Source organism: Schistocerca nitens, chromosome 4, assembly GCF_023898315.1.
Source record: "Schistocerca nitens isolate TAMUIC-IGC-003100 chromosome 4, iqSchNite1.1, whole genome shotgun sequence".
Taxonomy (NCBI): domain Eukaryota; kingdom Metazoa; phylum Arthropoda; class Insecta; order Orthoptera; family Acrididae; genus Schistocerca; species Schistocerca nitens.
This window is the reverse complement of record NC_064617.1, coordinates 923,899,895-924,044,073: the sequence shown is the minus strand read 5'-3', so window position 1 is coordinate 924,044,073 and position 144,179 is coordinate 923,899,895. Positions and strand designations below refer to the sequence as shown.

At 39.9% G+C, this 144,179-nt stretch overlaps 1 protein-coding gene across 1 annotated transcript; it reads left to right on the top strand.

Moving 5' to 3' along the window:
- The first annotated feature begins 35,019 nt into the window (after positions 1-35,019).
- LOC126252668 (trypsin alpha-3-like) lies at positions 35,020-81,022 on the top strand. Its single transcript, XM_049953570.1, has 2 exons — positions 35,020-35,388; positions 80,654-81,022. Exons 1-2 carry the CDS (start codon positions 35,020-35,022, stop codon positions 81,020-81,022), a joined length of 738 nt encoding a protein of 245 aa, XP_049809527.1.
- The last annotated feature ends 63,157 nt before the right edge of the window (positions 81,023-144,179 follow it).

Sequence of the window (144,179 nt, the reverse complement as noted above, 5' to 3'; positions counted from 1 at the left end):
AGGTGAATATGGACTGGGACTAAGAAATGAAAGAGGAAGCCGATTGGTAGAGTTTTGCACAGAGCATAACTTAATCATAGCTAACACTTGTTTCTAGAATCATGAAAGTTGGTTGTATACATGGAAGAATCCTGGAGATACTAGAAGGTATCAGATAGATTATATAATGGTAAGATAGAGATTTAGGAACCAGGTTTTAAATTGTAGGACATTTCCAGGGGCAGATGTGGACTCTGACCACAATCTATTGGTTATGAACTGTAAATTAAAACTGAAGAAACTGCAAAAAGGTGGGAATTTAAGGAGATGGGACCTGGATAAACTGAAAGAACCAGAGGCTATACAGAGTTTCAGGGAGAGCATAATGGAACGATTGACAGGAATAGTGGAAAGAAGTACAATAGATGAAGAATGGGTAGCTCTGAGGGATGAAGTAGTGAAGGCAGAAGAGGATCAAGTAGGTAAAAAGACGAGGGCTAGTAGAAATCCTTGGGCAACAGAAGAAATATTGAACTTAATTCACAAAAGGAGAAAATACAAAAATGCAGTAAATGAAGCATGCAAAAAGGAATACAGACGTCTCAAAAATGTGATCGACAGGAAGTACAAAATGGCTAAGCAGGGATGGCTAGAGGACAAATGTAAGGATGTAGAGGCTTATCTCACTAGGGGTAAGATAGATAATGTGTACAGGAAAATTAAAGAGACCTTTGGAGAAAAGAAAACAACTCGTATGAATATCAAGAGCTCAGATAGAAACCCAGTTCTAAGCAAAGAAGGGAAAGCAGAAAGGTGGAAGGAGTATATAGAGGGTCTATACAAGGGCGATGTACTTGAGGACAATATTATGGAAATGGAAGACGATGAAGATGAAATGCGAGATACGATACTGCGTGAAGAGTTTGACAGACCACTGAAAGACGTGAGTCGAAACAAGGCCCCTGGAGTAGACAACATTCCATTAGAACTATTGATGGCCGTGGGAGAGCCAGTCCTGACAAAACCCTACCATCTGGTGAGCAAGATGTATGAAACAGGCGAAATACCCTCAGACTTCAAGAAGAATATAGTAATTCCAATCCTAAAAAAAGCAGCTGTTGACAGATGTGAAAATTACCGAACTATCAGTTTAATAAGTCACAGCTGCCAAATACTAACGCGAATTCTTTACAGACGAATGGAAAAACTAGAAGAAGCCGTCCTCGGGGAAGATCAGTTTGGATTCCGTTGAAATATTGGAACACGTGAGGCAATACTGACCTTACGACTCATCTTAGAAGAAAGATTAAGGAAAGGCAAACCTACGTTTCTGGCATTTGTAGACTTAGAGAAAGCTTTTGACAATGTTGACTGGAATACTCTCTTTCAAATTCTAAAGGCGGCAGGGGGATAATACAGGGAGCGAAAGGCTATTTACAATTTGTACAGAAACCAGATGGCAGTTAGAAGAATCGAGGGACATGAAAGGGACGCAGTGGTTGGGAAGGGAGTGAAACAGGGTTGTAGCCTCTCCCCGATGTTATTCAGTCTGTATATTGAGCAAGCAGTAAAGGAAACAAAAGAAAAATTCGGAGTAGGTATTAAAATCCATGGAGAAGAAATAGAAACTTTGAGATTCGCCGATGACATTGTAATTCTATCAGAGACAGCAAAGGACTTGGAAGAGCAGTTGAACGGAATGGTCAGTGTCTTTAAAGGAGGATATAAGATGAACATCAACAAAAGCAAAACGAGGATAATGGAATGTAGTCGAATTAAGTCGGGTGATGCTGAGGGAATTAGATTAGGAAATGAGACACTTAAAGTAGTAAAGGAGGTTTGTTATTTGGGTAGCAAAATAACTGATGATGGTCGAAGTAGAGAGGATATAAAGTGTAGACTGGCAATGGCAAGGAAAGCGTTTCTGAAGGAGAGAAATTTGTTAACATCGAGTATATATTTAAGTGTCAGGAAGTCGTTTCTGAAAGTATTTGTATGGAGTGTAGCCATGTATGGAAGTGAAACGTGGACGATTAATAGTTTGGACAAGAAGAGAATAGAAGCTTTCGAAATGTGGTACTACAGAAGGATGCTGAAGATTAGATGGTTAGATCACTTAACTAATGATGAAGTATTGAATAGAATTGGGGAGAAGAGCAGTATGTGTCACAACCTGACAAAAAGAAGGGACCGGTTAGTAGGACATGTTCTGAGGCATCAAGGGATCACAAATTTAGCACTGGAGGGTAAAAATCGTAGAGGGAGACCAAAAGATGAATACACTAAGCAGATTCAGAAGGATGTGGGTTGCAGTAAGTACTGGAAGATGAAGAAGCTTGCACAGGATAGGGTAGCATGGAGAGCTGCATCAAACCAGTCTCAGGACTGAAGACCACAACAACAACAAAGTTATTTCAGTTTTTATTGTGTCAAATTTTCCATTTACCACTTCAAATTTTTCATTTGCTGCATGAAATTGTTTATTTAAATCGGTAAAAGCTCGCATTAGTTCTTTTTTGTCTTCCTTCTCTCGTTCAGCTGTCTCTCTTGCTTTTCGTTCCTTTTCTAACCGCAGTTGTTCCTTTTCCCTATCATAATTTGGCATCCAATTTTGGATTTGATAGAGCATTGCATTCGTATCTACAGTTGGGTTGCTACCTGCGGGAATCGTTTGAATTGTTTGGTCTGTGTCAATCATATCACCGGCGTTAGCCTCCGCCTCCACTCGCATACTAATTGCACGTGAGCGCAACGAATATTGAGTGCTGTTCATATCGTCACTGTCACCTTCTGTCGGGATTAATTTCTGTTTTCCCTCCGCCATCTCGCGGGGTCTGTTTGTCAACAGTATTACGTCAGCTACACGTGGTCTACAACGCTGTTTGTCTGTCCTTTGCTTGTGACGTCAGGTCACGTGCTGTCTGTCAAGTTGCACTCGCCTAACAAACGACTGTGAACTGAAGAGGAGAAGACAAGATGGAAGACGGGCACATTAAACAACTGAATTAGCACACAGCGCTAGCATTTTATAGGTAACTCGACGCCATATTTACACATTGAAATCAAGACTCAACAATGGGATTTAGACACTACGCCGCAAATCCTACTAAATTTTGACAAAAAATAATTTTAAGCTGATTTTTTTTTAAATGTGCAGATGTAAATAAAAGGAAGAATGGTAATGTAGCTCGAAAGACAACTGTACTACTGAAGCGTCACAACTGCATATGAAAATTTTTTCGTAACGTACTTTTGATGACTTGCAAATCGGCAACTAGATATAAAATTTCTCTATTTTCCGCCGTCGGCTCGTCTTTCCTCTTTGTAATTTTCGTCCGCAATTTTTTTAAGCGCGTAGCATCCACATGAAAAATAAATTTATTGTTAGATACATCTATACTAACAGCAAACACAAGAGGGCTGATTTTCGTGATTTCAGTAGAGTCCCTGTTCGGACGGCAAGTGTGTTTTTTTTAAATAGTTATATTTTGATTAAATTATTATTCTCTTGTGAAGATTCGGAAATCTGTTTTGAGTTTTGCACCACTTCTTGGCAGGAAGAGAAAAGACTTCTCATAAAAAACTTAAGTATTGTATGTGATAGTTTATATATCACCTGAAATCGTTTGCAGAAGGCGTAGCGTTCTCAAGATCAAGAACAGAGTTCGCATTGCCACTTAATTTATTTGTGTCGTGATCATGTTCGATCACGACCGGATGTGAGACATAGCAACTACGAAACCTAAGGGACCAGACAGAGCTGGAAATTTTCTTTGCTATACTACACCACACGTTAAAAGAAATTGGATTTAAATCACAAACAAGGTAAATGTCAATGCGCCTTCTGCCTTAACTACGACGTTTTCCGACATGCAGATAACACAAGGAACTGACAGGGTTTGTTCTACTGCAGTATTTTGCAATCAAAACTTTCTTTACTTCTCGGAGATATCCCTTCGTTCTTCATTATTTCCAAAAAGTCCTATCTATACCTGCTTTCTGTACTTTTCTCGTATAACCTCTCAGTGCATTTCTTCAAATTCATCGCAACTCTTTCTCTTATAGGCTACCCCCTCTTAAGCTAACTTAAATCTACTGAGCTCAGATGCTAAACTAAGGGACGAGGCAATGCAGCAGCAAAAAACAACTAACACAAACAGCAATGACAAAAAATTCAAACTGGCAAAGCAATTGCAATATTACAACTAATATAAGTCACTGTGCAGCAAACAAGAAAAATAAATCCGTAGTAAAACTGGCTTAACAGCGTAAAACAAAGTCAATTCAGTAACATTATGCCTGGAAAACAGCAGCAAATGCAATAACTAATATCTGAACATGACATAGCTCAAGCAGAAAAAATATTACGCTAAAGACAACAATGCAGACAAGCGAAATGTATATTCACATCTTAATGTCTATGTAATTAAAGTGGTGCACCACAACGTATTCTACAAAAGAAATTACCAAGTACTTGAAAAGCAAATTATGTATGCAGTTCCTGTGAAGGGAAATGTCTTTGTGCTCCTTCATTTTTTCGGAAGTGTATTACAAAATTAGTATTTACTGGATCTGTAGACAGAAAATATTTATATTAGTACATCTATAAAATTCTATTTTAACCAATGCTGCAGTGCAGCTAGAAACTAGATATTAAACAAAATGAGCAAATCTCTCAACTAGAAAGGCAATAGATGTAAAATGTTTCTCATCATTTCATTAGGCATTGTAGTAAATATCATAAATTAAGAGCTTCACAGTGTAATTATATGATTTCAAGTTTGAGCGTGTCGTATTTGCGATGCTTTTGATAAAGAAATGTCAATAGCGAGGATAATGGCCTCTTTTTTTTCTACCTGTGCCTCTGAAAGGCACACACTAATGGCTTTTTCTCAAGGCGGCTGGCACACCTGGCCGTTCACAACACATTACGTCACGGTCACTTACCTTTTTTACCGAAATATTTACAACAGCAGTTTCCGCTACAGTGACAGTCTCATAAAAAAATTGCGTTACAAATGTGTAGAAACAAAATCCTATAAATATAACAGTGTCCAAAAAGTTTTCACTGGCATTGTGATACATTCACACATTTACACACATTTCATAACTCTTAAAGTACGATTCTTAGCTTATGGATCATAAACATACCTCAACTGCATAATACACATCGTTGTCGTAAAAATAACATCATAACACCTCAGTCAAATCTCAAAAACGTCGTAGCTTTCAGCTATAATGTCAAAACCTAAAAAAAATTCTCTGCTCATTTCAATAGTGTCATCTACCTCAAACGAACTTTAAAATCATGCTCCCTTACCAAATACATCATTCAAAGCTCTCAGAGTATCACAATGGTTCCGAAAAAATATGAACAGTTCACAAAGTACAGACAAAACACAATTTCGTAAGTGTGAAGTTATCCAACGGTGTAATTATGTAAACATCTGTCATTGCCGTAGTAAAAAGGTTTGTCTCTCTCAGTTAAATGATCGGATAGCTGTGTAATTTGTGTGTTAGAGAAATATGGTACCGATGTGTAAAGTTGTATAAGCAAATACCAATTAGCTAGGGCTCCTTGTGCTTGCCACACACATGGTACACAAAGTAAGTGTGTACCCCCCTAAGGATTATTGTAATTATACCCTCAGGTGTTACAGATTACAGCAATGGAATGAAATGTATCACGGAAAACCTTTGTATCATTTTACTTCAAATATCTTTAAAAATAAATGTTATAAGTACAAAATTAATCACTCAAATACGTGTACTGTAGCGCTAAACTGTGCGTCTTGTTGTAAGATAATATCTGTGGAAGTGTCGTAGGTATCGTCCTCCGAAACAAAGTTCTGCTGAAGTCAATGTACTTACCTCATCATAAACGAAAGTGAAATGCTTTGCATATGGATACCGTAGTTATTACGTACCTTACCGTGATAAGGAAAGTACTATAAATGGTTCAAATGCCTCTGAGCACTATGGGACTCAACTGCTGAGGTCATTAGTCCCCTAGCACTTACAACTAGTTAAACCTAACTAACCTAAGGACATCACAAACATCCATGCCCGAGGCAGGATTCGAACCTGCGACCGTAGCGGTCTTGCGGTTCCAGACTGCAGCGCCTTTAACCGCACGGCCACTTCAGCCGGCCGAAAGTACTATAGATTACATTAGATTAGATTAATACTAGTTCCATGGATCATGAATACGATATTTCCTAATGATGTGGAACGAGTCGAATTTTCCAATACATGACATAATTAGGTTAATAATTATAATACTTAAGTTAATATAACAACTTTATTTTATTGTGTTTGTTGTTTTTCTTTATTTTTTATTTTTATTTTTTTAATTTTTTTTATTTTTTTTGTTTTTTTTTTCTTAATTTATATCTAAAAATTCCTCTATGGAGTAGAAGGAGTTGTCATTCAGAAATTCTTTTAATTTCTTCTTAAATACTTGTTGGTTATCTGTCAGACTTTTGATACTATTTGGTAAGTGACCAAAGACTTTAGTGCCAGTATAATTCACCCCTTTCTGTGCCAAAGTTAGATTTAATCTTGAATAGTGAAGATCATCCTTTCTCCTAGTATTGTGGTTATGCACACTGCTATTACTTTTGAATTGGGTTTGGTTGTTAATAACAAATTTCATAAGAGAGTATATATACTGAGAAGCTACTGTGAATATCCCTAGATCCTTAAATAAATGTCTGCAGGATGATCTTGGGTGGACTCCAGCTATTATTCTGATTACACGCTTTTGTGCAATAAATACTTTATTCCTCAGTGATGAATTACCCCAAAATATGATGCCATATGAAAGCAATGAGTGAAAATAGGCGTAGTAAGCTAATTTACTAAGATGTTCATCACCAAAATTTGCAATGACCCTTATTGCAGAAGTAGCTGAACTCAAACGTTTCAGCAGATCATCAATGTGTTTCTTCCAATTTAATCTCTCATCAATGGACACACCTAAAAATTTGCAATATTCTACCTTAGCTATATGCTTCTGATTAAGGTCTATATTTATTAATGGCGTCATACCATTCACTGTACGGAACTGTATGTACTGTGTCTTATCAAAATTCAGTGAGAGTCCATTTACAAGGAACCACTTAGTAATTTTCTGAAAGACAGTATTGACAGTTTCATCAGTTAATTCTTGTTTGTCAGGTGTGATTACTATACTTGTATTATCAGCAAATAGAACTAACTTTGCCTCTTCATGAATATAGAATGGCAAGTCATTAATATATAATAAGAACAACAAAGGACCCAAGACTGACCCTTGTGGAACCCCATTCTTGATAGTTCCCCAGTTTGAGGAATGTGCTGATCTTTGCATGTTACGAGAACTACTTATTTCTACTTTCTGCACTCTTCCAGTTAGGTACGAATTAAACCATTTGTGCACTGTCCCACTCATGCCACAATACTTGAGCTTGTCTAGCAGAATTTCATGATTTACACAATCAAAAGCCTTTGAGAGATCACAAAAAATCCCAATGGGTGGTGTTTGGTTATTCAGATCATTCAAAATTTGACTGGTGAAAGCACATATGGCATTTTCTGTTGAAAAACCTTTCTGGAAACCAAACTGACATTTTGTTAGTACTTCATTTTTACAGATATGTGAAGCTACTCTTGAATACATTACATTCTCAAATATTTTGGATAAAGCTGTTAGAAGGGAGATTGGACGGTAATTGTTGACATCAGATCTATCCCCCTTTTTATGCAAAGGTATAACAATAGCATATTTCAGTCCATCAGGGAAAATGCCCTGTTCCAGAGAGCTATTACACAGGTGGCTGAGAATCTTACTTATCTGTTGAGAACAAGCTTTTAGTATTTTGCTGGAAATGCCATCAATTCCATGTGAGTTTTTGCTTTTAAGCAAGTTTATTATTTTCCTAATTTCAGAGGGAGAAGTGGGTGAGATTTCAATTGTATCAAATTGCATAGGTATGGCCTCTTCCATTAACAGCCTAGCATCTTCTAATGAACACCTGGATCCTACTACATCCACAACATTTAGAAAATGATTATTAAAAATATTTTCAACTTCTGACTTTTTGTTCGTAAAGTTTTCATTCAATTTGATGGTAATACTGTCTTCCTCTGCTCTTGGTTGACCTGTTTCTCTTTTAATAATATTCCAAATTGTTTTAATTTTATTATCAGAGTTGCTGATTTCAGACATGATACACATACTCCTGGATTTTTTAATAACTTTTCTTAATATAACACAGTAGTTTTTATAATTTTTGATAGTTTCTGGGTCACTACTCTTTCTTGCTGTCAGATACATTTCCCTTTTCCGGTTACAAGATATTTTTATACCCTTAGTAAGCCATGGTTTGTTACAAGGTTTCTTACGAGTATATTTAACTATTTTCTTGGGGAAGCAGTTTTCAAATGCATTTACAAAAATGTCATGAAATAAATTATATTTTAAATTGGCGTCAGGTTCACGGTACACCTCATCCCAGTCTAACTGCTGTAGGCTTTCCCTGAAATTTGCAATTGTTAAATTGTTGACTGAACGTACTACTTTGGAGGACTGTTTAGTATTGCTGAAAGGAGCTATGTCATATATTGTAACTAGCTGTGCACCATGATCAGAAAGACCATTCTCAACAGGCTGAGCATTTATCTGGTTAAACTTATCTTGGTCTATAAAGAAGTTATCTATCAGTGAGCTGCTATCCTTTACCACCCGAGTAGGAAAATCAATAACGGGTGTCAAATTGAAAGAACCGAGTAATACTTCAAGGTCATTTTTCCTATTACCCTCTTTCAGAGAATCTACATTGAAGTCCCCACAAATAATAATTTGCTTCCCCCTGTCTGACAGATAGCACAACAAGGAGTCCAATTTTTTCAGAAATAGATGAAAATTTCCTGATGGGGACCTATATACAGTTACAATTATAAATGTGCCTTTATTTAATTTAAGCTCACAGGCACATGCTTCTATATGTTTCTCTACACAAAACTTTTTTGTTTCTATACTTTTTGCACAATGATAACTTTTGACATATATGGCAACTCCTCCTTTCTCCATATTTTCTCTCATTACATGTGCAGAGAGCTTATATCCACTTATATTTACCTTATCCATATCAGTAACAATGTGATGCTCAGACAGGCATAGTATATCTATTTCATTCTCAGCTTCTAAATCTTCTAAACAAACCAGAAGCTCATCTACTTTATTCTTTAAACTCCCAATATTGTGATGAAATATACTTACATTATTTTTAATTATACTTTTATGAGAACCTTTCCTTATTCTAACATTTGCAGTACTCTCCTGTCTGAGTTTCTCATTGTGCTTAGGCCTAGTTCCTATACCAGTGGTCACAACGTATTGTTGTGCTACGAAAAATGCTGTCTCATTGTAGCTATACCCCAAAAGTTACTACTAAAACATGTTTTACTTTCCAGAATAATACAGAAAAACTGTGCAGAAATAAAACAGAAACACTGCAAAAGCAACATTGTATATTGTCACTCATTAGTAGCGTCGTGATAAAATCGTGTAGCTGTCACATAAACTAACCACTGTGTCATCTGGTATCTCACAGAAAGTACTTTAAATCCAGAATGTATTTTCAATTAAACCAAAATGTTGCATTAAAATCTCATTAGCAGTACTGGTAAATGTTCTAAGTATGTAAGCCTTATAGTCGTTACGTAATCGTGCAACTAACAAGCAAGAATGTACACACACAATAACACTGTGATGTCTGTTCACTATAACAATGCATTCGTAATTTCTGTTTAAATAAGTTCTCTTGGTTCTTGATTGGATATTTAACTTCAAACATTGTTGCATGTTAACAGATTCTAAGTCTGACAAGCATACTAGTAATGTAACGTGAAAAGTCATATGGCAAAGACAAAGTTAAAAAGCAGATTATCTTTCAATAAACGGTTTTACGTGTGAAATGTGGTGCAATCCTTTACTCTTCCTAGTACGCAGAGTTTCAGTTTCAAAGCAGTTATCATGTGATTACGTCGGTAAGGAACACTGGAATTTTTCTCAAGGTTAGCTTATGTTATTTTTCTCAAGCCCAGCCGGCGCATGTGGCTGCCTGCCGGTGCGAGTCATTGTCTGTTTCTTTGTTGGCGCGCGTCGTTATTAGGATTAGCAGACCTAACTTCTACAAATTCACCTTGTCGAGAGTGCCCTGCTCTGTTTGAATCACGCCAGTTCTGATGGAATTCAGGTCTGTCGTTTTGTCGATAGTTCACATAGTTTCTTGTTTGTCGGTCATGTGGTGGAGAATTTCTCCCGGAATCGTAACTGCGCGCTGAACTGTTGCGTCTGAGCCGGCTGAAGTGGCCGTGCGGTTAAAGGCGCTGCAGTCTGGAACCGCAAGACCGCTACGGTCGCAGGTTCGAATCCTGCCTCGGGCATGGATGTTTGTGATGTCCTTAGGTTAGTTAGGTTTAACTAGTTCTAAGTTCTAGGGGACTACTGACCTCAGAAGTTGAGTCCCATAGTGCTCAGAGCCATTTGAACCATTTGTTGCGTCTGAAGTTATTCTGTCTCCCTTGATAATAATTGTTTTTGTTCCCATATTGTCTGTTTCTATGGTAATCTCTGTCATATTCATTACTACGGAAATGCGATCTTTCTCTGTAACTATTATTACTCTGCCAGTGGTTGTCATATGGGTGGTGTCTGTTTTGGTCACGATTTGCGTTGTAAGAATAGACTTGTCGTGTCCAGTTATTGTTTCTGTCGTCACGGAATTGTGACGGATGTGACCTGTAGTGATTTTTTTCCTGTTTTCGGGTTCCGCGATTGTCAGTGTCAATTTCCAGTTCTTGTAACAGTCCCTGAAAAGCTTCAATGTCGTCTTTGCAACGTCCTGCTAAAATAATATTTCTTAAATGTTCAGTTCTGAAGGGCTGTATGGGTTTGACAGGTACTGATTCTTGTGCAACATGTCTTCAAAATATTTCACAATACTGGAAAATTCAGATTGTTCGAAATGTTTCATCATTATGATGCTATGTTTTACTCGGTCTTTTGTAGCTTGAGACCAATATGCTGAGAGGAAGGCATGATAAAATTCTCCTTCACTGTGACAATCGTGAATGACCGATCGCATTCTTACAGCTGGTTCATTCTCTAAATAGCCACACATAAATTCTAATCTGTGCTCTAATGACCAGTTGGGAGGAAAAGAATGAGAGAATTGATGGAGCCATGCTTGTGGATGAATGTCGTTGCCAGAATTCTGAAATGTTTTGAATTTACGTGTAGTAATGAACAGCTTACAGTCAAAATCATCATGTCGGCGAGTCGCATGTCGGTCATTGTTACGTCGTGTCGCCGGTTCCATCTCAAAATTCGGTGCACATTGCCAATTTCTTTCATAACTTCCGAAATGCCCTGTGTTATTATTTTGTGGCTGTTCCGTATTTCTATGTCCCTCTTCCCGTATTGGGGCGCGAGTGTCCTCTGAAATACGTAATTCTTGTATTACCTGTGCCAGCTGATCTTGTACTTCCCAGATTTCTCTTTTGTACTGTGTATTGATTTGATTTTGATTTTGTTTGAATTTTCTAATTTGTTCGCACTCTTCTGTGTCATTAAAGACTACCGGTTTTGTGTCATTCAGATTATCATCTACCTTCGTAGATAAATTATTTACCTGATCCGAAAGTTCAACTACTTTCTCTGATAATGAACTAATTTCCTCCATGTGTCTTTCTGAACCAATTTTCAGAGTATCTACTGTGTCCTTTAAGTTTTCCTGAGTTTTTGCAAGTTGCGTAACCAAATCGGTAGATGCAACTGAGTCAATTTTAGCTTGCAAGATCTCATGATTTTCATGAACAATAGTTTGCAGTTATTTTATTGCTGCTTCGTGATTCTGTAATACATTTTCATGCCGCGAAAAAATAGGTTGAAAATGCTCAAAAATTTGTGTTTTTTCGTCATTACAGACTTTTTGACATTTCTATTCAATGTTATGTAACTCAGTAGTTAAATCTTCACGTGTTTGTTCAAGCGTGGTGTCTAACTTTTGAAGATTTTGTTCCATTGCGTCTATCTGTTGCTGTGTTTGTCTCTGGTGTTGATCCATTGTGTCTAACTTTTGAAGATTTTGTTCCATTGTGTCTAACTTTTGAAGATTTTGTTCCATTGTGTCTAACTGTTGCTGTGTTTGTCTCTGGTGTTGTTCCATTGTGTCTAACTTTTGAAGCTTTTGTCCCATTTGTTGCATTAATTGTAATAACAATGCACTGGTGTCTGAAACATGTTCCTCAGTGCTTTTCGGCAGTGAATTTGCACCGGCAACATTCACATTTTGACAAGCGGAAAATGTGTCTTGACTCATTTGAGAAAACGGTGAGAACCCAAAACCTGAGTCTACAGTATTTGCAATATTGTATTCTGTCATTCCCGATTCCTGAGGCGAGCTGTTGCCGACCGATCGATCGATAATGCTTCCCTGTTCACTACCTGTTTCACTGTCTTCACCATTATTTGACGCCCGCTCCATTTCCCTATGCACAGTTACCAAATTACTACTTTGAATATTAGTTAATTCATTACATGGTGGCGCTAACACACTGCTTTCGTCTTCACTGTCATTTCTCAGTTTACTTTGGAGCCTAGTATTACGTCTTTCACACGCCATTATTGTCACAATATTTCACACGACAACACAGAAAAGCACAGTTTGAAGAGCAAAAATAAGAGAACACATTAACATAGCACTGAAAATAATATCTAGTTAATTGCAGCTGCGAAATACTTGGTGCAAATCTACATGCGTGCCACACCTGTTTTACTGTACAACAATGAAAGACTGCAACTACAAAGGAAATTCTCTCTATAATTACGCGCTAGCAATAAACAATAGCTACACTAATTACACAAACTACAAGAAAAAATCAGAAGATTCCAGTGAGGTATCCTGGCAGGATACGTCCCCTTTTGAACAATTATACAAGACTGTGCTTAAACTGACACACAATATTTTTAGCGCAACGCAATCTGACTTTCAATAATCCCTGCAAAAGAATGGCCATGACTAACATTAACCTATACCTTTCACAAATCACTTACCTCACAAAAATCTTCGTTACTCGAACTACTGCAATACAGCGAGCGCCACTACTGCCAGCTAAATAAAAGATTCAAACTACGGAAGGCACTAACTACTGATAGGCATAGTTAGCAAATGAAAGATTTCAATAGAGAACAAACAATGTATTTACCTTAATAGTGTTGAAAACTCATAATATACATAGCAGTTCATGACATCCAGTCTTACAAATTTCAAAACTCCGCCATCTCTCTCCCCACATCCACCACTGCTGGCGGCTCACCTCCAACTGCGCAACGCTACGCGCTGTTCACATCCAGCTGCCGCTGCCCAACACTACAATGGCATACAACAATGCAAACTAGCCACAGACTGCACACAGCACAGCCAGTGATTTTCATAGAGAGCGCTACGTAACGTTGCCAATAAGAAAACATAAACAGCCTACTTACAATGCATATGAGTATAACAAAGAAACTAAACAACAAAATCCAGTGCGCAGTCGTCGCAGGATTGGCTTTACCTGGAAACCTACCAATGGTTTATGTCATTCATGGACACTGTAGGGTTAGCTGTTGGTATCTGGAGATTGTCGTTTTCCCACATCCATTGAAAGTAGTTTGTTGTATGCAAGGATAATAACGATCGTTAAACTTGTGTACGAAGAATGGCGAATTTTAGTATATACAGCGTTGTGACCGGTGCGACGTGAGTGGTCGGCTTGAGGTGACAGTGGAAACACTGTTGACGGTTAAGAATGACTTTTTTAGTTCAAAACATGATAATAGTAATGTCGTGTGACGAGGGCCTCCCGTCGGGTAGACGGGTCGCCTGGTGCAAGTCTTTCGGTGTGACGCCACTTCGGCGACTTGCGCGTCGATGGGGATGAAATGATGATGATTAGGACAACACAACTCCCAGTCCCTGAGCGGAGAAAATCTCCGACCCAGGCGCGAATCGAACCTGGGCCCTTAGGATTGACAGTCTGTCGCGCTGACCACTCAGCTACCGGGGGCGGACTCAATACATGAATCAGTGTGGGGACCACACCTCTCTCTGGCTAGTGCTCCAAGTCCCACTGGAAACTCACCATTGGGAGCAGCAGGTGTGGATGACAGGTTGGTGGGTCTATGGCACTGAATCCCGTAAAGGATGCAGTGCTGGTGGCAAGTGCAGTCTGGTCTCGATCCCATGGATGGTGTTGGCGGCACCCACTTGCCTTGCTGTCCTACATTGCTCTGGAATTGTGGTAGTGTTGCTGGTTTGCTCAAAGGCTGGGTACAATTTTAGAATACATCCACGGAGCAGTGTGAAGTATTTTTCGGTTTAGCAGTAGCAATACTGACTCTGATTTTTGGCTGGTGGTTGCACACATGGATGGAATGTGTGTGACATGGTCAAAGCAAAAAATACAGCCACAGCTGATCATAGGGGTGCTACCACGAGAGACACAGGTCACAGATTGGGGTTGCTCGGGCAGTGGACTGACGGTCGAAGCAGCACAAGCGCCGGCCTTTGGCTGTGGTTTCCTTGTGCATCACGCTGCCAGCTATGGCAAACACACGTGACTTTAATGTTGGCAACCAATGATGTACAATCGCAATAAAGTCATGAGATGTTCAATTGACTCTTTTATTAGAATATGTTACGCGTTTCGTGATCACACCCATATTCAGACATCTGTTACAAAAAAGTACAAAAGACAGCACACTCAACACGTCTCAACGTTACAGAAAATGAGATCGGGTCATATGAATTACATACCACAAACTTCAACTCCTTTCTAACCAACCAGGCGTACAACCTTGATAACTCAAAGGAAGTGTCCAATAACATATGACTATAACTGAAACACAACCAGTCTTGAAGCAGAGCGTATATTGACGCTAAACAAGTCAACTAGCAGCGAAGCGCCCTCAGTAGGGGGCGCTGCATGGTCATGTGCTCCATGCGTTCACATGTAATTTGATAATAATATACTCAGCATGTAACATCTGACAGGGTGTAATTACGACTAGCAACCGGAATGGTACTTCCGTACACGTTAACACTAAAGGAATTTTTAAAAAATTCTTTAAAAACTCCAAAATTTTTACATTGCCATACTATACCCACAGCCAGTAGTGGCATTAATACGAATCAAACCATATGTCAGTATAAAATAAATAATGGGGGGAGGGGGGAGAGTTCCTTCGTGAATAAACCTTTCAAGCTCCTAAATCTGTAAAAGAATGCCACCAAATTAAATACAACCAACAGTATCCATCAGGAACTAAAACCCTGTGATCAGCTCGCGTACGCAAACGTGTTAGGCGCCATCTGTTAAAGCCAACAGCAACCACGTCGGCGGCAGCCATCCACCTATCGAATTACAGCCAAGTGACATTCGTGGGCCGTGATTGCCCAAATAGAGGCCTTCAAACAACAATTTGCACCCCTCTACCTCATGGAAAAAAGTTTAATGGTGAGAAGAAGAGCATTTTCATAAAATCCCAAAACACACACGTGGGCTATACCTCATACATTCCTTATATAAAGTAGAGGCACGACAATTGCCCGAGTCCTACCTATGCTGTTCGGATACTGGAGAGCTCTAGATTAAAAAAAAAACACAAAACATGAGAAGCGTTAAAACTTTAAAGTCTAAAATCAGTAAAATAAACCATTGTGTCACCAAGGACCACCCAAGGGGTACTGTGGTGAACAAATGCGTATACGCCAACCTATCTACCCATGTAACTTTCCCCATATGACGTTAAACTAGCCAACCACTCAGCAAAAAACCTAGCCTATCATAACGGTACGTGCACAGATCACCACCAGCTCCTATAAAATACACTATCATAACTTCTTATGAGGGGCTAACAGACACCAAACTCAAAACAGTACCCGTTCGAAAAAGCCAAAAAGCCAGTTGTTCCCACCGGAAGCCTGTTCATTAAAGACTGCGTGGGCAGCATGCTGCATACGCGCATAGATCTCCAGATCTTCACGGTTATCTAAAATTTTCCCTTTTTGTTCTAAATGCAGAATCCTTGGGCTATCTCCCTCATATGGCACCCCAGCCCACTATTGTTACTATATGTGGCCGAATCCCGACCCGTCTGGCCAATGTATGTCCCAGCACATCCTCTACATTTAATTTAGTATACACCGGATTGCTTAAACTTATCTGCTTTCCCTTCTTCCTTATGTCGAAATATTCCCCCCAAGTTCTTCCTTGTATGGAAGTCTACGCGAACGCCTGCCTTCCTGAAGGCTTTAGTTATTTTTTGGCAACATGGTCTAACATATTCCATCGACACAAACTTACTATTTAATTTTTGGCGGCCCAGTTGCCGTGTCTTGCTAAAAATCTTAGCTACAAACTCTCGTACAAATTTTTTCGATTACCCGGTAGCCCGTCCTATCCTTACAATCATTTCAATCTCCCTATCAGTGGCTTCTGTGCTCAAATTAAATCTGTATAACCTGTTAAACATTGACGAAAAGAACGCTCTTTTATGTGCGGGGGACGGGGTGGCACGAATCCGCCGCAATTATTATGTCTTTTGTCGTTGGCTTCCGAAATATGCCTATTTCCAGCCCATTCCTATTCTTAGTAATTTGTAGATCGAGATAGCTGAGGGAATTTTCGACTTCTATCTCTACTGTGAGCTTAATGTTCCCATGCATACTATTAAACTAGATAGCTAGCTGGTGTATGCCATCCAACCCCCTTTAAATACAATAAATATGTCATCAACATATCTCCTGTAAATTACAATGTCATTTAGCAAATTGCTCTGAGAGCTGAACAGCTTTACCTTTAGATTATTCATAAAAATCTCTGATAAAAGGCCTGAGAGGCTTGACCCCATAGTAAGGCCATCTTGTTGCTCGTAAGTCTTACTATTAAATTTGAAATAATTAAATGGCAAGGTCAGTCGTAACAACTACATAAACTAAACTACTTCATTACAAACCATCTTACCATTCTTTAGCAAATTTTTGTGGATAATCTCCAGTGTCTCACTGACCGGGATGTTCGTATACAAATTAACTATATCAAATGAGGCTAACACAGCCCCTCGGCCACCCTAATATTTTGTAGAAGGCCAACCATCTCAAAACTATTACAAACACTAAAGGTCTCCTCAAAAGTATAATATTCTTCCAGTTTATCGTGACAAAATCTATTCATACGAGTAATTTGGGCTTGTACAAGCACTAACAATTGGACGGATGGGTTTCTTAATTTTATGGAGCTTAATTTGAGCCCTAAATCGTGGCATTTTGGGATTCATCATGAAAAGCCTCTTTCTCTTTACATCTGAGTCAAACAGGAAATGCGAGTTACTGCTTAACAAGGGGTTAGACTTTAATTTACCTTCACAGACTAATGGCAAAATCATCAAGAGGGTGATCGCCGAGGTTAAGAATGTATATGATGTAGCAAAAGAACCCAAAACTTTGCAGGCCGATATAGCTGTGGCAACTTGTAACGTACTTACGTGGGCTAGACATAGGCCACATTTTCCAGGTACAGTTTCTGATACTGTGAAGAAACTAAATTTAAAATTAGAGGACAATAAGATCAAGATCTTGGTAGTCACAGCCGATAAAGGATACTCCGTTGTGTTGATTAAGGATAGTGACTACATTGCTAAGACCCTAAGATTTTTCAATGAAAATGGTATCGTAGAAACTAGTAAAAAGCCCCTAACTCAGTTTAGCCGAGATATTAAAAAATGTATTAATGACTCTCAGTTCCTGTTTGACTCGGTTTATCGTGACAAAATCTATTCACATAGTAATTTGGGCTTGAACAAGCACTAATAATCACACAGACGGGTTTCTCAATTTTATGGAGTTTAATTTGAGCCCTAAACCATGGTATTTTGGGATTCATCATGAAAAGCCTCTTTCTCTTTACAGTGGTCAATACATCTTTCAATCTTACAAATGTAGTTTTGCAGTTCAGAGATCATTCAACTTTCATTCAATTTTGTAACAACAGTATGAGGGTTTTGCAATTTCATCGAATTTTGCTATAAATTTTCTATATAAATTTGCTACATATGACTGCAATTCCTGTTCTGTAGTGGGTGTCAGGATGTTTCTCAGGGTATCAATAATTTGCAGATTGGCATGTGGATAATAATATGGCCCAAGTAATGGACTTTTTGTATTAAGAACTGGCATTTTTCCATATTGAATTTTAGCTGTGCTGCATATGAACGATCAAGGACGTCATGTAAACATATTACGTACTCCTGGATATCCAGGGAAAACACTATGATGGCATCTAAGTAGATCACACATTGCTTTGGTTTTAAGCCCTGTAATATCCCTTCTATAGTATGTCTGTAAATTCAAGAGCGAGCAGCGCTTTTGGTGGGGGAAGTTGCCTTTCCCGGAAGAACGCTGCCACCGGCCTACAGGGGCACCCAAAATCGGTTTCCTGTCTAGTGGTGTAGATCGGCGTGCACTGATATACGTCTTTTCTGTTCGGGGGACCTTAGTTGCCAGCCTCACTCAGTTAACTTTGTATACTCACTGATATACTTCGGTATCCAGAAGTAATGCCTCATCGCCCTGCATTACAAGAAAATGTGCAGAATACGAGGAAGAGGAAGTATTTGCGGAGTAACGAGCGTTCGATAGTCTCTAATGTTATTACAGCGTGTGTTAAAGAGGCAACACAAAAAGGACTGTTGGCTAATATTTCCAGTCCCAATCAAAGGACTGCAGTTTATGTAAACGTCAGCGTCACCACAATAGGACGCATAAGGAAGAAAAAGCGAAAATAAGCCGCATGCTTTACTGGAATCGCCAGAATTTTGGGAGGAAACCCATCGTTATAGACAGTTGCAGAATCGCGTAAAACCTTTGATGCTTATGAAACAGTAGCATTTGAATGTATTCTGTCACTAAATCTCTATCTCGTTTACTATTCTCCTGATTCTAAGACATATTAATTCTAAGACATATTACTTAAAAAACGTGCGCAATAGCTATTCTAAACACTGCTGAAATTTCCTTCGAAACATGTACACCGATTCCGAACTTCTAAGTAAAAAGCTTGACATACGAGGTGCGTTCACATATGAATTTTTATTTTTTAGTAAGAACTTTATTTGTTAATCTGCAGCAATGTTATCCTGTTCAAAATATTTGCCATTACGCAATATACACTTATGGCAGAGCTTTAACCAATTCCCGAAGGCCGCGCGGAGTAGCCGTGCGGTCTAGGCGTCTTGTCACGGTTCGCGCGACTCCCCCCGTCGGAGGGTCAAGTCCTCCCTCGGGCATGGGTGTGTGTGTTGTCCTTAGCGTAAGTTATTTTGTGTTAGATTAAGTAGTGTGTAAGCCTAAGGAACGATGACCTCAGCCGTTTCGTCCCATAGTCCTTACCACAAATTTCCAAATTTTCCAATTCCAGACGCACTTTAGGAAGTGTTTCCTCGGGATAGTTTATATGTTTCTTAACTGTGCATTTTTAATCTCATCCGTGCTTGTAAAACCACTGTCCTTTAAGACCTGCTTTGAAATGTTTATACGACTTGTATGTACTCGGTTTACTGATAACAGACTCACCAAAAGCAATATTTAACATTTCTAAAAATTTCAAACACTTTATTCAATTGTTACAACAAAATTTAATACAGATTCTCTAATTTGTTTTTATACAAAATAAATAATCGTTGATGCTACGAAAACACATGTAACCTTTTTGACAGCTGACAGAGTAAATACCCAATATGCATAACATTGTTCACATACTTTTCAGACATGTTTACGAAGACAGCGAGAAAAAATAGTGCAAATCGGACCAATACAACACACAAAATTATAAATTTCTGCTTACTTTTTAAACACTCTTCGTGTTGGAAGAATTGTTAAGTTTCAATGCAGCCTTTCAAAGAAAACTTCCATCTTTTAGTAGAAACACAAAGTAAGAAGAAGCCTTAAATTCTAGAGATTGATAGCATTATATGGGGTTAGTTTTACGAATGACAAAAGAGGAACATACATTCACATGAACAGGCATTCGTTTCTATGTTTGTAGTAGAATCCAGACTTCCGTTCTTATGTTTATAAATATTACCTTATAATGTTATGTTTCGGAAGAAGCTATCATCTTTTGTAACCCTTATAGTCTTAACGCATTTGCTAAAAATAAACGCAGCAGCCGGGACGTATCTGCACACGACGTCGCCACAGATTAAAGCCCGCGCCGCGGCAGGGCCGACACTACTTTGTGAAACAGCCTGTAGAAGCGCCTCGTGACGTAGGTGGGTTGGCACAGTAGGGACTCACTCGCTCGCTCTTGAGTTTACCGACAGACTATAATTGGCTCTGTAAAGTTGCTGATCCATTTTTCAGTCCATGTGGCATGTGGCAATACTGATATCGACCAGACACAATTGTGAATGCAGCCTTAGGACGGTCTCCCAATGTTACCTCTTATTGATGCTATCCATTTTGTATGTCCATAGTTGTAAAATAACGACATTGGCGTAATATGAAACTTCCTGGCAGATTAAAACTGTGTGCCGGACCGAGACTCGAACTCGGGACCTTTGCCTTTCGCGGGCAAGTGCTCTACCGAGGTTCGCAGGAGAGCTTCTGTAAAGTCTGGAAGGTAGGAGACGAGGTACTGGCAGAACTAAGCTGTGAGGACGGGGACGGAGTCGTGCTTGGGTAGCTCAGTCGGTAGAGCACTTGCCCGCGAAAGGCAAAGGTCTCGAGTTCGAGTCTCGGTCCGGCACACAGTTTTAATCTGCCAGGAAGTTTCATATCAGCGCACACTCCGCTGCAGAGTGAAAATCTCATTCTGGAGACATTGGCCTAGATTATTTTGTTTATTAGGTACAGGGTAGGTATGTGTGACAATCCACCACTTCACATAACGGTAGATGCTGCAAAATATGTATGCTTTACTGCCATCTGATGATTTCTTAGACATGATTACAATTGGTGTGCCCTAGGGGCTATTACTCTCTTCTCTGTTCTCTTAAAATGTTGTTGATTTATAAACTGCGCTGCTAAATCTACAGAGCAAGAACCAACTCGTTTTGCCAATTTTTTTTCTGTTAAGAAAACTACTATTAACCACCAACAGTAACACACTCTTCAAAGCCAAAACACAGTAAGGATCCCTTCTGCGGATCAAGCAAATAACAACTAATTCCCATAATCAGAGTGCCCTTCGACTCTATGCCCATACAACTGTTCCACGTCGATGTCGGCTGTTAGCAGCTGGTTCAAAATGGTTCAAATGGCTCTGAGCACTATGGGACTCAACTGCTGAGGTCATAAGTCGCCTAGAACTTAGAACTACTTAAACCTAACTAACCTAAGGACAACACACACATCCATGCCCGAGGCAGGATTCGAACCTGCGACCGTAGCGGTCGCGCGGTTCCAGACTGTAGCGCCAGAACCGCTCGGCCACCAGCGGCCGGCTTAGCAGCTGGTAGCCAGCCTAACACGACGGAAGCGACGTATCACAATCGTTGCGGAGGATGGTCGAGGTGGCACACTGCTGGACCCACCTGTCATCTCCGCAATCGGCGAGTCAACTACCTGCTGAACAGCTGGGCGCCGCCGGCTTATCTATCGCCGGGTGGAAGGATATTTCTGGGACTTTTTGCACACACGTGATTGCCAGGAAATAGTTCGTTGATCGTCGCGCCCCCCTTCCTCTGCTGCTGGTTGATGCCCTCTGATGGACGTTGACCGCACCTACGTACTTTTTTGTCAACTGTGGTACTTGTTTGTGAACACTCTTGCGTCAGCCAGACTTCACAACGGAGTTGGCAACCCGTATCGCTGGTCTGTGTGCGGTGTTGCCGCTACAGTAGGCGTCAGTGTTGGCTGCAGCATGTGCCATTACAGTTTGTAAGCGCTGTGGAATTGTTAAGGTTTCTTAAACACAGGTGAGTCGTTGCAGTGATAATATGATGCTGAGTAAATGGTATATCAGGCAGTGGTCCAGGAGGATTAAATAACTCAGTGTATTCTCTCAGCAGTGTTTCCACGTCCTCCTTATCCTGTCCCTCTAAATGTGATACTTTTCTCTTCAGTAGACCAACCATGACATACCGTCTTGGCATCACATGGACTGACATGAAATCTCTATTCCGTTCATCCTTGTCCTTTACTTCTAAGCTGGTTGTCAAAGGCGAAAGTCAAGGTAGTTGATAGGGACTCAAAGGCAAGGAATTGTGAAATTCTCTGATACCTCTACAGTTCTACATGTTCTGTAGGTATGCCTATTGAAGTAGGACCACTTGGTCGTTTTGTTTTATGGAGGACAGAGGCTTGGAAGTGGACAATGTTTTTGTAACAATTGTTCCTACAGTTTAAGTAAGCTTCAAGTAAGTAATACTTTTATATTAACGAATTTTAATTGATTCCTCTTAAGCCTAATAGATTTACTGATGCTTAGACAACAATTTAATGAAATTATACTGTAAGACTTTACGCACGTTTAAATCTGTATCTACAATCTCGACTGCAGTTAAAATGGTGAATTATGCAGCGGCTAAGATGGCGAATTAATCTTGTCACCCACTTCTCTCTGCTGCCATGCTTCTGATCCCTTTGTTATTGTATATTCATGTCATTTTGATTACAGGGTGCGTAATAAATATGGGATAGTATACAGGGAGGTCCATTGATCGTGACCGGACCAAATATCTTGTAGTGTTGGCAGAAGAGCCAACACCGTTTTGCTAGAGGAGGCCGAAATACACGCGTTCAAAGCTCACGCAGACTGGCGTGAGGTCTGGAACAATTAAAGGAGATGAGTCTAACAAGAAAAGAACGTAGTTCTTGGAATACTTTACTTTAATCCACAACTGGAGAACATCGCTCTTGTTTAGACGTTATTACACTGAATATAAACTGGTAATGGCGCCTTGCTAGGTCGTAGCAAATGACGTAGCTGAAGGCTAAGCTAACTATCGTCTCGGCAAATGAGAGCGTATTGGTCAGTGTAGCTTCTCTAGCAAAGTCGGCTGTACCGCGGCCGATTTAAAGGCTACCACGTAGCAAGTGTGGTGTCTGGCGGTGACACCATATATCTCACGAAAAAATGAAAGAACGAAACTTGTATAGCTCGAAGGGGGAAACCAGATGGCGCTATGGTTGGCCCGCTAGATGGCGCTACCATAAGTCAAACGGATATCAACTGCATTTTTTTAAAATAGGAACCATCAATTTTTATTACATATTCGTGTAGTACGTAAAGAAATATGAATGTTTTAGTTGAACCACTTTTTTCGCTTTGTAATACATGGTCCTGTAATAGTCACAAACATATGGCTCACAATTTTAGACGAACAGTTGGTAACAGGTAGGTTTTTTAAATTAAAATAAAGAACATAGGTAGATTTGAACATTTTATTTCGGTTGATCGAATGTGACACATGTACCTTTGTGAACTTATCATTTCTGAGAACGCATGCTGTTACAGTGTGATTACCTGTAAATACCACATTAATGCAATAAATGCTCAAAATGATGTCCGTCAACCTCAATGCATTTGGCAATACGTGTAACGACATTCCTCTCAACAGCTAGTAGTTCGTCTTCCGTCTTCCGTCTGACGCATGTTGTCAGGCGTTGTCGGTGGATCACGATAGCAAATATCCTTCAACTTTCCCCTCAGAAAGAAATCCGGATACATCAGATTCGGTGAACGTGCGGGCCATGATATGGTGCTTCGACGACTAATCCACCTGTCATGAAATGTGCTATTCAATACCGCTTCAAACGAACGCGAGCTATGTGCCGGACATCCATCGTGCAGTGAAACATTTTATAGTAACATCGGTAGAAAATTACGTAGGAAATCAGCATACATTGCATCATTTAGATTGTCATCGATAAAATGGGGGCCAATTACCCTTCCTCCCATAATGCAGCACCATACATTAACCCCCAAGGTCGATGATGATCCAGTTGTCGCAGCCATCGTGGATTTTCCGTTGCACAATAGTGCATATTGTGCCGGTTTACGTTACTGCTGTTGGTGAATGACGCTTCGTCGCTAAATAGAACGCGTGCAAAAAATCTGTCATCGTTCTGTAATTTCTCTTGTGCTCAGTGGCAGAACTGTACTCGACGTTCAAAGTCGTCGCCCTGCACTTCCTGGTGCATAGAAATATGGTATGGGTGCAATCGATGTTGATGTAGCATTCTTAACACCGACGTTTTTGAGATTCCCGATTCTCGCGCAATTTGTCGGCTACTGATGTGCGGATTCGCCGCGACAGCAGCTAAAGCACCTACTTGGGCATAGTCATTTGTCGCAGGTCTTGGTTGACGTTTCACATGTCTCTGAACACTTCCTGTTTCCTTAAATAACGTAACTATCCGGCAAACGGTCCGGACACTTGGATGATGTCGTCCAGTATACCAAGCAACATAATAGCACACGCCCGTTGGGCATTTTCATCACAATAGCCATACATCAACACGATATTGACCTTTTCCGCAATTGGTAAACGGTCCATTTTAATACAGGTAATGAATCACGAAGCAAATACCATCCGCATTGGCGGAATGTTACGTGATACCACGTACTCATACGTTTGTGGCTATTACAGACCCATCTATCACAAAGCGAAAAAAGTGGTCCAACTAAAACATTCATATTTCTTTACGTACTACACGAATATTTAATAAAATGGGGTTCCTCTTTTAAAAAACGCAGTTCATATCCGTTTGACCTATGACAGCACCATCTAGCGGGCCAACCATAGCACCATCTGATTTCCCCTTTCAAGCTAGACGAGTTTAGTTCTTTGTAGTTTTTTCGTTTGATGCTTATTTCGTGAGATATTTGGCCCGGTCACTATCAATGGGCTATCCTGTATGTAAGGAAGACAGCAATGGAAATGGAGCAAAGAGGCATTGTGGCATGTAAGAAGTGGAATTCATGTTAATGTCCCCACTAGGAAGTTCAGCCTCTCTGAAGCTACTTTACATCACTTTGTAAAAAACATATCAATGAAGTAAACCCTGTTATATTCATCATTAAATATACCTGAAAATCTCATTTAAAATTAACAAAAAAAATGGCTCTATGGGACTTAACATCTGTGGTCATCAGTCCCCTAGAACTTAGAACTACTTAAACCTAACTAACCTAAGGACATCACACACATCCATGCCCGAGGCAGGATTCGAACCTGCGACCGTAGCAGTCAAGCGGTTCCGGACTGAGCGCCTGAACCGCGAGACCACCGCGGCCGGCTTAAAATTAACAATTTATCTATTAATTGTTCATTAAAAGTTAAGTTAAAATGAAATCTCTGTCACTTGAGCTTTCGAAAATCTCATTGTGGACATAATAATTCACACAGCATATTTTATTTCAGGATTTGACACAAAATGAGGACAGATTTAAAAATACGTTTGATAATCACCAGTTACAAGGATCAGAGCAATATCTCATCGATTTGGACAGAAGAGCTTTTCGATTGACATGGTCTGATTTCACTCGAATTATCCACGATTATGCTGAATTTAAAAATATAGAGCACAGATTCAGCAAAGCTAAAAAGATGACTGGGAAATATTTTATTCACACTTTAATAACACAGTTCAAGTTTTCTTTTTGTAAACCAGAACCTATGGTGGCAGCTAGAATGGCCCCATTTAATAAAGTGAATGTTGAGTTGTTCTTTAATGTATACGGAGAAATAAGAATAAAATACAACTTTGAGTCCCGCCAGGTTTTTAGTGTTAATGAGACAGGATGTTAAACTACTCCCACAAAGGTACCACCAGTACTGAGTCCTGTTGGCAAAGGAAGGGTAGTGAAGGTTTCCTCTGCTGGGAAGGGAGCAAATGTCAGCGTTGCTTGCTGTGTTAGGGCCACAGGTCAGTTCATAGCTCCATTTTTTATTTACCTCTGGGTTAGAATGCAGCCAGGATATCTTCATGGTGCACAACTTGTACCTCTAGGAGTTGACCATGAATCTGGCAGGATGAATGCTGATAGCTTTGCAAAATAACTGGAGTATTGCATTAAACAAGTAACATCATCCGAAATCCAGTCCTTTTGTTTATGGATAATCATATTTAACATCTCACTTCCGAAGCCATTACTCCCTGCAGAGATAATTTCATAACTGTTCTAGGTTTCTCACCTCACACCAGCCACTGATTGCAGCTATTGAATGTGTCACTTTAAGCACCTCTGAAGACTACCGGTAGCAAACCCTGTAGTGACTGTCTTGCTAATCCTCCAGGCCGGGTAATAACAATACAAGTCATTGCTTTGTTCAGCATTGCCTTTAGCAAAGCTGCATCTTTAAACCTCTACCAAGGCCTTTACCTAACCCTATACTAATTATATTTTATCTCCATTGCCCCATGTAGAGCTTGGTGCGTTATCAGTGACCTCACCTAGCTCTAAATTTAGATATACCTCTGCTTCACCTCTGTTATCTGAAGCTGTACCTAACGGAGGTGCAAGAAAACGAAGATATAAGTTGTCATCTATACACATAAACAGTCCACCCATGAAAAAAGCTCTGGAAGGAAAAATACAGAGAAAAGAGAACAATCAGAGGAAAGTAAGAGAAAGGAAAATGAAGAGAGATAAAAAATTAAAAGAGAATGCAAATGCAAAGGCAAAAAAATGAACGAAGGTCCTAAACATAAACTTGCGTTCGACGAAAGTTTTGGAATGGAACACAGAAGCGATCCTTGAAGAGACCTCTGAGACTCACCTTCAAACTCATCCATCGAAATTGAGTACGCCAACAGTGATTCCGATTACGTCGATAAAAAAAAAAGCTGCATCCATCGTGGTGAGGCTGGAAAGGCAGAAATGTGGTATCAGTGTTCGCTCTGACAAAAATAGGCTCATGCAGTGTACAGGGATGAAATTAATGAAACACGAAAGAGAAATGTTATATTGTGATTTTCGTGATGAGTAGATAAGCAGTAATGAAATGTCTTTGTTCTTTAAATAAAATGTTCACTCTGTGATTTTACCCATACCCCAGAGTCATATTACCCTCCTTGTATGGTAAGTTGACGAATGGTACTATCATTAACCAAAATAGGTCTATCTAAAAAAAATTAGTCTTAGGAAGCGTTTAAGAGCTTGAATCTAAAGGGGATACACAAAGTAATAATTTTTTCCACAAATATACTATTTGACTTCAGAGTAAACGTCAAAAGTATCATAATATCGCTTAATTTCGCCAACTTACTCGACTTTTTCCTAGCATGGGATAAATTTGGTTCTGTAAAAGTAAAGCTATCTATCCTGGCAGGCACAATTTACCTTCCATCAGAATACTGTACATTGGAAAAACAACATCGTGTAAAACACTGTGCTTTATCCATCTCTTCATTATCAGACAAAGGCTCAACCATACTTGAAAACTTAATCAGTAGGCCGGCCGCGGTGGTCTAGCGGTTCTAGGCGCTCAGTCAGGAACCGCGCGACTGCTACGGTCGCAGGTTCGAATCCTGCATCGGGCATGGATGTGTGTGATATACTTAGGTTAGGTTTAAGTAGTTCTAAGTTCTAGGGGACTTATGACCACAGATGTTGAGTCCCATAGTGCTCAGAGCCATTTGAACTTAATCAGTAGATTACTTCCCACATCTACCCAGAGTAATTTTCCTGTACCTTTAGGTATGATATCCAGTGAACTGACTTTAAGGAATCTTGTACACAGTTTACTTGACCACCCATGAGCTAGAGGTGATCGTGGTTACAGTGTTGGTTCTCTGGCCATAAAAGCAAGATGGAATTGTGTTCCATCCAGTTGTAATATACGCCTTTCTACCTCGTAAGTCAGCTTTGGTGTGATGTACAACTAGAAAATCTAAACCAAGTATACTTCTACTGCCAACAACAGGAAGAACTCCTGCAATGATTTGTAAGTTACTTCCCCACCACTTGGATTTCCAGTATTGCAAAACCAAGTGAGTGGAACATTATCCTCACCTGTATCACTTAACCTTCAGTGCGGTGGATTCAGTTTTACTTCACCAAGTACACTTTCTTGCCAAAGTTACTTACGACCCTCCATCTACTAAAAATCTGCTTAATTTTCCTCTCAAGTAGCTGGGCGGAAAGAAGTCTACCAATAATCCCACGAAAGAGTGCCCCGTGGTAACACTTACTAGGGGTGTTGTACAGTGGCCACACTACCCCCTGCCTTATTTAATGGAGGGGTACGAGGTAAACCGTGTGACCAATTTCCCTGTTTCTGTCAACTTTTGTGTATACGGTTTTGTTTGGAGTGCTCACATCATTTTCATGCGTGACATTGTTGACCTGGACGATAAAACAGCTGTCATTTGTGCTAAATACCAATTTTTCCCATGGTTTAGTGACCACATCAGCTTCGTATAATGCTCCTGCAGCATCTACTACTTCATTTAAAGCCTTTGGGAATTCTGTTTGTACCCTACATGAAATTTCCGATGGTATACCGCGCAGAAATGCATCAGGTACTCCCTTCTCGGCTTCCTGTAATATTGTCTTCTTAGCATTACCGTCCTTGGTCATTTCATAAGCGTTAATATCAATTTTCTGAAAGTAGTCTACAAAACTGTCTATCGGTTCTCTGTGCTTATGAAATATGTCGTTAAGCTGCTAACTGAAGTACATTCATGAATTTTACCTCTTATACCGTTTTACTAACCCTTCTCTCAAGTTGTGAAATCACTGCGCATCTCTTAATTTTTTATGGTACATTACACAAATTCTGGCGCCCACCGCTAGATTGGAAAGAAACCATACAGGTGCAAGTAAAGTCTAAGTCGACACTTCTAATATTGCTGCGTAGGATACCCCTCTTGCAAAACCATGGAACTGACTGCTGTCATCCATAGGTTCTCCATCATCATCTTCAGGAGTTATTTTCACACCAAATGCACTGACATGTCCAGACGGAGTGATGTGGGCGCTGACTCTCTACCAGTGGGGGATATGGATACAGCAGAAGGCAGCTTATGGATACAAGAAAACCTTTATTGTTTTTTATTGACATTCATTCTGTCTTCGATGCTGCTAGGACTAATATGTGGCGAGTGTAGCAAATACGCTGGCACAGCATCTCAGCGTTTCTTGACAGCCCAGCACCACCCCTGTCAGTGGTACCAAGCACCTACTGACACCATCTGCATTGTGTCAGTAGATGTCTCGAGTAACCAGATGTAGCAAGCTGGTCGCATTTGCAGCTGTCACGCTGAATACGGCACGCTACCTCTTGTGCCAGTGACAAAAGATCATGTTTTACACATACAACATCAGCTGGATTAATATTAGTCAAAGGTAAATCATAACATTAAATCCTCCATGATTCCACAAATATTACACATTTTTGGAATCAGTATGAAAATTGTTTTATTATGAGACAATTACACATGATATCTCAGTCTATATATTTCTCAAAAGTTTCATTTCTTTATTTCGCTATAATGGTAGACCAGTTAGTGGAAATAAAACTGCACTGAATTACGGATGATAGCACTGTAATATACATGCAAACAAATTTAATATGGAACACAAAAACTCTATTAAGTTAACACAGATACAAATTAAAGCTAGCCTTCAGGCAGCATAATTTTATTATTAAATACATGTTTATAATTTGTTTCGAGTCGTCACATTCCTTAAGTTTGGGAGAAGAATTGGGATGTCTTTAAAAACATTTCAGAGAGACGCCAAGCGTCACTTTAGGCTGTGTTGATGTTTTGGTAGCTCACTTAGATCTGGAAATACTTTTAATTTTTGTGAATTCCAGCCAAATGTTGGTTGGCAACATAGCAGCATAACTGAAGTTACGGAATAGAGTCCTGGAATGTACTGAACGTATTAAATTCATCACGTTTCACTGATATAACGCGCAAGTTGTATTTGTGACAGTTTATATTGAATAGGCTTTATTTTTGTCAACCCTAAGCATGGGTAAAGCAACTCTTAGGAGGCGTGCGCTGGCCAGAGGCAACCATCGCGCCAGTTGGGCGCGGGCTGTGTGTCTGGGAGCTGTACTGACACTACACCGAGGTGACAGAAGTCAGGGGATATCTCCTAATAGTGTGTAGCACCTCCTCTTGCCTGTCGTAGTGCAAGTGCAGCAACTCGAAGTGGCATGGACTCAACAAGTCGCTGGAAGTCTCCTCCAGAAATACTGAGCCATGCTGCGTCTACAGCCGTCCATAACTTCGTTGCCAGTGAAGGCTTCTGTGCATGAACTGACCTCTCCATTATGTCCCATAAATGTTCCGTGGGATTCATGTCGGGCGATCTGGGTGGCCAAACCATTTGCTCAAATTGTCCAGAATGTTCTTCAAGCCAGTTGCGAACAACCGTGGCGCAGTGACGTGACGCATTGTTATCCATAAAAATTTCATCTTGTGTGGGAACATCAAGTCCACGAATGGTTGCAAATGGTCTTCAAGTAGCCGAACACTAACCGTCCCCAGGCAGTGTTCGGCTCAGTTGGACCAGAGGCACAGTCCGTTCCATGTAAACACAGCCCACAGCTGCCACCAGCCTGTACAGTGCCTTGTTGGCAACTTGAGTCTACGGCTTCATAGGGTCCGCCCCCGGAGAGGCGCTGCAGGCGATCGTGCTGTTAGCAAAGGCACTCGCGTCCATCTTCTGCTGCCATAGACCATCAACGCCAAATTTCACCGCACTGTCCTAACGGATACGTTAAGCGGACATCCCACATTGATTTCTACTATTATTTGACGCAGTGCTGCAGCTCTACTCAAACGTCGTTGCTCTACGTCGTTAAGTGAAGGCCGTCGGCCACTGAGTTGTCCTTGGTGAGAGGTGATGCCTGAAATTTGGTTTCCTCGGCACCCTCTTGACACTGTGGATCTCGGAATTCCCAAATGGAATGTCCCATGCATCCAGCTCCAACTACTTTTCCGCGCTCAAAGTGCGATAATTCACGTCGTGCGGTCACAGTCACGTCGGAAACATTTTCGCCTGAATCGTCTGTGCAGTAACGTCAGCTCCGCTAATTCGCTACTCTTTTATACCTTGTGTACGCGATACTGTCACCATCTGTATACGTGCATATTCCTATCCCATCACATTTCTCATCTCAATGTATAGTTCCAACTGTGTTGCAGCTACCATAAATCGCACCGCTGAACGTTATAACAATGACTGAAGGCAGCTGTAATTTGGGCGATGTCCTCAAGCTCTAACGTATACGTTCCATTTACGGTAGTCAATCAGTTGGAAAGTCCAGAAGTCCAGGAATACGAGAGAGGATTAGACTTACCAAGTTGCATTATCAACTAAAGGGCTAAAGTTGTATTTTATTGCTGAAACAGAGGGGTACAACTAATTCGATTCCATGTGGGGGAGTTCATAAGAAAGCACTGACTGCAGTTGATGGCTTTTGGTGATATGTGTACATCGGTGGATTTCTCGCCTATTTTAGATTCGTCGGCATAAAAATTCAACACTTCCTCTAAACACTATGTCCTTTTCAGTAATAATTAACGTTGTCAATTTAAAGTACGTATATTGCACCCTTGTGGTACGCTTTTATTGACCCACGTCACTGACTCGGGGATGCTCGAACACATCATCATCTTTTCACGGATTCATTTTAATTCTTCAATATTTCGCTTATAGGAGCAGAAATTCAGTGTAAAGTAACTACAGAACAATTTGGTCTCATTCGTTAACCAACGGGACCATGTGCACGCATCGGCCTATCCTCACTGACTTTCTTTTGACCGACATATCTTTCAACACTTGCATTAGTGATGCTGTCTCGCTGACAAATCTGAAACAAACGGGTCGTTATAGATAGATTCAAGCATACACTCAACTGTTGAATTTAGAAATCACATGAAGAAAAAGAATGACCCTACTTCGTTATACCCACGCCCACTGATAATGCTCTTTAAATGAAAATACGCATAGTAAGAAATGTTCTGCTGTAGTGGAGCAAAACTCTGCAGTTATTTTATTACAAATGGAGATACACAGCAGCTGCAGAATACAACCTCTACATAAGACTTGGCGTTCGTTGGGACTTCGTTTTGTAATACATTCCAGACTGCACAATTATCAAATAAAGGAAACTGGTTTCAGTCTTTCAGAATGTCTAAATATGAAGCAGGTAGGCCAACGTTTATTTGAAAAGAGTGACGTTTGCAATATATTTTGAAATAGTCTGTCAATTACGATCGTTGAACTGCTCTAAATCCAGGTGGCTTGACTTTTTCTCTTTTCTAGTCATCTTGGTTCAGCAGAACGTTAGGCAAATTCTTAACCATCTCAAGGGGTCTGGTTCATGAAGAGAAGGGGGAAATCTTGAAAGATTTGTCACTTCTCTAAATAGTGTAGCCCGAAGAATAAGAGTGGTAAGCCCGTGTAATGCTTACCATCTTTTAACAGATCTTTTGGGAGAAATTTTATGTATGAATCCTAGCTTTTGGTCTCACACTATTTTCTGAAGTGTATTTCGTATTCCAAGTGAAATAAAGCTTATAAATTAATTTGTATAGCATAGGTACATATATATGGAAGTAAGTAAAAAATAGAAGCTTATTTTTTTCTGAAAGTTAGGTACACTATTATGTTTAAAGCTGACTTCTAACAAAGATGTTGCTGTCAAAAATTATGATTCAAATTTTTTTAATAATGATTATCAAAAATTTCAGTAATTAATTCAAAGCTTTTCTTTAAAACACTCTTTAATTTTCAAATTTAAGTCGTAAGAATAGTCTACTTTTTAGTTAAATATGTTGTAAGACAGACGAAATTTCAGCCGTCGATCTTTAATAGTTTTTAACCAATGTGCACTAGAAAATCAAAAAAGAATGAATTTCCTCGAAATTCAAAGTTAAGTTTGTGTCTCCGCCTGCAGTGCATAACACTAACGCATCCCAGGTCGATATTCATCTTGTTTCTAGTCTTGTTCCCCTTCCATTTTCTTTTTCAGGCTTTGTATTCTTGCTTCTTTGGTGGCTTCCAACACTGATTTCTCTGCTTCGAATAGTCTCTTGGAATCAAGATCAGTTAAAGTTTTTTACATGTTTATACCATCGGGCACTCGTTAAACCTTGACGTTGCACATCATGGAAATATAGCAGAACACCCAGTGCGGCAAGTGAAAGAGAGAGACGGATAGATAGCGAGAAGGATTTAGGTGAGAGTCATAAATCCTTTCCCTCGAAAATGCCGTCCCTTCATGCCTCCTCTGTGTTTCCACAGATGATATATCACTGATCTCATTTGTACTAAGATTACAGTACACGCTAGGTGCGTAGTTGCTTCTACCGCCCTGAGTGGAATGCATAAGTTATAAATATTGTTCGCCAACCTGCGGTCTTCTATAGTTGTTTTCCCCTGCCAGAATATAGCACGTAGGTCGTGGGTCCTGTAATAAACTGTTGATGAGGAACTGGTATTATAAAAATAATTAAATTGTGAATTGGTTTGTTTAAACGGGGTGCTACTCGCTTTTTACTAGCGGAATACGAGAAACTGGACGATTATAGTCCATTTTATATACCCCAAGTAATTTCCATGCTTCACACTTTCACAGAAAATGAACAGAATAACGAACTGCATGTTTGCGTAATTACTGTGAAACTAGTTCTCAATTACATATCCAAAAACCAAAGATTCCTGATTAAGTTCTTAACCACTATCGACCGCGGCCGACAGCATATCTGTCCCCCGAGTCTACCGATCAAGCTATCACATTTTCAAACCAGACATTAATTATTATTATTAAGACATTAATTATTGATTGATACTGACCGCGGCAGACAATTTGTCTGTCCTCCGAGACTGTCGAACCAGCTCTTTTACTTACAAACCAGGGATTGTTAATTAAGCCATAATTGATACCAACGATGGCACACATGTCATTCCGCCGAGACTCTGATTTTAGAGCCGAACCACTTCGCCCGCCATCCTATTTAGGCGCGATCCGAAGATCGAAATGCTTCGTCTGGCTTCTCGTCTACAATTTGTTTATTATTCTCCTGGTAATTGACGCTTTTGGTATAATGGAATGATAGCATGCTACTGAGAGATGCTTTTATATGAAATGTAAGTAAATTCATTGTTTAGTTTTTCTAATGTTAATAACATAAGTTTATCATTTTGGCGCGCTACCTCCGAACACAGCAGTCACTAATTGTGGAGGAGGAAGATAATTTAGGCGATCTTTCTCACGATACACGCACAAAATACACCATCTGTCACCGTTTCCTCAGAACACATTAAGTCATCTTCCCACTGCTGTCTTCTCAACTGTTCTAAGAAGACCTTCTTGTTGCTGAATTTGATGGCTGTAAGGCCACAAATATTACACCAGCACATCTATTTTCAAGGTAGTTAGTCCTGCCAGAAAAGATTTTGGTATCTGTTCCCGTATACAGTTATTAAAACTCTCATTTGAGTTTTCAGTCCTACCATGCTACTACGTGTCTAATAATCTTGTGTCACTAAGACATTAGAGACTAAAAAGTCACAAAAAACAGGAAAGTGAGAGCAGAATTCTGTTTTTATCACAGCTGTATGAGTAACATTGGGGCTTCATCACGTGTGTAGAAACATTTAAATTCCTCTTTCTTCGGTACAGAATTTTTTGGATAATAAATAAAAAATCCATTTTTGACACATATTCACGTACTAGTTAGTCCCCTTAAGAAAGCAGACTACGCAACTGGCTTTCGCCAGTGAGTATAATGTCAATGGTGCAACGATTATGTTCTCAAAAAGTCGTTTTGAATGTGGACCCCAAGCACCAGAAGTTATGTGCAGTTCCCCTTCTTTACTGCAGTAATAATATCAGCTATGAAGCCACGTGTTCCTTAGCCTGAAAGCATTAATCCATACAGTAGTGGCTGCAGGACGGGAAGAGATAGCGGAGGGTCTGCTTGGGCGCAATTGACATTCTACGGTGGCAGCCAAGAGGGCCGCGCAGGAGTCGACGCGATGCTGGCGCCTGTAGTGGCGGTTGTGGTGCTCATCGGCGCGGCGCCGACATCAGCTCAGGTCCCGCACATCGTCGGCGGCACCAACGTGTCGATCGAACTCTTGCCGTGGCAGGTGTCCGTCCAGATAGGAGGCAAACACTTCTGTGGTGGTTCCATCATCAGCAAGTCCTGGGTTCTCACTGCGGCCCACTGCATCCGTATGTATTTCAGTTACCGGATTCGCGCCGGCACCGCCAACTTGAGAACAGGCAGGCTATACGACGTCATACAGAAAAAGATACACGAGAGATACAACACGGTGGCGTTCGACTGCGACGTGGCGATCTTGAAAATACGGGGAGAGTTTCGGCTGGGAAAGAAGGTCAAGGTATGGGGTAACGGAATTATCTGTATATAGCTTACCGATTAGAGTGGTAAAAAGTTGGATAGATAACGTCAATTCACAGGGAAAAAAACATCCATTTATTACATTGTTGTTTGCGTTGGTATTGTATTTCGGTATTTCTTTATTCTAAGAGGTGCATTCAGTAAGTAATGCAGCATATAGTTTTTCTGAAAGCATGTTGCTTTTATTCTGGATTCCAGTACACCATATTATTCCACGCTCTTTTAGCTACAAAGCCCTATTTTTCAGTGTAATCTCCGTTCAATATGACGGCCTTAGGCCACGTTACTGCGAGGACCTGTACGCCCGCATGGTAACGCTCTAATGGTCGATAACGCAGCCATCTTCTTGCTGCATCAATAATCTCCCCATCATCCAACCCCTTGGGCCAAGCAGATGGAAGTCGGAAGGTGTGAGATCCGGGCTGTAGAGTGGACGAGGAAGAATCTTTCAATAAGATTTTGTGAGCTCCCCTCGGCAGCGAAGACTTGCCTGAGGCCTTACGTTGTCATGCAGAAGGAGAAATTCGTTTGCATTTTTGTGCTGATGAACACGGTGAAGTCATTTCTTTAATTTCCTGAGGGTAAGAGAATACGCTTCAAACTTGATCGTTGCACTGTGAGCGAAGACATCAGAAAGAATAACCACTTCCGAATCCTAGAAGACCGTCGTCATGACTTCACCAACTGAGGGTGAAGCTTTGAACTTTTTCTTCGGAGGAGAGATAGTGTGACGCTACGCCGTGGATTGCCGTTTTGTTTACGGTTCGAAGGGGTGAACTCATGTTTCATCGCCTGTAACAACATTTGGCAAAATGTTGCCACGATCAGTCTCGTAACGCGCAAGCAATTCAGCACAGACGGTCCTTCGTTGCTCTTTATGTCCTTTTGTTAGACTGCGATGAACCCAGCGAGAACACGTGCTAGAGTACTCCAGCTAATGGACGCCTGTGCCACTACTGCCCACAGAGACGTCCGCTTGTGCAGCGAAGCGTTTGACGGTGATCCGCCGATCACCTCGAATTAGACAGTCCGCACGTTCCAGCACTGCAGGAGTCACAGCTGCGTGCGGGCGGCCGGCACGCGGAACATCGGGCAGTTTTGCGCGACGATGAGAGACACTTCTCACTAGGACTCAGCGTGCCAGGCCTCTTACACATTCCGGGAGCGTCTACGAATATCTGTCATGCTGTGGTTTCCCAGAAAAAGAAACTCAGTGTCAACTCTCTGCTTGGAACGCACTGCTAAAACGAAACTAGTATCCTCCTAATCTATTTTTGATTTCCCTTCCTTTTTTTTTACACCATGTACTGTAACATTCTGATTAATATGATACTGTGCTGGCTGTACCGCACTTTTACATCCCCTCGCAGTTTAGTTCTTTGGATGCGCAAAAATTATGTCCTTTTAAAAACCTGATTTAACTTTCAAGTTTTGAAACATTTCACCATGAGCTTGGACAGTTCTTGTTCCGCTCTTTGGCTCATGTTCGCAAAAACTGAACAGTCATTTCATCAGTATCCGAGCATTTATTCCTTCATAGATCGTGCAAAACGTCTCGAAATTCAGAAATAAGTGTTGAATCTCGCCTATAATCTTCTTAAACTGTGTCCTCATTTTCAATTCGTCAAACTTTTTCTATGCAGTTATGAAGCCTCTTCAAGTACTGTTTGCATCTTCTTACCTATTTTCTGCTTCTGTTACCAGTTTACTTTTGTCATCTCTATTCGATGTGCTTCTTGTTCTGTTCCTCATACAATGGTTGATTATTATCTGTGTACGATGTCTATGGTACATTATTTTAATTTTTTCGTTAGCGCGTCACTTCCGTTGACTATCTATTGTCCCCTAATTTTCCTACATTCATGTAGACTTTCGACATTTTTCGTTTTATTTGTTTCTTTACGAATTCCATTGTATCATCTATTATCTATAGCTGCTTCTTTTTATGTTTTTTTCCAGTCCTAGTACATTTTATGCTGTATTTAACACGGCTCTTTCAAGGCCATTCCGTTTGTTCCTTGACGCTAGTGCCTCCTTGAAGTTTCCTTCTGTATTCGTCACGTGGTCAGGCTGCGTGTTTGATTCGTTCAGCTTTTTTTAGGTTCCAATAGTTCAGCTGCTTCCTCTTAAACTTCTTTACTTTCAGTTGGCACTTCGCTACCTCTGTAGTAATATGCAGGAAAACAATACACGTCTCAAGGAAAACAAGAGAAGAATGGCACCGCCCAAGAGGGCCTTCTAGAATAAGAATTCTGTTTAACAAGCACATCTGGTTCCACGCTAAGATAATGTCTGTAAAGACCACCACATGTAGTGTTCTCACATAATGCCGTGACACCTAAATGTTAGCAAAGCAGGAGAATGCTCGCCCCGAAGTTACGGAAATATGGTTGTGAAGGACAATTACACAAAATACGAATGAGATAATTCTACAAGAAATTGAAGAAAAGAAAGAATTACTGAATGTACTCGTAATAGGTCAACAGAAAGCAAAACTCACTGCATCCTTAACTAGACATCATATTCTTTTACACACTATTTTCGAGAGCAAGATCGTTGGGAAGAAAACGGGAAGACGACCGAGAACATCCCGTTTAAAGAAAAACATAATCAGTGATATAGGATGTTCTTCATAAATGGAGATGAAGAGGGCTGCTGAAGAGAGGAAGCTACGCCTTCTTTTGGAAAAGGAAACAGAAGAAGAGGAAGAAAAAGAAGGTAGTTCAGTGGTATTAGGTAAAGCTTACTATAAATGTCAGCTCCTGGGTAACTGATGAAGTCCTTAACTCGGTTCCGAAAACTTTGTTTCAGGTAAGTATATTCAAAGTTAAATATTTATTGATCACTTGCTATCTTCGACGTGTTGCTCGATCTCGAGATGTTCTTGTGAAGCATAATCGCGACGGCCAACTTGTGCCAACTAAAGGGCTCTATTGATCTGATTCCCATGACGTTTCGTTTCTCAAGGCTGAGCTGTTCAGTTATTTTTTATTCCCTACCTCCAGCGACGATTGCACTCCAGTTTCCCGCAGTCATAGAATTCTGTTTCCCTTTTACGTCGCATTACTGCAGCTATTAATGTTGTTGTGATCATGTCAACTGGTAGCATCACAAGTCCCTTACCAGCTCCTCGATTTTCGCTTTTAAGTATGACTACTGGAGGCGTCTTTAAGTTTCTCCTTGACGAAGCCTGTCTGTGTATCAACCCCACAGAAAGGAAAGTTGATTCTGCACTGTGGGCGAGACAGGGAGGTCAGATTGGCGTACCCTCCTTCCTCTGAAACTTGCGTGCGTATTTCATAAACCTTCAACTCCTACGTGCGTCTCCTACCGCCTCATGAAACACGTAACATTCATCCTTAAGTGGCAAACACGTGAGAAAGCTAGCACTCCGCATGCAGTGTTTTGTTCGTGTCTGTGAAAGACCGTGAGCTCGACTTGTTCTCGTCATTTGAAAGGAGATGCATGCCAGATAATGTTGCGACCAGTGCCGTAGGTGGAAGGAGCTGGCTACTTCCCTGCTAGCTGCTAGCTGATACGTCTATCCTGCTGCCAAGGCGCCTTTCACCGGAACAGTACGTGCCAAGTTATTCCGCTGTGTCCTGATACACTGGAGACGAAGTCAGTTTACTTTCTCAAGTCAGGTTTACAGTTACCACTGTCTGATAGCGTATTTTATATTTCAATTTTGTTTTTAGGGTTCCGTTCCTCAACCGGTAAAACTGAATCTAAATATCTTCAACATTTCGCGGCCTTTTCAGCAACTGTGTAAATATTAATTTTAATAATTAACAGCCTCAGTTGCACGGGATAAGCCAACCTTCTTCAGAATGACAGTAACTACCGTCTTTCCATAGTGGACATCGTCAAGCTAAAACTACAAATCCTTTAATTATCGTCAGACTATAAAACTTATCTGGAACTGCCTCGGCTCCGCATCGCGACCGCGATGCATCAGCCACGAGTGCTGTACTGGAACTGACGGTAGCGTCATAAAGCCCGCCTGGGCAGACACAGTACCTTGCGCCTGTTTGATGGTTATTTGTTGGGACAAGAGGTGAACTTGTGACCTTGAATCGACCCGCCTCTCTTCTTGTTTTTTTTTTAAAAAAAAAGAAAGAAATTGCTTCGTCCTTTCATTGTGGAAAGGTTCTACTGTCTTCATATACTAAAAACACCCGATTTTAAAGTGTTACCAGAGTGTGAGAAGATGCTATTCCCTCAAATGTTTCACTGAGACCTGCATTCTGTTTTTTATTGGTCAAAACTAATAATTATTAGCCACCCAAGTTTCTATCGACAACAAAGATTGTGGTACCTCCAAGGCGTGAATGGCGTTCTGTGAGTACAGTGACCAGCCAGAACGTTATGACGCCATACACTATCGATGTAAATCCGTCCAGGCGATAGCAGCTTCACCTGGCGAGGAATGACTGCTAGTTAGACACATGCATGTTGCCTACAGTCTCTGTGAGGTGCTTATGGTAGGCCCATTCTCCAGTACCATTGCTAACAAGAGTACACGGGCTTGTAACTCTCATTAAACTGTGATGACAGAATGCCTCATGCCACTAGCTCCTACAACGGAACCTGCTGATAAGTCATGGTAATTCTAAAATTAATGCAAATTCAATAACATGAGCTGATTAATCTCAATTTTGTTTTTTACCTCGATAAATAAAATGTAATCTAATAAGTTAAAGTAATTTATCTTAATCTTCTGTTAAGATTTTAGTATAATGATCTGGAAGAGTTATTTTATATTTATAATCTAAAAGTAGTAAAACTTTTTACCATATTTAATTATTAAAATTACAGCTTTTGTAATATTCAAAGATATTTTTCTTTTCAGCTCTGTTAACTTAGTATACATGTCTGTACAGCCATTAATATAACCATTAAATTCACTCACTAGATTTTCAACACTATCATTCATGTTCATTTTCTTTTGCTTCTATTTACATAGAAAAACGTTAGATTTTCAAATTTTTGAAATTGGAAATTTTGAAAAGTTGAAAATACAAAATTTTTGAAATTGAAAAATATTTTAAAGGGATTAAATATTTTAATTCTTACAATCTAAATTTATCAGTTTTTTCCCTATCTTTGTGAAAATACTTCAAAAGGAAATGTAAGTATGAAGGTAACTCTTCTATAATTTTTCTAATTTATATTCATTTATTTAATTAAAATTTTTCATTTAAATTTCTGTATTGTGAACCATTAGTTGAATTCTTCTTACAATACATAATTACATAAGCAATTGCATCATTTGGTATATTTTCATTAAAATACATGTAATTTCACTGTCCTTTTTGAGTGGTTGAAACATTCATTCTTCTAGACATATTTATTAGATAGATAGGAAAATTTTGAGTAAAACTGCATTGATTTACATTTGCACCTATATTTAACTATGTTATTCCTTCAAATGCTCTAAAAACATTGTATGCTTTTAAAAAATTATTCAGTGGATCAAGATACCATAATTCCTAAGAAAAAACTTCACATTTTTCCATTCTTTAAATAGACATTTTTTTAAATTTATGTCATTGAATAAAGAAGAAACATGTAATTGATTATTTTTTCTATTGGGAAACGAACAAAATAAAGTGAGGCATATAAAATTCATCAGAATTACAATATTATAATAATTAGTGATATCTGTATCTAAATTTCTTTTTTCATTCAATGAAAAAACTTCAGTTGTTTGTAGTTCAAAGAAGGAAATTTTTATTTTTGAATTTATCAATCTCTCTTGTTCTAGTTCAAGCGAATGTTCTGGTTCAAATTTAAGAACAACAACACTAATTTCCATTATTTTGCAACAATTTTACATTCATTTGGAAGTGTACTATCATCATTATTAGTAGTCCTCCAAAGAATGGAAACTTCATCTTTTTTCCTTGAAACCCAATTGAAAATTACTATTGAAACTCATTGCCAAATTATTTCTTTAAAATCCACCAACTAATTCAAATGGATAAAGTAGTTCATTTGGTTTGTTTTTAATTTTATTTTTATCATTGTTAAGAATGTGGTTTTCCACAGTTAATTCATTTGATAGACAAAGTTAATCAAACAGGAGTTGATGAAGAAATAATTACTTTTTCATTTCTACATAAAATATTGTTTTGTTTTTTAATTGTAATAACATCAAAAGTTTTAACACATACATATTTATTTGTGTAATCTTCGATTTACCATCATATGCTGAGAAATCTGTTCCATGTATGTGAATAACATTAAATGTAATATAAAATTGTGAATAATTATTAGAAAACTAAACATCACCGATATTAATATCGTCTTCTGCTTGTTTATAGTTAAATTGACATTGTTTTTGATTTCTCATTAACAGGAAATGAGTAAAATGGATAACCCTCGATTTTGTTTGTGATTTCTTAAGTAAAAAAATTTATTAAATCTCTTTTAAAATTACCATACTGTTACAAGAACACCATTGAAATCAGTCAAGTTATCACTTCCATTAGTGATAGTAACCTTTAAATTTTGAAAGGTATTAAAAACTGGAATATCTACGGGATGATTTGGTACATATATTATTGGTCCTACAATTTCACCATTTGGATTTAATGAAGAAATAATATAACTTTCTTTCTGAAAAATGATCAATATGTATATCAAACATTCCATCAGCTAATTTAAAATTAATACTTATTACTTGAAATGGAATTATTTTAGGAACAGTATTTACAATTGTTTTTCATTAGCTTCAGTAATCTGATTATTGAATCTCAAAAGCTTGACCAATACATTTTTCTTTGTTCATACATTGTTTAACATCACTTTTGATAACAACTGTTTTTTAAAATTGTATCTTGCTTAACAACTGTTTTTTAAAATTGTATCTTGCTTAAAGTGTATATTAGGTTTTTTCAACTGAATGAATTTTTCAAATTATATTGACCAACAGTATTTTCTTTGTTACTGTATAATTTAATATTTATTTATATAATACTTGCAGTTTAAAAGTTCTATATAAACCAATTAATGAAACATTTTTATAAGTGTCTCTTATTTGAATAGTTAATACTCATTTATATTAATAAAATTTATGTAAATGAACAATAATTTCAGAGAAAAGTTAAAAATTATAGGACCAAGTCGTTGCAGATAAACAACACTAATGTTTGATAATTATATTTTAGTACATGGAGGGTTAAATTGAGAAAAAATTAAACATTTGTATCTGTATTCTACAAGTTTAAATCAACCAAAAAATTAAGAATTTATAGATATATGTGAAAAAAGTAAAATAAAAGTTAATGAATTGTGACTTTTATTGAAAATATAGAAGAAATTGTTCCATTAGATCAATGCCAAAATAATTCACCTGTTGTTTTTGATGATTTCATTGTTGAAAGTTATGACATAATTAGAGTACATTTTCCTAGAGGAAGAAATAAAGAAATAGATTATTTTTAACCTTATTGAAAAATACCAAATAATTTTTAAAATATTTTTAAAGAACATATCGTAAATTTAATGGATACTTATCATGAATTTGCAGGGCATGATTTAAATTTAATGATTTCAAACAAATGTATAGTAAATATTGGAATAAAGATAAAGTTCGTTATATAACAATAGATACAACAAGAAAAATTGTAGAGGAGATATTAAGAATTTTTTAAATATTAAATGTAAATGTTAAACAATAATGTAGCACATAAATGTTAAACATAAACGTTGATGATTACTGATGAACATAAACACTGAATATTAATGATGAATATAAATATTCAATGACAAATAAAAATGATTACAGTTGTGTATTCTAATAAATGTTTCAAAAATATGACCTATAGGCTGTTAAAATAGCTGGACGAAATCGATAATAAAAAGAACAATTAAAGGAAGGGTTTAAAAAACTGAAAAAGCAACCAATAAACAATTACAAAAAATTTAAAGATCAAGCAGTTATAGATGGAATCAGTCATGTTAAGCAAGAAATTGAAAGATTAGATGATAATGGTTTGAAAGCTATTGAAGAAAATGGAGAAGTTGAAAAACAAATGGTATGTTATAATCAACATTATTTAGAAGAATTTAAATATCTACTACAATTAGCAATATGATAGTTATAAATGAGATTATACAAAATATGAATCAGATATAAGAATTTTGTTAGACAATTATGAAAAAGAAAGAAAATTAAAAACAAAGAAATATAAAATAAGGAATGTTACAATTTATCAGTCATAGTGTAAATACTGCTTTTGGATTGACACTCATTGGTTTATTTAAATTTGTTGCTAAATACCAACATAAGTTGATGGTGATGAGTTAACTATTGGTGACAGGACATATGAAGTTAAAGATCCTTTAACAATAAAACAAATAACTATAGATAATATGTACAGATAATCTAAAAATTCTGGTGCATCAAATTATGGAAATTTATTGACTCATTCCAGAGCATTTTATTCTAAAAATAATCCAAATGCAACAAAATCAACTAAATGCAATAAATATAAATATATGATAACAGAAATTATTGATATTTATCGTTCCAAAAAATTACCAGTGAAATTATATTTAAGTGTAGAAGAAGAAATAGGTGAAGGTTTAATTAATAATATCCAGAAAAACAGATAAATATATTTGAATGGATGATGTGCATCAATTAATTGGTAGATTAACGGTTATTCTTGGTGAAGAATTAGCTGGAAATAATAATTATTATAATGAAAAGTTGGAATAACAGAAATGTTTACTAGTTAATTCATAAATTTAGAATTAATCATCCAAAACGAATTCTCTATTTTATTAGAATTTTGAATAATTTACCACATACATTTTGGGGTAGTGAATATGAAAAAGAATTGATTAATACTTTAATTTATAATCACCATTTAAAAACATTTACCTGGTTATTACTGGTGTGGTCCTGGAACTAAAGTGGATGAAAGATTAGCATGTGGAGATAAAGGAAAATATCTATTAGTTGAAGCAAGTTAAAATTTGATAGTTTGTATAGAGATAATAAAGATTTAGAAAAGGGAACATGAAACAGATAAAGAAGTAATTAATTGCAAAAAAACATTATATGCTCCTGATGCTTCAATATGTGAAACTTAGCCACAACTAAAGTTCGAGGAGTAATGTATGGAAACGAAAATTAAGAATCGGTTTAAATATTGATGATGAAGAGTGCAGTTATATACAGAATTCTTAACTGATTTTTAATCCCTATAAATGAATAATATTTCAATTGATATCATTTTGCTACCAAGTGGCTTTTGGGGTCCCAGGTTCGGTTCCTGCCTGGGTTGGGGATTTTTTCTGCATGTATACTGAGTGTCTGTGTTGTCCTTGTAATCTGATCATCGTCATCATCATTATTCATGACAGTGGCTAAATTGGATTGAGTAGATAATAGGACTGTGTAAAAATTGGGACTTTCTACAGGCACTGATGACCTCTCAGTTGAGCACCTCACAAACCAATCATCATCATCACCAAGTGAGAAAACTAAAGCTAATATTGTACCAGATATTATTCGTCAATTTTAACTGATGCACAAAAGACAAAAAAGATGACACCAGCTAAAAGTAGGAATTTATGCATAACAGTAAGGCCACCCCCTGTGGGCAAAATGTGTTGGTTTTCTAAATAGAAAGAAAAAGGTTTAGGCTTAACGAAACATGAAGGTGGAATTTTGCGATCACTATTGTCAGCTTTACCATTTATGTTCGATGCTACTTCAACAGCTGCAGCTATTGCAAAAGTATTTATAAATGAAAAATGTGATAAAAAATTACAAGAACAAAAATGGAACTGGAATAAGGGAAAAAAGAAACAATCACAAAATTTCATAATCGTTTATCTAATTTTGACATAGAAGAATTAGTTAAAACATTAAAAATTAGATACTTCTGTGGTGTTTTTATGATTGATGAATTACCTGATAATGAAATAATTTGGAGTATGGAATAGTAAATTTAGATACATATCATACTGGTACTCATTGGATTTGTTATTACAAGAATAAATATATAAAACATGTTTTTGATTCATTTGGAAGAAATATACCAAAACAACTAGTAAATCGTTTAGGAAAAATCACTTTTGTTCCAACATCAGAAGTATTCAAAGTTCTAACGAATTTATCTGCAGACATTTCTATGTATTTCTTTTAAAGCTGTTATGTACAAATTATAAGTTTACTGCAATTTTTAATTTAATTAATGGGGATTTTTGGAAATAAGATAAATAACAAATTAATAGAGAGTTAAAAAATGAAATAGCATCAGTTGAAGGAGTTAATGTAGTAGCAATATATAATCCAAAAATTGAAAATATGATTAATTAATTTCAAAAGGAATTACTTAACATTGTTCAAACATCTAAAGGATATAGTGATTTTAAAGGTAGAAGACTAGTACATTTAATAAACTCTATAAGTGGTTTATATTGCAGTTACGAAAAATATATAGAAAAAGAATATGATACAAAACATGAATATATAAGCATTTTAGTGCAGTTGAATAGTTATGTTAATAAAACCGACTTTAATGGCAAGAATATTCAACTTAATAAAATTAATTTATCAAATTACCTTACAAAAAAGGAAATAGAAAAATGGTTTTCAGATTATTTCTGACAAACATATGTAACTCCATACTGAAAAGATTTAAGTAATCTTAAGGATAAGGTACAGAATAAACAACTAATTGAAATTACTTTTATGACTCAAAAAATAAACAAATAATGTATAGTTTCATATATGTATCTATACTTCCTGTTATTGACAAAAATATAAGTACAGATTTATCAACTAATGATTTAGATATTTCGGCAGGTGTTTTCGACAAATTTTACGATATGATTCCTGACATCTGATCATAAAAATATGGCAGAAATAAAATGTTCTTACTATAAGGTTAAAAGATACTGTTAAAACGGTTTTACTTGAGGTAAACCTAATTACATTTGGTGAAATAATTTAAAATTTAATTATGTTTTGTTCTGTATAGAGAATCATAATCATATCTGCTGTTTTAACTGTACAAAAATTTACTGAACGCATAATCGTCAATAATTGACAGCTAACGTTGGAAAACAGGGAATTGAGGGAATTTGTCCCATTTGTAAAACGAAAAAGGTAAATTTGTTAAAAAAACTTTTTATAATGGCTTACAATTATAAAGAAACGAATCGTGAATTATGTAAACCAAAGAGAGAGTATTTTTAATGGAATGAATGTAATTTCTTTTGGAACAGATGGTTCATCTCAAACTGAAATGATAATTAGATCGAAACCCTTAGCTGCCAACACGTGTTATTGATACATCTATGGGGACAGCTGAAAATCTGTACCCCGACTGGGACTCAAATCCAGGATCTCCTGCTTACATGGCAGATGCTCTATCCATCTGAGCCACCGAGAGCACAGAGGATAGTGCGACTAAACGCACCAAGTAAGAAACTTGCTGAAACGTTGCTCGAGAACAACACATTGACTTGTCTGTCAACCTGAGAAAATTTTATCACAGATACCATCTTCATATAGTTAAAGGCTACCCGGCCATTGACCTTCTTATTTGCGAATGCGCACACTTTGCCTGATTTTTACAGGATTCGTCAGCCTAGTCTGGCACGAGTAATGAGTGAATGGGCAAGTATCTACTAGGAACAATACGAATGTAGGTTATAGACTGTTGGGAATTTGGGTCTCACGGGAAGCGTGCAAGGGATAAGTCCCTGCAGTTCCACTGTCCTCTGTGCTCTCGGTGGCTCAGATGGATAGGGTGTCTGCCATGTAAGCAGGAGATCCCGGGTTCAAGTCCACGTCAGGGCACACATTTTCAGCTGTCCCCATTGATGTACTAACTACACCTGTCAGCAGCTAAGAGTTTCAGTTTCATTCTTGAGAAGCTGCATGGTCATCAATGGTATCTGTTCTTTTGGGAACAGATACCATCTTCACATAATTGTAAACTGATTTAGTCGAAATGGATTCTACGAAAATAAAGTAAATAAAATTTGTTAAAATAGATAAAAAATGAAACAAAACAGAGAAACCTTATTGGAAGGTTTTTGTGTAACAAGTTTGTTAGATACTAATCTTAAATATAAAATAGCTGATAAAATAAGAATACATAAATTAAAAGGAATTTTCGAAAAACGATGTGCAAAAAAATGGTTAACTGAAATTTTTGGAATTAACGAAATCATTCATTCTAATAGAATCACATAAAAATCAAAATATATAATTGGTGTGGAAATAAAAGGAATTTTTTTACAAACTGGAACTATCGAAAAAACATTTTCCAGATGATTATGTCGTTACCAAAGTTTTGTAAAAGGGAGTTAGTAAAGTATACCAGGGTGTATACGACCCAGGACAACCGGGAGATCCGGGAAAAACCCGGAAATTTTTTCATCCGGGAGAAAACCGGGAAAAACCCGGGAATTTTTTACTGTATCTAGCTACTGTAGAATAACTAGGGGGAGGGGGCAAACCGGGTTATTTGCCCCGGGCGATAGTTTAACAGGGGGGTGGGGAAAAATACCTCGTTTCACAAAGCCCGTAGCACCCAGCGCACATTGGTCTATTGATTTCTCATATGATTTTGAATGCATCCCTGTTGGTTTTTGAACATTTTTAAACAAATTCTAAGTCGATTTCTGAAAGAATCGTAAGTTGTGTGCATAGTGTACGTGATGTCTCTGCCATGGGAATCCCCGTCGCATCTAGGAATAAACTTCCCTGTAGACAAATGGGGACGGGTCTACACGAGCTGAGTGGAATAAAGGCGAACGGATGAATGCCAGTCGCTGTTTGTGTGGTTGACTGGGTTTGCAAATGATCAGAGTTGTTATAACTACTAGCGAATTCTGTAGGTTCAGACTACCAGAGTGGAAAAAAATGACTTACAGGCATAACAGGCAACAAAGTTTGCGTATTGTCTCCTCCCTGTGTCCTAGAAAATGAAATTTTGACAGAAAATTTTTGGCCAGACCATTACACTGCTAACAGCCAGTTATACGGTCCCTGGCTAGCAGCCGCTAAAGTTCTATTCTGGGAGTAGCGTGGAAAACGCGTTGTACGAACAGGTAATATTTCCCAACTGGATAACTAAACCGGTGACGAAATTAACCAGAGAATAAGTTTTGACAGTGGCAGGAATAGTTACAGAATTAGTGATAAGATGTTTTGTTAGAACGAGGAAGGAGAAGAAACGGGAACTCACACAAATTAGGGGAGAATATGACGATTCGAAATTTATTTAAAAATTTAGTACTACTACTTTTCGATCTCATGCTTCAGAAGCTAGAGAGTATGAATGAAATATGAAAGTTTTTCCTAACACAAAACTTTTTGCTTGTAGCAGGCCTAACAGGCATTTGATATTGGTACTTCGTGAATTATATTCTGTCGTGTTATAAAAATGACCATTTGTGCCAAAACAGTCTTGTTTCTTTGGTGTGTGTAACAACTGCTGCAATATTGTGCAGGCGTATTTCATTTTATATAGCTGTAACAAAATACATGTAATCAGATCCAGAAACCACACCAGTCTTGGGTACAATTTGTATTAACAGCTTTTCTAGTATTAGACAACGACATTTCGTTTTTTCATGTAGCAAAACGTTGACGAACTTTGATGAGATAGTAGATTCTTTCCCAGAAAGTAAAGAGCGCCATATAAAGCTGTGGCAAGATTAGAGAGAAAAGAAGCTAGGACTTAACAATTGAAGAAGCGTGTACTGTCTTGCTTGTCTCTTGTCCTTACTCGTTTTATGTATCCTATATTTAATTTTCTGTCACGCAAGTTAATAGCTAATAGGCAGTAAAAACTGTAAATTTTCTGTAGAGTTCTTGGTCTACCAGTTACAAATAATCCAAACCAGTATTAATTCCGAAATTTTTTTAACGAGGAGCAGGACGTCAATAAAGAGGAGCAGGATGTCAAAACGGCCGACTGGGAGCAGGAGGGGCACCACAGGACATTTTAATTTCCACTGGCGTGAATATAGTTTGATGGCACCCATAACATTACAATTCCACAGAATGAAATACAAGAGACGTGCAATGGAAGAATGCCGTGTGGAGAGGTGTGGCACTACACTTTGCCACACTTAAGACCAAATAACATGTCTTACGTTCCCTCGAATATATATGTTTTATGTATCAGACTCTTCAGAAAGATGTGTGCTACAAAATGAAGATATTTTTGAAAAGTCGATTTTTAAATTTTTGGCGTCCTACCTCAAATGCTCAAGGGGGGGGGGGGGGGCGCTACTGTCTTAAATCGCCCCAGTTCGGGAATATCGTAGATCCGGACCTGATTTACAGAGCAGTCTGAGTTGTAGTGGGAGGTGGTAGTCTCCACATGACCCATGTTTAAGTTAAGTAAATTTGCTGTTTCTGCTTCGTTCAAATGAAAACAAAACGGATTTCTGTGGCCGGGAGCTATCAAGTGAATTAAAATACATGGTCTTGCAGAACAATGAAGTTATTTTTGTCGGTTTGTTAAAGAAATTTGACTTTTACTAATCTTTTCTGATGAGGCAGTCAATTTATTTGAAACTAAGTGTTTAATTCCACACTATTGGCTAGTTTCAACAGTTCAGTACATTTCAAATTCACGTTTTCATCTTCTAGCACGTATGGCATTATGCCTTAACAAAGAACCAAACATTAGATAATACAGTACAGGTACTCCAAGAAAATTTACATCTGAATCTGGACATACGAATGTGCACTTTAAGCTGAATGATGCATTTTAGTATAGTTCACAAATTTCCCATGCTCTTGGAGTGCCCTTTAATGTCTTGTTTCTTTTATGACATAATGTAACATCTTTTAATGTTTTACACGTACGAACGTACGGGCTTCCTGCGTCATCGTAGCTGTGCAAACACTGCGACACCTGTTATTTGGCGCGGTCTGCAACTACAGAAACGATTCTATTTCTAACAGGTCATGGGAAAATATTGTGAATGGTTGTTTGGAAAGCGTTACTTTCAAAGTAAATTTCCTTTTACGCTAGATGGACTCTGTCCGATGAGTTTTCCCATAGTGCTCAGAGCTCCGATGAGTTTCTTAAATCACAGAGCATTTGACTCTCATTCAAAAATCAAATCTTTGAGGGCGACCATTTAGAATATTTTCGAGACCAGAAGATCAGACATTTATGTCGTTGTTACAAAATTTACTGGCATATTTTTGTGATGTATCTTTAAAGTGTAACACGCGCAAAAATGATCATTATGTGTTAAAGCTTAGCTTCTCTTGCAGCTTATTAATCTTAGTGGGCAATATTAAACGAAAAAGCTTTTCTTTTCTTGTAGGAACACTATGTACATATGTATATTAATTTAAACCATTACCTTTTTCAGTTTGTGTGTTTCCGCGACTTTACAGTGATGCTGCTATTGGCTGACTACATCACATGTCCTAGATCAGTCATCGGCTGGCGAGATCGCTTGACATGAGCTACAACTGGCTTACAAAAGCGCATCTCAATCTCGATTTCAATCCTTCAGAAAGTAACATGTGGTGTTTGGTGGAATTCCAATTCACACTTTCGTAATTCGAAAATATGCAGTGTACATGTTGTTGCACATCAGACATCTTTCTAAAACGTGTTTTTCCCCTGAGTTTCGTTTTCTAAAGTGCCAGGAAATTCTACGCCGATGTATAAAATCACATCCATTTAAAGGACTGAGAAGTTTTACAGTTTCAAGGGAAAGTATACTGTTACTTAACATGGAAAAAAATGAATTTTCATCCAGGAGAAAGTATATTTTTAACTGGGAAATCCGGAAAAAATACGGGAATTTTTTTTCGTCGTCCAGATATACATTCTGTATATGTTAAATGGTTAGGTTTTCACAATTCACAAAATTATGGAATAATAAAAATAACTTAATTCTTTTAAAAGTATAATACAAAACTATATTAAAATGAGTCAGTTATTGAATATTAAACATATTTATTATTGACTATAATATTCACTATGCTTATTATTTTATTAAAGAAGGTAGAGTATATACTGGTACTCAAATAAAAGACAGCAAAAATGATGTAATGCCTGAATTTTTAAAACTTATCAATTTGAATTAATGGAATTAGATGGTTTGGATGATTCTAGTGTATTAAATGTATGTAAAAATCGTTATGATTGATATTCTAAAATTTTATCATGAAAAACATTAGTTAGAAATTTAGTTTCATTTTCTAAAAACCATCATCATGCAAATGTTCTTGTGAATAACTATCCCAAATATTGAAATAATTTTGGCAAAATACACAAATAAATCTTTCTTCCATCTTTTACTGCATTAACTACATAATTAATTTTCAAAAATTCTTCACAATTTGGATGTCTACTTCAGATAAAATACATCTGTGTACGAATATTTTCAAATTTCATTCGAATAATGTAGTTATCCTAACGACAATTGTATGATCTTAAAATAACAAGTGTCAGTCTTAAACTTTCAGCAGTTGTTTCATTAACGACATGTGATAGTACACTATTTATTTGTTCCTTTCCTCCATTAAAATTTCTATAGCAGAATCAAATCTTTCATTTTGTTTTTTTATACCATTATCCTTAATATTATTCAGATTTTTAATGATTTATTTGAACTTCATAGAACTGTTTCACATTAATGTTTATTTTATATTCGCTATATTATGGAAATGATGGACAAACTTCACCATAAATCCAAGATTAAAAATGTTCTGAATAAGGCATTTTTATATCATTATTAAACTAAAAAACCTGTTTCATTTATAACATTTGTATGTGAATATAACTGTAGTTGTGAACTACCTCTTAATTCTTCATTTTTTTATGTTTACTCTAACACTGTCTTTCAAAGCATCTCTTAAATTAATGTACTCCAAAATATCACAGATATCTTTTGATTTAAACCATGGATTATTTTGTTCATCAATAATAAATCACGTCTATTTATCGTTATAAATAGATTTTAGATTTTAGATCTAAAAATGAATCAATTTATATGTTATAAAGTTTATTAAGTTTTAATTTTTGTAAAGTCTAATAATTTATTATGGAAAGTGAAAATTAAGTGATTTGTCCATTGTGCAAACAAGAAAAAGAAATTCATAAAACGAATATAATTTACAAATAAAAATACATGTTCAAAAATAGGTTGTATTGATTGTATAAAGAAGAAACAAATACAATATAGAGCAAAAATCAGAACACATAAAAGGACTAATTAATGACTGGAATAAAAAACGTTTACATGTGAAAACTTTAAAAAAATTGAAAAATCTTCGTAACATATTGAAACCCATGACTATATTTTATTTAATAAAATTGCAGCCAAATAGCCGTATACAGTTACTTTGCTTAACATTTTACATTTACATTTTACATTTTTGCATATTCATTTATCGATTTCACTCTTTTACTGCACAGTTCTATGTGATATCGTTCACAGGCTCCGTTACACAGTTCACATACACATGTTGCGGTTGGGTCATGATAAGTTTTGTTCTTGCAGATTAGATGATGAAAGCCGTGAATAGAAATTCTAGTTACGACATGTCGCTGTCCGTGAGCGGTTCGTCATTGCTTCGGTGCCATAAACCTCTGGCCATATTTTTTCTCGTTTGTCCTCCATGATCTTCAGTTGCTTTCTGGAAGCCCTGGTGTGTGGCATCATATATCGAAGTCTGATGTCTTCAATTAGGAATGTCTCTCTCGCTAGCAGGTACACTAGTCTAGATCTTGTTGTCTTTGAGAGACCTAGTGCTCTTTTTAGAGAGGTTGATTTTACCTTTTCTAGTGTTTCTAGATTTTTTTCTGTCAGGTGGTCCCATATAACCTCCATCCCATAGGCCAGGATTGGCAAGATTTTTGTGTTGAATAATTTCATGGCTGTTTCTAGACTGAGTAGGCGGATGTTTTTGATGTCCTGTATTGCTATTATTGCTTGGGCTGCACGTTCTGTTGTATGTTTTGTGAAGCATTTGGCTGTTGGTTGGAATGTCACTCCTAGGTATTTAAAGTCTGATGAGATTTTTATTTTTTGTCCTCTGATACTGATTTCCGCATTATTGGGTGTTTTGCCTCCTTTTCTGAAAATTACCATTTCTGTCTGTGTTATGTTTATGTGTAGTTTGTGTTCACTGCACCATCTGTCTATTTTCTCAATGATTCTCTGCAGCTTCTGTATATCTGTTGAACCTACGGCTATGTCGTCAGCGTATGCATATACATACACATCTTCTTCATTTTCTCCAATTCGGAGTACTTCTTCAGTGGCAAGAATGTACAGGAAAGGGCTCATTGGGTCACCCTGTAAGACTCCGTTCGATTGCAGAATGGGGTTCCAAAAAGAGAGGTTGTCTGATATTGTAATTAAGTTGTATTCGAGGATTGATTTGATTATTCTTGCCCATACACTATCTTCTCCCATTGTGTTTTCCAGTTTTTAGACTATCAGCTCTCTTTCCAATAGGTCAAAGGCTTTGGTAAAGTCTATGAACACTGTGTAGAACATTTGTTTCTTTTGTAGCGCATCATCGATGTTGTTTAGAAGAAGCCTGACTGCCGTAAATGTTGATCTTCCAGATCTGAAACCCATTTGTCGTTCTGGGAGATGATTGTCCACAGAGGCTTGGATTTTTTGTGTTATTATCTTTGAAAACATCTTGGATTGAGTATTTTCCAGGGCTATGTCTCTGTACTTGTTTGGGTCCATTGGGTCTCCTCTACCTTTGTAGAGAACTTTTATTGTCGAGTGTCTCCATTGTGTCGGAATTCTTCCAAGTTCCAGGCATTTGTTAAACAGTTTGGTCCATATGTGTTGGACAGCCTCTTTTGCATCTTTTATATGTTCATTATATATATTATCAGGTCCTGCTGCTTTCTTATTCTTCAGTGCTTTTATTACTTCTTTCACATCATCTTCATTTAGGTGATCCCATTTATTGTCCTTTTCCTTAGTTTGATGTCGTTTCTCTTTCTTTGGGGGTGTTTTGAGTCCTCGTTTGTTCAGTATCTTACTGAAGTGGTCTTCCCATTCCTTCAGGTCTATATTTGGTGTATGAGCCATTTTTCTTGGTCTTGCTGCTATGTATGGGTCTTTCTCTGCTTCATCCGCTTCTCTTTTTGCCTCACTTTCTATGTATTCTTTTTTCTTCTCTTCTATTAGTTTTTTGTAGATTCTCCTCTCTTCTGTGTACAGTTTGTATGTTTCCTCGTCATGCTGGTTTCTTAGTCTGTGGAGGATTCTTAGAACAGTGTTCCTTTTGCTGTAGCATTCAGCATCGAACCATCTTTTGGCCATCCTTGTTTTGGGGGTTGTTTGTATCACTAAATTTTTTAGGACTTCTTCTATTTGATCTGTTGCTTTTTCGAGGTCTCCTTCCTCTATGAAAGTTTCTATTTCTGTTAATTGTTCTTGTTCGTTTGATAATTTTTCTATATCAATTTTTCTTTGTGTGATTTGGTGGGTCTTTCTTGCTGGCGGTGACATGACGATATTTATTTTTATCTCCATTGGAATATGCTTTCGTATAGGAGTAATGCAGTCATGCCATATTGGTTGAATACTTCCTTCTATGTCTCCTCTTGTTAATGCGATATCAATGGTGCTCTTCCCATTGTGGCATATGTATGTAGGTATCTGTCTATCGTTAAGTAGGGTGAAACCATCTTCTTCTAGGGTTTCAACGACTAGTTTTGTTTTATAGTTTTCTGTGTCTATTCTGCAGTTGAGATCGCCTGCAATAATGGTGGGTTTGCTGTCGCATTGTTTGATGAGTGTGACTATTTCGTCAATTATTTCTACAGCATTTGTGTGCGGTTTAAAGTAGGCTGCAATTATATTTATGTTTGCCGCTTCTATTAGCATACTATTTTCTTGTTTTATAATTTTTTTGGTGGGCGTCATCCAGGGTTTCAGTAGGATAGATATTCCTCCCATGGGTCGTCCTCTTTCTCCCTTCTTTGCCATTAGGTGATAATTATAGAAATCTTTATGTTGCCAGCTGTCTATCAGGAAGGTTTCTGTTAGAATTGCAAGGTCCGAGTTTTGCAGACTGTCTGTTGGTGCTAGGTTAAGAGCACTTTTTACTCCCTCTGTATTCCACAAGACTGCTTTTATTTCTTGCTCTTCTGGTTTTCTTCTTAGTTTAGTTGAGCTCTTCTACCTCTTCCATTGATCGTCTTGGGGAACGAAATCGACGTACTTTTATGTTTTCTGGCCAGAATTCTGGTTCTTGTGTGATTTGTAGCTTTTCAAACGGAATGCCTACTTTGAAAGCTTTTTTGTCGCCCAGTGTGCGCAGTTCTTCACATTCTAGTTGTCCCAGTATTCCGTTCTTGTTAAGGTATTTCACTACTGTAGCAGTTGTGGTGGTTCTCTTTAAGTTACCAATGTATAGCCACGCTGTCGTTTCTGCTGCTTGCATTTCTTCGTCTTTTTTCATACCCATTATGGTTTTATAATTACTCTTGTTACTTCTGTACTAGCTTCTCCCTGCCACAGTACTCCAAGTCGGTTCCTCTAGTTCATTAACTTGATTTCGGGTTTTATTATGTTGCTCATGTGCATTGATTTGGACTTGTAACTGATTTTGTTGCTGGAGCAGAGGATTTCTGTATATTGTCGTTCCCTCTGGTTTAACTTTATTGTTGTATTTAGTTTGTATGTTGTTTCCATCAGTTTTGGTTTTCTCTGCGTCTAGGTGGCTTTCCTTTTCTAGAGTTTTCTTTATTTGCTCTTGTACTAATATCCCTAGTTGGTTTTTTAGGAAATCAGTTATCTCCTCCACTTTATGCCTCAGTTCTCCCATTTCCGTCTTATTTCCGTCTTTTTTTGCTTTTTCCAGAAAGCTACCCACACCGATGTTTCCGTTGAAGTTCTTCTCATATCCCGTAGGTGTCTGTTCCGTCTGTCTCTGTCTGCTATGTGCTGTTTCCTGCGTTTCGCCAATAGATGTCGCTAGGTGACTAGCAGTCCACTGTCCGCTATGTGCTGTTTCCTGTGTTTCGCCAATAGATGTCACTACGTGCCCAGCAGGCCACTGTACAGTATGTGCTGTTTCCTGAGTTTCTCCAATAGATGTCGCTAGTTGTCCACCAGTGCAGCTGTCTTCTCCCGCACTCGTCTCTTGTTGGATGTTCCTAACCTCTCTTGTAGGATCCCTATTCTCCACCTTATTTGCTTTTCTTTCGTTTTTCAAAGGTTCTAAACATTTTCTTACTTCACTCACCGCCTCTAGTAAGTTGTTCATCATTTCCTTCTTCATATATCCTCCTTCTTCTGCCACTTTTCCGATCATCACAAGAGCGTTCTCAATACGATACACTGCACTGTCCGCCATCTTTCCAATAACCAAAGAGAGGAAGGGCTTTTCGAGTATAAGAAAATATAGAAAAGTGTTATCATAAAGTTGAATGTTTTTGTGGAAAATTGTTATTAAAATATATATGAAAATGCATCAAAAATCGGACAACAAATAAATTTTAATTTTGTAACATTTTGTTTTGTAAACATCATGGATATACATTGTTCAGGTTTCGAAACTGTAATTTTTTAATATTTATATTTTTTATTTCATTTTTTATATTTAATACTTTTTAAGACCTGAGATTAAATTCTTTTATTTTTAAATGTCCATATGGTAGTTATTAATTCCACCTTGTAATATAATTCATTTATTGTCTTCAGAACATAAAACATTTTATTACATTCAGTCACGACAATTCATGTTTAAATGAACGAAGTAAATCCATTTTCCTATGTTGTTATATTTTGTCATCTAAACAGTTTTTATAATTATCAAAACTAATTGTATATTTTACAAAAGCATTTTAATCTGCTTTAGATATTTTGTGTTCCTTACCTTCTAATTTTAAGCATACATTTTCGATCTTCAAATGATGTGTTTCAACATATTTTTTCCTGAACTTGCATGTTTCATTTTTCCTAAACTTTTTTTTTACTTGTGGAATTTCGTGTAAATTATTTTTTGAATATTGCTTGTGTCAAATTCGTTTATAAATGATTTCATATCTATATAAGGATTTTCATTTTTTATATGATGAATAAAATAATCTGTATCCATGTAACATAAATAAAAAATTTTCTCCATAGTTTTGTTTTATTACATTGTAATAAAAATTGGTTTATTGAACCTTACTATAGTTTTTCAATAAGAACTGCAACTATATTTCCTGAAAATAAAAAAGTTTGATCATAATTGGGTTCTGAAATTTATTTTGTCTTTTGGGATTGTTATTGTTTTAATATTTTGTCTACTCATAATATTTTCCATCGTTACAGCAAAAACAGAAAAAGTGAATGATTTATAAATTTTTTTACCTATTTGTTAGCTGTGTTTTTGCTCATATCTCAGTTAATATCATCATATGTTTTCAACCAATCTGTACATTCTTGTGACGATATTCAATGATTTCTTGTTCACTTTTAACCAATACTTAAACTCTTTCAGCAGATTCTTTAGATACTTGTTTTAACATTTCTACTAATTTTTTGACAGTTGTTAACATCCTTTAAAAAACAATCAAATCCTGCATAAATTAAGTAAGGTATTCATAATGAATCACTATAATTTTTAAATTTAATTTTTCGCCTTCTAATGGATATCAATTTTTACATCTTTAAGTTCTTTATAATCGTTTCTGTATCTGTCTAACTTTTCATGTGAATAAAAATATCTTAAACAATTATCACAAGAATAAATTTGATGTCCATTTTTGGTTGATTGTGAACTAGTTAATCAAGATCGATTTTTGTCAAACATTATTGAGAATTATATTCTTCTAAAATTAAAAGAAGATTAACATGTTTTTCTTGTTAATTTTTTATATTGTAAAGAGGATATACACTACATTTTTCATCATAAGCATAAACATTTATTGAAATATTCGACTCTATTTCAAATTTTAGAATATCTGCTAACTGAATTCGAAAAGTAATTTTCCCTTATCAAAAATATCATCAAATTCTAATCCAATATCTGTATAATTATGAACCTTTTCTATGTGATCAATTGCTTTCTACAAAGCTTTTTTCATTGAATAAAGAAAACGTTTTTTGTCTCAGTTTTTACATCGATTACTGGTATTTTATTTTTAAGTACCTTTGGTAAATCGGTATAAGAAGTACAGGAAATTGATTTGTGTCTATTAACACTTAATTTTGAACTATTGACGTGCAACAAAGACCAATCTGGGTATTTCTTTGCATTTCTTCCATTTCAGCATAAGTTTATGTGTTGATTTAACATAATAATCCTCTTAATTAGTTCTCCTGTATAAAACTTAATTTTTAAAATTTTATTTCATGTATTTCCCAATGTCATTTACAACAATAAAATGTAATGTAAGCTTTAATCGCACTTATTTGTTTAAAATCATTCTTAAATTTAGTGATTACCCCTTTTTTAATTTGGATGAAATATTCTTGTGGTTCAACAATATTATCAACACATTAATTTTCCATTATTTAATCGTTATTCTAGATTGTAATTCATAATCTTTAATATTAATTTCTTTTGGAAATTTAAAAAAATCGTCGTAATCTAGAAAATTGTAACCTGAGAAATGTTTATCATACTCTTTCTTGATATTCATGTACTAGAAGGTAATTCCTATTATCAATATAAATAATATTACCTCCGATGTATTGATAAGATCTATTAATTGTTGTCTATTAAGTTTAGAATAATTGTCGAAATTTTCTGTTTCACAGGTTTTGAAGATCTTATAAAGATGTTTTTTTTTCATTTAGTTATCATTATTATTAATACTGTCCACAGATCTTTCAATAAGAGCGATTCATTGTTGTTTATTATGTTTAGTACAATTTTTTAGATTTTTCTTTTACAGATTGGATAAAGTTAATTTATATTTTTTTTATTCAATTCTTTATCATTATTATTAATATTCTCACCTGGGTTTTGAATAAGATCGAGTAATTTTCCTTTATTAAGATTTGTTGTTTTACTGATTAATCAAAGTTCTTTTATATATTTGTAACTTATTTAGCTCATTTTCATTTCTTTCATATTAAAATAAACAATAACTTCTAAGAGATCTTTTCCACTTCCATTTGAATAACCATTTTTTGAAGAATTTTCTAATTCTTTATAGCTCAATCCATGATTTTCTCTGCAATAGCTTTCTGAGTTTTGAAATGGGTAATCTTTTGGAGTACATTTTGTTTTGCTTTTATTTTAATAAAAAAGGTATAGTTTGATTAAATTAAAAGATTTTAAGTTCAAATGTGTCTTGAGTTTTTAAATGAAAATTTAAATCACTGGTATACAAGAACGATATTTGACAGAACTTATTTATTAAAAAATTATTACATTATTATTTTTTAAATAAAATCAGAATTCAAGTTATTCGTTGAGATATACAAGATTTGGTGATTTTTTTTATTTTTTGAATAAATGAAAAGTTGGTTGTGGATATAGATAAATTTTTGAATGAGGGTAACAAAAAAACTAAAATCTTGATTTATATTAGGAAATTTTTAAAATACTGTTCTCTTTCCTCCAGAAATAGCATATGTATACTACCATGATATTCTTTAGTTGTAATGTCGACTGATGTTATGGTCCAGACACATTTGACTGCTTAATGTCAGTAGCTACATTGTCTGTTGTGCTGTATTCTACAATAAGTGTTTCCATGTAGCATCAGTGAACAAATACCAGTAGTATAACCAGTGTTTCTTATTGTTTCCTGTTAGGTCATTTACGAGAATGGCAGCTATATGTGTGTTTTTGCTTTCATTCAGGGTTCTATCTAGTTGAGCTCAAGGAAATTTAGATTTTGTTTTAAACTCGGTGGTGAATTTTCGAAATAAAAAGGCCATGTTACTTGTCAGTGTCAACACAGTTTCTGCTATTGACAGATTTATGTCAAAGCACTATTAGTTTTCTATGTAAAGTTAGGCCATCAGTGTGATTTGTTACTGTAGTTGTCATATACATAATAAAGCAATTTCCAAAGTATAGGCTGGTTTGAGCCCAACTTCATTTTTATAAATGTCAATGTGTGACATAGAACAGTACAGGTGGACACTCTCTTGGAACAAAAGGATATTTGGTGAATGGATTTTCCTGCCAATTCTGCTAACTTAAATCCCATCCAATACATGATGGATGCATTGGAAAAAGTACTGCATCATGTCTACATGAATCAACGACCATCCAGCTGCGTTGGTGGAGCCATGGAACGTCTACCACAACAACTCCTTAGAAAGATTGTGGCTAGCATGGGAGCACATTACAGAGCGTGCATGGCCATCCACACTGATCACACCCAAGCTGTCAAACCCTATGTTCCGTCAGTTTTAATGTACAGAATACCATCATGAATCACGATGACTTCAGTGTAATTGTATTTTTGCATGGAAGTCTCATTTCTGGTCATCTCAACATGTATTTCTTACAGTTACCTTCTGTAATATGCTGTAGCAGTTCTTTCAATAAGTGGTCAAAGTTTCATTGAGCTATGTTACTTTGCAATGACCCAGCACACAAAAGTCGTTTTTGTCCATAAGTGTTGCACATTAGTTGTATGTCACATTGAAAATAATTTCAGTGTTCAAAGCTAAAATGTACTAACTTGCATGACCTCTGCAGCATTAGTGTTCTGTCATTCTTTTTTTGCTGCCTGAATAATGAATATGTGCACCTCCTTAGCTGAGTGGTCAGCTGTAAATGGCTGTCAAGTGGGGGACCCAGTGTCTATTCCTGTTATTGCCAAAACATTTTCGTTGGTAGGAGGACAGGTGCGTGATGCACTCAGCCTCATAGTGCCAACTGAGGAGCTTCGTGACTGAGAAGTAGCTGGCTAAAGACTTGAAAAGGCGACCAAATGGCACAGAGAGCAGTGTGCTGGCCATATGCTTCTCCATACCACATCTGCATGATACCACATGGCAGAGTATGATATGGCGACCAGTCGACAGCCCTCGACCTCCAGGACTTGGACGAGCTCACATTTAAAAAAAAAATATGTTTATACTACAATTTCAAAGAAATTTTAAGTGTCGCTATCATGAGACGCCATATCAAAAGTCTGCATGTATGAGTTACCAAATGAAATTTCAGTTCATGGAGGTATGCCCCACCTTCGCAGTTAAATAAAAAGCAGTTTTTTTTGCCATATGCGTTTCACATGTTTTATTCACGATCACGAAGCGTCTTCCGTATCCTATAAAACATATTTGTTTTTACATACACATATCGCAAATTGTATTGCATCACCCCAGTTCCCAGAACTCCTGAAGACAGACGTTGACTGTGGATATTGCATCACAGACACTGTATGACAGTTCAGTGCGTCACTAAACCCGCCCAAAGATGTAAATAACAATGCATGACCAGTGCCTATTAGATGGATGGGATCCGACAGCTGATCAATTCCAGTCATTCCACCTGGAAGGAGGTACACGGCTCTTGTTGTCTGTAGTTCAAGCACGCCTATACGGTCAATACCGCCGTTCGATCGCATCCGCATTGTTACTTTGTGCCAGGAAATGCCCTCAACAACGGAGGTGTCCAGGCATCTCGGAGTGAACAAAAGCAACGTTATTCGGACATAGATACAGAGAGACCGGAGCTGTCGACGACATCCCTCATGCAGGCCGCCCAAGGCCTACTACTGCAGTGCATGACCGCTATCTACTTAGCATGGCTGGGACCAACATTGACAGCAACGCCACCATGTTGAATAATGTTTTATGTGCACCAACAGGACGTCTTATTACGACTCAAACTGTGTGTAGTAGGTTTCATGATGTGCCACTTCACTCCCGACGTCCATCTTTGCTACCACAACATCATGCAGCGCGGTACAGATTGCCCAACAACATGCCAAATAGATTCCTCAGAATTGGCATCACGTTCTCTTCACTGATGAGTGTCGCATATGCCTGCAACAAGACAATCGTCAGAGACGTGTTTGGACTCAACTCTGTCAGACTGAAATCCTTAGTCACACTGTCCAGCCAGTGCAGCAAGGTTGAGGTTCCCTGCTGTTCTGGGGTGGCATAATGTGGGGCCGACGTACGCCGCTGGTCGTCATGGAAGGCGGTGTAACGATATTGAATACCATCCTCCAACCAATAGTGCAACCATATCAGCAGCATATTGTCGAGGCATTCATCTTCATGGACGACAATTCGCGTTCCCATCGTGAACATCTTGTGAATGACTTCCTTCAGGATACCAACATCGCTCCACTAGAGTGGCCAGCATGTTCTCCAGACATAAACCCTATCGAACATGACGGGGATAGATTGAAAAGGGCTGTTTATGAACGACGTGACCCACCAACCACTCTGAGGGATCTACGCCGAATCGCCATTGAGGAGTGGGACAGTGTGGACCTTGATGAACTTGTAGATTGTATACCACGACGATTATAGGCATTTATCAGTGCAAGAGGACGTGCTACTGGGTATTAGAGGTACCAGTGTGTACAGCGATCTGGACCAGCACTTCTGAAGATCTCGCTGTATGCTGGAACAATATGCAATTGGTGGTTTTCATGAGCAGTAAAAAGAGCGGAAATGATGTTCATGTTGTTCTCTGTTCCAATTTTCTGTACAGGTTGGGAAATTCTCGGAACCGAGGTGATATAAAACTTTTTTTGATGTGTATATGTAATAAATGCATTATGTAGTAGTAGTTACAAGTACACTCCTGGAAATGGAAAAAAGAACACATTGACACCGGTGTGTCAGACCCACCATACTTGCTCCGGACACTGCCAGAGGGCTGTACAAGCAATGATCACACGCACGGCACAGCGGACACACCAGGAACCGCGGCGTTGGCCGTCGAATGGCGCTAGCTGCGCAGCATTTGTGCACCGCCGCCGTCAGTGTCAGCCAGTTTGCCGTGGCATACGGAGCTCCATCGCAGTCTTTAACACTGGTAGCATGCCGCGACAGCGTGGACGTGAACCGTATGTGCAGTTGACGAACTTTGAGCGAGGGCGTATAGTGGGCATGCGGGAGGCCGGGTGGACGTACCGCCGAATTGCTCAACACGTGGGGCGTGAGGTCGCCATAGTACATCGATGTTGTCGCCAGTGGTCGGCGGAAGGTGCACGTGCACGTCGACCTGGGACCGGACCGCAGCGACGCACGGGTGCACGCCAAGACCGTAGGATCCTACGCAGTGCCGTAGGGGACCGCACCGCCACTTCCCAGCAAATTAGGGACACTGTTGCTCCTGGGGTATCGGCGAGGACCATTCGCAACCGTCTCCATGAAGCTGGGCTACGGTCCCGCACACCGTTAGGCCGTCTTCCGCTCACGCCCCAACTTCGTGCAGCCCGCCTCCAGTGGTGTCGCGACAGGCGTGAATGGAGGGACGAATGGAGACGTGTCGTCTTCAGCGATGAGAGTCGCTTCTGCCTTGGTGCCAATGATGGTCGTATGCGTGTTTGGCGCCATGCAGGTGAGCGCCACAATCAGGACTGCATACGACCGAGGCACACAGGGCCAACACCCGGCGTCATGGTGTGGGGAGCGATCTCCTACACTGGCCGTACACCACTGGTGATCGTGGAGGGGACACTGAATAGTGCACGGTACATCCAAACCGTCATCGAACCCATCGTTCTACCATTCCTAGACCGGCAAGGGAACTTGCTGTTCCAACAGGACAATGCACGTCCGCATGTATCCCGTGCCACCCAACGTGCTCTAGAAGGTGTAAGTCAACTACCCTGGCCAGCAAGATCTCCGGATCTGTCCCCCATTGAGCATGTTTGGGACTGGATGAAGTGTCGTCACACGCGGTCTGCACGTCCAGCACGAACGCTGGTCCAACTGAGGTGCCAGGTGGAAATGGCATGGCAAGCCGTTCCACAGGACTACATCCAGCATCTCTACGATCGTCTCCATGGGAGAATAGCAGCCTGAATTGCTGCGAAAGGTGGATATACACTGTACTAGTGCCGACATTGTGCATGCTCTGTTGCCTGTGTCTATGTGCCTGTGGTTCTGTCAGTGTGATCATGTGATGTATCTGACCCCAGGAATGTGTCAATAAAGTTTCCCCTTCCTGGGACAATGAATTCACGGTGTTCTTATTTCAATTTCCAGGAGTGTATGTTAATATGTTATGTTTTCTCATGTCACTCTCTCGTTTTACAGATTGGAAACTACTTTTGCAGCACGAATTTCGTGAGGTTAAATTATCGTTTGGTGTTACTTAAGATTTCCAATGATGTTGGTTCATGTGTGTTATTCTGGAGATGAGTTTGCTTGATATCCATACTCCGTATGACCGGTTTTCGGCGTTTACTCGACCACATTTATCACAATACTTCATTTGTTGCACCTTTGACTGTGTATTTACAGTGTATAATGTTGCAAACTATCGCTGTGTGTTTATCTTTCGTCTTTTGTTTTTGTTTGTTATATGTATGTGTGGGTTGATATTACTTCCTTCGTTGCGTACGTTGTGTGTGTGTGTGTGTGTGTGTGTGTGTGTGTGTGTGTGTGTGTGTGTGTGTGTGTGTGTGAGGGGGAGAGAGAGAGAGAGAGAGAGAGAGAGAGAGAGAGAGAGAGAGAGAGGGGGGGGGGATGCAGGGGAAGGGAAGATTAATTAGTTATTTAGTCTGGTGATGTTTTACAGTTATTTTGTGGTTAACATGGTCTGCAAGTTATTGATATATATTGATTTGATCATTAATTACTTTACTTTTTCATTGCTCATTGTATACAAAGGATTTCCTGTAACATCAGGAGTGTTTTGTTGTAATGTTTCGCTCTAATGATTTCTATGCCTAGTTCTATGCTGTGGTCAGTAAATGCAGAATGGCTATATATTATTTGTTCCTTATACCTAGAGATGAAATTTCTGCCTATCATTCCCAGATACATTGATTCACATTCTTGTCAGACTAATTGGCATCTAACTGCTCCTTCAAATTTTCCTGTTTTGTCTGTTGTTGTTTGAAAATGTGACTGGAGCGTGTTTTTGTTCTGAAAGCAAAATGTAATCCTCATTTCTTTAGTATATTTGCTATTCTTTATATTGACCTGTATGTTAAAGTGTCCCATTTCTTTGTTAGTCGAGCCAGTAGTATTGCTCTTTGTGATTCTGTATGTGGTATAGTTTCCATATTGTTTTTTTACATCCGCATTATTTGTGTTGTCTGCTGCTTCCATTTTTCTTTAGATGTGTTTTGATTTTGTGGTTGAGTCTTTGCAGTATATAGGATGAAACACCTAAAACTTACACCACCAATATTATGAAAATGATAAGTGCTATTGAGGTGTGGTGTTCACAGAATGGATTGGTAATCATAGGTTCGTATTGTTAGCCAATAAACAGACTGTATTAATAATTAAAGAGTGTATTTTTTTGCAAACATGTACTATTTTCAATAGAAAAATGCCTGTTGACATTAATAAACTAAAATTAGTACGAATTAGAATGTCATTTGTGTTTGTTGTAGGATTTGTTTATGAGATATCATATTTTGAAAAGTTTCCACACTGACAATTGTTTGTGCTATTGAGTCTGTGTAGTTTCTAGGGACAATGTTCTTACTCATATATTTGTTTACATTGTGCTTGCATCTTCCTTGCGTGCATTGAAATTTGCTAGTAAGTTAGTGCATGACAATCCAAGCAGTAGGTAGTGAGTGGAGAATGGGATTTACCGATGCAGAAAAAACCAATATGCTCACAGTGTATGGAGAATGTAGGAAGAATGCATTTTGTTCTTGTATGATGTATGTGGCAAGGTATCCCAACAGACATCAACTATCTCGGGAGTTATTTATCAACCTCTTCAATGAGTTGTGTGAAAGTGGTGGTGTAACACCTAGACAACGTAACAGAAGGAAGCAAGTGTTGACAGAAGAGGAGAAAATACTAATTTCTGTTGCTGTTGCAGCTGATCCACAAGTTAGCTCCCAAGCAATTGTAGGTGGAAGAGGCATGAGTAAGGGAAGTATCCTGCGCATTCTCCATCGACATAGGTTCCATCCATATTACATCTCACTCCATCAGGAGCTGCATGAAAACGATTGTGAGACTCATGTTAACATCTGTACATTAAGGCAAAATACTCCCAATGTATCATGTATCTTGTTTAGTGATGAAGCCACAAAAATGGTTCAAATGGCTCTGAGCACTATGGGACTTAACATCTGTGGTCATCAGTCCCCTAGAACTTAGAACTACTTAAACCTAACTAACCTAAGGACATCACACACATCCATGCCCGAAGCAGGATTCGAACCTGCGACCGTAGCGGTCGCGCGGTTCCGGACTGAGCGCCTAGAACCGCTAGACCACCGCGGCCGGCGATGAAGCCACATTTACCAATTACGGCCAGGTAAACCGCTGAAGTGGTCTGCTGACAATCCCTGTTGGCTTCATCAGGTGGAACGTCAGAGTCCGTGGAGTGTTAACATGTGGTGTGAGAACCATCAGCTCAGAGGTCCATTTTTCATAGGCAGAACACTGAATGCACACAAGTATCACAGCCTTCCAACAGGCCATCTTCCACAGGTGCTAGAAAACGTTTCTCTGCAGACTAGGAGGAACCTGTGGCAACAAAATGATGGCTGTCCACCCCATAGTGCAGCATATCTGCACGAATTGTTTCCAAATCGTTTGACTGGGCGCAGAGGACTTTTATCTTGCCCAACCCACTCCCCAGATCATACTTTTTTTCTGTGGGGAAGGCTGCAAGACACTGTCTACAAGGACATACCAACTACACCCTATGACATGCAGCGACGTATTACACCAGCCTGACTGGACACCTCCTCTGAAATATTAGCATGTGGGTAGCAGTTGTCCCATACCTGACTGGTAGTGTGTGTTGCCACTACTGGTGGTTATTTTGAACAGAACCTGCGATGGTCAATTATCTCGTTACTGGTCAGAATTCACGTAAATAGTGTATACAGATACGTTGTTCTCTAATGTGTGCTACCACAGGTATTGTACAAGTGTCAGTGTGGGAAGTTTTCAGAATATGCGGTCTCATAAACGACTCACACTAGAATATTGCAACAAACACCAGTGACATTGTGATTTAACCAACTTCTAGTTTGTTAATGTGAATAGGCACTGTTCCATTTAAAAATTGTTTGTTTGCACAAAACATATCCATCCTAAGCATCATTACAATCTGTTTATTGGCTAACAATACAAGACCTTGACTACATATCCACTGTGTGAAAACGGCACATGAATAGCACTATCCATTTCCGTAATATCTGTGATGCAAGTGTCTGCCTGCTTAGCTGGGTGGTAACGTGCTTGCCTCCCATGCAGCAGGCCCAGGTTCGATTCCAGGCCAGGTTGGAGATTTTCCCCACCTGTAGACTGGGTGTTGTGCTGTCCTCATCATCATCTCAACTTCATCGACATGTAAGTTTCCCAGTCTGAAATAAGACTTGCAGCATAGCGGCTGAATTTCTCCGGACGAGGCCTCCCAGCCAACAATGCCATATGATAGTTTCATTTATTTTGCACTGCAAGTCTTAGGTGATTCACCTTGTATGGATATTATAACCGTGGCATGTACAATTGTATCAGTGGCTGTTGGCTTTTATGAAGATGTGAAAAGTGTGCATATTGCGGTCTCGCTTTATTTTTGTATCCAAAAAATGCAATTGCTTTTGTGTTTCTTCTTCCATGGTGAACAGATTGTTTTTTTTGTGTTCTGTTTATCTTTTTGCTCTGTTGGCTCATCTACCATATACATAATAGCATACACATATCTGTACCAGTAAACAATTTTGTATCCTTTCTGTGTGATGATTGTATCAAAGATTGTGTATTCCCTATGGTTGATGAATATGTTTATCAGTGTTCCTGATATGGAGTATCCCACTGGAAGGCCATCTTTTTGTAAGTAAAATTTCTTTCCAAATTGAAAGTTATTTTGGGATGTCATTACTTTAAGCAGTTTGGTTATTTCTTTGATATTATCTGCAGGTGTGTGCTGTATGTCAGTAAGTTTTCTTTGGTTAGTTTTATTGTGTCTGTTGTAGGTATCCAGGTATACATATTTTCTTTGTTGAAGGAAGTGAGTGATGCTGTCTGTGGAATATGTAAGTCTTATATGTGTTATGAGTTCATTTTTATTTTTCAGTGTTCTGTTGCTCTTCATTTCATAGTATTGCATTATGATCTTACTCATGTGTTTTGCCACATAATACGATAGTGCATTCACGAAATTAATTAAGATGGCCCACTGGAGTAAGTGATTTGTGGACTTTGGGTTGGCTTCTGAGTGTTGGTTCTTTTGGGTTCTTCTGTGTGATGTGTTCTTTCTGTTTATCTGTGAATACATGTTTCATGTCTTCAAGGTTTTATTTTGTGGCCATCGCCATCTGATTTCAGTTTTGTGATATTGTTAGATGAGATGAAATCTTTGGTTTTTCTACACATTGTTCTTTAAGATTAGTACTGTGCTGTTCCTTTTATCAGCTTTTGTCACTATGATGTTATTAGATGAAGTTTTTCTTTTAATTTATTACTGTAATTTTTTTCTGTTCGAAATTTCCTATTTTTCTCCCTCTTTTACATTGTAGTTATGTTGTTTATTTATCTCTTCGTTAGTTCTTTGTTAGGCCAACATAACAGTATTAGTATTATATAACTGTATCATACTTGCTCATCATGTATTATATTTCCAGTTTTACCTACTCATGGAAAGGTGAAGTTACTGCCAACTGAATAATGTTGTGAGTGGTTAATTGTGTAGTTTTTTTATTCTTCATCAAGTCTGGTAGATGCCTTAAGTAAACCAAAAAGGTCAGTGAACCTATGTATCTAAATATCCATATGGAGTGGTTATCCATTTTTTTGATAACCTGCATCAATACTTCTTCCACATCATTGTAGCTTGTAGAGGCTTAGTGATGGGTACTAACGCCATGACAGACATGCGGGGTTGTAAGATAAGCTTGATATAAAGTGTCTGCTTAGTTTCCAGTGCTCACTGAAATCCTCGACAGGAGCCAGCTCTGTATTGGCGTATGTTCTCTAACTTAATTAGCATTTTGGGCTTTAACAACGCTCTCTCGACATCTTTATGTTGTCGAGATGAAATAACCTCTTTTTCCAAACTGGACAACTCAAATAATCGTTCCATTTATTAAAACCTGGAAGTAAAACATCATAGATGCACATCACCTTTAAGGAAGGCCCATCTACAAATTTGGATGGAGTTCAAGAATTTTCCCTCAGAAACTAAGAGCAATTTTGGGAAATCTAAAGGACCTCTTTACAGTCTCTGCTCTGCACTCTGAACTTTCAGCAATCAGCATCTTCTTTTAGCAGCATTTACTGACATTAATAGTTTTTTTTTCAATTTTGCATTAAGTGCTATAGTCATGTCAAAGAATTTCTATTTGGTTTTCATACATTCCTGACGCAAAAAAAGGTAGTTGCCTGTTTCCAGAATAACTTAATCGGCCTTCGAGCCACACTGAGGGGACTGCTACAGGACTCCATTCATAGCCAGATCTATTTTCAGTCTACATGTGGGAAATGGACTTTATCTTTTCACTGCGCCTTAAAACTCCCCATCTCACAAATGTTCCATGTGTATTCTCTACACAGCATAATGTTAAATCTCTGTCTGGCATTAGACAGCACCATTTGTATGCGAGAGATCCAGTTTGATGATGAAGGCCTAACTATTTCAGACAAGAAATCTCCAGTAGTTCACTTCAGCCACAGAAAACTATCATCGATCAGTTCGGTCCCTTTAGTAGAAGGGATCTCTTTCTGCTGATAATCAAAGGCAATTTGTTTAGATGACATTTGGCCTACGTTTAATGCGACCTGATCATATCTGTCACGTTCTTAAGAAAAAACAGCCTTCTCACAATGAGATCTATCGCAGAAACTTGGTGAGATGCAGTCCTTTACATTCCACTGATCACGTTTAAGAGCCTTTCCCGATGAGTCACCGGCCATGGAAGCTTCTTATATCATAAAGGTTCCAAACTCACAACTCAGAAATTTGATGCGATTGAAGTGTGTTGTGTGTGAATGTTCGTTGGAGCAATATGATCAATTCTGATGGACGCCAGTTAAAAGCAGCTGAACTCCTGGAGGAAAATCAACATCAGTACATGAAGACAAATTTATTAGTCATAGGATTCAGCAGACTGATGGTAGATTAATGGCCCTCTTACGACCTGTTCACTAGATCCACATCATAAATGGAATAGCTTTACTCCTTCTAAGTGACAGTAGTGAACTTTATGAATGCCATAATACGTTGGAATGGATCAGATTCGTTACATAGCTCCACTTGAAATTCCATCCAGGTACCAGATGAAAAGCCTCGATGTCCACTATTACAGCCTTAAGGAAAATACACTCCTGGAAATGGAAAAAAGAACACATTGACACCGGTGTGTCAGACCCACCATACTTGCTCCGGACACTGCGAGAGGGCTGTACAAGCAATGATCACACGCACGGCACAGCGGACACACCAGGAACCGCGGTGTTGGCCGTCGAATGGCGCTAGCTGCGCAGCATTTGTGCACCGACGCCGTCAGTGTCAGCCAGTTTGCCGTGGCATACGGAGCTCCATCGCAGTCTTTAACACTGGTAGCATGCCGCGACAGCGTGGACGTGAACCGTATGTGCAGTTGACGGACTTTGAGCGAGGGCGTATAGTGGGCATGCGGGAGGCCGGGTGGACGTACCGCCGAATTGCTCAACACGTGGGGCGTGAGGTCTCCATAGTACATCGATGTTGTCGCCAGTGGTCGGCGGAAGGTGCACGTGCACGTCGACCTGGGACCGGACCGCAGCGACGCACGGGTGCACGCCAAGACCGTAGGATCCTACGCAGTGCCGTAGGGGACCGCACCGCCACTTCCCAGCAAATTAGGGACACTGTTGCTCCTGCGGTATCGGCGAGGACCATTCGCAACCGTCTCCATGAAGCTGGGCTACGGTCCCGCACACCGTTAGGCCGTCTTCCGCTCACGCCCCAACTTCGTGCAGCCCGCCTCCAGTGGTGTCGCGACAGGCGTGAATGGAGGGACGAATGGAGACGTGTCGTCTTCAGCGATGAGAGTCGCTTCTGCCTTGGTGCCAATGATGGTCGTATGCGTGTTTGGCGCCGTGCAGGTGAGCGCCACAATCAGGACTGCATACGACCGAGGCACACAGGGCCAACACCCGGCGTCATGGTGTGGGGAGCGATCTCCTACACTGGCCGTACACCACTGGTGATCGTCGAGGGGACACTGAATAGTGCACGGTACATCCAAACCGTCATCGAACCCATCGTTCTACCATTCCTAGACCGGCAAGGGAACTTGCTGTTCCAACAGGACAATGCACATCCGCATGTATAACGTGCCACCCAACGTGCTCTAGAAGGTGTAAGTCAACTACCCTGGCCAGCAAGATCTCCGGATCTGTCCCCCATTGAGCATGTTTGGGACTGGATGAAGCGTCGTCTCACGCGGTCTGCACGTCCAGCACGAACGCTGGTCCAACTGAGGCGCCAGGTGGAAATGGCATGGCAAGCCGTTCCACAGGACTACATCCAGCATCTCTACGATCGTCTCCATGGGAGAACAGCAGCCTGCATTGCTGCGAAAGGTGGATATACACTGTACTAGTGCCGACATTGTGCATGCTCTGTTGCCTGTACTAAATGGTTCAAATGGCTCTGAGCACTATGGGACTCAACTACTGAGGTCATTAGTCCCCTAGAACTTAGAACTAGTTAAACCTAACTAACCTAAGGACATCACAAACATCCATGCCCGAGGCAGGATTCGAACCTGCGACCGTAGCGGTCTCGCGGTTCCAGACTGCAGCGCCTTTAACCGCACGGCCACTTCGGCCGGCTCTGTTGCCTGTGTCTATGTGCCTGTGGTTCTGTCAGTGTGATCATGTGATGTATCTGACCCCAGGAATGTGTCAATAAAGTTTCCCCTTCCTGGGACAATGAATTCACGATGTTCTTATTTCAATTTCCAGGAGTGTATTTCAGTTTTTTCAGATATAAGTTTCCATGTTTTATGTACAAAACTATAGATCTATATAAGTCGCTTTATTGTGACAGCATGTTGCAGAAGGGACCAGACAGCTAATTAACAAAACAAATAAAATCGATAGCTCGCTTGTCCCATGAAATGTAGCAACTCCATAATATCTGATACACTTATTAAATTCGTCTTTGGGAGGTTTATAAGGCTTGTTAAAGTGTTTCACGCCAATCTCAAAATGTCTACATTTAAGTCTTGTATAATAAAATAAAACAAAACGTATCTTTCCAATATTTTTACTGTACTGACTCATACACAATAAAGTTACCAATTAAAACTTGTACTACTAGAGTTGGAAACCTTCTAGGGCTACACTACCTTTGGCTAGTCTTGCTATAACAAGTTGTATAGATTGGATGCAAGGAAGGGCTCACGCGATGTAACTACAGCATATAGTCAGAGGGAGGACAGAATTTGTAGCCCGATGGGGGAAGAAAGAAAGGAAAAGCGAGAACGAGGGAAGTAAGAACCTAAGAAAGAAGATTGGCACTCTTCCAAACCTCATCACGGACACCCTTACTGGAAAGGGGGAGGTGGTCTTCATACTCTGCGGGCCACATATTGGGGGTGTTCAGAGAGTACTTCTGGTACCTCTAAACGAGCACCTCTACCCTGTTCCATTTCCTTATGGGTCGTAGGAAGAATGATTGTCGTAAGCCTCTGCATCGCTCTAATTTCTCGAATTTTCTCATCGTGCTTATTGAGCGAGATGTATGTGGGAGGAAGTAATAGCAAACATCTCCATGATGCACAACGTTTATCTTGCACCGTCTAAGAGTGAAGTCTGTTGAGTATCCCAGTATTGCTCTCGCGCCGACTAAACGATCCCGTTACAAAACGCGCCGATATTCTTTGTATCTTCTCTATCTCTCTTGTCAGTCCTACCTGACAACTATCCCAGACTGATGAACAATACCCAAGAATCGGGCGAACAAGCGGGTTACAAGCTACTTTAAGATTCTTCCTGTGAAACCCAGTCTGGCATCTGCTTTTCCTACTATTTGTTTTATGTTTTCATACTACTAGATATTTTACGGTGGACATTGTTTCCATCAATTTATCATCAATAGCATAGTTGTACAGTAGTCGATTTCTTCTCCCATGTATACACAGTATGTTACATTTATTTACGCCCACGATCAACTGCCGGAGCCTGCACCATTCATCAATCCTCTGCTGGTCATTCTTCAATTCGAAACTGTTGTTGTGGGGGCGTCGATGGTCAAACCCGGGACTCAAGATGGCCGAACTGAAATCGGGACCCACCGCGCCACTTTACGTCAGTAGGCAGAGAAAGTTAAATAGCGTCAAGGGGCAGTGCAGAGTGATACTGCGGTATTCTGAAGCATTTCTTTATTCACATAAGTCACAGTACTACGATGGGTGCAGCACAGTGTCGGCGTGCCGCCCGCAGAGTTGTCCCGCGAGTCCAGCCGGCTCACAAGGGGAGGCCGCCAATTGTGAAATTCAGATTTGACTCACACTGCGCATAATAAAAGCTCATGGCCAGAGGTGTAATGTGGCAAAGCACCAAGATGCACTTCTCAGCCGTTGTCGAGAAAATCAATAGTTAAAAGAAACCGTTGCGGTGAAATACTCTCTACGATTAACATTTCTCTAAAACGTCGTGGCGCAGCGGTAAGCGCTCGGATTCGTAATCCGAAGGTCGCCGGATCAAATCTCGCGCCATGCAATTTTTTTATTAGTTTTTTGTAATTCAAATATATATATATATATATATATATATATATATATATATATATATATATATATAAACTATTAATGAATTGCTTATGCATTGTGTTGAAGGCGGATCGCTCTCCAATTGTACCGCCTCCATTTTTCCGTTTGTTTAACAGGGTGTACCAAAGCTCTCCCGTCCGCACTGATTTTCGACGATGTTATAAGTTGCGCTAGGGACCGCATCTACCTTCTTTCGAAGTTAGCAGGCAACTACGCTGTTATGCGGCTGCTCGTTTCGGCCCATTCAACGTCTGTCTTTCAAGTGTAACGAGCGAGTAACGGAGTTTATATTTCATACCTGCCACAGCGAATTTGTGTTCGTGGGGTCTCTATTCTAATTCGAACGTTTGACTTACGCTATACGTATTCGTTTCGGAATATCGTTTCTACGTCTTCCGTTAACTATACGTGGTTAACATTATGAAGACAATTAATAACATTTGTGAAATACAACTTTGTTTCCGGAAAACATAATGATGTTCGAAGTCGCCAGTTTTTCCACGAGAAACGACTTTCAACAACTTATTATATGCATAATTGTTGCAACTGATTGCCGGGAATTATATATATATATATATATATATATATATATATATATGTATGTGTGTGTGTGTGTGTGTGTGTGTGTGTGTGTGTGTGTATATATATACACATTTGAATTACAAAAAACAAATACCAAAAAAAAAGGTTGCAGAGCGCGAGATTCGATCCGGCGACCTTCGGATTACGAACCCGAGCGCTTACCGCTGCGCCACGACGCTGCAGAACATTATCAATCGTAGAGAGCATTTAACCGCAACGGTTTCTTTTAACTGTCGATTTTCTCGACAACGGCTGAGAAGTGCATCTTGGTGCTTTGCCACATTACACCTCTGGCCATGAGCTATTATTATGCGCAGTGTGAATCGAATCTGAATTTCACAATTGGCGGCCTCCCCTTGTCAGCAACTCCTGGTATGCCGACACCGCTGCACCATCATCAAGGCTGCTCAGCTGGAACTCAGCCGCACTTGGCCAGTCGCCACCCACCGAGCGTCACGTCCTGCGCCGCGTAGCTGCCGGCGATTCCAGTCCCTGGTCCCCGCCGCCCTGTGCCCCGTTTGGCCTCTCTGTCTGACCGTGGGACGAAGGTGATTGTACGGGTCACCCGTGGCCCTCGGCCGCTGCTGCTCCCAGGATAAGACCAGACTCGAACCCGCGCCATCCTGGACACTGTGCCGCATCTTGCCGCTAGTGGTGCTTGCCAGATGGCAACATCCGCTGCTGACTCTGGCGCTGACGCAGCGCACGCCTTGCCCGGACCCTGGTACGCCATGTTGGAAGCGAACGTGGCCCATCCTGGATCTGCTGCAGACCGCTGTCACTGCCTTCCTTCAGGCAGTCTGTGCCATCGCCAAGTTCCCGACTGCCGTTCCATCCCGCCCCAGTGTTGTGTCCCCGGAGGTGGAATACAGCCCAAACAGTACATAGAAATAAAGAACAGGTTACACAGAATATTTACAACATCGCTGCCAGACTGGCCCCTATAAGCATAGACCAGCACAGGTCCGTCCCGACTCTCGACTGACCTGGCACACGCTTGTCTCTAGTTAAAATTGCCCGTCTATTTGTACTGCCTTTCCCCTCGCTTCTGACGTAGTGTCAGAGAGAGACAGAAACTATGACAGGGGTAAATACCCATACGTCAGCCATTTAAACATCGCCCTCCTGGCTCTGGGCTAGTGTCCCGCCTCATACATCGCAATAGTTTCAAGCAACGTAGCAGTTTCCTGCCTCGTTGTTGCACCACTCAAAACACATCGTGTGTGCAATAACGCCACCGCAGCTCTGCGCCATGTTTACTCTGTCTGGCCTACTAGCTGCCAACTATCACTACATTCTGCCAGGAGCCCCAGACTTCATCGCCCAGCCGCGCCTTTACTGAATTTTAACAACATTCCCCTTTTCTACGACTAAGAATAATACTAGCGCAGCACTGTTTTCTGGCGTTGCTGCTTTCTTATAGACAACCACATCATCTGTGAACAGTCTTAAAAAGCTTCTGACGCTTTCTATTTAATCGTTCATATACATTGTAAACAGTAACGGGTATTTTCTCGGGGTACCATGGATATTACCTTCATAAGTGTCGATTTTGTTCCATTAAGAGTGATTTGTGCTCTGTCTCCAAGAAAGTCTTGAATCCAGTTGCAGAGCTGGTCCGAATTCGATGAGCTCGTATTTTTTTCACTAGTGGAACGGAGAATAGAGCTGTTTCCCAACCCTATAGAATGATTACAATCAATTTCACCCCCAACAGGCCTCATAAAGTGATACCCACGCCCTACTATGGAATGCCGACATGAAATGTAGTGCAGTTGCCAAGCTTGATTTCCGAAGAGAAACGGAAGAACAGAAAACTTCAGACTATGGTAACAAGATCCTACAACAGATTATTGGAAGACTTCAAAGGTACTACTCCTTTCTGTAGACTTGGAATGACTTCTCCTTAAAAGCTAAGTATAACTACCCTCCTGTAAGATATATTCGTACAGCCGATGCCATTCCTTTCCAACGAACCAATAAACGAAATAAGCACAATGGCTTTCCCTACAAAACTTATTCAAACTGTATTCGCCTTCCCATAGAAAGAATACGAACGCTCCCCATATGTGGCCAGGAAACGGAAAAAAATCCCCAATAATATATACTTAATATCATGATGTTCAAAGCCCCATAAACTTACTCTATAATCCGACGAAACACTTATTACATTTTAATCCCGTCCGACTCAGATATGGAAAATGGGAAAAGTATTTGCCTGTTCACTCTGTTATGTGACTAATTTAATGGTACAGTGGTTGGGTAACAGACAACGAATCCAAACGTCTGAGGTTCGAATCGTGGTAGTCGTAGGATTTTTATCTGTCTAATCGGTTCTTTCAAATGATAAATGTCATTTCCACCATGTTTGGTATCCCCATTAAGCAGCATGTCCTCTTCTAAGTGGTTAGGTAAGTCACTTCAAAGGTCGGAGAAACGAAATTGGCAACCATTTACAACAGCGCTGTGCCCAGTAAAGAACTGTAGGGCTGGCGCCAGCCTTCAGTTTGATGACAGCATTACCTTTCATCTGCATGCTACCTACATGACTGACACGTAGGGTGTTGCAGAACATTTTTAGTTTCCGCCTTGCAAGTCGGCCTTCGACTGTAAGTAGTTCTCTCGTGTTTGGCTGCGGCTTTCATTATGTGCTTACCAGTTATAGTGGCTTGCAAGAAAGGAGGCGCGTGCGTGACGCTTCGCGGTCAGCGTCTTTTCTATACCCACACCACTTGCTCTAGCCGTTTTCTACATTGTTAACTAGAGACGTCCGGATACATGCCACATTGGGACCCTCCGATCAAACTCTCACAGGAAAAATTATATGCTGAGGAGACTATTGCTGTCCCTTGTTAACGCAATACTTGTTGCGTTTCCATTACGGCAGGAACAATGAACATTACAGTATGGTTGTGTTCCACATTTAGACCGGCATATGTATATTTTTTTAATTATAATTCATTTTATTGTTTCTGTAATACTCCGTTACATGTCTGTGTTACATGCAATATATGAATGCGAATATGTACAGCCGTCGGCTGTATAACGGAATGACGACAGTGAAAATTTGTGCCGGACCAGGACTATAACACGGATTTCCTGTTTTACACGAACGTTCACCTTAGGCGCTTTGTTTTCTCTGTACGACTCACAGTCAGTCACAAACTTTCACATATCGTCGTTGATGCGTTCTACTTTAGTATCCCTCAAAAAATGGTTCAAATGGCTCTGAGCACTATGGGACTCAACTGCTGTGGTCATTAGTCCCCTAGAACTTAGAACTACTTAAACCTAACTAACCTAAGGACATCACACACATCCATGCCCGAGGCAGGATTCGAACCTGCGACCGTAGCAGTCGCACGGTTCCGGACTGCGCGCCTAGAACCGCGAGACCACCGCGGCCGGCAGTATCCTTCACTTCTATGTCTTACACATCGCCATAACTGTTTTTTTTTCTGCAACTTACGATAATGCGTCGCGCTGTTCCAGACAGTGAATGGTTGCTTTATACTGGTAACACAACTTTTGTTGATCGCCCCTTGCAACAAACGACGTATCCCGCTAACTGATAAAGTCTGTCAACTAAAATACGTTTAAATTATGCTTACGGAAAAATTTTGTTTACTTAGTGTATCGTTTGACATCTTGTTTTACTTTCTTTCCTCTAAATTTAAGCGTTGTATCTTTACGTTTGTTTTTCTACCATGTTCCACCACATTCTTCAAAGTTACCATGCAGACTTCAACATTTAATCCATTTAAATATCCACTTTTAGGTTTCCAGCTTCCACCCTAAGCAAAATGCTGATCAGCTATTCCCTACATGTTATAACGCACTATGTAATTCCCGTGCGATGGGAGGACATTTCATTTTATCTGAAAGTCGCTACCTGGTAACGGCAGATAAATACGATATTGAAGTATGCAGTGCATGCTTGTCCGGACCAACACTTCTAAACAATACAGGCACTGTAATATCGTATATGTTACATCAAGTTACCTCCTTTATGGCGAACTACAGGTGGAATACGTTGTCAACGAATAACATAGTCTCTATCCCCCCACTGTTTAATACACTATCTGATCAAAAGTATACGGACACCCCCAAAATCATACGTATTTCATAGTAGTTGCATTGTGCTGCCACCTCCTGCCAGGTACTCCATATCAACGAACTCAGTAGTTATTAGACATCGTGAGAGAGCAGAATGGGGCGCTCCGTGGAACTTCGAGGCTTTGGATGTGGTCAAGTCATAGGGTGCCACTTGTGTCATACATCTGTACGCGAGATATCCATACTCCTAAGCATCCATAGGTCCACTGTTTCCGGTGTGATAGTGAAGTGGAAACGTGAAAGGACACCTACAGCACAACAGCGTACAGATTGACCTCGACTGTTGACTGACAGAGACCGCCGACAGTTAAAGAGTGTCGTAATGTGTAAAAGGTAGACATCTATCCAGATCATCACACAGGAATTCTAAGCTGCATCAGGATCCACTGCAAGTACCACGACAGTTAGGCGTGAGGTGAGAAAACGTGGCTTTATGGTCGAGTTTCCGCTCATAAGTCACACCTCACCCTGGTAAATGCCAAAAGGTGCCTCCCTTGGTGTAAATAGCGTAAACGTTGTAATATTGAACAGTGGAAAAACGTTGTGGGGAGTGACGCATCCCGGTACACAATGTGGCGATCCGATGGCAGGGTGTGGGTATGGCGAATGCCCGGTGAACGTCATCTGCCAGCGTGTGCCACCAGTAAAATTCGGAGGCGATGGTGTTATGGTGTGGTCGTGTTTTTCATGGAGGGAGCTTGCACTCCTTGTTGTTTTGCGTGGCACTATCACAGCAGCAGGCCTACATTGATGTTTTATGCACCGTCTCGCTTTCCACTGTTGAAGAGCAATTCAGGGATGGCGATTGCATCTTTCAACACGATCGAGCACCTGTTCATATGCACTTCCTGTGGCGGAGTGGTTATATGACAATAACATCCCTGTAATGGACTGGCCTGCACAGAATCCTGACATGAATCATATAGAACACCTTTGGGATGTTTTGGAACGCCGACTTCGTCACAGGCCTCACCTCTCCTCAATCCAGCACTTCGTGAAGACTAGGCTGCCATTCTCCAAGAAACCCTCCAGCACCTGATAGTACGTATGCCTGTGAGAGTGGAAGCTGTGATCAAGGCTAAGGGTGGCCAACACCATATTGAATTTCAGCACAACCTATGGAGGACGCCACGAAATTGTAAGTCATTTTCTGCCAGGTGCCCGGATACTTTTGAAAAAATGGTTCAAATGGCTCTGAGCACTATGCGACTCAACTGCTGAGGTCATCAGTCGCCTAGAACTTAGAACTAATTAAACCTAACTAACCTAAGGACATCACACACATCCATGCCCGAGGCAGGATTCGAACCTGCGACCGTAGCGTTCGCTCGGTTCCAGACTGTAGCGCCTTTAACCGCACGGCCACTCCGGCCGGCATACTTTTGATCACATAGTGTATTTATACTTATAATTTCCATACTGTCTCTTAGCTCGTCCAGGCAGGGTGAGATTAGAACCAATCAGTAAACACATGGAAAAACGCGCTAAACCTCATGTCAACGCCGTAGCATTGCAAGCAAAGGTAGCAGTTCCTTAGATGGAAATGAACCGTTAACTATGGACAGGAGCTATTCAGAATGAGGTTTTAATTGAGAAACGTGTTAGAACAACAAAGTAAAGAAGGTAATTGCAGCTGTGGAACATTTACTTGGTGAAACACACTAAATGCCTCAAAGTTCATTTTCTACTGTTGTTGACTCGCTGTTTTTCTTACAGATAGTGCCTCTGGCGACCTCCCGTCCGCAGGCGGGTGCTTCAGTGATGGTGTCTGGGTGGGGGGCGATGGTGGAGGGGGGCAACACGACCAACTTCCTGCGCGCCACCGTTGTGCAGGTGGTCTCCCTGAGCGAGTGCCGGAGCTGCTACTTCAGCGAGGCGCTGACGGGAAACATGGTGTGCGCCGCCGTGCCCGCTGGCGGCAAGGACGCGTGCCAGGGCGACAGCGGCGGCCCCCTCGTCCACGGCAAGAAACTCGTCGGAGTCGTCTCCTTCGGCAAGGGCTGCGCGAGACCCTACTATCCGGGCGTCTATGCGGACGTGGTTTCGCTACGCAGCTGGATCACCAAAAACACCGGCATCAAATAACTGTGCATTGCGGTCCAGATGACAATCGCTTTCGAGCACCAGGTGTATTTCCATATTACGAATACGGTCTTCAGTGTGTCCACTATAAACCTGTTGGTAGTTACGTGACTTGGAGCGGCATCGATGCATTCGACGTCCCGATGTCACGTTGAACTAAAATTACTGTAGGCAAGCCAGAAAAATGTGGTTTATACTCACACAGCAAGTGAGGCGTACGCTACGGTTTCTGTGCTGTCGGGGCCCCGCATTCGCAATGCTCACCTTGTCGGGGATGATTGGCTGTAACCTGTATCGAACCGAAAATTGCTGTTGAGGACTGCGTCTGCAAGATTCTGTACCACTGGAAATAAATGAATATGGACCCAAAATTCTTTTGGAACATTTGAAGAATATATTCGTCGTAGTTCTACTTTAGTAACCCTCATTTTTATGTCTTGCATATCGCCATAACTGTTTATTATGTTTTTTTTTCTATATGTTACGATCATGCGTCACACTATTCTAGACAGTGAATGGTTGCTTTATGCTTTACACTGGAACACATCTTTTGTTGATCACCCCTTGCAGGAAACGACGTATCCCGCTAATTGATAAAGTCTGTCAACTAAAATTCGTTTAAATTACGCTTACTGAAAATTTACTTTACTTAGTGTATCGATTGACATCTTGTTTTACTTTCTTTCCTCCAAAATTTAAGCTCAATAGCTTTACAGTAGGTTTCTCTACCATGTTCCAGCATATTCTTCAAAGTCACCACGCAGACTTGAACATTTAATCCATTTAAATATGCACTTTCGGGTTTCCAGCTTCCACCCTAAGCAAAACGCTCATCAGTTATTCCATACATGTTGTATCACGACGTTTCACTGTATACCATACTCCTATAGAGTGATTTTCGAAACATGTTTCTGTTCAGAAGACTGACTTCAGAAGTTCATAATATGATCCATTTTGCTTTTAATGGGTTCTTTAGTAACCGACTGTTAGTTTTACAACCTGTACAAGTCGTGCCTCCGGAGGTGAGTAAATGTCTGCTCTGTTTGCCAAGAACCCGAACGTTAATAAAACTCTGGAACAGCTGCTGTGTTATTCTTCCTGTGTAGGGAAAAGAATACTGAGAGAAACCTGTTCATGCAGTCAGTTTGAGCATACACGCAGCCTAAGTAGGTAGTGGTCCAGTCACTTTATTTCAGTTTTAACATTCAGACACTAATTATTTGTAAAAGGAAATCTAGTGCTTATATTACTAAAATAAAATTTTATTGCACGTTATCTTCAAACTGTATATATAAACAAGTACATATTGCTGAATTGTGGCCTCAAAGCTCATCAACATTACGGTTTCTACGCGACCTTACAATGTTCCTTTGACCCTGCGTTCTGGATCCTATACATAAGCCAGATAAAAGAAACACATCGTAAACTTTCTTTTTCAAATTTATAATTCGTGGCTCGGCGCTACAGCTTTGTTACAGGTGGACAGAAGTAAATTTGCTGCAATCGGTGGTGCGGCAAATAAATCTTGCATATTCGCTGAGTACTTGCACGATTTGCAGCCTTGTACATACTAGTACGTTTTATCGATTAGTTTTCGGAAGTGCTGTTGGATAATTATCTTTTCTTGTACCAACTGTAACCACAAAACTATAATCGAAAATTCGATTAACAATGAAACCTACATGAATTGCAACGATCTCCATCCTGATTGGTATGCACCCCGAGCAAAATCCAACTCCAGTGAAGTTAATTCTAAGTTTCCTTCATTCAGTTATTTTGCGATTCCTAGCCATGAGGTCAGAGAAAATTTGTTAATAACTGCGCTATGAGGATTATTTCTTTTACTCTACGTGGAGCATTTGCTGCAATGATATTGTACATTACAAGATACAAATATGTGCTTGACTGTTCTCGAAAGCCATAGTGCTGTCTTTGAAAGGCAGTTCTTATATGCGTAGTGCTTACCTCAAGCAGGAATGTTCCAAAGTTCGGTCAGTGTGTGTGTTTCGAATAAACTACACATCTGCATTGTAGGAATCGTCGAACTCCCGATTAGGTGGAACCTTCTTATATCTTAATTCAACGCCAGTGTCAACTAAATCAGTATTCCAGTAACTTGGCGTTACAATCGGAATTTATTAAATGTTGACCATACATCAAACAAGTCATTAGCCGTTACCTGAGGCTGATACCCAGTCCAGACTATGATATTCAACCAACTGAACAACAAACTATTTGGAAAAGAATTAGCCTGTGTTGACATTAATGCAGTATATTATGTTCGAGTCGTTGATATTCCTAGGAGGCGCATGCATGCAGAACTCTCTTTGCTATACTTGCCATGACATCAAGCGCAGTTCTACGGCCGTCATCACCACATGAAACCCTTCAGGAGTGCCTCAAACAAATAAATAGAAGAGCCACAACAGAACGTCCTCCGTAATAAATCTTCACATAATAAGGATAGTCTAGCCCTCGAAATGACCTTCCTACTTACGTTTACCTAAACGCAAAAACATGTTCGCTTGTTCATTTATAAAGCAAGCTCTTCCGATTATCACATGGTTTTTACTCAAATTCTTATCATATAAATTTAAGAAATAATAAATTAATGTGAAAACTACTTCATTTATTTGCATTACAACGGTTGGACTATGTCCAGTATATCTTTTCTTTTTTTCCTTATGACCATTTTGCACCAGCGTATATTACAGTTTCTTTCAGGACAATAGAAGCCTGTATGTTTTGAACACACATTATAAAGATACATGAGTTTTTTTCTACCACTGCATGTTCCAAAAGGGACATGCTACATAAATAGGGAAACAAACGAAAACATATAGTTCGTATGTCCCATAAATTGTAGCATTTCCGTCTAACATTAGGTAATATGCCTGTAGAATTCGTTTTTGAGAGATTTATAAGCATTCCAGTATCAGTGGGCCAGATATTGCGGCCACAGAATGAGGCATCTATAGAAGAGAGACCCAGGGAGGTTTAGGCTTCCTTCAGTCTTCTTGCTAACCACAGTAAAAATTGCTTTATATTTCCTGCTGCAAACATTTTGTACAGTAAGCTATATCTTAGAAATTCCCTACGCTATGATAAGAGGTACAAAACCTTCAACACTAAGAATTATCCATTTTCCCAGACCTGTTACTTCAATCCACACTTAAAAAACAATCTACTAGTCACCACTCGAATAAAAAAACTTTCAGAAAAAATTAAAATAAAATCTATGATTCACTACCCAGCCTAATATTGCATGTCGAGTTTCCTTATGAATAGCAACATTCATGCACACTGTACAGTAAGTGTATATTACCACCCCTTTGTCAGGGCACCCACGAATAAAATACTTCCTTACCACTGTGCTATAGTTGTAGCAACTTTATACACTATCCCTCCACTATGACAAATTTTTCCTTGTTACCTTATACAGAATAATATTTAAATAAGTATAACCCTCTTATTTATTATTTTAACCATAACCCTTTCCCCAAGAGCCCAGTTAGTTGTGAGAAGTTTTGGAACACACTTCTTACACCAATAATTTTGAAGAACGTGATTTCTATTGCTTATTATTCCCTCATTTACTTAAGATTGCTCTCAAATCATAAGTGTTGTACATACTTTTATCTTTCTCCATCTCTGATTTAGTTAATACTACTGTTTTGAGTATGGCATTTCAGTTACCAGTAATGGTCCTTCATTGAATGGGTAGAATCTGCTTATGGCAGTCTCTCTTTTAACACTTTTCTCGTGCTTTTTAACTAAAACTGAATCGTTCATCTTGTACTGTTCTGGGGTACCTCTCACTCACCTCTTCTTCCTTTTCTCTGCCTCCCTTGTTAGCAAATCACTAATATAATTGTATGATACTGGTTAAATATTATCATTCACTTGCAGCCAGCCATTCAGCCTACCTCAGAATTTGTTCTGCTTGTACTTACCCTCCCAAAATTTCAATGGAGAGACTTTCATGATGGAGTTTGGTAACCTATTCAGTACCATTTCAAATTCTACTCCTAGTTCTGTCCTCCTTGAATGTCTGCCCACACAATAAATTTAGCATAACCTGGCTGCCTCACATATGACTCTTGCAGTGAGGTTGTTTTGAGGATAGTACCTACAACTTAAAACTATGACTTACATTTTTCCATGCTAGAAACTCTTTGAACTATTTGGTCATAAACTGTGTTGCATTGTTGGACAATAGATTATTAGGTTTACAAACATTTTTAAACTATGATTTTTTATTTTAGCTATTACACTATTGGTAATTCTCTTTTTAGTTTTCTCTTTTTGTTTAATCAATTAGATGCACATTCCATCACAACAATGATGTATCCAATTCCTCCACATCCTGTAAGTAGCTGACCACAGAAGACCACTGCTGTTAATTCCTGCAGTTTACTCAGAATAACGACATACTGTAACAACAATAACGGCTTCTGATACGAAATGTAACAGTTGTGTTACTAAATGTGACACTTCTGTCACCGAATGTAACTGGGTTTTCTCTTTTGATGCTATCAATTGTCAGGATGAGCATTCTAAAGCATTCTGTCAGGGTGAAAATATTAAATAAATTAACTTTTCTCTCTTAACAACATGTGGGCAGGGTGGGTTCTTCCTTGGCTCGGGTATGAGGTCGAATGAAACATCATTTTTACATAAGAATAACTTTTATTGAAGATTTGTACAACTGTATCTTACGGAATATTCTGGTTCGGAGAGCGGCAGCTGTGTCGTTTGTGAAGTCTTCTGCTGCGGCAGCGGCAGCGGCGGCGGCGGCGGCGGCGTCTGATTACGCGTAGCGGTGTGTATCTCGTGTCGGAGTCTCGCCCAGCTGACGGGAGACGCGCAGCGCGAGGTGGACGGTTTAATTATTGCGAGCGAAGTCGTGCATCGGATGATACCTTGGGTGTGGCGTCCCAGTGTTTCTCTTCTCTATGCGGCCGCGTGTGTTGTGCGTCGACCAGCGGAGCGGCGCGGCGGGGGAAGGCCAGTGTCCGGGACTCGAACCACGGACTCCCGCTTGCCAGTCTTCGGCTGTCAGGTCTTCATCCCAGCTCACAGGTGACTGCTGATGTGAGGCCGTCTCCCTCCCGTCCTCACGAGTCACCCGGGTACGTAAAAATCAGACTTCAAATGCCTTTTAACTTCTGTCTTCTGGCGCCGCGGCTACTGCTTGCTATTCCATTACAGCGGCGGACTTGGTGCGTCTGTGCATGATGCCGTCTCTTCTTGCATGACGGTCTTCAGCACCGAAACTGACTGAAAACTTCTTCGTCTTCGTCTGTCTTCATCTGACTTCATCTGACTTCATCTGTCTGGCCCACTGCGTCTCGCGTATTTATTCACTTCAGTTTACTGGAGGTGAACGACTTCACGGTCATTGCCTCGTCTGCCACGTTGAAAAGCTTCTCGAAGAATCTTCTTAACGTCGGTCGTTGGCTCTTGGAATGTAGGTGAGGGCCTTTGATCACATGTGACGACTGAGAAACACGTGAGCCGGTCATTGCCTCTTCTGTCACGTTGAAAAGCTTCTCGAAGAATCTTCTTAACGTCGGTCATTGGCTCTTGGGATGTAGGCGAGGGCCTTTGCTCACATACGACAACTGAGAAACACGTGAGCCGGTCGGGCGATCCCCTGACGGCTGAATCGACAGCGCCCGCTTATGTGGAAGTCGCTGACTTCACGGTCATTGTTTCTTCTGTTCTGCTGTTCGGCCTGCTGCTTGCGAGTATGTAACTCTCTAAACTAAACCAAGTTTTTCATCTATATTCTAATTTCTAGTTCACTTTGATTTCACTAATTTATTTACTTAAGTACCACTCAACATTCCTCCACCCTTCGGAGAAATTCGCCCTCGAATTTATCACTCAACATTCCTCCACTCTTCACACGGCAAAAGCACAATCAATGAATACTCTCGACTTAGAAGATTACACACGCTTCACATTAAGTATGTTGAAAATACTTTATCACTTTACTAAAGCACTGTACGCTCATAAATCACATAGTTCACACATAAATGGTTGTAATAAGTGTAACAAATCTTTATGACAATGAATAAACAAAAATAGATTATTCACTTAGAAAGTAACATAGCAACACCTGTTTAATGTACCCTATACTAATGCAAGAATATCTATTCTACAGTATTGTTTATTTTAACATGAGACTGTTTAATAAAGAATGAAGTACAATAAACAAAATTAATACACTAGTGCTGAAAAGTAACTACTGAAGTACACCAGTTAAGAGTGTGGTATCCAGGTAACAGGGATTTGATGAAGTGGTATATTATTATTTGGCTTCTTTTTTCGTCTTAGATAAAAGAAACCTGTACAAAGTAGAAACACCAACACAAGGGTTCCAGATATACCCGTTCCTAGCATTATAATTTTAGTTTTGTGTTCACCTTTTAATTTTAAAACATGTTGCATCATAACATTGGCATCAATTTTGCCTTGCTGTGAGTTTATGAACATATCTAATGACTTCAGAAGGGAACTGTCAAGGGAGTCATTGAGGTAGGACAGGTTTTGTGTAGGAAATGCTTGCATGGCGTTTTCTGGCCAATAAATCAGAGGCAAGGATGAATTAACATTAGTTGTACCAGTGATTGTTGCGGGTAAATGAAAATTCGCTCCTGAGATGGAACATAACGTGCCGTTAATTATTAGCCCGCTTCCATGCAGTTCAAAATGTTGTAATGTTGTAGCTACACCGTTCTCGTAACATTGTGCAAAAATATCAGTTGGATTGCTGACTGCATATAACCAGTGATTTTCTACTTGCTCGAAAAAACGTGATGTGGAAGTTAATATATCGCGTGGGCAATTGATGGCGTCAGATTGTTCGAAAAATAATTGAGATTCACAACTATTGGCATGTAATTGGATTGCGCGAGATGGACATATAATAACTTGTTCGAATGTGCAACTATTTAATTCAGAAGTTGTCATTACCGTGCTCGTATTGGTGGTTTGGGAGATTAAAAATACTTGGTGTGTCCGGAACTGTACAAATTTATTTATTTTGCCCCACTTTACCGGAAATGAGTGTACTCTGTAACAGTCATATATACCCATTTTATCTGTAACCGGGAAAGATATACGAACTCGTATTCTTGCATTATCTGTGTCAACTAGTACTGTAGCTAAGTGGTAATACTGTGGTAAATGTTTCTTATCTGCAGGAAATATTAACTTTAGTGAATCTGGCAATTGTTTTTCAATTTTAACTAATAATGAGATGAATGTAACCGGCGATAGTAATGTGGGTGACAAATGTCCCTGTACTGCATAGTGGATGGCTTCCTTTAATTCCTCCGCTGCTAGCCGTGCATCTATCACTTGATCAGTGAGTAGCCTAAGCGATCTTGCTACTGCAAGTTTCTTATCCACAATATCGAGCCTTGTTTGTATGACCTTTAGGTCTTTATTCAGCGTAGCAGTAGTACCTAGAAGATAATCGTTTAATTCTTGGGTGAGGTTCCTGATGACCTTGGTATTAGTAAAAACTGTTTGCTCCAATCCGTTTAATCTTGTCGTGTGCCATTCTATAGTGCCTTTATTTAGTTCCGCGGTACTCTCTATGTTCTGTAATGAATTATTTAACTGATTAATATCTTCGTTATCCGCTGTACCGAAAATGGTCTTTAGTAGTTTACCTCCTGCGTCCACCCATCCACGTTTAGCTCGTTTAACGGTCTGCGGAAGTATATCTTGTAACTGACGCAACTGTCCTCTCAACTGTTCGTATGAGTACTGTAGTGTTTTAAATTCACTGGATATTTCTTCAAAAATCTCTGGTGAACTTGTCCTTTCATGTAGCGTATCAAATTCTAATTCAAGGTTCTTAAGTTCATTACGTAAGGCCCATAAATTATACTCTAATGAAATAGTCCACTTGTGATTGGTCAGAATTACAGTACCCTGTTTTACAAAAATTACACCACTCATCAACTGATTGATCTGTAGTCCGTTATTCGTATTGGTCAATAATGCAATTATGATGAGCAGTACAGTCACAATGTAGTTGTCCATTATGCTAGAGGCGTTACCTGAAAAAGCAAACAACATGGTTATGGACCTACCAACCTAGTGAAAACAAAAACAAAGAAAAGAAGGAATACATTGTTAACTACAAGATCTTCATGTTTCTACGTTCAAATTTTCTTTCTTAGAAATTAAACCATTATCATGTATTAATTATTTACATTTGTATATTATCCACAGTCTACTAAGATTCCACTAGGACATTCGTACTCTTGGTCGAAGATTGTATGGTGCCATGTCTGTATGTTGTGCTGGCGTGGCCACTCTTTTTCCTTTACGGGAACTTCCTCCACCCTTCGGAAAAGCAGACACTATTTTTGAAGGAATTACTTCTGGAGCGCCCTTAAAAGGTTTTAAACGACTTGCATGGACAATGGTAGTTCGGGTGGGCAGTTGCAATTTAACGTTGACTGGTGACGTGATCTCAATAATTTGATAAGGACCTCTGTAGTTTGTTACAAATTTCTTCGTTTTTCCTCTCGCAATATAAGGAGTTGAAACCATAACCCACTGACCTATTTTGTAATTTGGATATTTAGCTTGGGTATTACCTAATCTTTCCTGTCGTTCCAAAGCCTTTGTATTAGATTTTTGAACCTTTTTCCATACATCCTTCATCATTCGACTGAAATCTCTTACTGTTTCTCCGACTTTTCCGTTTTTCTGCCTGATTATATCAAAAGGGGACGGCATTTTTCTGCCATAGACCACTTCATAAGGTGACATGCCAGTTGCTTCATGCGTTTTGGCGTTGTATACCGACACGATTATTGGTAAATACGTATCCCAATTAGAATGTTGTTCGTTAATATAATAACTAAGCATCTTGCCAATTGTCCGATGAACTCTTTCTGTGCGCCCGTTGCACTGAGGGTGTAGCGGAGTTGTGCGTGATTTACGTATTTTTAGTAAGTGGCATAGCTGTTTCATTAGTTCAGACATAAAATTAGATCCCTGATCTGTGATAATAGCTTCAGGTATGCCAAATTTAAGTATCCAGTTGTTAACTAAAGCTTGGGCAACTGTATTTGCTTGCTGATCTGGGAGACTCACCATAGCTAGATAGCGTGAAAAGTGATCTATAATTGTAAGGACATACTTATTACCAGCAGGTGTTTTATGAAATGGCCCGTAGAGATCGATTCCGCAGATTTGAAATGGACATGAAGCTTCGGGGAGCCTCTGTAAGGGTATTTTTGAACGAGAAAGTTCAGCTCGTTGTGCGCACGCAATGCAATTACGAACGTACTGCGCAACATCCTGCTTTCTGGTTTGCCACCAAAATCGCTCTGCTACACGTCTTTCGGTTGTCCGCTGTCCACCGTGTCCTGCAAGGATATGATCGTGGGCCTCTGCCATTATTTCTTGTCTAAGGTGTTGGGGAACAACAGTTCGCGGTCCAAGTTTTGTTTTACGGCATAATACACCATCTTCAAAGCAAAATTGTTTTTGAGTTGCGTATTTTTTGCATTCTGTATCCTCATCTTGTGCCTTTCTCCAGTCCTCAGTATCTCGGCCTGTTGCTTCCAAAAGTGCTATTTTCCGACTTAGACAATCTGCATTCGTGTGTTTTTTGCCTGGTTTATGGATAACTTCGAAATCCATTTCGGAAAGACATAGGGCCCAACGGGTAAGACGACTAGATGGATCCTTTAACCCAAGCAACCATTTTAAAGCTGCGTGGTCTGTAATGACCTTGAATTTCCTACCATACAAGTAGCATTTAAAGTATTTGATGCCATAAATAACACTTAACAATTCTTTCTCCGTTGTGGAATAATTTCTTTCTGCTGTTGTTAGTTGTCTCGAAGCGTAGGCTATGGGGTGTTCCGCGCCATTAATATTGTGACTCAAAACAACTCCTACTGAATGACCACTTGCATCACAGGATAAAATAAATTCTTTATTATAATCTGGGTAGGCTAATACTGGACTGTGTGTTAACTTATCTTTAAGGGTTTGAAATGCTGATTCACAATCTTCAGACCAATGAAATTTTGCACCCTTTTTCAATAATTGGGTTAAGGGTCGGGCAATTTCAGCGAAATTTTGAACATATTTTCGGTAGTACGATGCGAGACCAATGAAACTTTGTACCTCCTTAACGCGTTGTGGTGTTGGGAAGTCCTTAACTGCCGAAATTAATCGAGGATCTGTTTTAATTCCTTTTTCACTAATGACATGCCCTAGGTATGTAACCTCTGTCAATGCAAAAGTACATTTTTCCATATTTAATGTTAATTTAGCTTTTCTAAGTCTCTGAAAAACATTACGCAGACGCACAGCATGTTCATTAATGTCTTTGGAGAATACAATAATATCGTCGAGGTATACACAACATTGCTGAGTTTTGAGTCCTCGCAATACTCCATCGAGTAGTCTTTGAAAAGTTGCTGGTGCATTTTTCAAACCGAAAGGCATTCTTTTAAATTGCCAGTGGCCTCCAGGGGTAGAAAATGCTGTTTTATGCCTATCTTCAGGGGCAACTTCCAATTGATGATATCCGCTACGTAGATCGATTGTTGAAAAGTATTTACTGTTACCCAAACTGTCAATGATATCTGTAATGTTTGGAAGAGGATAAACATCTGAGATAGTTTGTTTGTTAAGGTGTCTGTAGTCACAACAAAATCTATATCGTTTCGTACCGTCGGGAGACTTCTTTGGAATAATTACGATATTTGAATTATAAGGCGAATCAGAATATTCTATAATTCCATCTTTTAGATGCTGTTCTATAAATTCATCCAGTACTGGCTGTAAGTGATGCGCAACTCTATAAGGCTTCCTATAAACTGGGGGGCTATTTCCTGTTGGGATCCTATGCTGTGTGATATCTGTTGCTGGCAGTGGACCTTCTGCATTAAATAAATCTTGAAACTCAACTAAAACTGCTTCTATCGTGTCTCTATCCTTTCCTTGCAAATGCTCAATCTTCTGGCGTAATGCGGTTTTATAGGCGTCTGGTTTCTGACCATCATTAATATCTGACCAAATGAAATCTTCTTCTTCAAAAGTACTGACTGTAGCTATTAATATTCCCTTATGCAACTCTTTGTCCTCCACTCCGAAATTGTCAATATGTACCGGTACTTTTCTTTCTCCCTCAACGTCTTGAACCCGTACAACACTTCTACGTACAAAACAATGTGATACATCTAATTCCTCATTTTCCTCTAAAGGCTCTATTAGACACACTGTATCTGTAGGTACTTCGGGGTCAACGGCCATCCAGAAAAGTTTTCCTGAGCCAGATGGTATCTGATCCCGCGAATCAACCTTCAAGGACGTTGCACGCAGTGTAGTTGATTTCGCCTTCCGGTTAGGGAAATCTTGCGGCAGAGGGCCCTTTGCAGCGGTGTCACCTAGCTGAAACACTATTCCGCTAAGTTCTACAGTTTGCTGTCTGAGGTCAATTTTAGCGTGATGTTTATTCAGGAAATCCAGTCCTAGGATCGCGTCGTACCCGTCAGTTACCTTTGTTACCACTTCTACATCTTCCTTAAATTGTACACCGTGAATATAGAAAATCAGTGATGTACATCCTAATGACTTCACTGTACCTCCTCCTACTCCACTCAATCTATACCTTGGAGGGTCATATTTCTTTTCTCCAATACATTCATTACTTACTATTGATACGTTTGCGCCTGTATCCACTAGTATCCTTGCCTCTTTATCCTGTATGGTAGCAGATAACCAGCATTCCGCCTTCACATTAGCCTTAATGGCATGAAATTTTATTGGGAACGCCTGGCGGCGGTTCCGACATTCCCGTTGGAGTTTAACTGATTTCTATTTCCAAAAACTTTCTTAGACCTGCATTCCTTGAATGTGTGACCTATTCTTTGACAATTAGTGCATTGAGGTTGTCTGCAATTGTTTGCTATATGGCCCTGTCGATCGCACCTAAAACATCGTACTCCTGCTGAAAATACATTTCGCTTCTCCTTGTATCTCGTGGCAACGTCAATTTCTTCAAAAGCCGTCGCCACAGATACAGCTTCCGCTAAATTTTTAGGAAACTCTGCCCTGACACGACGGGACGTTTCAGGAGGTAACCCACGTAAAAATGTATCCAGAGCTCTATTTTCTGCCTCTTGTAAAATAACTGTATTTGCTTCATCACTAGTTGTCAACTGATAGGTGTTAATATTAACTTTTCTAATCCTATCGACAAAACTTTCTAACGACTCGTTTTGCCTCTGAGTGATAGTGTTTAACTGTTCCCTATAAAATCTACAGCTGTTCTGTTTTTGAAAACGTTTAAGCAATCCTTTCTTCAATTCCTCAAATGTTGGAGCATTCCGTAATTCTTCATGGTATAAGACGTGTGCTTTAGCCTCTCCTGTCAATCTTAACTTTGTCATTTGTAACAGCTGTTCATCTGACCATGATCCTAACTTTGCAGCTGCTACTAAATCATCAAAAAAGGCTGTTACGTCCTCGCCAGGTTTACCTGAAAAAGGAGTTACTAAGGCTGCTGCTGAGGAATCTAGGGTGGGAGGGATTGAACTGGTTTGCCTAACCTCACTCAACTGTTTAAATAATGCATTATTATCACTTTTAAGCTGTTCTATCTGATTAACTAAGATCTGAATAGCTTCCTCAGTAGAAACCGCTTGTGGTGCTGACTCTGACTTTGTACGATTTCGTGTCATCATTTTACAAACTATTAGTTACACAATATTACCACACTGAATGAAAAAGATGTTTAAATATTTTCGACAAACTCTTAAAATTATGAGAGAGAATACGCATCTAAATAAAGAAAATATTACGACTGCTATGCAAACCCCTATCCTTTCACACATTAAACAATCCTAACTGTGGACCTTTAGTGACTGTCATTCACACCTCATATTGAGCCAAGGGTTTTTTCTCTGACACCAAATGTAACAACTATAACGGCTTCTGATACGAAATGTAACAGTTGTGTTACTAAATGTGACACTTCTGTCACCGAATGTAACTGGGTTTTCTCTTTTGATGCTATCAATTGTCAGGATGAGCATTCTAAAGCATTCTGTCAGGGTGAAAATATTAAATAAATTAACTTTTCTCTCTTAACAACATGTGGGCAGGGTGGGTTCTTCCTTGGCTCGGGTATGAGGTCGAATGAAACATCATTTTTACATAAGAATAACTTTTATTGAAGATTTGTACAACTGTATCTTACGGAATATTCTGGTTCGGAGAGCGGCAGCTGTGTCGTTTGTGAAGTCTTCTGCTGCGGCAGCGGCAGCGGCGGCGGCGGCGGCGGCGTCTGATTACGCGTAGCGGTGTGTATCTCGTGTCGGAGTCTCGCCCAGCTGACGGGAGACGCGTAGCGCGAGGTGGACGGTTTAATTATTGCGAGCGAAGTCGTGCATCGGATGATACCTTGGGTGTGGCGTCCCAGTGTTTCTCTTCTCTATGCGGCCGCGTGTGTTGTGCGTCGACCAGCGGAGCGGCGCGGCGGGGGAAGGCCAGTGTCCCGGACTCGAACCACGGACTCCCGCTTGCCAGTCTTCGGCTGTCAGGTCTTCATCCCAGCTCACAGGTGACTGCTGATGTGAGGCCGTCTCCCTCCCGTCCTCACGAGTCACCCGGGTACGTAAAAATCAGACTTCAAATGCCTTTTAACTTCTGTCTTCTGGCGCCGCGGCTACTGCTTGCTATTCCATTACAGCGGCGGACTTGGTGCGTCTGTGCATGATGCCGTCTCTTCTTGCATGACGGTCTTCAGCACCGAAACTGACTGAAAACTTCTTCGTCTTCGTCTGTCTTCATCTGACTTCATCTGACTTCATCTGTCTGGCCCACTGCGTCTCGCGTATTTATTCACTTCAGTTTACTGGAGGTGAACGACTTCACGGTCATTGCCTCGTCTGTCACGTTGAAAAGCTTCTCGAAGAATCTTCTTAACGTCGGTCGTTGGCTCTTGGAATGTAGGTGAGGGCCTTTGATCACATGTGACGACTGAGAAACACGTGAGCCGGTCATTGCCTCTTCTGTCACGTTGAAAAGCTTCTCGAAGAATCTTCTTAACGTCGGTCATTGGCTCTTGGGATGTAGGCGAGGGCCTTTGCTCACATACGACAACTGAGAAACACGTGAGCCGGTCGGGCGATGCCCTGACGGCTGAATCGACAGCGCCCGCTTATGTGGAAGTCGCTGACTTCACGGTCATTGTTTCTTCTGTTCTGCTGTTCGGCCTGCTGCTTGCGAGTATGTAACTCTCTAAACTAAACCAAGTTTTTCATCTATATTCTAAATTCTAGTTCACTTTGATTTCACTAATTTATTTACTTAAGTACCACTCAACAATACTGCATTGTGCATACAGCAACAGTGTGCTCTTTAACTTTTGACAAGTAATGCAAAATTCCAGTAACATTTATTTCCTTGGTGACTCATGATCCTAAGGTAATAATACTCATTCATATCTATAATATATTTTTTGACTTAAATTTGCAACACTTATTTGTACTTACCAAGTTACTAATTTTATGCCATCTTTGGGTATACATAGTAACCATTTCTCATTGTAATTCTTGCTGTGAAATAAAGTCCCTTGTACAGTTTCCACTAGTCACTGGTGATCATATTGTCTTGTTGTCAGTTATTAATATAAATGCTCCCTGCATTGTAACAGAAAGCTCTTGCATCTTTTTCACATCTATAAACGTTTAAAAAAGGAATTTCAAAGTTTTCTCTTTCTTTTACATCTCAGTTTGACATTATGCCCTACAGGTAGCATAGATAGACAGTCTGGTACAGTACTGCTACTGTACACTGTGTAGTAGGAACAACTCTATTTAAAATCGAAGTAGTGATGGGGAGGGATCTCAAGGCATGCCATCACACCCATGCTGCCCATGGTACCTCACCCACACTTACATTCTGCTTAGAAACTGAAAAATAAAGAGATGCACATACATCTTCCTAGCAGTGGATACTTGGGTGGTGGCTCCAATGCCAAAAAAAGAAGTTCAAGTACTACACCTGTAAAATTCACTTCAAAATTTTGTGGATAATCACTGGCAGTCATCAAATCAGCCACTGAACTGTCAAATATGCAAACTTACATGTGCCAGGCATACAGCAGCAACAGTTGAGAATGAGACATGGATGTACTAATTTAGAAGTCTAATCATAGCGTCAAAAACATGGCAGATATATATGACAGAGAAGTATGATATTTTTTATGAGAATAATGGTCAATACCCTTCTTGTACAACACATCTGGAGATAAAAAACTGAACTGATATCTCCAGCAGAATGCAGCACCAACTGATGGCAGATGACTAAAATCCGATACAGCACAGACTCTACCACCATCTAGTGGAAGGAATGTGAAGGCTATACCTCAGGAGTGAAAGCAGATGTGGCCTGCAGCTTTTTCTTATGCTGCAATAACATCTAACGTCCTGTATGAATTGTAAATGGAGCCAACTGACATATACAGCAAATCACTGTATTTTCATGTCATAGATTGAGTTCTCCATAGTGATCCATTTTGCAAAGAACATATCACACAATCGAAAAATAAAGGTATCACGGTACAGCACACATACAATACCTATATACATATTTAACTCCTCATCCTTATCGTGAACTTCACTTTCTGTGGCGATCAATAATGTGTTGTATAGGCTACACATGTTTGTGACACTTGGACACTTTAAATATACACATTGTGTTGGGTCTTGAGATGTCAACTTCATCATATCACACTCAGACATATCGATAATGAATGCATTGTTGCTGTGAAGATAATAATGCATTGAGAGAATGGATTATACGCAGCTGTCACACCGTCCTCGATGGATTTTTGCTTGCTGCACAATTTATACCACTCCATATCACTGTAAATCACTGAACATTCCCCATTTTCTCTATAACTTCAAAGTCTATGTCAGGTACTACACCAACATTAACATGCTTTGGTGCATTGGCTGTCAGTTGATAAGTAGTATTGAACAAGAACACTCTTTAACAACTTAGCCGATGCTTTATGAGCAGTGCAACTGTTGGACATAGTGATAGCTGTAAGTCTGGAAACAATTCCATGTCCTACTCTGTTATATTTGGTACCACAGCAGAGATCTTTTCTGCCACTGACTTGGGGGTGGAGGTGATGGACATAGTGGAAACTCAAAGTCTGGAAAGAATTTGCCATGCTGCCTTGATTTCCACTTCAGCATATCACGATCTGCATCAGGGAACTTTTTTGGATGCTGACTTGATTTCTGCATCTGCTGCTGATAAAACATATTTGATTTACAGTCACGTTTGTTGGGAGCTGCATCACAGAGTGTGTCTGCATGTCAGCTTGATATATACTGCTGCTGTTCAACTATATCAGGCACTGAATTGTCTGCACCATGGAGATGTTGAACTGAGAAAGACAGAAGAAAACCATGAGAAACTCATATATCCTCACACATAACAAATAATAAACATTGAGAGTGAGCAATGGTTTAACACTTACAATCAAGTGCGCTAGACAGTTTCTTCTGGTTCAAGGTGGTAGATTCATAATTATCAGCCTTTCACTATGGAGTTTGTGGCATAAGTGATGGGTTCACTAGATTGCTAGTAAGCCTGAATGCCACGAATGAGTGGTGGGGAATGAACAACTACTGCACCTTAGGACTGGAACAACTATTTTGGATTGCACAAATATTCCTGGGTCAGGTATCTTGAGTGAAAGGTAGTCAAAGACGTCATGGATTCTAAACACAGAAATATACTAGTTAGTACCTGTAGGACAGTGTCATAAGTATACTGTTACCCTGGTCGGTGGTTTAATGCACTGGAATGTCACATATGAATAATACGCTAGAAATTCGTTGGAGAGACTTCTGAAGTGATCTAATGGATGGGCTCTATAACAGTTCCATAACATCTGTACACATAATATATTTTACACACTGGATGGATTCGCTGATATGTGTCAGGCTTTTTAAAATGAATTCACTGTATGGTATTATCAAGGCTGATGTATATTTTCACTGTTCCTGGGTGGGTTTCGTCTCTGTCGATATCAAATTTCCGTCACACCAAGGTGGATATACAATTAAAATCGGTGTTAGTTAAAAAATAATACTCACCCCTCAAAAGAGTTTGTGGGTCACTGCAGTACTTCTGGCTGAGAATCCTTGGCAACTAGTTGGGAACCTACTGCAATCTGAATTCACTTCAAGATCTACTGCTTGCATCTATGGAGTCTACTATTGGTACTTCTACTACCACTAAAATCACTAGTACTATACCAACTGAACCACAATGACCCACATATCTATATGAACTATGTAGCACATTTTCCTGTACAAGCACACTTACAAATCATCAGAAATGAGGGGTGTGATGTGTGGGTGGTATGTGATGTGTAGTTTGCTTGGTGAGTGTTGTGTGTGCTGTGTGAGTTGGGTTAGGTGTGAAATGCACAATTTATGGTGTGTGTGGTGTGTCATATAGGTGGTTAGTCATATGTTGTGTGTTGTATGGTGTGGTATGGTATGGCCTGGTGCAGTGTTTCCTGTGTTGTGTATGATGTTGAGTGGTGTGTGGTGAGGTATGGTGTAGTATATAGTGTGTGGGATGTATGATTATGTTGTATGTGGTGGTTGCTGTGTTTGTTATCTGATATGTGGTGTGTGATGGTGTTTGATGTGTGTAGTGTATGACATGTACTGTATGTGGTGGGTGTCATGTATGTTGTATGATTTATGTTGGGTGTATGATATGTGACTTCTGATGCATGTGGTGTGAGATGTATGTGGTTTGTCGTCTGTGGTATGGTGTGTGATGTCCTCTGTGATGTGTTGTCTGTAGTGTGCTCTGGCACTTGGTGAGTCATGTGCTTTTTTGTGTTTGGTGTGATGTGGTATTGTGTATGATGTACCTTGTGGTATGTTGTGCTATTTGTGTTTGGTGTGTGTTGTGGTGTGTGTTTTCTGGCATGTGTGTTGAGGTATGATGAGATGAGTGTGGTGTTCAAGACTTTGATGTTGCTTGACCTAAGCCTCACAACTTAGAAAAGTGGCTATGTATGCTCTGCAAACCTTCATACAACGAATTGCAGAGTATATGTTATTTCACTGCTAGTCATTCCCTTCCCTATTCCACTCACAAATTGGGCACTGCGATAATAATTATGTGTCTCTGTACATTAAGTGTTCTATGTCAGTTAATTTTCAAATGTTCAAGTGTGGTGAACCTGTGTGACTTATAATTTGCAAGATGGATCGCTGTGGAGAGATTCAGTCTGTAATGGATGTCTCTTAAACTGCTCTTCGATTATATTTTCAGTGTGCGCTTGAATATAAAGTTAGTGTTCCTGACTTGTGGTCAGTATTAAATACTGTCCTGAGACGTTACCACATGTGCAAATATGGAATATCATGTCAGGTTTATGACTGGATTGAACAGAGGACCTGTATTCATCAAAATCTGTGTGAATCTCCCCAGTTCCTAGTTGTGGTTTTGGACCTGTAGCACAGTTTTAATCTGCCAGGAAGTTTCATATCAGCGCACACTCCGCTGCAGAGTGAAAATCTCATTCTGGAAACCTCCCCCAGGCTGTGGCTAAGCCATGTCTCCGCAGTATCCTTTCTTTCAGGAGTGCTAGTTCTGCAAGGTTCGCAGGAGAGCTTCCGTAAAGTTTGGAAGGTAGGAGACGAGGTACTGGCAGAAGTAAAGCTGTGGGACCGGGCGTGAGTCGTGCTTCGGTAGCTCAGATGGTAGAGCACTTGCCCGCGAAAGGCAAAGGTCCCGAGTTCGAGTCTCGGTCGGGCACACAGATTTAATCTGCCAGGAAGTTTCATAAATTAAACCGCTCCGTTTCCGCATTACGACAACGGCTGCACTGTTTTCCATGTTCCGTCCCTCCCCCCCCCCCCCTTCCTATTCATACGTAATATGTTAAGTTTATTTATGTTGAGGTCCACTTGAAGTCCGCTACATCCTCGTTCCTCTGCTGATATTCTTGCATTTGCAGACAGTCTATTTGTATTGCAATTTCGTCCGCAACGTCCTTACGGAGCTTCCAGAATTATCACCGAAGGTTATTTATACGGGGGGGGGGGGGGAGGAGTGAGAAGTTCCCGTACCCCTAGTATCGAATCATAATTAATTTGATTTGTTGTACCACAAGTACTTACTTACGTGTTAAGTGTGCGGTATGTAAGTGTGTTCCCCACCACGCAGTAAACACATTTCCATACACTTCCATGTTGTTCTTGACTTATTTTTAGGCATGTCGCTGTTCTAGTGCAAAATGCATCCTCAACAGCATTGGCCAGTTCTCTGTTTGTAGTATAACGACGCGCAGATACACGCAACTTAATGACTTCCCATTACGATTTGTTGGGTATGGTGAAGTCAGGACATGTTGGCGGCCATTTCAAGGAAGCTGGTGTTGCTGATGAACTACGAACTATCCACAGTCCTGGAAAGCGTTCATTTAGGAAATCGCGCACAGCAATAGCGTAGTGACGAGGTACTCCGTCTTGCTGTTGCCATGTGCGTTCTGTGAGGCCCCTTACCTGGGGCTGAGGTATTAACTACATGTGTAAATAATCTGCGCCATTCACAGTCCCCATTCACAGTCCCTCCAAAAAAGTATGGTTATCGCTGCCCATATCATTACGTGAGGCGAGTTCCTTTCTAACTCGATTGTGTAATGTGATGTCTCCTTGGCCCAAAGGACAATAATTTCTAGCAGGTGAGCTGCGATAAATGACACATTTATCTGAAGACATAATGGTGGTACGGTTCACTGCATTTGGAAATTGAGTTAAGGAGGTATGTAACGGAAAATGTAAACATTTATTTGAAAAATCATTACAGCCATATTTATTAATGTACAAATCTAAAATGTTCCATGTGTAGAGAAAAAGAGCTTGTTTTAACGGAAAATACAATAAAATATATAGGATTAGTAGGATTAATATATTGACTGAAATTTTTAATTTTTAATTTTCTTTTTTATAAAAAGCCATAACTCAAATTCTAATCATGCAATTAATCTGAAAATTTTATTAATTTTATTAATCTATGGCACAAATTGTGTCATGTACAGAATTTTTAATTTTGCATATCAAAACTGAACTATTTTTTTCTACGTACAATCATCTAAAAATCAGAATGTAATTGCAGGACCTCGTATTTTTTAGTTCCAGCAAGACGTTGTGAACATTTCCTGAAAATTTCACAGCAATAGCGCATATACTGTGTGAGAAAAGTCTTCTAATAACGAAAAAATTGAAAACAGAGAAAATGAGGTTCAAAGATTTTCTTCTCATACTTCTACATGTAATAAGTTTACCTCAGTTTTAATATTCTCCGTACTGCTACTCCTCATCCTCAGGGTTTTCTTTTCTCTCCTCTTCGAATCTGCCTGCCCTATATCTGCAGGCAAGACACTGAACTGTTAGCGTTCTGCCGGCCGCGGTGGTCTAGCGGTTCTGGCGCTGCAGTCCGGAACCGCGGGACTGCTACGGTCGCAGGTTCGAATCCTGCCTCGGGCATGGGTGTGTGTGATGTCCTTAGGTTAGTTAGGTTTAAGTAGTTCTAAGTTCTAGGGGACTTATGACCTAAGATGTTGAGTCCCATAGTGCTCAGAGCCATTTTTTTGTTAGCGTTCTTAACCCTGCTCTCGTCGATAGTGTAAAATGCTTTTGTTGTAAACAGACCAGGATCTACACCAACTCTCTTCAGTACTTCAATTCTGCCATTATTTCCGTTATTGTAACATAAATGGCATCATAGACACCTATTTTGAGTACTTCAAGTCAACTGAATGTTCTTTTTGAGCATCTAATCCAAAGTAAATTATTGAGGCTTTCATTGGCATTTTGTGTCTTTCCGTGAAGACACTTCCTCAATAAATCAGGGTTTGCAAGAAACCTGAATGTGGGCCTAATTGCATTCATAACAGGTTCTGGTAATGAGTGCTTATATGAATACGTCTCATTTCTGTTGTTGAATTTATACCAATTGTCTTTCGGACACAGATTATGCACTGGTGTTTGGACAGTCTGTGCAAAAAAAATTGACCACATAGCACACCTCATTGCCTCAAAATTATGTGTGTTTTTCCTGATAGCTCTCCCATAAAATAACTGAAGAGAGTCCATTTCTTTCAGAGTAAGCCTGCCTTTCTCCTAGTGGTTTTCCATCCTCAAGTACTTCACCTTTTTTCCCTTTCAACAAGTGACGAAGCCTACCACCAAGCCTGTTTTGGATGTGGCCAACACATTCCAACTTTTCTATTGTTGTATTGTACGGATTTTTATCTGTTACAGCTCTGAAGGAAGGGGAGTCCCAACCACCAAGGTATTTAGTACATCTAACACCACATTGGTCCACAGATCTGGAGAACATCCTCACAACTGCAGCGGCCTCCATGCCCCCACTTGGGCCACTATAATTTTTAGAGAACGTTACTGCATGCTTTTCTTGCAGCAGTTTCTCAGTGTCTTCATTGTTGGACATTTTCCTTGTTGCACACTGGTAGCAGTATTTAGACATAATTTCTACATCTAAAACTTTACCTGAGTCAATTCCAATAATAGATGCAACTCCATACAGAGATGTGTGACCGCTTTTCATCCAGGTCCCATCTACAGACACACACAGGTCCGTAACGTTTGTAGGAGATTCACTGTCATGAATATCTACTCCAGGATCTATTTCTTTTTGGTTTATTTCCACCAAATCCTCCACTGCTTTCTTCATAGAAACTTTGGCGGTATCGCATACAGCATCAGACATTTCTTTATTTATCTTTTCAAACTTTGCACAAAGTGTAGGCATGTTCAGAAAACCATACAATAAGTTATCTCCTTCCCTGTCCTGTCCGAGGCATCTCAGAGCATATGCTGACCTAAAATTGCTTTCATAGATAGCAGTGTCAGTTTTTTGGAGGAGGAAAATGAAAATTCATAGGCACACGAATTACGAAGTGGTTTAAAATCACAAGGTATTCCCATTCTTCTTTCTTCAACAACAATCATGCATTCCGTATTTTTACAGATATGAAAATGAAAACTTTACAGCCTGGCAAAGAAGCTCTAAATCAGTAAGTCTTAATCTAGTGGAATTCATATCTACATCATTCACGCGGCTCTACAATCCTCCTGTCCCAAGTTTCGATGCTGAAGCTGAGAGCTTATGTTCTCCATTTCGAGCTGCTTCCTCTTTTTCGTTGGTAAACCGATTTCCATGAGACCTCCGTTTCCTAAATACAGTTTTTTAACCACCCATTATGCATAAATCTTGACTTCCACGTAAAGGTTAGCTAAGTCAACCTTCAACCTACTAATACGTGTTACCTAATATTTGTTAGTATTGTGATAACAAAAATAAACCACATGGAAGAAATTTTCAGGCAAAGATATAGATGTTAGCCAGAGATGTACAGTGTGAGTCACTAGCTATTGGCACCTAGAGTAAGTCTGAAAGTATGATAGCTGAAAAATGTGTGGGACAAATATTGCATGGGACAACGGGGGCCATAATATGACGTTGGTTTTTTTGCTCCTAGATGGGGTCACGTCAGAGATATGAAGGTCAACTATGTTTTATTAAATGGCATGCTATAATTTGGTACTTATTTTCTGATAGCGGCTATCGATACGAATCCAATGATGTGTAACAGTAAGGTCTTTGAAGGTCAACGAAGATAAAAAAGGCGGCATGAACGTCCATTTACAGAAGGTATTCGAAGTGATGAGCACTCGTATCAATGCGGTGCTGCTATCTTCTTATCATGGACTGAGTGGTATTCCTTATCACTTCAGCACTTATCAGACCACATGCTCTGACAATTCTCTCTCATATATCGTGCAAATAGTAAACATTCGCTGAATACGGCGTATCCATCTAAGGTGCCATTGTCATGTAAACACCATTTGACGCTTTCGCAATACAACACTAATAGGAACGGCAAGACTAGTATCGTCGAATCAAGCGAATGTGAATTATGTATTCCTTCGAAAAACAAGTCGACATGCTTTTCATTTATGGAGAATGCCAACGAAATTGAGTGAGAGCTAGAGACTTATACGCTGAAAGATATCCTCAACGTACACACCCAACATGTCGCACAGTTAAATATGTGTATGATAAATTGAGAACAACTGGATCTTTCACGCATCGGAAATATATCCAGCAAAGGAAAGTTACTAACGAGGAAAGCAAGATTGGTACTCTCGACACTGTGGTTCGAGATCCTTGTGTTAGTTCGGGTCATATCGAAAGGGAATCTGTCATGAGCCAGAGTAGTGTTGTTCGTGTTCTGCATCACCATAAATATCATCCTTACCACATCAGTCTCCACCAAGAATTAACTGGCACGGATTGTATGCATTGCATTGAATTCTGCAATGGGCTCAACTTCAGATTCAGAGGGATGACACATTTATTAATTTGATTTTATTGATTTACGAGGCTTCTTTCACGAACCATGGAAATCTTAAATTGCGTGTCATGCATTATTGGGCAACTGAAAATCCACGTTGGCTGCGGCAAATTGCACACCATAAACCGTGGTTAGGGAATGTTTGTTGTCGGATTCTGGAGGACAGAATAATAGGCCCCTATTTCATCGAAGAAAATTTTAATGGTAGGAAGTACACCACATTCCTGCAAGAAAAATTAGATCTGTAATTGGAAGAAATATCTTTAGAAACAAGGAACAGAATGTGGTATCAACACAATGGGCTGATGGCTAGAAATGAGTTGCAGAGACAATTCCCAAATCGTTGTATTTGACGCGGAGGAGATGTGTCGTGGCCGGCTTTTTTCTTGTGGGGATTCGTAAAAGACATTGTTTATAAAGACGTTCCAACTACATCTGAAGATATGCAAGAGAGAACTGTCAGAGCACGTACTTGGATTAGTGCCGATGTGATAAGGAATACCACTCAATCCATGATAAGAGGGTTGCAGCACTGCATCGATACCATTATGTCCGTCCCTGGTAGCTGAGTAGTCAGTGCGACGGAATGTCAATCCTAACAGCCCGGGTTCAGTTCCCGTCTGGGTCGGAGATTTTCTACGCTCAGGCACTGGGTGTTGTGTTGTCCTTATCCTCATCCTTTCATCCCCATCGACATGCAAGTCGCCGAAGTGGCTCCAGCTCGAAAGACTTGCACCAGGCGAACGGTCTACCCGACGGGAGGCCCTAGCCACACGCATTTGCATTTGTTGATACCAATACTCATCACTTCGAACACCTTCTGTAAATGGGCGTTCATGTCTCCTTTTTGACCTTCGTTGACCTTCAAAGATATTACTGTTTTACATCATTGGATTCGTCTCGATAGCCGATATCAGAAAATAAGTACCAAATTATAGCATCACATTAAAAAAAAAAAAAGTTGACTTTCATGTCTCTGAAGCGACCCCACCTAGCAACAAAAAACCAATGTCATATTATGGCCCCCATTGTCCCATGCAAGTTTTATCCCACAATCTTTTCAGCTCCTATCATACTTTCGGAACTATTCTTGGTGGTAATAATTAGTGACTCACCCCATAGATATGAAACCTTCACGGGTGATCAGCCGAGTGGCGTCGTCTTCTAGTCGCAACGTTTAAAAAATGGACTGCGATCCATCATCTTCAGGCGAAGTATCGGGATGCTACTGCTGCTTTCATCTGATACTTTCCCCTCTTTGGGGAAGTGTGAGGGGGAGTTTGTAGCCTTTCGGCTTTTACTCCCCTGTGTACATGTGTGTGTGATTTTTCTATAGTTTTTTGGTGTCTGTGATATTTGATGATTGTTGTGAATGTGTCTGGTACTTGCCTGAGGTAGGCGAGATGATTGGTGTTATATGGGAAGAAACTGGATTATGGATTGGGTATTGGGATTTTCTCTTCGACTTAATCGTCGAAGATCGTCATAGGGCGCTTGTGCCTATCGCGGGACATGTCATACCGACCTAGGGAGTGGATGAGTGCATTTCCGGATCTGGAAGAACCTTCATAGAAGGCCCTTGCCAGATCTTGGAAACGCTCTCTCAGAAGTGGGATTTCGGCTGCGGCGTGCAGGTCGTCTGTGGGGAATCCAAGAGGTAGATGCAGTGCCCTTCTGAGGGCGCGGTTCTCCGGCCTCTGGAGTTTGTCCAGGTGCTGCTTTGCCGCGTATCCCCAGACAGGGCACGCATACTCCATTACCGGCCGGATCAGGGCCTGGTATACATTTACTGCTACTGGGCAGGGAAGGGAGCTGGTTGTATTCAGGATAGGGTATAGGATGGACGTTCTGGCGCAGACCTTCCTGTGGACCTCGTCTATGTGGGGTTTCCACGTAAGACGAGAGTCCAGGGTTACGCCAAGGTACTTGGCGGTTCTGCGCCAGGGGAGTTGGGTTCCATTTAGGTGAAGGTGGAGGGGGGGGGGGGACGTTGAGGAGGTTCGCACCTTCCGAGCCTGCGGGTAATCAGCATTGCCTGCGTCTTCTCAGAGTTGATGGTGATGCGCCAGCGATGGGCCCAGGTTTCTGTGTCGTCTAAAACCCTTTGTAGCCTACGAATGACCAGGTCCTTGTTCGCATTTCTTGTGTAGAAGGCTGTATCGTCCGCGTACTGCGCGGTGTGCACCAGGGGGGCCGCTGGAGTGTCCGCAGTGTACAAACTGTACAATACGGGCCCCAGGACCGATCCCTGTGGCACCCCGGCACGAATACGCCTTCTGGTGGAGGTGGCAGTTTCTACTTTGACGGAGAAAGTCCTATTCGTGAGGTAGCTCTTGATCAGCTGAACCACGCTCCCGGGAAACCCTTGTGTGTACAACTTGTAGAGTAGCCCTCTATGCCATACTGAATCAAAGGCTTTGGCTACGTCTAGTAGCACTATCCCGCAGTAGCCTCTGTGGTTGAAGCCCTCTGTGGCTGCTTCAACCATTCTCATGACCTGTTGTGGGGCAGAGTGGTTCTGCCGAAATCCAAATTGGAAATCCGGCAGAATTTGCTCTCTGGTAATATGTTCTTGTATGGGTCTTAGCAGGAGGCGCTCATGGATCTTGCTGAGAGTTGACAAGAGGCTAATCGGCCTGTAGTGCTGCGGGAATAGAGGGTCTTTCCCTGGTTTGTGTATCGCGACCACTTCCGCATGTTTCCAGTAAGCTGGGAACTCGCGGGAACGAGTAATCTCGTTGAGGACGTTCGCGAGGTGTGTGATCGCTGTGGGTGGGAGTTTTTTGACTAACTGGTTTGTGACACTATCGTGCCCTGGCGCCTTTTTTGTAGGGAGGGACCTGATTACTCTTTCCACGTCCTCGGGGGCAATAAGTATGGGTTCGTCCTCTGGGTCCTCCTCAGCATTGAGGAAGACGGCCAGTTGACGACTGACTACTGACTGCTAACTTCAAAAAAAATGGTTCAAATGGCTCTGAGCACTATGGGACTTAACATCTATGGTCATCAGTCCCCTAGAACTTAGAACTACTTAAACCTAACTAACCTAAGGACATCACACAACACCCAGTCATCACGAGGCAGAGAAAATCCCTGACCCCGCCGGGAATCGAACCCGGGAACCCGGGCGTGGGACTGCTAACTTCTCGCGCGCCTTTGTAGCCGCTGGACCGCTATCAGATGCCGCCAGCCGACCAATCACCTGCCAGCGGAATCGCACCGGGTGCCTGGCGCCAACGGTGGGGGGGGGGGGGGGGGGGGGGGACGCGCGTGCGGGCGTCGGTTCCCGGTGTCTGTTCATATCAGCGCCGGCCGCGATCACCTTCGGACCGGAGCGTTCTTGCCGAATTTTCCTAACTGCGGGAGCCCAAGCTGTACTGAGATGGTAACCACTGTCTCGTTTAATTCAATTTTCGTGCAGACGAATGTCTACCACTTCTTTTATCACCGAATCCCAAAATCCGCTGGCGCTGCATAACTTCTTTGCTTCTTCAAATTCAAAGGTATGCTTTTCGTTGTGCTGTGTTCCGCCACCGCGGACTTGTCAACCTGTCCTAGACGCATGTTTCTTACGTGTTCCTTACGTCGCTGTGTAAAGCAACGTTGCGTCTGCTCTATGTATTGCATTCCACATTCGCATCCAATTCTATAAACATCCGGTGTCCTTAGTCCTAGTGGGTCTGTGGTCGAGCCGAGAATATCCTTGATTTTCTTTGCTGCGTGAAAGACGGTCTTCACTTGGTGCCTCTTAAGGATTCTTGCGATCTTCGCCGTTGATGGTCCCGCATAGGGCAGGAACACACAACCTCTTGTGTCGTCTCTTCTGGTCTCTCTCCTTCTCTCTTCTTATTGTTCCTCAAAGCTCTTCCTATTAGTTTCTAGCTGTAGGCGTTTCTTCTGAAGTTCATCCGGTAAGCTCTTCTTGTTGCAAATGCACCTCGCCCTGTGCACCAAGTTGTTAAGTACAGAGCTGCGTTGAGCTGGATAGTGACAGCTGCTAGTGTTGAGATATAGGTCCGTACGTGTTTCCTTTCTGTATACCGAATGTCCCAGCGTGCCTCCTGCGTTTCTAGTAACCAGGATGTCCAGGAAGGGTAGGCTTCCATTTTTCTATATCTCCATGGTAAACTTGATGTTTTCATGTATACCGTTGAGGTGCTGCAGGAACTCAAGTAGTTTATCTTTACCAAGTGCCCATACCAAAAATGGTGTCATTCATATATCTGTAAAATGCTTTCGGTTTCAGTGGAGCTGTGTCCAGCGCTACCTCCTCGAAGTATTCGATGTATAAGTTAGCCATGCTTGGTGCTAAGGGAAACCCTTAGCAACTCCATCTGTTTGCTCGTAGAATTTCCCATAACATTTGAAGTAGGTGGTGGTTAGTACATGCCGAAAGAGTTTGGCTATGTCCTCATCGAAGTGACACTTTAGCAGTGCTAGAGAAACTTCCAGTGGCACCCGTGTGAATAATGACGTCACATCGAAGCTGACTAACAGATCTTCATCCGAGCGCATTTCTTGCAGTACCTTGGCGAATTCCGCCGAGTTTTTCACTTGGTGGGGACAGTTCCCTACAAGTGGTTTTGGCAGCTGTACCAGATGTTTGGCAATGACGTATGTCGGCGCGTTTATAGTGTTTAAAATCGCACGTAACGGAACCTCCTTCTTGTGAATTTTTGGTAGGCCGTTCAGGCGTGGTGGTGCTGGTGCCCTCGGGTACAGTCTTCTTATAGTGTTCTTTTCTAGTCCTGAAGATGATGGATACGCAATCCATTGAAACGTTGCGACTGGAAGACGACGCCACTCGGCTGATAACCCGTGAAGATTTCATAGCTGAAATACGCCGAGAAAGCCTGCAATCGCGTATCACCCTGTAGATGTCAGCAAAAGATATCGAAAGCAAATAGCCTTCACACTGACAAAAATGCCGCTGAAGCAAGCATTCTCCCAAATGTCGGGGAAGGTGGGGGTGGCCGCCAGGGCAGAATTAATCAGTTTAACAATTTAAAGGCATTTCTAAAGCTGCTATCGCGATAAAATTCACACACAACATAGATTAAACTGTGTAGATCAAGAAAAAAATATTTTTGAAAAATCTATTTTTGGACCAAAATCCATTAACAAAGCACGGAATGCTAGAAAGCGCTTATTCTGGTCTGTATCCAGTAACTCATTTACGAACGTCGTCGAATACGTCTGACCTGGCGGTAGTTTTTCATGTTGTGCTCGGTATACCGAGTTCCGGAGCATGTTTACCTGCCAACTTCTTAGGAGATTGTTCAATCGAAGCAGAGGCTCCAGCATGTGATTCTTCTCGTGTCTTCTTCCTTCCACTTCGCGAGCTGTCTTTAACACTGCCAAAAGCAAAATCACGTCTTTCCGAATCCAAAAGTGTTGCCTTTCGCGGTGGACCCTTATTAAGTCCTTCCTGCAATGTTCCCAAAATCTGTCTGACTGGCTGTCCTGTGTGTTGTCGTTCGTTCACCTACACGCTTGTCACTAAGTGCTCATCAATAGCGTAACTACGACAGCTTCTATATGCCATACTACAAATTAAAACTCGACTGCAACAACGACAGCGAAAACACGTAAACATGAATTCCAACAACTGATTCCCACAACTGATAAGAACTAACTTAGTTACCAACCTGCATAAGAACATTTGATACTAAACAGGCGTTACAGAGCTACGTGGACTTCTCACACTGTATACATGCTGAACATTAACGGCCCTACAACACTACCTTGAGGTACTGCCAGAGTTACTTCCAGATCAGTGGTTTTCGTCCCGTAAACGAGAACTTGCGGTGGGAGAAGTTCCGCAACGCTGTCCGCTGTCGAGTGCTGCCACGTCACAATAAAAGCAGGCAGACAGGCAAACACTGGGAGAGGGCGGCCCTCCACCTCGGCCGGGCCTCCATAACGGCCCACTGAGCACCCAGGTAAGCGGCGCTGCGATGCCAGCGGCGATTGGCGCTGCGGTGCGATCACACGGACCGTTACTTACCTTACGTTACGATACGCCCGCGGTCGGCTGCGCCATGTCTGTGCGGTCGGGCTGCGGTTTCCCTCATCAGCATTCGCGCCGTGGCTGCGCAGAGCACGCGATGCACCGCAACTGCACACCGCACCGCGGTCTTCCGCGGCCACCGACTTCCGCCTCTGCGGAGCTCCGGTATATGACGTAACATAGACCGTCCACCGACGTGATAATGTTAGCCTTGAGCTAGTCCCATATGGCTTCATTACGTTAGGCCTACTGGTATCGTGGTGCGTATCAAACTCTATAAATTTGCTAGTAAATTGTACTCGTACGATGATTTATTACCAGTTTTTTTGTTTACGGAATCCAAATATTTGAAACGTGAGATAATGCGACGCACAAGTCGTACACTGATCAGAAGCATCCGGGCACTCCTATGTAACGCGCAGTTGATCACTAACTACCAAAAGAGGCGGACACACCACCACAAAATTCTCCTACTGAGGCGTCAGTAGAGAAGTACTAGCAGCACATTGGGTCAGACAGGACGGTTCAGTGACTTCGAATGTGGACTAGTCGCTGGAGGTCAACCTGAGTGATATATCAATTAGCGACCTGTAAACCCTTGTAAATCTGCCCAAGTCGACTGTTGATGTTGTCACTGTGAAGTGGAAACGCGAGGAAACAACCAGAGTTAAACCGAGGCCATGGAGACCTCATGTACTGTCCAACAGGGACAGTCGATCATTGTGGTTAGTGGTTGTCAAAAGTTGCATTAAGTTAGCGGAGGGAATCGCTTGTGAGGTCCACAGTGCTACCAGCACTCCAGCAGATAGAGTCCGTGCAGAATAACGAGGCCGGTGGATACGCAGTCGGCAAGGCGCGTGGGGGAGAGCGGTGGTTGTGGGTGTTACCGTCAGGTGTTGTAGGTCAAATGGCGAACGCTGCACGGGAAGTGTCGTTCTAAGCTGAAGCCTACGCTCACATGTTTTGCAGTTATTAAGTGGAGCCCCTCCACACCCACACTTGCGTGGTGAATGTTCAAAAATATCTATATATATTGTTAAAGCAAACACGCGGAAAAGGAGTTCCAACCCCAAGATGAATATCCATCACCTCTGTTTTGGTTAGTATCTAATAAGAATTCCACTCAAAATGCAACAAAAGCAGCAACTTATTTTCGCCTTGCCTGTTAACCATTTCTAATGTTTTGGGAAACGCCATGAGTGGCGAATTTTGAGTGAAACAAACACATTTCTCTTGTACCATGTTAAAATTTGCACCTTTTGCCAAAACGCAGCGGAGTTTACACAGTGTTACCTCACTAACATGTCGTTCAGACGCAAGTGCGAGAGAATCCTGAAACAGTGCTTTATTAAGTTTACTAAGTCAAGATGAGGGAAAGTAAGCTCAGTAGCTTATGACAAAAACATATCCTCAGTTCAAAAATAAACGTCTAATGTCTTCACTTATGTTGTTCCAAAACCCATAGCATTTCTCGTTTCAACAGTCATCGATGGCCTTTAAAAATTACATTATATCATCGAAAAAGTCTCTAGTTAATGGAATAACACGGTAGATAACGAAGTTATGCATATTTATTATTTAGCGTATGGCATTACATATGAACAGCGACGAGCAACTGTGGATTACACACTTTTACAAAATTTTACAAAAATATATCAATTTCGTAATTTATAATTTAAAAAATAAGTCTATACATTAATATCTAATTTGTCGATCGATTCAAGGGCTGCCTTTGTCACTTCAAAGAAAACTTCCAACTTTCCATGGTAGGCTCTTCTGCTACAGCTTGTTACAATGTGATGGATCGGCTAGTGTTCATTTCCACAGTCACACTGGGAAGATGAAGCACTTCCCCATCGGTAGAGGTTTTCAGCACAGATGCCGTGACCTGTAAGGATCCGACTAATTGTTTTCCAGGCACGCCGCGTTAGTTTCATTCCGGCTAGTCTTGTGTCAGGTCTTTGGAGGGTCTGATGTTCCTCATCAGCAATAGTATTCCACATTTCTCTCCACTTTTTGTTGATACTGAAAGTAGCTGCCTGTAGCGATCCTGCCAGTAGGATAGATGGCTGCCTAGGTTTTAATGGATTCATTCTGAGAGCAGGAACGTCAGAGTGCATTTGAAGCTCGGGAGTTGTAAGTAATTTTTGGTATTCCTTGAGGAGGGCGTTCTGTCTTCGGAGGTCTGGTGGCGCAATATAACAAGTATAGAGTATAATTGATTGACATCAGAACCAAATGCATCTGGTCTGACAAAAAGAGGAAACATTTTTAAACACAAATTCAAGAATTTAAACACTTTCACAAAACTGTGGCGCCGGCCACGGTGGCCGAGCGGTTCTAGGCGCTTCAGTCCGGAACCGCGTGACTGCTGCGGTCGCAGGTTCGAATCCTGCCTCGGGCATGGATGTGTGTGATGTCCTTAGGTTAGTTAGGTTTAAGTAGTTCTACGTTCTAGGGGACTGATGACCTCAGATGTTGAGCCCCATAGTGCTCAGAGCCATTCGAACAAAACTGTGGACGGCCGCGGTGGCCGAGCAGTTATAGGCGCTTCAGTTCGGAACCACGCGGCTGCTACGGATTCAGATTCGAATCCTGGCTCGGACCTGGATGTGTGTGATGTCCTTAGGTTAGTTAGGTTTTAGTAGTTCTAAGTTCTAGGGGACTGATGACCTCAGTAGTTGAGTCCCATAGTTCTTAGAGCCATTTGAACCATTTGTTAATCGTCCTCACCAAGGCTCATTTCTATGTGATGACATAAGCGGCAAGGATTGTATGAATTCTGCACAACTGAGACCCAAATACACACTGTACGCATTTAACATCCATGAGCCTACATCAGTGCATAGACAGTGTCGAGTTTCACGAAAGTCTATTGCCACTGTTCCCCACTCTGGCATCAGTCGCGGTACTACGCAGACGTGTTTCATTGCCGAGGATGTAATTTATGCGACTAAGAAAATTGCATCAGGGTTAGCTTTATCTCAATGGAACACGGAGTGATTGTTTCCATTTCCTAAAATTTCCTTCGCAAATTTTGTTCTAATAAAGCAGTGTTTAATATATTGCTGAACAGTGCCTGCCCATACTCGAAAATTTCAACCAATTCCTATTGGCAAGCGAGCCATCCCTATTCACAGGTAGTTTTGGGATGCCGGGATGACTGGACCATCGCAGCTGGATCTTAAGAGTGGACCTATGACTTTTAGACGCAAACATGTTACAAAGAAAGTACGACGATTTAGTAGAAATTTATCAAAAAAGATGTCAATTTCAAATGAAAAAATTGTGGAATGCATACATAGGTCATAAAATCATAAACCTCATAAAAGAATTCACTGAATCATAAGAAACTCTAGTCAAGTGATATCATTAAACACACTGACATACTTCACTCACCCAGTCAAAAAATATGGAAACAAAACAAAAAAAGTTCAGTATTTCAATGTGTGTTTGAGCATGACTGCGTCTGCTATCATTCAGCGAAAATTTATGAATAGAGAGGCAATTCTCTACATCATTTACATAATTTGTATTTAAGCAGCCAACAATATTCTGGTTATTTTCTGCATCCTCTGCGTATGGCCTTTTGTCTAGATTTGTTTAAGCTTCTGTTTTCCATTACATTCGAATGCAGCCTTCACATCTGTCAAAATGGCCCACTGTTCCTCTAACTCAAAAGAACAAGAAAACTGAGTTAAAATAAAGAGGTGAATGAATCTATAGTTATGAACCCCAAAACCCCCACATTATGAGCACAATCTAAAATCTGTAAAAAACGACATGCCTATCTGTCCTGTCGACCGTAGTATTGACACCCTTTTCTACTGTGTATGCAAAATACTCAATTATTTGCTCAAGTCCTACACATACGAAAAGAAATACATAATAAAAAATACACTGAACCAATTAACCGAATCAAAAACAGATGTATTCCTGATAACAGTAAATTGGTTTCTTTTGACGTCACTTACGTTTACACCAATATTCCCATTTAAAAAATCTAGGTATAAGAGAAAATGATTTTATTACATGCAAGAAAGTAATTCCAGCTGAAATCCAAAAGTTCAGTCAACTATTACAACAACTCTTTCACTTAACTTCTTTTCTTTCAAGATGATATATACTGCCAATTAGATGTTTTAGCTATAGGTAATTGCATGGCACAAACCTTGGCCAACATATTCATTAAGTATACTGAAGTAATATTTTTTTTAAGAAAGTTACACAGACAGCAGACAAAATCGTTTATTACAAATGTTTCATTAATGATACATTAATCCTAAATGGTGCTGAAGAAGACATAGCCACAATGTATTCACAACTAAATAGTACACGTTATAAAATCAAATTCACCCATGAAACTGAAATAAATAATTGTTCTAGCTTCTTAGATATCATAATAATGAAAGAAATTTTTCGAGACCCAACCACTACAGGTACATTAATCAGTAATGAATCGTGCCACTCAGAAACCCATAAAAAGGCATATTTTTACCCAGTGATATAGAGATAATCAAAGAATTAGCAATACTGGAAAATTTAGCCAAAGTAAATAACTTCAATCTACAAATAAATGAAAAATGTAACACAGAAACTAAAAGTTAAGCCAAAACAGACGCAAATGAAATTATTCTAGAAAAAGAGGAAGCCAAATAAAAAACTAGATTCACAGTCCTGCCCTATTATGAAATCATTTTCACGTAATAAAACAGGCGAAACTTTTAAAAATACAGAAGTCAGAATTGGGATTCGTACTCAAAATACAAAAGTCAGAATTGGGATTCGTACTCAAAACAATATCAGTAATATTATAAGATACGCCACCAGTACAACAGACTCATTTAATAAGTTAGGAATCTACAAAATTTGATGTGACGATTGTGACATTGTATACATCAGGCAAACTGGTAGAAACTTTTAGATATGTTTTAAAGAGCGCACAAAATCTAACAATAACATTACGAGTGCCTTTGCACTACATCTCCTAAACAACAAACATACACCCAAAAACATTGATGAAAAGCTCGAAATTTTGTATTATTCTGAGAAAGGAAAGAAAATAAATATCTTAAATGAAATCTAAATTTTCTGCCATTTAAAAAGGTCCACCTGATACACTTCTAAATGCGCAAACAGATCTTCAGAACAAAAAGCTCCTCAATAACTCCAGTCACATTCTGCTAATAGCCAGACAGAAATCATCTACACTTAAAACAAAATTTAAAATTTAACCTCACCTCATCATGTATTTCAGTATATATTTTATTTTATTTTCGACTCTTTTTTAATTCCTACTATTTTTTAACTTTCCGCAACTACACAGATAAATATGCAGTCATTCAATTTGAAATTATTAATCCATTTATTTCATGCTTAGCTTTATTCTTTGATCAATATAATTCCTTTATAAATTTCAAGCTGTCAAACCAACTAGATGGCATTCGTGAACCAAAATGAATGGACAACACATATTTGAAGACGCGGACACTTCAGCTTATAAGGCATAGTTTTCTACTGGAGGTAAATGTATTTAAAACACTTTTACGCTCACATCACACATGTCTATTCGTCGAGGTAATATATTACATTCAGTTTGTGCAGTACCATAAAATAACTTGACAATGATCTAGAAGGCTGAACATGTTGTGAACAGATATAATTAATACAGCAAAAGTGTAAAATGAAACATTCTTTTAATAAATTCATTGCTGTGGCATCCACCAAGAAGAAAAAACTCTTCCTCCTGTTTTATCATAGCTTTTGTCAGGAAGGATTACCCATGTACAACATAACGCTCATTTTGCAGTTTTTGTCTATTTGATAGTTGTTAAATTTTGTTAGAGTTGAAGAATCGTCTGGCAAAGCGTCTACAAATCTGCATACAGCCTGAGCATTATCACAAATATAGTCTGCTGCTGTCATGTAAGTACCTGATCTATTGGTCGTGGTGGTAGGTGGTAAGGGATGCAATGTAATCTGTATTTGCTTCTATATTCTAGCAGGAGCTTTCTTAAAAATATTGTTAGTGCAAAATACGAATTAGTTCAACTTTGAGTTTTCCTCTTTTGATACTTCACAAACTTGGTGAATAGTTTGCACAGTGCTTGCAGCTGTTTTACGTTGCAGAACGTAGGCTTGAGATGGGAAAAAGCTAGTAACACGTGTGACGTTGCTCTGTAAGCACTCGATACATTTTACGCCGCCAATCCCCATAACAAAACATATATTCGGAAAGTTTGCATTATAGCGGCATTATCGTGTTTTCGCAAGGCAACAAGTACATAAAAGCATGTGTTTCACTGTTTCTCCAGTGAGTGGTCCCATTAAGATCTTCAGCACCTCATATATATTTTTTCCATCGCGGTGGCTAAGTGGTCAGTGCGACTGACTGCCATGCAGGAGATCCACGTTGAAATGCTGGTAGTGTCAGGGGATTTTCCTTAGTGGGAGGACTGGAACTCAGTCCTCTCATCGTTGTGGTGCCAGTTGAGGAGGTACTTGAGGATTTACTTGAACGAGAAGCCGGGGGAGCGGTGTGCTGACCACATGTGTCTCCACACTGTGCATGGGGGCTTAATTAAAATAAAAGCAAATAATTTTAATTTTTTATTGCTTTAGTAGCTGTCTGTCCGATTACGAAGTCTCGTAAACGGTAGGCCCTGACTAGTATTATTACGCAATCTGACTGCATAGAACAACAACAAAGAATGAAATGGAAATTTTCATTAACACAATTAATTAATTAAGTCCCCAGCAACTATAAAACCTACGAAACCAAAGCACAAGTGTAACTGTTCTGTGTGTGGAAGTATGACTCAACGTACGCATCTGGCACGGTTCTTCTTCAATAACACAAGAAATTTTGAATATCATTTATACTGAATTAATTAAAGAAAATAAAAATACCATAATTACTCAAGAGAACCAGAATTACACTCTAATCCAAGAACACAAGCCAGATGCTTTGTTGACTGAATGTGTAATGACGCATTATTTAAGACACTGAAATAATGAAAAAAAAACACGGAATATTTTACCTTCATATATATTGACGAAAAGCACTCTGATCATTACAGTATTTCCATTCGAATAACATCTGCTGTCTAGCCCATCAAACAGCTGCATAAAACATGGAACAAGCACTCCTTATTACAACATCTCGACAAGCACACTCCACCACGACCTCTCTACAAGAACTGACTACTACGAGACCTCGACAAGCACTGCCCACTACGACATCTCAATAATCACTGCCAGTGGAGGCGGCGGAACAATACTCTCTAGCGCGATCTCTGGCGCTGTGGCTCAGTGTAGCCACCTTTCATATGCCCTTCCTCCACGGGCTAGAATTTGATGGTATTTTTGCCAGCATTGGTGGTGAAAATACCACCAAATTCGTCAAAAAAAAATACAGACAAAATAAAAGATAATATTAATGCGTAAATATCATATAACTAGATAAAATTTTGGCTTTGCACTGACCTTTCAATAAGCTAATATATAGAATATAGTAAGCAATACAAATTCTTCCATACATGTGACTTTACATAATAGTTTACACAAGTATTATGTGGTTAAACAATTCAATCAATAGCGTCAGCAATGACGAATATGTGCAGGTAAGAGTCTCATAACTTTTCACAAACAGTAATACACAAAAAATCAGTTTATACAAATATTCACATAAACGCTTTCCATAGCTCAAGAATAAGCAGTTGACAGTTCCAGCAGTAGCACCCAGCAATGGTCAACAGGTGCAAATACCAACAAGTGACATTATTTCAATAGAAGCAGTCCATCAGTGGCACCCAGCAATGTTGAACAGGTGCAGACACCAACAAGTAACACCATTTCAGTATAAGCAGTTCCATTAGTGGCACCAGCAATGTTGAGCAGGTGCAGACACCAACAAGTGACTTCAACTCAGTATAAGCAGTTCCATTAGTGGCACCAGCAATGTTGAGCAGGTGCAGACACCAACAAGTGACATCATTTCAGTAGAAGCAGTCCATCAGTGGCACCCAGCAATGTTGAACAGGTGCAGATATCAACAGGTGACATTTTTTCAGTAGAAACAGTCCATCAGTGGCACCCAGCAATGTTGAACAGGTGCAGACACCAACAAGTAACACCATTTCAGTATAAGCAGTTCCATTAGTGGCACCAGCAATGTTGAGCAGGTGCAGACACCAACAAGTGACTTCAACTCAGTATAAGCAGTTCCATTAGTGGCACCAGCAATGTTGAGCAGGTGCAGACACCAACAAGTGACATCATTTCAGTAGAAGCAGTCCATCAGTGGCACCCAGCAATGTTGAGCAGGTGCAGACAGCAACAAGTGACATCATTTCAGTATAAGCAGTTCTATTAGTGGCACCAGCAATGTTGAGCAGGTGCAGACAGCAACAGGTGACATCTTTTCAGTAGAAGCAGTCCATCTGTGGCACCCAGCAATGTTGAACAGGTGCAGACAGCAAGAAGTAACATCATTTCAGTAGAAACAGTTCTATTAGTGGCACCCAGCAATGATGAACAGGTGCAGAGAGCAGTCCATAATATTCACTAACACTGATCACACTGTTCATCAGAGTTTCTAAGCACAAATTAAACATGTCCTAGTGGCACCAATCATGTAGAAAAAGTACAAGTAACAGTCCATACTATTCACTATCACTAATCAGACAGTTCAGGCATGAACAATAGTTTGAATCCACATACAAATGCTTTTACACTAAACATACAAATCATAACAAACACACAAATGATATCAGATAATTGTCCTATTAGCTATTACAATACACAAATAACAGTAAACCTATAATATTTATGGGTGTCAGTGCAAGCCACTACATACAAATAAAATAATATTTAGGAGATAGGTTGGGATCACTTCTCTGGGATTATAAAAGGAAAACACACAAAACACACTCACTCATCTTTCATCCACATTAGTGCTACTGTGTAACTGAATAGTGTTAACTGTGTAAATGCAATTCTGTCAAAATTTTATGTTCATCATGTGTATCAAGTAGTAGTGGCAGCAATGTATAACAGTCAATAATAGTTAGTCAACGTCATAGTCATCATGTCAAGACCAATGTTTGCCAAGCCAGATCAAAATGTACGGTTGCTGAACAACTGTCAGTGAGCCAAGATATGCAATTACTTCCTCTCTCCAAAAAAAAAAGTATATACTGCTTAGTGATTTAACAAAGTGTGTGTGTAGACTATCTTCCTTCTACTTTAGTGTTCTAGTCGGCTATCTTCATCCTCCTTGTTCCATATAGACCAACAAAAAAAATATGCTCCTCACTTACTTCACCTCTTACCCACCAAAACTCCAATAATCATCAGCATCACATAATCTCAATACTTCAATAATACCTCTTCAATACGTCGATCATCAATATCATTTACCTTACCTCTTGTCCACGAAAACTCCAATAATCATCAACTTCACATAATCTCAATACCTCAATCATACCTCTTCAATACGTCGATATCATACCTCTTCAATACGTCGATATATATAAACCTCATTGCCAATATCATTTCACTTCCATAACAACTCTTTCCTCTAGTCAGTCTCCTCGAACAAGTGCAGACAAAATCCTAATGCAAACCTCAATTCATCATCTCATACAATCCGAAGACACAATGTCAACACACAACCTCTCGTGTAATCCATCTGATCCAAATCTGCTACTCATTATAAATTATAAGATACATTTTGATTCCTTGTCCATCATTAAATAAAAGAAATGCATACATGACCTCTAACAGACTTAGTTCGAATAACTCTCAGTAATTAATTACGATTACGGAGTGTGAATGATCATAATATTTCACAGTGTGTACACTTCAAGAATCATGGCAAACAGAAGCAAACATGTGGAGTATTTTTTGTGTCAAGTGTCACTTCCTATTTCAATTGCTCACGAAGAATGCAGTGTAATAACTGTCAATGGTCTAAACCTAGTGTTGGTATGTCATGTCGTTAGCTTCCTTCCTATTAGCATAAATTTATACAGCTTCCATAAAATCTCCAGCTCATGTGACTTCTATGCAGTTTCTTGTACCAATGTCGTTCGTAGAGTTATAGCAGTTCATTTTCTTATCTTAAAAATATAAGGCACTGAGCGTAAGCAAAACATGCAATAGCGAGTAAATATACCAGTAGAGAACAGAATGTCAACAAGTGGATGCAGCACAATCCCTATAACGAGGCTCTGCCAAGCGAACAATCTATAATTAACACCATACTGTGGCCTAAACTCCATGTACGTACACCTCTTATCAGCATTTCTATATATAGCAAATTAAAGAATAGTTATGACAACAAACAGAAATGTGTAAATATGCAATCCATACGCAAAGCAGCAAATATGTATCTTACATAATAAACAGGTCATTAGCATCATTCACCATAAGCAAATAAATGTTCATATGTAATCTTAATAAGTAAACATGAAGGCGCAAGCAGATAATTCACAAAGTGTAACCTACATACCTAATTACAGTCAGCACAATTAATCAGGTGACAATTATAATTTAAATAAATAAGCACAGCAGGCACATAATTAAAAAAAATGTGACATCAGTGAAAAAGCATAGCAGCCAAGCGATGCATAATATACGCAAGTAATAACACTGTTCATTAATAAAACATTGTCAAAATCAGTAAATGTACACAAGCACGTCGCTTCACAAGTAAATTCATAGAACATGAAATGTAGCACAAAGTATGAGTCACGTAATCGCAAGCAGCAAATTACGTCTAAAGTACGTACCTAAGTGGAAATATGTTACCTGAAAAATAAACTCAATTAATAGTTACCTTTCTTTTATTTCTTTTCTCTTCGAAATTACATTCTTCCTGAAATTTTCTCCATAGCAAGTCGTCTTAACGTCGGACACGCACAAAATTTACCTGAAGGTCTTAAATATTTTATACAACCGTATCCTGAAAAATACTGGACGTTAATAACATAATTCATCATGTCACTATAGCTTTATACTGAATTTAATCCGAGAAATTAGACTGTGTATTTGTTTACGTCAGTGCATTCGCACTGAGCGCTCGATCAGCTGTAGACGCATGACGTAGAAGGTGATTGTTTGCGGTCAACGACAGCCTTGTGCGGCGCGCAGACTTCACTGTTGCTTTGAGTATCTGCCGCCGCCGGAACACGGCGCGGTATCCTTGCATTCTCCGCATGTTTACGTATAACTGTTGGTTTCTCAAAAGTATGTCATTCCACAAAAATTTTAACGTTAGATATGTGATGTATTCCCTTAGAGCGCCGAGATTTAAGAGTTTCTACTTCAACAGTGTTATCATGAATAATTTTGCGAATTCTATATGGACCGTTATAAAGCAGAAAAAATTTGCGACATAAGCCTTTTCCTTTCTGAGACAATCGATGAGACTTAATTAATACCTTTTGACCAACTGACAAGATTTTTAAACGACCAGGACGTTTCGCTGATTTCACTCTTCTAGCAGCCGCAGACGCAATATTTTGTAAAGCCAGGTTGACAACTTCAGAATGCCGCAGTTTCCGTGAAGGCGGAAAAGGAACTATTTCAGAAATGCTATTTGACGGTGCTTTATTTTTTAATATCAATAGAGGCGGTAAAGAAGTTGAATCATTAGGAAGTTCATTCAGAATGTTTTGAAAAATATGAAGATACTGATCCCACGTTCTGTGATTCTGATGACAATAAAGACGACACAATTTATTAATTTCTTTCATCCATCTTTCTGAAGCGTTAGACTGAGGGTGAAAAAGTGAAATGAAAATTGGTTTAATCTTACGACGCTGTAGAGTACGAAGCCAAATTTTAGAGCGAAACTGTGATCCATTATCTGATATGACCTTATCAACATGACCAACTTCTTTAAGAAAATGTTTGATGAAAGCGTTAGATACTGAACGAGCTGTTGCTTTGCGTAAAGGTGTAAAACACACGTATTTTGATGTCAATTCCACTGCTACGAAAATATACGCAAAACCATTAGTAGAACGAACCACTGGACCAAACAAATCGACTGCAGCCATGTCCTTTAATTTCGCTGGAATGATAGGAAACAACGGTGCTCTGTGAGAAATAGTTGGCGGCTTAGCCTGTTGACATAATTTGCATTTGGCAAGAACAGAACGAATACGTTTTTCCATATTACTAAAGTAGCAATTTTCTCGTAATTTATGAAAGCATTTTCTGGGACCAAAATGTGCATAACTGAAATGTGTGTACCAAATCAATTTATTGACCCACTCATCAGGAATACAAACTAACCAAACAGAGTTGTCGACCGATTTCCGTTTAAAAAGAATGTCATTGCGAACTAAATAATGCTGTCTAATCGCTACGCTTTCCTTTCTCCTCCACTTCTCCTTAATGTCCTTCCAGACTGGATCCTTATTTTGCTCCTTAGCGATGTCCTGGAGCGAAGACGAAATAAAATTCTCAAACGCAACACCTTGAATGTACATCAAACAATAATGGTTTTCTTTGCAGTCCTCTTCAGCACTTTGTTTCAAACCCATAGGTGCACGTGATAAAGCATCAGCAACAATATTTGAAGATCCCTGTATGTAAACAATACTAAAATCAAATTCCTGCAGGTACAACGCCCATCGTGACAATCTGCCATGAGTTAATTTTGTCGACATAAGAAATTCCAAAGCTCGATGATCAATGTAAACCTTAGTATGTCTACCGAACAAAAATGTGCGAAATTTTGTGAAAGCCCAAACAACAGCCAAAGCTTCAAGTTCCGTAATCGAATAATTCTTTTCGGATTTAGAGAGTACACGACTTCCAAATGCAATAGTCTTCTGTACTACAACGCCGTTTTCTTCTATCTCTTGAAATAAATGTGCACCTAGGCCTTTATATGATGAGTCCGTCGCCAAACAAAAATCTTTAGATAAATCCGGATGTGAAAGAAGTGGAGCAGCAACTAAAGCATCACGAAGTTGTTCAAATTCTGACTGAGCTTCCTCATCCCAACACCAATTAGAATTTTTTCCAGATAGTTCACATAAACGAGGTGTGGCCAAATTGTCCAATCTAACAAAGCGTCTAAGAAAATTACAGACACCAAGGAAACTACGAACATCACGTTTTGTGGTAGGAACAGCATAATTACGAATAGCGTCTAGTTTCTCTGGATCAGGAAGAATACCTTCTGTAGAAATAATGTGACCGAGAAATTTCACCTGAGAACGACCAAATTCAGATTTTTCCAAGTTCACTGTAATGCCAACTCTTGCAAAAATACGTAATAATGAATCCAAAATTTTGTTGTGCTCACTCCAAGAATGTTTAGCAATAAGAATATCGTCAACATATGAAGTAATATTGTCACGAAGATAAACAGGTAAAATTTCATTTAAGCTACGAATGAATGCTGCTGAAGATACAGTAAGTCCAAACGGTAATTTCTGAAACTGGTAACAGTTACCAAAGGCTAAAAAGGCAGTATATTTTCTACAATCAGGGTGGAGTTCTATTTGCCAAAAACTTGCGCGCATATCAATCGTGGATAAAACTTTAATTCCATGGAAATGTTGAAGAAGTTCATCTAAATTTTGTGGACGGTCAGTTTCAGGAATAATAATATTATTTATCTGTCTGGAATCCAGAACCAAACGAATTGATCCATCCTTTTTAAGAACGACGTGTAATGGGCTGGTATAAGGACTGACTGCTGGCTCAATAATGCCCTGATCTAACATGTATTGAAGTTCATTCTTAATCTTGTCTCTGTAAGCCAAAGGAATAGCGTACGTTTTCCCGCGAAATGGTGTGTGTTCTTTTACTTTAAATAAATATTGTAAGCCTTGTATAGTTCCTGTGTGATGACTAAACACTGTAGCATGTGAAGTCCAAATATGGTGCAGCTCTTCTCTTGCGACGTCATCTGGCAGTTCAGCTTTCTTAACCTTTTCATTAATTAATTCTTCGCTACTAATTACATCCTCCATCGCGTCTCTGTATCTATTGTCATTGTCATGAATAAACACACTGTCGTCATAATGCTCAACGAAAACATCAGAAGTAAGAAACCTTAAACATTTTGTATCTAATTCAGATCTTGCTAAACACTCGAAAAATTTCAAACATTTCGGCATTCCGGCAACAGTCAAATTCACACTTCCTTCTTTAAAGTTCAAAATTGCCTTATGTGTGTTAAGAAACTCCATACCTAATATAATCTGTGTACTGAGTAATGGAACAATAATAAAATTAGCAGACAATTCGTATCCTTGACAAATGAAATTTAGGTTGGTCTGTTGTTTAACTTCCACACCTTTTCCAGAAATCGCTCCTCGAATTGTAGTTTTAGAAATAGGTAACACAGGACAGGCAATAGTTCTTTCACATATACGAAAAACTGATTCACTAACGACGTTCAATGGGCTCCCAGAATCTAAAACTGCAGTGAACTTATTCTTACCCACACATACTTCAATAACAGGATGTAAAAATGCGTGTACATTATTCGCCTTTTCGCCTATCAAAATGTCTCTCATATCTTCCAGGCGTACGTAGTGTAAAGTTGTAGTGTCATTACTTTCTGAACCGTCTATATTGCTGCCAGAAGCCGAAGCTGCAAGTCATGGTCGATTGTTTGCGTCACGTCTTTGATTATTCCCGTCATTTCGCGGATCAATTTCTACTATTTCCACTTGTCTCTCTGAAGTTCTGTCACGTGGAGGATGCCAATTAGGTCCCTCCTGTCTGTTAGATGCAAATTCTTGGTTGTGTCTGTTATTAAAATTTCTGTTTTCCTGTCTGTCTGCATAACTACTTCTTGTGTAATTTCGACTGTCACGTCTGAAATTACTGTTAGACCTACTACCCTGGTTATTTCTGAATCTATTGCTGTATTAATAATTTCTGTCTTGACGATACCGATTACTGTTTCCGTATGATTGATCATTCCGGTAGGAATTACCGTTATTATAATTGTCTGTGTAATTTCTGTTAGAACGCCTGTTATTGTCATAAGGCTGGTATCTATTGTCCTGTCTGTTACGTCTGTCATTCTCAAAATTACCCATATAACGCCCGTTCCGATCACTATCCCTTTTCTCTGAAAATCTATCGTAATTACTGCTACTGAAAAAATTACAAGAAGTCCCGTCGTCGTTGTCATACTCAAGTTCTTGTAGCAAAGTCTTAAAAGTCTCAATGTCGTCTTTACATCTTCCGGCTAAAGCAATTTGTCTTATAGATTGTGGCAGCTTAGTTAAACAAATGCGAATTAATTCAGTCGGGCTATAAGGGTTGGACAGGAACTGATTCTTTCGAATCATGTCTTCAAAGTATTCTGCCGGCGTGCGGAACTCAGACTGTTTAAAATTACGCTGCATAATCAGACTATGTTTGACTCTGTCTTGTGTGTTTTCGGACCAATATGCCGATAGAAATGCATGATAAAAATCATTCAGATTATTACAATCTCTAATGAGTGCGCGCATCCACGTCGCCGGTTCATTTTCTAAATATCCACACATAAATACCAGTTTGTGACTTAGTGGCCAATTTGGTGGAAGTGCGTACATAAATTGATCTAACCATGCACATGGATGTATGTCATTCTTGGAATTGCGGAAGATCTTAAATTTCCGAACAGTCAGAAAGTGTTTATAGTCAAAGTTTTCGCCTCGTGGCGACAAAGACCTACCGCGTCTGTCCCTGTCCCAATGTCGATTATTGTCAAGTTCGCGCGCCTGGCGCTCTCTTGTTGCATCTCGTAAATGAAATAAATTACTTTCTTCAAACCCCTCTGCTATCTGTGATTCCAAATTTCTTTTGCTATCTTTTCCTACGATTTCGCCTTCAATTTGTTTGACTTGCTTCCGTAATGCCTCAACTTCCCTTTTAACGCGATCATTAAATTTTCCCTGATTTTCAACATGCTTATTTATGTTCTGGTACTCTTCAGTTTCCGCAAATGGCAATGGAGCTGTATCATCCGAATCTCTGTCCCCATGTAAACTAAGATTTGTCAATTTATCTGAAATCTCCTCAACTCTTTCCGATAAATCACCTATTTTTTCTTTCTGTTTATTTACGTCTTCCGTAAGTGTCGCGACTCGGGTTTCAGTATTGACACATTTGGTAGTTAACTGTTCATATTGGTATGGATTCCTCGATTCTCTCAAATATTTCTTCCTTATCGTGTGCGCGTTGTAAATTTAACTCTAAAAATTTTTGTACTATCACGCGATCTCTTTCTTCCTGTTCTCTATCCTGTTTCCTTTGTCTAATCTCTACTGCAATTAATCTATTATTGTGAGCATTCAAAATCGGTTGTACTTCCTCTCTAATTTCTTTCTTTAATTCATCCTTCATGTTTTTGAAACATGTCCCTATTCGCGAATCTAACAGTGTTTCCATTGTTTTTAATTCAGATCCTAACTGTGATCCCAGTGAGTCAAACCGTGTTTCCATTGTTCCCATATCAGTTTTAATTGTTCCTATCTCTGTCTTAATTGTTCCTATTTGTGATCCCAGTAAGTCTAACCGTGTTTCCATTGATTCCCTATTTGTTTTTAATTCAGATCCCTGTGAGTCTAACCGAGATCCCAAATTTAATATTGCACTCATCAACTGCTGCATATCTTCTGTCGTTAATCTCGTATTCTGTGAATTTTCTGATTGAGAAAAATTTTGAAATGGTTCCGGACTACTTTCCCGACTTATTAAATTGTTTTCCACTTCATTATTCATCATACTGTTCTCCTGTGTTGGCGAGTTCGCCATGTCATCAATTTCGTCATTCTCACTATCCATCATTTTTGCCTTTTTCATCGATCGCGTAATCATTTACAAAACATACAAAACTCGTCACTATATGAAAATTACACACAATGACACTTTATTTCCAACAATACCATTCACACGAAATGTTTCCCTCAAACACGATTAATCGAACAATTGAAATAATTGCACTAATTGTCAAACCCGTAGACAAGACAATTAAAATTAAATTCTGCCAATATACCATTAAAAGAATGACAATTACCAAATCTACTCATGCAAATAGACTACAATTACTAAACTACAAATTACTACAACAATACTACTGTCTACTATTTTTACAATCAGAAGATTCCAAGGGACGATCCGAAGCAGCGGTCGCCACGTGCATGGGGGCTTAATTAAAATACAATGAAAATAATTTTAATTTTTTTGATTTAGTAGCTGTCTGTCCGATTACGAAGTCTCGTAAACGGTAGGCCCTGACTAGTATTATTACGCAATCTGACTGCATAGAACAACAACAAAGAATGAAATGGAAATTTTCATTAACACAATTAATTAATTAAGTCCCCAGCAACTATAAAACCTACGAAACCAAAGCACAAGTGTAACTGTTCTGTGTGTGGAAGTATGACTCAACGTACGCATCTGGCACGGTTCTTCTTCAATAACACAAGAAATTTTGAATATCATTTATACTGAATTAATTAAAGAAAATAAAAATACCATAATTACTCAAGAGAACCAGAATTACACTCTAATCCAAGAACACAAGCCAGATGCTTTGTTGACTGAATGTGTAATGACGCATTATTTAAGACACTGAAATAATGAAAAAAAAAAACACGGAATATTTTACCTTCATATATATTGACGAAAAGCACTCTGATCATTACAGTATTTCCATTCGAATAACATCTGCTGTCTAGCCCATCAAACAGCTGCATAAAACATGGAACAAGCACTCCTTATTACAACATCTCGACAAGCACACTCCACCACGACCTCTCTACAAGAACTGACTACTACGAGACCTCGACAAGCACTGCCCACTACGACATCTCAATAATCACTGCCAGTGGAGGCGGCAGAACAATACTCTCTAGCGCGATCTCTGGCGCTGTGGCTCAGTGTAGCCACCTTTCAACTGCATCTGCATGACGCAGAGGATGACATGTCGGCCGACTGGCATCACACAGGCCACTGCTCTTCATCGTGGATCTACATTTTTACACGATGACGTGTTTTGCCTGTAAATGATTTCATCTAGAATAACACTATTCACCACTCGTCTAACTTGCGATACTTTTATCGAAGCTGAAGATATAACTTTCTTAACATACTCTATAGGGGAACAGGTTCTCCGGTGTACTCCAGATACGACTCCACAATGGAACTGTTGAACGTGGCATGTGATCTACTATATTCTACTGCTTTTTGAATCTGAAGATACCAGTGGCTCATCAATAACCTGCTATCTCACAACCCTGTTGACACGTTGTAGTTCCTTCTTGGCGTGCTTTGCGCTTTTTATATGTTGCCTAATAAGATTTAATTGTTGCTTCTCATGAACTGATTAAGACTTTACAAATGCTGCATTTTTCAACTGTTCTTTCACGCTGAATAGCGACTGTTTAACAATGTGATGATTTCTCCTAGTGCTCATTTAGGATTTCACGTCTTCGGTGCAGACAAATAAAAAATAAATCGAGCAGAATAGTGACGTACTGATCCAGAGATTGCTGCTACTCGTGGAGTGGCTTCGTGACAGGCTCCCTGCAATTAATCAGCGCAGCAACTGTTGTTAAAACTGCCATACTTAAGTAGTGTACTTTCCTAAGAATTTTCGTAATTTAGTATCGTAAGTAAGAGATTGTAATATTCTGTTGCTATAGTTCTTTTTTTATTGTCTTACTGACATTTTATTTGCAGATCATCATTTTTCTCTCGCTTATTTTAGAATGTTATTTCGTTTGCACTCCGCAGCTTCCATGGCGTCAAGCGAAATCACACTTAACCACCGCTGCCACAACCCACCCACTCCTGGAGATGCGCTGCGTGAGAGGCAGATCACGTGATCTATTGCTCCGCGGATTTTATTGGAGGCGTTTATTGCCAGGCCCGGGTTATTTACCTGCACTGCCTCACTGTCCAGTTTGTCTAACCGAGGATCACCATCGTCACTTTGACCCACGAGATATGGTAAAACTTCTCACAACTCTGACATCAATCACTCAAGCCCTGTAGCCATCTAATTACATTCAGAAAGATTTTGAGATGCGATCACTGAAATTGAATATGTACATCGTTAACTGTTCATACATTGTCTCCATCTGGCTCCTAACGACTTCCGCCGATAATCTCCACCCGACAAAACAGGAATAAAGTACAACGTCGGCACATAATAAAACGCGGAAAAAAGCGTCACTAATATTTACACAGAAACGAATGAAATTTATTTCCTTCGATTAAGCATCACCAAGTTAGCTTCGTTCAGTGAACACTACCTCCACTTAGCTAAGGACTCCACGCTTTAATTTACAGATCTGATCAGAAATACCCCGACACTCCTGTGTAATGCAAAACTGGCCACTTGACGGCATGAGAGGCGGACCCCAAGGTAGGAGTGTTGCACTTTTAATAGAGAAATAATGACATAAAAACAGCTCCGTCAGGTGAGTTCAGTGACTTCGAACGTAGACTAGTCATCGAATTCATCGAGTGTTACCTGAGAATAGGGCACCGATCACATCACAACCGTATCAGTGTTGCAATGCGAACCATCCTGATGAGGTGTGGAAACAGCTGAAACAACAGTACCTAAGTGGAAGAAGGCGGAAGCCTTTCCACACCAGCAGCTGCTGAAGTGTTTTTAGCATTCGTGTCGCAAGGCTCAGAAAAGTCCAAGCACGCGCAGCGTATAAATACCCAGCCATTTTATACTAAAGTCACTTGAGTTGGTATCGCAGCTCTACTACCATGGACCTATGGCGCTTGGGCGCCATCCAGAATGCTGTTTGTGGACTGAAAGTCTGCCAGTGATGTGACTGCAGACTGCTAAATGGAAATGTGAAGTAAAACCTAGAGATAAAACAAGTCCAGACAGGCCTCACGTACTGACGAACAAGGAACATCGAGCATTGTGGTAGGTGGTTGAAAAAAATCGCATGGACTCAGCGGAAGGAATCACTCATGAGTTCCAAAGTGCTACCAACAGTCCCGCTGGCACAATTGCTGTGGGTGGGGTGTTACAAAGAACAAGGTACCATAGTCGAGCCACATATTTCTTCAGTAAATTGTAAGCAACGCTTAAGATTTTTGGGTTTTCCCGAAAGCCTGGAGAATGTTACCTGCCGTTATGTGCAGGTGGTGTTGCAATAAGGCAGGGCATCTTTCATGGTTAAGGAATGGACAGTTATGAAAACGCAAAATGCGGAAGGATTTGAACACAGTTTACAGCATTGTGTACTATGTGCAGTACAGTAACAGTTCGGAGATGACTGTCATACAGCAGCATCTGTGAGGCAGTAGTTAGAAGACATTCCTGAAATGGACTGATCTGCTCAGAGCCCCGACGTGAACCCAATCGAAGGGCTTTGGAATCAGTTAGAACGTTGACTTTGTCCAGACACTAGCGTCTAACATCACTACCTCCTCTGATTTCGGCTCTTGAGGAAGAATGGGCTGACATTCCTCCACAGACGTTCAGACATATCATTGAAGGTGTCACTAGTAGAGTTCAAGCAAACATAAAAGCGAAGTGTGTGCTCATCCCATATTAATGTCCATTGTTAAGTGTGCTTCTTCCTATTGAACACTTGCACGCTCACCGAAACGCAACACTCACCTAGAAAACTGAAGGAGGACTAAACAGAATTCCAAGCCAGCACATCGGAACGTACTTCCAGTTCTTGTAGTCTTTCCGTATTTGAAAAGTAACTTCGATGATCACGCTAACTCGTGTCTTCAGAAAACGCTTCAAAATTCTAACTTCGGCCCATAGGGCCCACGACTAGCCATTACGACCCCATAAGAACTACCAGGCGACTCCTCGGTGTCGCTAGCTCCAAGCGCCACCACAAAATCGTTTTTACATCCCTGCCTTTCATCCAGTTAGAGTTAGTGGACTCCTGCAGATAGTTTCATTGGCCACATCTCGGTCGCGGTAAAAAATGCTCCTTCTTGCCAGTACTCTGCACAAGTTTATTTCCGGAACGTACCAGGGACATCTGCCATCCTTGGGAAAATCACTAGCCCTCTAGACAGCCCTTGAAGATCTCTTCCACGACCCATTTAGGAGGATTAGGGGAAGACTAGCACACCATCTTGAAGCTGGGGAAAACCTTGTCCCCCAGGTACCAGAAACAGTCTGCGGCATACTCAACAACCACAGGGTCAACACAAACGCGCAGCCGGGAAATGATGTGTTACGATGTTATTTCGTTTTTGTGTATTTGTTTCGTTAAACATCATGATGTGACAGAACTGGCCTATATTAGCAGTTAACGTCTGCACTACTTTAAGCCCTGAAACAATTCTTTAGAAAGGGTTGTGATGCCTCTTTTTTTTTACTTCAGTTGGATCAACTACAAAGAAAATAAATTGCTAGAAATGCATGGCGTTTGTAAATTACATGTAAAAGATATCATTTAGTTGTGAAAAAAGTAAATAACTTACAGAAATTTATCATACAGCACTGACTGCAGCGTATCTTCACGTTTTATTTACAAATGTTCACTGTGGCAACCTTTTGTAACACGACAAACATCCCATCTGTAATTAGTTTCCTACCAAATCCTACGAAGCAAATCTTGATGTATGGTACTATATAAATAGAAACCAAAGAGACGAAGAAACATAGGAAGACCGACAACCTGATGGAAGGATTTAGATTAGTTTGTATAATTAGGAGTAACAGCAAAACCTAATATGTAAAAAAGTAAAAGAATAACTTAGTTTATACTTGTGATGGCAGTCTTCACCGTAGTGCAGGTAACACAGCTGTTTATGAGGAAACGTTATCTGATAGAAAATGCAGTAGTTTGCCAATCAGATATGGGTAAATATGAAAATAGCCTAACGACTGCCGACGAGCTGTTAATGTAGAGAAATACATATTTGTGCTTTTCACAGAACGCAAAAATGCAGCAATTCTTACCAAAAATGCTATTGAACAGTAGCTAGGGTCAGTGAAATCATGCAAATACCTGTGACGAACACTATGAAATGGAACCACCATAGCAGTCCAGATTTAAGTAAATGCGAATGGTAGGCTTCGACTTATCAGTAGGGTGTTAGGGAACTATAATTTGTCTGCGGTACGTAAAACGCTTGAACTGATTGTCCTGGAATACTAACTGTGTGTCTGGAACCCATATCGGACGGTCGGGGGATACAGGGCGTATGCAAAGAAGGGCAGTCCGAGCGCTCCCTAGTTTGTTTGCCCGGTGGGGGAGAGCTACAGAAATAGAGAATTCCAGGTGGTGCACATTAGAGAGAAGTCCCCACTTACAAGAACAACTTATCCGTGCAGAACATTCGAATGTTCTTCAGTTCTCTTCCCCCACCCCCCACCCCCACCCTTCCCCCCCCCACCACCACTCCACACACACACACACACACACAAGCACAAAATCCTCTCGAAGCGACCTAACATTCTCCTATTGACAATTATGAAGTTAGAACATAGACATATAAGCGTTTCATCCATGAATGTAAAGCAAAGAAACACTAATGGGTGTACAATATCTGTAATTATTTATCAGTCTCCCCTAATTTGCTTCACTCCAAGAAAATAGCAAAATGATGATGTCATCAAACAAATGCCAGATATTTATCTGCAGACTTTTTTTAAAAAAACAATAAAGCGCTGAAGAAAAGCGTATGCCATGCCTGTACACAAGAAGAGCAAAAGAATGGAACAGCAAAACTACAGACCCATATCGTTAACGTCGATATGCACAATTCTTGATTATAACACATTTCCTAGAGACAGAAGAGTTTCTTTCCACAGATCAGCAAGGATGTAAACGCGTAGCTCGTGCTGAACTCAGCGTGCCCTGTTCTCGGACAATATCTTGCGAACCATTGACGAAGGGCAACAGCCAGAGTCCGTATTCCTAGATTTCCTAAATTGTTTGATACGGTGCCCCACTGCAGACTGTCAACGAAGGTGCGAGCATGCAGACTAGGATCCCAGGTATCTGAGTGCCTCGAAGAGTTCTTAAGTAGGTTGATCTCGACGGCCAGTGTTCATCGGGGATAAACGGTGTCGTCAGCAGCGCCTCAGGGAAGTGTGATAGGACCGCTCTGGTTCTGTATAAACATAAATTATCTGACGGATACGGTGAGCAGCAGACTGACACTGTTTGCTGCGGAAAAGTATCGTCGCTGAGTGACTGCAGAAGGATTCAAGATGATTCAGACAGAATTTCCCTTTGGTGTGACGAACAGCAGTTCGCTCTAAATGTAGAGAAATGTACGTTAATCCAAAAGGGGGTAGGAGAAACCACCTTGTAACATTCGAATGCAGTATTAGTGGTCGACTTTAGTTTATTAAAAGAGTTTAGGAAAGCGTATCTCATCTACAAAGGAATCCGCTTTAGAAAACTTGTGCGACGTTTTTTTTTTTTTTTTTTTTTTTTTTTTTTTTTTTTTTTTTTTTTTTTTTTTTTAATACTGCTCGAGTGTTTGAGATCGCCACAAGGTCGGATTCGAAGAAAACATCGGAGCAATTCAGAAGCGTGCTGTTAGATTTGTTACGTATATAGCGTTCTCGCTTCCCACGCCCGGGTTCCCGGGTTCGATTCCTGGCGGGGTCAGGGATTTTCTCTGCCTCGTGATGACTGGGTGTTGTGTGCTGTCCGTAGGTTAGTTAGGTTTAAGTAGTTCTAAGTTCTAGGGGACTGATGACCATAGATGTTAAGTCCCATAGTGCTCAGAGCCATTTGAACCATTTTTTGTTACGTATAGTCTGATCAACACTCAAGTGCTACGGAGATGCTGCGTAAACTCAGTTGGGAGTCACTGGAGGGAAGACTGCATTCTTTTCGCGAAGTTTAGAGAACGGACATTTTGAACTCAGTACAGAACAACCCTACTGCTGTCAGCGTGCAGCTCATGTAAGGACAGCGAAGACAGAATAAGAGAAATTAGGACTCTCACGAAATTATGTAGATAGTAATTATTCCTTCGCTCCAATTCCAAGAGGAATAGGAAAGGAAACCTTTAGTAGTGGTACAAGATACCCTCCGCCATACATCATACTGTAGCTAGCGGAATGTGTGCGTAAATGTAGAGGTAAAAAGTATGCGGATTTTGATTAGTACAAAAAATTAAAATATGTATTTAGAATAAGAGCTAATCTATTTATTCAGAGGTACAGTTACAATCCCCCCCCCCCCCCCATGAACCATGGACCTTGCCGTTGCTGGGGAGGCTTGCGTGCCTCAGCGATACAGATGGCCGTACCGTAGGTGCAACCACAACGGAGGGGTATCTGTTGCGAGGCCAGACAAACGTGTGGTTCCTGAAGAGGGGCAGCAGCCTTTTCAGTAGTTGCAGGGGCAAGAGTCTGGATGATTGACTCATCTGGCCTTGTAACATTAACCAAAACGGCCTTGCTGTGCTGGTACTGCGAACGACTGAAAGCAAGGGGAAACTACAGCCGTAATTTTTCCCGAGGGCATGCAGCTTTACTGTATGGTTAAATGATGATGGCGTTCTCTTGGGTAAAATATTCCGGAGGTAAAATCTCCGGGCGGGAACTACTCAAGAGGACGTCGTTATCAGGAGAAAGAAAACTGGCGTTCTACGGATCGGAGCGTGGAATGTTAGATCCCTTAATCGCGCAGGTAGGTTAGAAATTTTAAAAAGGGAAATGGATAGGTTAAAGTTAGATATAGTGGGAATTAGTGAAGTTCGGTGGCAGGAGGAACAAGACTTTTTGTCAGGTGAATACAGGGTTATAAATACAAAATCAAATAAGGGTAATGCAGGAGTAGGTTTAATAATGAATAAAAAAATAGGAGTCCGGGTAAGCTACTACAAACAGCATAGTGAACGCATTATTGAGGCGAAGATAGACACGAAGCCCACTTGTACTACAGTGTTGTTGTTGTGGTCTTCAGTCCTGAGACTGGTTTGATGCAGCTCTCCATGCTACTCTGTCGTGTGCAAGCTTCTTCATCTCCCAGTACCCACTGCAACCTACATCCTTCTGAATCTGCTTAGTGTATGCATCTCTTGGTCTCCCCCTACGATTTTTGCCCTCCACGCTGCCCTCCACTACTAAATTGGTGATCCCTTGATGCCTCAGAACATGTCCTACCAACCGATCCCTTCTTCTGGTCAAGTTGTGCCACAAACTCCTCTTCTCCCCAATCCGATTCAGTACCTCCTCATTAGTTATGTGATCTATCCACCTTATCTTCAGCATTCTTCTGTAGCACCACATTTCGAAAGCTTCTATTCTCTTCTTGTCCAAACTATTTATCGTCCATGTTTCACTTCCATACATGGCTACACTCCATACAAATACTTTCAGAAAAGACTTCCTGACACTTAAATCTATACTCGATGTTAACAAATTTCTCTTCTTCAGAAACGCTTTCCTTGCCATTGCCAGTCTACATTTTATATCCTCTCTACTTCGACCATCATCGGTTATTTTGCTCCCCAAATAGCAAAACTCCTTTACTACTTTAAGTGTCTCATTTCCTAATCTAATACCCTCAACATCACCCGACTTACTTCGACTACATTCCATTATCCTCGTTTTGCTTTTGTTGATGTTCATCTTATATCCTCCCTTCAAGACACCATCCATTCCGTTCAACTGCTCTTCCAAGTCCTTTGCTGTCTCTGACAGAATTACAATGTCATCGGCGAACCTCAAAGTTTTTATTTCTTCTCCATGGATTTTAATACCTACTCCGAATTTTTCTTTTGTTTCCTTCACTGCTTGCTCAATATACAGATTGAATAACATCGGGGAGAGGCTACAACCCTGTCTTACTCCCTTCCCAACCACTGCTTCCCTTTCGTGTCCCTCGACTCTTATAACTGCCATTTGGTTTCTGTACAAATTGTAAATAGCCTTTCGCTCCCTGTATTTTACCCCTGCCACCTTTAGAATTTGAAAAAGAGTATTCCAGTCAACATTGTCAAAAGCTTTCTCTAAGTCTACAAATGCTAGAAACGTAGGTTTGCCTTTCCTTAATCTTTCTTCTAAGATAAGTCGTAAGGTCAGTATTGCCTCACGTGTTCCAGTATTTCTACGGAATCCAAACTGATCTTCCCCGAGGTCGGCTTCTACCAGTTTTTCCATTCGTCTGTAAAGAATTCGTGTTAGTATTTTGCAGCTGTGGCTTATTAAACTGATTGTTCGGTAATTCTCACATCTGTCAACACCTGCTTTCTTTGGAATTGGAATTATTATATTCTTCTTGAAGTCTGAGGGTATTTCGCCTGTTTCATACATCTTGCTCACCAGATGGTAGAGTTTTGTCAGGACTGGCTCTCCCAAGGCCGTCAGTAGTTCCAATGGAATGTTGTCTACTCCGGGGGCCTTGTTTCGACTCAGGTCTTTCAGTGCTCTGTCAAACTCTTCACGCAGTATAGTATCTCCCATTTGATCTTCATCTACATCCCCTTCCATTTCCATAATATTGTCCTCAAGTACATCGCCCTTGTATAGACCCTCTGTATACTCCTTACACCTTTCTGCTTTCCCTTCTTTGCTTAGAACTGGGTTTCCATCAAAGCTCTTGATATTCATGCAAGTGGTTCTCCTTTCTCCAAAGGTTTCTTGAATTTTCCTGTAGGCAGTATCTATCTTACCCCTAGTGAGATAAGCCTCTACATCCTTACATTTGTCTTCTAGCCATCCCTGCTTAGCCATTTTGCCCTTCCTGTCAATCTCATTTTTGAGACGTTTGTATTCCTTTTTGCCTGCTTCATTTACTGCATTTTTATATTTTCCCTTTCATGAATTAAACTCAATATTTCTTCTGTTACCCAAGGATTTCTACTAGCCCTCGTTTTTTTACCTACTTTATCCTCTGCTGCCTTCACTACTTCATCCCTCAAAGCTACCCATTCTTCTTCTACTGTATTTCTTTCCCCCATTCCTGTCAATTGTTCCCTTATGCTCTCCCTGAAACTCTGTACAACCTCTGGTTCTTTCAGTTTATCCAGGTCCCATCTCCTTAAATTCCCACCTTTTTGCAGTTTCTTCAGTTTTAATCTACAGTTCATAACCAATAGATTGTGGTCAGAGTCCACATCTGCCCCTGGAAATGTCTTACAATTTAAAACCTGGTTCCTAAATCTCTGTCTTACCATTATATAATCTATCTGATACCTTTTAGTATCTCCAGGGTTCTTCCATGTATACAACCTTCTATCATGATTCTTAAACCAAGTGTTAGCTATGATTAAGTTGTGCTCTGTGCAAAATTCTACCAGGTGGCTTCCTCTTTCATTTCTTAGCCCCAATCCATATTCACCTACTACGTTTCCTTCTCTCCCTTTTCCTACACTCGAATTCCAGTCACCCATGACTATTAAATTTTCGTCTCCCTTCACTATCTGAATAATTTCTTTTATTTCATCATACATTTCTTCAATTTCTTCGTCATCTGCAGAGCTAGTTGGCATATAAACTTGTACTACTGTAGTAGGTGTGGGCTTCGTATCTATCTTGGCCACAATAATGCGTTCACTAAGCTGTTTGTAGTAGCTTACCCGCGTTGCTATTTTCCTATTCATTATTAAACCTACTCCTGCATTACCCCTATTTGACTTTGTGTTTATAACCCTGTAGTCACCTGACCAGAAGTCTTGTTCCTCCCGCCACCGAACTTCACTAATTCCCACTATATCTAACTTTAACCTATCCATTTCCCTTTTCAAATTTTCTAACCTACCTGCCCAATTAAGGGACCTGACATTCCACGCTCCGATCCGTAGAACGCCAGTTTTCTTTCTCCTGATAACGACATCCTCTTGAGTAGTCCCCGCCCGGAGATCCGAATGGGGGGCTATTTTACCTCCGGAATATTTTACCCAAGAGGACGCCATCATCATTTAATCATACAGTAAAGCTGCATGCCCTCGGGAAAAATTACGGCCGTAGTTTCCCCTTGCTTTCAGCCGTTCGCAGTACCAGCACAGCAAGGCTGTTTTGGTTATTGTTACAAGGCCAGACCAGTCAATCATCCAGACTGTTGCCCTTGCAACTACTGAAAAGGCTGCTGCCCCTCTTCAGGAACCACACGTTTGTCTGGCCTCTCAACAGATACCCCTCCGTTGTGGTTGTACCTACGGTAAGGCTATCTGTATCGCTGAGGCACGCAAGCCTCCCCACCAACGGCAAGGTCCATGGTTCATGGGGGGGTGTACTACAGTAGTACAAGTTTATATGCTAACTAGCTCCGCCGATGACGAAGAGATTGATGAAATGTATGATGAGATAAAAGAAATTATTCAGGTAGTGAAGGGAGACGAAAATTTATCAGTCATGGGTGACTGGAATTCGAGAGTAGGAAAAGGGAGTGAAGAAAACATAGTAGGTGAATATGGATTGGGGCTAAGAAATGAAAGAGGAAGCCGCCTGGTAGAGTTTGGCACAGATCATAACTTAATCATAGCTAACACTTGGTTCAAGAATCATAAAAGGAGGTTGTATAAATGGAAGAATCCTGGAGATACTAGAAGGTATCAGATAGTATATACAATGGTCAGACAGAGATTTAGGAACCAGGTTTTAAATTGTAAGACATTTCCAGCTGACCACAATCTATTGGTTATGAACTGTAGATTAAAACTGAAGAAACTGCAAAAAGGTGGGAATTTAAGGAGATGGGACCTGGATAAACTGAAAGAACCAGAGGTCGTACAGAGTTTCAGGGAGAGCATAAGGCAACAATCGACAGGAATGGGGGAAAGAAATACAGCAGAAGAAGAATGGGTAGCTCCGAGGGTTGAAATAGTGAAGGCAGCAGAGGATCAAGTAGGTAAAAAGACGAGGGCTAGTAGAAATTCTTGGGCAACAGAAGAAATATTGAATTTAATTGATGAAAGAAGAAAATATAAAAATGCAGTAAATGAAGCAGGCAAAAAGGAATACAAACGTCTCAAAAATGAGATCGACAACAAGTGCAAAATGGCCAAGCAGGGATGGCTAGAGAACAAATGTAAGGATGTAGAGGCTTATCTCACTAGGTGCAAGATAGATACTGCCCACAGGAAAATTAAAGAGACCTTTGGAGAAAAGAAAGGCACATGTATGAATATCAAGAGCTCAGATGGAAACCCAGTTCAAAGCAAAGAAGTGAAATCAGAAAGGTGGAAGGAGTATATAGAGGGTCTATACAAGGGCGATGTTCTTGAGGACAATATTATAGGAATTGAAGAGAATATAGATGAAGATGAAATAGGAGATATGATACTTCGTCAAGAGTTTGACAGAGCACTGAAAGACCTAAGTCAAAACGAGGCCCCGGGAGTAGACAACATTCCATTAGAACTACTGACGGCCTTGGGTGAGCCAGTCCTGACAAAACTCTACGATCTGGTGAGCAAGATGTATGAGACAGGTGAAATACCCTCAGACTTCAAGAAGAATATAATAATTCCAATCTCAAAGAAAGCAGGTGTTGACAGACGTGAAAATTACCGAACTATCAGTTTAATAAGTCACAGTTGCAAATACTAACGCGAATTCTTTACAGATGAATGGAAAAACTGGTAGAAGCCGACCTCGGGGAAGATCAATTTGGATTCCGTAGAAATGTTGGAACACGTGAGGCAATACTGACTTTACGACGTATCTTAGAAGAAAAATTAAGGAAAGACAAACCTACATTTCTAGCATTTGTAGACTTAGAGAAAGCTTTTGACAATGTTGACTGGAATACTCTCTTTCAAATTCTGAAGGTGGCAGGGGTAAAATACAGGGAGCGAAAGGCTATTTACAATTTGTACAGAAACCATATGGCAGTTATAAGAGTCGAGGGGCATGAAAGGGAAGCAGTGGTTGGGAAGGGGGGGGGGTGAGACAGGGTTGTAGCCTCTTCCCGATGTTATTGAATCTGTATATTGAGCAAGCAGTGAAGGAAACAAAAGAAAAATTGGGAGTAGGTATTAAAATACATAGAGAAGAAATAAAAACTTTGAGGTTCGCCGATGACATTGTAATTCTGTCAGAGACAGCAAAGGACTTGGAAGAGCAGTTGAACGTAATGGACAGTGTCTTGAAAGGAGGATTTAAGATGAACATCAACAAAAGCAAAACAAGGATAATGGAATGTAGTCGAATTAAGTCGGGTGATGCTGAGGGAATTAGATTAGGAAATGAGACACTTAAAGTAGTAAAGGAGTTTTGCTATTTGGGGAGCAAAATAACTGCTGATGGTCGAAGTAGAGAGGATATAAAATGAAGAGTGGCAATGGCAAGGAAAGTGTTTCTGAAGAAGAGAAATTTGTTAACATCGAGTATAGATTTAAGTGTCAGGAAGTCGTTTCTGAAAGTATTTGTATGGAGTGTAGCGATGTATGGAAGTGAAACATGGACGATAAGTAGTTTGGACAAGAAGAGAATAGAAGCTTTCGAAATGTGGTGCTACAGAAGAATGCTGAAGATTAGATGGGTAGATCACATAATTAATGAGGAGGTATTGAATAGAATTGGGGAGAAGAGGAGTTTGTGGCACAACTTGACTAGAAGAAGGGACCGGTTGGTAGTACACGTTCTGGGGCACCAGGGGATCACAAATTTAGCACTGGAGGGGAGCGTGGGGGGTAAAAATCGTAGAGGGAGACCAAAAGATGAATACACTAAGCAGATTCAGAAGGATGTAGGTTGCAGTAAGTACTGGCAGATGAAGAAGCTGGCACAGGATAGAGTAGCATGGAGAGCTGAATCAAACCAGTCTCAGGACTGAAGACCACAACAACAACAACAACCCCGAAAGTAGATGACACATGTTGAACGTGTGACATCAGCAAATGTCGTACCTCGCCCCACTCGGAGTGGTTGAGCCTATCGCTCTATCGCACCTAATCTTCGTAACCCAAGTCAATTATTCACATCGGTAAACGACTTTAGTGCGTGGGGATCTGAGTTCGAGTCCAGCAGGCTGTATTTTTCTTTTACTGCTTTAGACAGCCATTTGTTTTTTTTTTTTTTTTTACATTGAGTTAAGATCAATTATTTTATTTACCGGTCTCGCGGTCACCGCTGGTTTATTGCAAAGTACAGTACAACAAAAACCTGCCGTGTTGCGTCACATCATAAGTAAATGAGTATTAGCCTCCGAATCGCATCGTTACCAGTAAATATCCTACTCTTTCTTTACTAAATACTGCCTGTAATCAAAAAAAGAAGGGACAAAAGGAAAGAAACATAAAATAAGAACAGCTTTCACTTGGTCACAGTGAGGACGATAATTTTGTAACTTAAACGTTTGCAACAGATCACAATTACAAAAGATTTTCGAAATTTGTACCTTTTGTTCGAATGCAGGTATTGTATCGCTCAATCATCCCTTCGCGCCCAAACATGTTCAAGATTTATCATCCATTTTTGGAATATTTTCCGACATTTGCGACCCTATGTGTTATATTAAACTGCTTGTCTCATCCTCATCTACGTCACTTTGGGGATTTCTAAACGTTAATAAGACTCAACGTTTATCATGTATCCTCCTTGTTTGGCTACCAAAAACCAAAAGACGAATGCCTCATGTCCATCAGACAAAAGAAGAAAACAGCAGCAGCGATACAACTGCTCTAAGGTAGCATCCTACGCTCAAAATACCTTCATGAAACAGCACCTACCGCGAAAGTTGCGGAAAGACTACCGTCGTAGGTGGGGAAAGCTCCAGACTATACGGGACACAGCCTACATTTCTGACTGCCGAGTTGCCTACGGCTCAGGCGCAACATAGCTAATGTTAGACGCCAGAGAGGACGCACACGAACGGGACTACGTTACGTATCCGCCCGACGGCACACAAATAGCTCTACAGCGAACATCCATTCGCAAACGCGAATATAAGCAGACACTTGACTCCACTCCAGAACAGTCTCCAAGGCAATCGTCGGAACATTGTGACGACAGTGTCTCAGGACTTACCTACAGCCTCCGTTAAGAACAGCTAAAACGGACATTACACAAACGATGATGGTCATCGTTCAGTGTTCAAAGACAGATCAGTACAAATGAACAGTGAACTACATACATTAGAATGCATAATCTTCATACCGCAGTTAAGTATTGAAAACTTCTGTCAATAAATAGTTGCAAATTGTTGCTAACCTATGTTTTGTCATAGGTGCTGCCTAACACACTTTGAACATGTATCGAATCTGATAGCTGATACATGCAAACTTCCCACCACGTAACAACAACCATTTATACGTTTGGCACCAAGTGCCTTTGATGAACACATAGTGCGTATATTGCAGATGGTACAGAGACTATTATCTGTCTTGCACCTCGTAGTGGTTCGCTGTGTATTAAGTCTTTTCCCTTGACTATTACTACTACTACGACGACGACGACGACGAAAACGACGGTGATGTTACTGATGATGAAACGACTGAGCCAGAAGTCATCTTCGAAAATGAGGAAATTTGAAATTTACTTTTGGTCTTGTAGTGTTGTTATAAACCTACCCGGATACTCGTGCGTGTTAAAGCGCCGCTTCCAGGACGAGGAGGTGCGCCGGCCGCGGATTACGGACGAGAGTCAGTGTACCAGCCAGCCCGGATGTGGTTCCTCAGGTGTTTTCCCAAATCCCACTTGGCGAATACCGGACTGGTACCGAATCCAGCCTCAGTTACACGATTGGCAAACAGGAAACTTCCGCTCACTTCCACACAGCCAGTCCCGCGGAGGGGAGGGGTAACGGGAGGCTAGGTAACGGGAAAGGTAGGTAACGGGGTGCCGACAGGAAGCTTTTAATAACCGTGCCGACGCTGCGCCGACATGTGACAAGACACAAGAAAAAGATTATGATGGTGGATTGTCTTGTAATGTTCCTAAGCCCCACATTGTTCGTCTTCGTTTTATACGATATATGAATTTTCTAACGCTAAGGCACCACGCTGATACCATTGTGTTGTAAAGCATTTTTGATTCAATCAAAAGTACTTTTATTAAATATAATTGCTACTGACAATGACAAAATTCAATTAGACACATTATTGTTATAGAAACTACGCTTGCAGCATTAGGGGAACACAGTGGTCATATTGTACATCTAGATCTACATCGATACTCTGCAAATCACATTTAAGTGCCTGGCAGAGGGCTCATCGAACCACCTCCACAATTCTCTATTATTCCAATCTCGTATAGCGCGCGGAAAGAATGAACACATATATCTTTCAGTACGAACTCTAATTTCCATTATTTTATCGTGGTGATCGTTCCTCCCTGTGTTGGTCGGTGTCAACAAAATATTTTCGCATTCGGAGGAGAAAGTTGGTGATTGGAATTTCGTGAGAAGATTCCGTCGCAACGAAAACGCCTTCCTTTTAATGATTTCCAGCCCAAATCCTGTATCATTTCTGTGACACTCACTCCCATATTTCGCGATAATACAAAACGTGCTGCCTTTCTTTGAACTTTTTCGATGTACTCCGTCAGTCCTACCTGGTAAGGATCCCACACCGCGCAGCTGTATTCTAAAAGACGACTGACAAGCGTAGTGCAGGCAGTCTCCTTAGTAGGTCTGTTACATTTTCTAAGTGTCCTGCCAATAAAATGCAGCCTTTGGTTAGCCTTCCCCACAACATTTTCTATGTGTTCTTTCCAATGTAAGTTGTTCGTAATTGTAATACCTCGGTATTTAGTTGAATTTACGGCGTTT

Coding starts and splice junctions, on each gene's coding strand:
- LOC126252668 (XM_049953570.1), top strand. CDS start 35,020: ATGCTGGCGCCTGTAGTGGCGGTTGTGGTGCTCATCGGCGCGGCGCCG. Junction 35,389..80,653: donor GGCTGGGAAAGAAGGTCAAG/GTATGGGGTAAC, acceptor TTTTTCTTACAG/ATAGTGCCTCTGGCGACCTC.